The sequence below is a fragment of the Clupea harengus genome, chromosome 23, assembly GCF_900700415.2.
Source record: "Clupea harengus chromosome 23, Ch_v2.0.2, whole genome shotgun sequence".
Classification (NCBI taxonomy): domain Eukaryota; kingdom Metazoa; phylum Chordata; class Actinopteri; order Clupeiformes; family Clupeidae; genus Clupea; species Clupea harengus.
Window position 1 is genome coordinate 14,628,020 of NC_045174.1, and position 110,000 is coordinate 14,738,019.

Genomic DNA, 110,000 nt, shown 5'->3' on the forward strand with positions numbered 1-110,000 from the left:
AAATTAAATTAAATTAAATTAAATTCAGTTTTTTTCTTTGGTTACATTAATAATTAGCAATGTCTCAAGCTGACTGGCAGACTGTTATGGAGTTCTACCAGCCTGTGGTCCAGAGACAGCAGGAGCCCATCAGTTTTGGGACGACATGTTGCTAAAAAACAAGTCCCGTCTGGAATCCCTGTGATGTGCCGGAGACGGGGTGTTATTCACATGTCCTTCTGGAGACCAACTGGAGGGAGGACGAGCTTCCAGAAGTTTCCAGTCCATCATGTGTGTGTGAGTTTGTCAGTGCCTAAGCCGGAGAGAATGCTTTTAGTGGGGACCCATTCGAGGTTTCTGAAAATCTGTATGTGGTTCCCTCTCTGCCACCTGGGAATGGGACTGTCTGCTGGTGTGTCTGTGTGTGTGTTCGTCTATGTGTGTGTAAGTCTTTTCTTATGTATCTGTGTGTGTGTGTGTGCGAGCACGAGTGTGTGTGTGTGTGTGTGTGTGTGTGTGTGTGTGTGTCTGTGTGTGTGTGCGCAAGTGTGTGTGTGTGTGTATGTGAGGGTGTGTGTGTGTGTGTGGGAACGGATAGTGTGAGAGTGTATGCGTGTGTGAGCAGCAGAACAGCGACAGCTCCATTAACAAACGGCAACGTCTCCGAGTCCAAATTTATGATCCTCCAGAGGAGCTGCCACAGAGCCAGGGGGCCCGACACACACACACACACACACACACACACACACACACACACACACACACACACACACACACACACACACCCACACACCCACACTCGCACACACACACACACACTCGCACACAGACACACACAAAAACAAAAACGTGAAAAACAGCAGAGGGAATATGAGAGCAGGGCCTTCTGGGTCATCTACACCCGAAGACAGGCTCCAATGATAATTTATGGCCTCGTGTCGAGTCGAGAGTCTGCATGCAACGCCCACCATTGTGACGGACTGTATTTGGGATGGCTGTGTGTGCTACGTACTGTACAAACCAAGAAAGAGAGGACTGCAGGCATAGCTTTTCTTTGGTGTAAATTGTCCCCCACTATCTAGTCCGGAGGTGTGATATGTAGTCTTCATTGTTAATGACAATGGTTATATGAGGAAAATAAGCAAGTTAAGTAATGCTGTGGTTTCTGATAACAGTAACTCACATGGCAGAGGTAAGAGGCTTACAGCTCTTGCAAAGAGTCTTTTAATTGAACTTTAAAAAAAGAGAAATCCCGCCATGTGGTTGTGCTGTTACTTCTGACAACATTAACTCACATGGACAGGGGTGAGTGTTTTTACTCCTTTTTGCTAAACTGTTTTATTCTCAAGCGGTTACTTTTTTATTTGATTTTACAAGTTGACTCATTAATAAAGCTGTGGCCAAAAGAGTGCGTAATTGAGGGTCCGTTGTCCCTGCATGCTGCACGAGCAGCAAGGCCTGCGACAGACGAACATGGCATTTTATGCCGGCACAAAGATGCTGACACCACAGCGCTTTGCACAGATCACAAACAAGAGCCACGACCACAAACGAGCTAGACGCAGACCCATAAGTGTATTTATAATTTCACACTGATGGCCCCTCGCCAGGCTTCCCAGGGACGAGTGTACCTCACAGCGGCAACAACAACACAACACAACAACACAACAACAGCTACAACACAACAACACAGTCTACCAAACAACACAACCTAACAGCAAAAAACACCATTAATATAAAAAGTCAAAAACCCAATAACAAAATCACACCCTAACAACGAAACACCAACATCAACATATCAACACAACAACAACAAAACACCCTAACAACACAACAACAACATCAACAACACAACAAAACAACACAAACTAACACAGTAATATCAACACCACCAGCTCATGATCAAGCTACTGTTGTATAATAGTTGCAGATCATTTTAGAAATGATTTCCTCCTTTGCTCATCCACCTCTCAAGGTCCACTGCAAGAGTACAAAATATCACAATAGAACCAGAGAAATGTCTGAGCAGTTTCTAGAGACACACAGTGGAATATGCTCTTGTCAGCATGTAGCATACAGCATGTAGCAGAACTTGATGAAAATCTACACTGAGATTGTTACATATTAAGTTAATCTGTCATGAAAAAGAGTTAATCTGTCATCAAATACATTTAGTATCGGCTGGATAATGTAATGTAATGTAAATTTCTCACAGATTGAACCCACAAGCCATAATCTCCCAATGACTGACACTATAAATGCTACAAGAGCTGTGTTGTGATCACATTATGGCCTGTGAACAGTACGTAAAAGACAACCACAAATAATATGCACTAAATTGGAAACACTTGTCCAATTTTCTAATAATCCCGGAGAATTGGAGTCAGACTGTTGGGTAGAATTAATTCACAGTCAAGACTGCCCTCTAGTGGTGTACAATGGAACTGAATGTAATTATTACTGTACACGTTCCAATCAGGGTTTCTACCACTGGAATACTGGGTCAGGAATTCCACAAATCTACTGCAAGCATGGTATTCCTCTGTACACATGCAAATGGTTCTGGTAACACACAACATAAGCAGAGAAAAATTATTAAAATATCTTTGATCAACCTCCATTTCTCAGAGAGTGGCATGAGAGAGACTGCATTGCTCAGTGGAGAGGTGACACACACTCACACAAACCTACTCTCTCTCACACATGCATTCACAGAGACACATACACATACAGACACACACGTACACACAACATTTCTTCTACATGCACGAAAGCCAATCCCCACAAACACGCACACATACACACACACCTCAGCAAATTAGTTATCCTGTCCTGTCCTGATGTACAGGAGTATAACCTTGTTCCATGCTCCTGCAGAACTTATTTACTATATGCGTACACATACACACATCTAGGTAGCTAACAAGGTGTACCACATCTCACACACACACACACACACAGACACACACACACACACACACACACACACACACACACACACACACACACACAAACACACACACACACACACTCCTACACTCAGAGTTGTGGTGGGTGTATCCATTAGAAGTCGCTATCCCCTGCAGAATGCTTGACTAATCCTCTCATCAGCAGCCACAGGTGGGCTGGGGGAAGTGTGAGTGTGTGTGTGGGGGGGGTTCTAGCATCAGCTCCAACCGAGCTAAGAGATATTTGACAGGGAGACTGAGAGGGCCTAGGGAACAGAGAAGGCAGAAAGAGAGGGGGAAAGAAGAGATAGAAGAGACAGAAGACAGAGACCGACAGAGAGAGAGAAAGAAAAATAAACCAAGAGAGAGGTAGAAAAAGAGAACGAGAGTGAGAGAGAGAGAGAGAGAGAGAGAGAGAGAGAGAGACAGAACCTTGGGTTGGGCTTTGGAATGGCTGCCCCAGGGCTGGAGAAAGGCCGCCAAGCGGCATGCTGGAAGAAGACGTGAGGAAGTGAGGTGAGTCGGGGCGTGGAGTGACAGGAATTCCACCCCGAGCGCCGTCACCTTCACACGCGAACGCCATGCCAGGGCTGTGACACATAGGCAGACACACACATACACACGCAAGGGTATAGTATGCATATGCATGCACACATGCACACACACACATACACACAAACACAAAACACACACACACACAAGATACAGTATGCACACACACACACACACACACACATATATACACAGAATGCGTGCACCCACACAAACACATACACAAAATGCACACACACACATACACACATTTACACAGAATGCGCGCGAACACACACACATGATACAGTATGCACACACACACACACATATCCACACACCAGGTTGGCAGCACAAAAACATCCATGCATACATACATACCCATGTATGTACATCAGGATGTCACAGCAAGCACATGTAAACAAAACACTAACAGACAAACACACACACACATCCCTTCCACATGTACAAATACCCATACACACACACACACACACACACACACACACACACACTGACCAAGACAGACGGTTCACCTCACCTGGTCCCCGGGCGCTTAAAAAAGCTGGCCACTGCTCCTGGGCTCCTGGAGGAAGGACCGTCCGGGATGGGAAAAAAGCAGAGACTAAATTCACAAACGACCTCAGGCCTGCGTGTGTGTGTGTGTGTGTGTCCTGTGTCGCCTCCATGTATTCACGTGTGTGTTGCAGTGTGTGACTTGTGCGATTAAAGTCTGACAATTATACAATTATATTATACACAACAAACACATGTCAACAAAGCACAGACAGACAGAAACATATACATATACACACACACACACACACACACACACAACATTCCTTTCACATGCATGAATGCCCATACACACTAACACGCACACATACACACACACCTCAGTAAATGAGGTGACCTGTCCTGATGTACAGGTGTATAACCTGTTTCATGCCCCAGCAGAGCTGACTGTATGCGTAGACTCATTGCCCTCATGCCAGATCTGTAAAACAGGCACTTGACTCTTGCACAGCAAGATTGCACTGAGATAAGATAATCTCGTGACTAGTGATCTTGAAGCGTGTTTATAGGGGCCAGGGAGAGTGCCATGGCGGCGAGTTGGAGCTGTGCAGTGAGTGAACCTCTCCAACTCCAAAGAAGAGAGTGCTAGGATGAGAGAGAGTGCTAGGAAAAGAGAGAGAGTGCTAGGAAAAGGAGAGAGTGCTAGGAAAAGAAAGAGTACTAAGAAGAGAAAGAGAGCTAGGAAAGGAGAGATAGTTAGGAAAGGAGAGAGTGCTAAGAAGCGAGAGTGTGCTAGGAAAAGATGCTAGAGCACACGTGGGTTTTAGCCTCTATGTTAGCACACCAGCCTCCCGTGTCCAAGGGTTTGGGTTCAAGGCCAGCGCAGGATTTGTGCCTCTCGTGACCCAGGTTACACTGGACATTACATGGGGACCAGAGGCCAGATAGGAGCTGATGTTAGCACAGACCTGGGCCTGATCTGGGATCTGCTCACTAAGAGGTCACTCTGGGCTGCAGGATCACTGGCAGCCTGCCAATCTGATAGGGCAGAGGGGCTGTCAGCAGCAGATTACAGGCCGCAGGTTCAGCAGTGGGAGTCAGGTAACACACACACGCGCGCGCACACACAGACACACAGACACACAGACACACACACACACACACACACACAGACAGACAGACACATACAAATACATATATACACACACACACACAGACAGACATAGATACATACAGATACAAAAACACACATTGACAACATAGTAATTTCACACATACTCGCACACACCGACGCTTATTCTCTCTCTCTCTCCTACGCACACACACAAATATGCACACGCACACAAACACACACACAATTAAGATACAAAAAAAATTACAAAAGCGTATATTGAAACTAAACCTCCCTTAGATATCAGCTTCCAGATAAATTCTTAATGTGCGTGGAGGATAGTAATACTCTGAAGGTACAAGCCGTTGTGTAGTGATATTTTACCCAAAAACATGGAATAAGGTGAAGTAAATCTTTTGAGGGAGAACCCAATTGCATAACTGATCCTCGTTAAAATTTGAGTTTGATAGCTTGACAAAAAGAATTGGAATCGGCTAAAGCTAATCTAAGCCTCCAGTAGCAGAATTACAGAGGGAAAGAATGAAAAGCAACACGTTTTCAATTTCAATGCACACTTTCTGTCTGTCTCTCTCTCTTTCTCTCTCATTCTCCTTCTCTCTCTCTCTCTCTCTCTCTCTGCAAGTCTACCTTGACTGAAACCATTCACCTTTCTTTTGAAGCATAATATCACCCATGGATGGCTCGGAAGAAAGGCAGTGATCCTCCTGGCCGATAAGCATCTCAAACGCCAGGAGCCCATTACAGAGTGTGTGTGTGGGTGTGTGTGTAGGTGGGAGAGCCAGAGAGACAGAGAGAGAGAGAGGGAAGCACTGGAGAATACAAAAGAGGGGGCCCCCAAAACCATCCAAGAGCCAATCAAAAGCAACAATGGCTAAGACCAGGCCATGAAAGCCAGCTGAAAGGCAAACAGGGGACTGGGGGACCAGAGAGGGAATGATGCAGGAGAGAACATGCAGTCCTGGCTCTGACAGCAGGGTGATGCAGCTCTGCGGGAATCTATGAGCCTTAAAAGGGGTTGTAGGTGATGATGAGCCTAGTATTGTGTGTGTGATTGAGTGTGTGTGTGTGTGTGTGTGTGTGTGTGTGTGTGTGTGTGTGTGTGTGTGTGTGTGTGTGTGTGTGTGTGTGTGTGTGTATGAGTGTGTGGGAGGCAGAGACAGAGTGAAAAAGAAAGAAAGAAAAAGAAACTTTTGTGACAGTCTGACCTCCAGACACCATGCCCCCATGGGCAAGTGAGAGTTTAAAGTAAGAGAGAGTTGCCCAAAACAGAAATGTCAGTTGATCTGTCATCAAACCAGCATGGCATTTAAATACAATAAGGCTAGATAAGTATCAGTCAATAAGTAAGTGATTTGATCACAGGAGGACATAAGAAATGAGAGAGAAAACTTCCCATGACTCAAGAACAATAGGACACTGAGTAAACCACAAAACACCACCACACCATGCTTATCCTCTTATCTGAACCACCACATCATGCTTATCCTCTTATCTGAACCACCACATCATGCTTATCCTCTTCTCTGATACACTACATCATGCTTATTATCATGCTATATAGTGCAAAGAAATGGCTAATAGATACACAAATAATTTTAAAAGTGTGTAAAAATATAAAAAAAATAATAATACAATCATGCAATTCTACAATAAAAGCAAAAAATAAAGAAATATATAACGTGTAATACTAAAAGTAATGGCCTAAATGTCTCTTATTGTTAATGATGTACACGTGGTCAGTTTCATTTACATGAGTGGCTGTCTCGGTCATGCTTTCAAGGTTGTCCCGCGTGTCAGCGTTTCAGTCCTAAAAAAAAGTCCCAAAGGGTCCTAAAACGAACGCTCTTCTTCCTTTTCCGAGTCCTAAAGGTGCTCATGGGGAGATAAGCAGCAATCGCACTATACTAAAACTACCTAAGTACTAAAACTACTAAAAACTCATATAGTGCCAGATTATGTCAAGCAAAGGCCTTCATAGAAATGCCATACAACACTGATACGACTGATGGAGCTCCTGCAGCTGTCTGCAAACTGTAGAAAATGCTGCCCTGTGTTAGTGATCATTTTGACAGACAGTGAAGAACCCACTCTGTTAACTCTACTCCAGTCCAAGCCTTTTTTAGGTAGTCTGACATGCCTTGATGTTTTTTTTATATTTCCCCTAAGTAAAAACATTGAGGCAAAAGTGGCATTTATGATTATATTCTAGAAAACCTCGGCAATAATAACATGAGAGTAAAAGGAATGTAGTAAAAAAGGAGGGAGATTGGACTCCAAAGGGTTAAAGACTCTCCATGTTTACACCAGGCTGTCTAACTGAACTAGTGAGGGGTTCAGTCAATTCCCAATGTTTACATACTTACCACTCAACAGACAGAGAAGAAGAAAAAGATTCAATGACCCAAACAAAAAACAAAAAACAAACAAACACACTTCTCCACCTCCTCTCCTGGCTTGACAGTAAGTGAGTTCATTTGACACTTTGAGGCACTGTTTAAGGATCTCTCTATTGATTAAGAATCTACAGTAGAACGCACAGGGCAAGTCAGGTCACAAAATCAGCACCCAAAAAAAAAAACACACATAACCGCGAAGCTTGTATAGTGTGTGTTGAATGTATTGAACTGCGTTGAATGGGCGAGGGTGAGAGCCAGATTGGCAAAGCGGAGCATTGTGGCCCTGTACCTTTTGAACGCGGTCGCCTGAAATGCAAATTGAGGACGGACGTTTCTTTTGATTCGCCACTCCGCAATGCACCACGCTCACGCAGGCACAAGTGCTGTTCAGCGCAAATTACCCCAAATTGCTTTCTCGCTTTGTTAGGCACCTGTGGAAAGATCAAAGCCAACAATGTGTGTGTGTCATCCATATTTCAATAGAAGTGCTTTATTTTAAAGCGCAGCTCAACAGGGTTAGCCATAACCGATCGAAGCAGGAAGAGAAATAGACACAGAAACGTAGGCCCTATTGGAATAAAAATAGTATTTATGTGTCATTCTTGCAGCAATCCTTCAAACTATAAGAATAGACAACGTATTTGAAATGATTTGCAGATATGCTAGCAGGGAATACACAGCAATTTACATTCATGTGTACAATGAGAATGTCTATCCATTTGTAAAAGACATTAAAAAAGCGTTTATCCCACTTCATGCCAGTATCTATTAAGAAGGACTTAGACTGCCTGTATATAAAGCCACAAATCAATGATCAATCTGTGGTACTGCAGACAAACAGAGTCAATGATCAATGATCAATCTGTGGTACTGCAGACAAACAGAGTTTTCAACTCCTTTTGTTGTGGAAGGTGCCTAAATTTGGGGGGGAAAGTGTCTGCTGTTGAATTAACACCAGCAAGTGCTGGAACAAATACAGGTTTGAAGTGGGGATACATACACACATGAAAATACCACTACACACACACACACACACACACACACACACACACACACACACACACACACACACACACACACACACACACACACACACACACACACACACACACACACACACACACACAAAGCAGAAGAGATGGATAGACATTTTGCACAGGACTGATAGCTGCTCTTAACAATGAGGGTAAAAAACTGGCACACAGAACTAACCACCTGCATACTGAGGATGAGTATAAAAATATATTTCACATGAAAGCACATGCGACCTGAACATTACCATCAAAAACTCTATTTCATGGACCATGTCTGACTAACAGTGTTTGTCCCTCCTGACTACCTCTCAAAAAGACTTAACCACGTCAGTATTCAAGGGGAATGTTGTTGCTCAAGTAACTACAATTAGAGAACCACACCTGTTCCCATCATCAGAATGGACTCTGCTAATCTCCATCAGTTCATCATGTAGTCACCTGAGGACAACTTGGCCTCTGCGGTGCCTCCAATGCGCAGGTTGCCATACCTGCTAGACACCCACACACTGAAACCAGGCCTTAACTATAACCATACCATCCATTACCACAACCAGTTGATGGTAATGGAAATTTAACAGGGGTCTGGAGTCTGGGCCTTTGAGTGGGAGACCTTGTGTGAGTAATGCTGCCCACTTAATTAAGCGAAGCGTAACACACAGCGTCTCGTGGGCATGTGGTGACATAAGGCAGTGTTTACCACCTGCTCCTTCAAAGACACGGCAGCGCCAGGCGGTGGGCTTTCAACTAACTCCAATCAAAGGGGCACATCAGGAAGTCACAAATGTGGTTGGCCATGACGGTCTGTGGAGTCTGTTTTATTCCCTTCACAAACAGGGCTGGGTTATTATGACCTGTGGTGTAGGAGGGACACAGCACAGGAAATGAGCAGAGTCGTTCCAACATCAAATATTTGAAGACGGTAAATGATAAAAGAATGACCCCCCCCCCCCTCTGATTAGGTTTTACGGTTTGAGGTTTCAGGAATAACATAAGAACACAGTTTGGTTTGTTTGTACTTCGCATTTGCGCTTCACATAAATCTTATTTGTTAGTGATGCCACTGGGACATAAGAGGGTGTAATCACTGTCCTTTGTCAGATAACATAATCGCTCCCAATCTTCTGACGGAGGGGGTACCTGGGTAGGGGTAGTGACAGGGGCGCGCGGGGGGTAGTGTGCGTATGGGAGGGGGGTCCAACGCTTCTATGGGTATAAATACTGCCTGTATTCAAGGGTTCAATCAATACTCCTTGCTTTGCCTGACCGGGAAAGAGAGACACAAAAACGAAGGAATATCCACAACTGTGCTACTGCCATTCATCCTGCCGAAACAGCTTGCTAGGCCAGGATTTTAGCAACAAACAAACAAAAAAATAGTCATATGTATTTTGTTTTCTTATTTTTTTATTTCCCATTTTATTATTAGTGTAGCCCGTATGGAAACCTGGAAACTCCTCGCTGTAGTCATCCCCTTTATTGTTCTCGTATATAGCGTTCAGGGAATCTCTTTTACTCTAGACAGGGAGAACTGGATATCTAAAAACTGGCAGGTAAGTGTACCAGATGTAATTGGAAGATATATGGGACTGAGAGGTAACTTCACAGAGGGATTTGGTTCCTCTGTTCAATTGAAATGTGATAAATACTGGTTTAAGTTCTCAGTAGATTACAAGGATTTTAAATTACAAATGCAACTGATTTATACAAACTACATTAAGCAACATAATGTATTTGTATTTCTTTTACAGATGAAAAAAAAAACTGTATTTTTGTGCCTTATTTGTTAGACTGATTCCATTTGACCTAAAATGTGGGGTAATGGTTTATCATTCCTTAGCTCATTCCAAGAAACGTTTATCAAACATATTAGTTATTCTATTTTAATAAATAGATATATTTTGTGCTAGTTAGACTGTGTTCATCACATCCTATTAAAATGGCACAATGTTTAAATGATTCATCTCATTAAAATGCTACTTGCCTTGTTGTGCTCGTTCGGCAGTTGTACCAACGCAAACCCAATATCTTCAGAGATTCACAAGCATGTATTTATACTCACTATGTGTTTATTTGCCGTTAGTTGCTGTATCTATCTGAATTTGTTAAAGTTTAAAAGGCTTACCGGATGACACCCATTTTAACCCGTTGCCTTTTAAGCTTAACCCTTTTAACCCGATGCATTCTGCGGCTGGCATGCGTGGCAGGAAGAACCTGTGCTGGAGCGGCTAGCGGATCAGGAGGAGAGCCTCGTGAAGAGGTCCAAAGCGCGCCAGTTCTATGGCCTCATGGGGAGACGCTCAGGTAGCCTACACATCCCGCCTGTCAGGAGGCATACTATTAATCATATTATATTATATCATGAATGGTGTTGCATTAATCGTGCTATAACACGTGACTGTTTCAGTTTAGTATGTTTGAATAAATTCACTTTCTACTCATTCTGAAACCTGACGGAATATGATCTCACTGATCACACTATAAAAGTTCATATAAAATACTGGAAGGAAAAGCTATTTCAGTCTAATATTTTTATAAAGATTCCTATCAATATAGATAAGAGATAGCCTACATTCGCTCAATGCACAATGTAAGGACATACCAAATGTAGACACTCCATCTAAAACATGAATATACAAAATGAAAATGCTCTAAACTCCTGGGCAATTGCAGAAGGAAGTTGTGCTGTATATAAACATTCTACAGTATTATTATAGCATTTTTCCTTTCATTTCATTCAGTTGTTTCTCAGTCATGAAACTGGCAACCGACCACGACTCACCTTCCTAGAGCACGATGTTGTCTTGACCCTCCTTAAAAACAGCCAAATCGTGGATGACTCATTTGCATGTTACTACAACTTGGAATGTTGATGCAACGCCAAGTTTCACCCACACCCAACCTCGTTCCCTTGTTAACTTCTGACCTTTTAACGGAGCAAGATGCTAAATGTCAACTGTATGGATGTCAATCAAAATATTCTTCAAAGTTTTCTTCCTGTCATTTCAGGTAAAGTACAGCCCGTGCGGTTGCAGACACGACGTGAGTGAGGCAATTTGTGCGCAAATCACTCATTGATTTAACTATTCTCATGCATTAAATCACTCAGTCGCTATAAGCGAGAAGCTCCCTCAAGCTAAGCTTTCTTTACACTTGCATGTGTGGCAGAGCCAAAAAACATGAATTCACCTTCACCAAGCCAGCTGATAAGTAATGTACAGACCCGATGCCTTTTGCATACCTCTGTGAAAGAATCTCACGCCATATCGTCTCTTCATCCTCAGGACACAAAGGAGGGATGTTCGTGGGGCTGATGGGCCGAAGGGCTTTGGACGCCGTCAGGGAAGGTGAGCTCACTGGTGAAACACTGCATCTGTCCAGGTAGGGAATGGACAGTATAGACGAAGCAAGTTTTGCTGTATATGTATTGTGTTTGATATAATGTCATTGGAATGTGTAGGCCTATTTCGAATGATATAGTGGGAGTCATGTATTTAGATGTTGCAAATTAGTTTCTTTAAAAAGTCTCAACCATTCAAACGTGTAAATGAGGAACACGGAAACATGTTTAACATGGAGAGCAGACCTGCACTTAAAGAGAGCAAAATTCAGATTTTGGAGATTGAGCAACTGGAGATTGAGATTGTACCGTATAACTGAATTTTCAGCTACTGCTGTCTAAATCTGAAGCCATTATGTGCAAATATACCTGCCCAATACCACCACCAATTCATTGCATTTTTAATGCACTTTGCTCAATCCTCTTTCTCCACACCTGAAACACACATACATCAGAGGACCCTCTGATGACACGTCATCCACATTCGCAGTCCTACGCCACAGCCCAGCAAAACAAAAGACAGGGATCTCACCAGCTCCCTTTAAAAGCAGTCCATGTGCGTCACGCTGCGCTCTTTCTTCGTCACTTGGCCTATTTGTTTATTCCTTTCTTTGTTTTTTTCCCTCAATACCGTTTTTTTAACTGAACTCTATTTTAACTAACTAACCGCTGTGAAATTGCTCCGTATCAACAGGCCACCTCAGCCACATAACAGAATGAACTGTATTTTCCACTTTAACTCTCCAGTTGTCTTCGGTATAGATTTGAAGTAATAAAGACTCCCACTGGTTGTGTTCACAGAGGCCCTGAGACGGATAACTCCGGGAGCGGACACCAGCTCCGCTGCAGACATGGCGGAGGAGTCAAACAAGCACTTGGGTATGTAGGACTGAGGATAAGATGCAGAACTCCAGGCATAACAGCTCATACTCTCATGCTGATGTTGTGATGATACAAAATGATACCAGTTGATACCCACGTCTCTCTCCGTCTCTCACAGATCTAGAAGAGCAGTGGGAGAAGCTCCAGTATTACTGACAACCCCCGACAGCTATAGGAATGCATGCCAGCAGTTCAACATTCTGTTACAATTTACATTTTGACTCATTGTCCCATACGTGCGTAACAAATAAATTCTACTACAGCTGGGCAATTGATTAAGACTTCATTTGCATGGGTGGTTTGTACACTTTGTACAGTGAATCCGGACATTTTTCATCAGAACTTTAATGCTGAATGTTTTTTCATAGGAGGTATGGGGGGAATCATAACACATATTAAAAATGTTAATACTGAAGACTGTATGAGAAAATAAAGGTGCAGTCCACGATTCTTGTCCGATACACTTGTCAAATTCAGCAAATCGCTCGCAACTATCCTGTAACTCTAGCCTCTAGTCATGGCTCCATAGTAAATCCGAACGAGACATTGCTTCAGGAGCACGGACTGTAGAGGTGTAATTTGACTGGCTGTTGAGCTCAAATATCAACAATAACTTCTTCTGTCCAGAGTGATGCCTTTACCGGTAAGAGGACAGTTTACGACGAAGGATTTGTACATAGACCCTCCCAGCCAGGGATGCCAAAGAACACAGTTTAACATGTTTATCCGACAGGAGCTTAAAGCCAGATATGCACAAAAAATTTTACACGGTTAGATTAATCTGAAGTGGTTTTGCATGCATGAGTTGCGATGTTACAGGAAATATGGCTTGACATCCTCAAGAGGCTTCTCTGATGGCTCACGCAGATATTGCAGATGTCTCTTCACAGTCTCCACCGTTTAAACATGCATGTCATCGCTTCATGAAAGGAGAGCAGACCAGTGCGTAAGCAGATCAAAAGTTATATTTTCCAAGATAGAAACATGTAAAACAAGAACCATCAAATGGATCATTTCTTTTTCTAGGCATATTGGCAAAAACCCTTCTGGGTTCTCTGCCATAGCTAGCATCTGAGAAAAAAAAAATAGAAATAAACACAAAGAAACAACATATCAATATCAAAAGTTGAGCACATTCTACAAGCAACGTTGCTGCTTAAACAATCAATTTATGGGCCAACGCATCGCCAAATGTTGATGTGGATGAAATGATTTTTAAAAATAAAATAAATACAATGGTATCAAAAGTGAGGTGGGGAAATGTAACTGAATACATAATAGGCTATTTCTCTGATATAAAAGGAGACCGATCTTTAATCTTGGGTCATGACACTTCAGGTGTGGCTGTGGTTGTGGTTTTTGCTGGTACAGGCATGTGGAGGCTATCCACCCATTTCTATGTTCCTTTGGGTGGCGACCATTTTAAAGAACTGGGGTCGATGGTTTTGCTCCCTCTCTTGGTCTCCTTGGACTTCCAATCGTCAATCAAATCCTGCAAGAAACACACAAACACACATAAGAGTCGATCAATAACACGGACTCAAATTCAGAATATAATTGCAAATGTGGACTGAATGCTTTGCTTTCTTAACAAAATTGCAAGAAAGAATCTTCGCCAACCGCTTATCGACCAAATCTCACTTATCGTGATAAATCGTGATTGGTTGTGATTAACAGAGACACACACAATAGATATCCCTACATTACTAATTTCACAATGATTTTGAGCACAGATGTCATTTAAGAAGATTGTGATTTTTGCTAGAAGCTTACGGTCCCAAAGGCAGTCATTAAAGTGGCATTTTGGAAATCCACTCCACAAGAGAAATCATGGATTTTCAGTCGCTGAGGTTAATCAGTTAAATCTATAAAATTATCATTTATGAAATTATTATATTTTATATTATATTATTATATTTCATTATTTATATCGTGAGGTATTAGCAGCCTCTCCTACCAACAATAGAAATGATCGAAGATTTTGAGTGTAAATCTGTGAAATTATACACAGTACTTTTGGTCCCTTGGCTTCTGTCCTTTGTGAGTCAGGTTATCGGCGGCCTTTCTCTTACCTGTCTCTTCAGCACCAGGTGCTTGCCCTTCCAGTACTTGAGCATCTGCAGGGACTGCAGCGTGCTCACGATGTCCACAGGGTTTACCGCCGTCTCCTGGCTGATTTCTGATGGATGGACGGACACACACAGACACACACACACACAGCGACAGCGAAAGAGTCGTTAGCAAACAATTCACATAGGAGAGACACAAAGGAAAGCAACAAGAGTTGTTCACATTCATTGATGGAGCGGTTTAGCAAAGACTGCCACTCACATTGACCAGGTCATGGCAGACCAGGGGCCGAAAACCTTATGTGTGGACTTAGTCACTTAGACACTTGAGCCCTATGGGATTCCTATGGGGTCACAATCTCAGCACTAGCTCAAGATTTACCAGTTGTCGTACAGAACTGCTGTTACAAAGTCATAGGGCAGTGCCAAAGGTCTATAAGAGATTTGGTGGCATTCTGGCCCGTAACACTAATCAAAACTCTGGCTCCTGGTAATGGTAATTGCGACTGTTGTTGTTGTCTGTTGTGGTGGTGGTGATGGTTATTGTATTGATGGTAACTGTTGTGGCGGTGATTGTTATAGTGGTGGTCGTGATGGTTCTTGGTAGCTGAGATGATAACTGAAGTGCTGTGGTTAGGGTTGTGGTGGTGGATAGTTATTGTTATGGTAGCGTTGCAGTGGAGATGAAAGAGGTCTTTACCCTTGATGGAGATCTCCTTGCCCTGGAAGTTGTTCATATAACGCAAGAGCACTTCCTTCCAGTAGCTGCGGTAGCTGATGAGGCCCAGATCGGATAGAGGGCGCTCCGGCGACCCCACCTTCTCCTCCACCTTAGACAGCAGGTAGCCTACGCGTGTGCAGAGGTTAAAGGTCAACCAGGGCGACAAAAAAAGACATATCTAGACACTGACTGTGTTAAACTGATGACACTGTAGTCTCCTGATATTCCTCCAGGAACAATGAAGGAAACTTGAGTGATTATTCAAGTTTAATGGGAAAGAAAGAAAGAAAAGTTCTTAAATTCTTAAAACATAAGATAATGATTTCAAACTACAGGTTATACAACTGATGTAAATGCATACGTAAAACTGTCTGTTTGAGCTACTCAGAGAATCAGTTCAATTGCCATCCCCCGACCACTGACAAATGAAGAGGCGATGAGAGATAAGGCTTGGAGTGGACTGGTACTCACTGAAGTCAATCAGCATCTTCCCATAGCCCTGCCGCATGTACTGGGGCATGGTCAGGATACAGGACACGTTGTAGTTGAGGAAGGAGTTCTTCTCCTGCGCGAAGATAAAAAATAAAAGTTTATTAAGCACACATTTACAGCAGGGGATCACTTCATCTTGAGACAAGCCATGTCCGTGGCTGCAAATTCATCCCTTTTCGATTCAGCAATTGAGTTCAAGGAAATACTTAGTCGAATTTAGTCAACACAATAATGATTCTTTAACTTTAAACGGAGAATCATTGAGAGCAGAAAACACATTTTTCAAGAGCGCCCCGTGAAGGTGTCGTCACACCCTTGCTGGCACAGTGCAGGAGTTGCTTTGGCTAGATCAGTGGTTCTCAATGTTCAGATTGGAACCAGATTGTTTGCAGTCGGTACTTTCTGAGCCAGAGCATTTATATATATATATATATATATATATATATATATATATATACATACAGGTGCATCTCAATAAATTAGAATATCATCAAAAAGTTGATTTATTTCAGTAATTCGATTCAAAAAGTGAAACTCATATATTATATAGATTCATTACACACAGACTGATATATTTCAAGTGTTTATTTCTTTTAATTTTGATGATTATAACTGACAGCTAAAGAAAACTAAAAATTCAGTATCTCAAAAAATTTGAATATTACTTAAGACCAATTAAAAAAAGGATTTTTAACGCAGAAATGTTGGACTACTGAAAAGTATTAACATGTTCAGCACTCAATACTTGGTCTGGGCTCCTTTTGCCTGAATTACTGCAGCAATGCGGCGTGGCATGGAGGCGATCAGTCTGTGGCACTGCTGAGGTGTTATGGAAGCCCAGGTTGCGCTGATAGCGGCCTACAGCTCTTCTGCGTTGTTGGGTCTGGTGTCTCGCATCTTCCTCTTCACAATACACCATATATTCTGTATGGGTTTTAGGTCAGGCGAGTTTGCTGGCCAATCAAGCACAGGGATACCATGGTCCTTAAACCAGGTACTGGTACCTTTGGCAGTGTTTGCAGGTGCCAAGTCCTGCTGGTAAATTAAATCCGCATCTCCATAAAGCTGGTCAGCAGAGGGAAGCATGAAGTGCTCTAAAATGTCCTGGTAGACGGCAGCGCTGACCTTGGACCTGAGAAAACACAGTTGACCAACACCAGCAGAAGACATGACACCCCAAACCATCACTGACTGTGGAAACTTTACACTGGACCTCAAGCAACTTGGATTCTGTGCCTCTCCTCTCTTCCTCCAGACTCTGGGACCTTGATTTTCAAAGAAAATTCAAAATGTACTTTCATCTGAGAAGAGAACTTTGGACCACTGAGAAACAGTCCAGTCCTTTTTGTCCTTATCCCAGGTAAGATGCCTCTGATGTTGTCTCTGGTTCAAGAATGGCTTGACACAAGGAATGCGACAGTTGAAGCCCATGTCCTGGACACGTCTGTGCGTGGTGGCTCTTGAAGCACTGACTCCAGCTGCAGTCCACTCCTTGTGAATCTCCCCCAAATTCTTGAATGGGCTTCGTTTCACAATTTTTCTACCACATTTTTTACTTCCATTCAACTTTCCAAACGTTCTGCTTGGATACAGCACTCTGTGAACAGCCAACTTCTTTAGCAATGACCTTTTGTGTCTTACCCTCCTTGTGCATGGTGTCAATGATCGTCTTCTGGACAACTGTCAAGTCAAGTCAACTGTCAAGTCTACTGAACCAGACTGAGAGACCATTTAAAGGCTCAGGACACCTTTGAAGGTGTTTTGAGTTAATTAGCTGATTAGAGTGAGACACCATGAGTCTTCAATATTGAACTTTTTCACAATATTCTAATTTTCTGAGATACTGAATTTGGGGTTTTCATTAGCTGTCAGTTATAATCATCAAAATTACAAGAAATGAACACTTGAAATATATCAGTCTGTGTGTAATGAATCTATATAATATATGAGTTTCACTTTCTGAATCGAATTACAGAAATAAATCAACTTTTTGATGATATTCTAATTTATTGAGATGCACCTGTATATAAAACAGACTATCCGTCTGGTCTACCCAAAATCCACCCACCCTCTGGGGACTGAGGCCTGTTAGATATTTAGGTAGTCTGACATGCCTTGATGTTATTGTACATTTCCTCTAACTAGTAAAAACATGAATGCACAAGTGGCATATATGTAGAAGTTTAAAGGTTTCTGGGGGTGTTCTTTTTATGACTCTAGGAAAAAAAACTAGCGGAGATTTAAAGGCATATTGACAACAATATCCCTCTACTCTTTAGTTCCTTACGGTAGCTTCACTTTAGAAACTAGCTCAGGCTGTCAATGCTTTTTACAGTCAATGCTACTCCTGGTCTATAGTTGTACATGAATGATAACAGCAAATACATGAAAGGTCAGTGACTCATGGTCTTCATGAGTCATGGTCAGGTCTTCTCAGTGAGTCATGGTGGCGTTACTATGTGTGCACTGCGTTTTAGCCGGAACCTGTTTAACGGTACAGTCTGCAATTCAGTCCGACAGGTTGCCGATATTTGAGCTCAACGGCCCATCTGATTACACTGCTTCCGTCCCTGCTCCTGAAGCAACGTGCTGATTCGCTGGAACAGCCCATGGTTCGGCCCAAGCCGCTCTCCCTTTGTTTTCCATTTACAGAGTCAGAACTGTGTACGAACACCAGAGTTGTTTTGAGTGCACACACAGAACAAACAGCTAGAGGCCCGTGAGGAGAAAATTTGCAGAATTTGACAAAAAGCTATATTGGATTACAATCGCAGACTGCACCTTTATGTCGTAACAGGGAAATTTCATGAGGGGGTTTAAAAAAAATAATAATAAAAAAAATAATAATAAATTATTTTTTTTTTAAATCCGAGTCGTCTCGAACGCAGCATGGGGAGCCCTGGCCTGGCCTGTGCCTCCTTACCTTGGAGAAGTATCCCACCAGGTGGCAGCCCGTGTTGTCGGCTTCGGTCATCACGTAGAACAGGAAGGGTTCGACATCGTAGTACAGCGTCTTGTGGTCCAGGAAGAGCTTGGCCAGCAGACACAGGTTCTGGCAGTAGATCTGCAAAACGAGGGCATGAGTCGAGTGTGAACTGGGCGACGTTCAAAACCATAAGAAAGAAACAGCGTGCTTGTGCACTGGACACAGTGGCCACACACTCTAACACTTGAAGCACTGGGATGAAAATAAAAATCCCATTTGCATAGGTAAGTGAAGCGATGTATTCAAGTCGACTCTGATTCTGTTGAGTGCTTGAATCTAAGATTTTATGAAGCTTGTCCAAGGACACACATTTCCACCGTATTCTATTCTGGATGGTGAAACAAAAAAAAATAAAAGGATCAGCGTGCTTGAAGGACTTGGGATGAACAATCCCCTGTGCAGAGGGAATCAAACGAGGCAGTCGAAGCTGAAAGCTCTTTCTGCACGTCCTCTGTATGGTGTTTGAATCTAGGACACACATCCTTACCTTATTCTTCTTGCCATCCACCTCAAACACAGAGATGGCCCCTTTGCGATAGACCTCGTCTCCAGGAGGATGCTTCCAAACACACTTGGCCTGCAAGCACATCCATTTAAAAATGAATAAATACAATTCATAACGTACACACACAGACATATACACAGACACGCACACACACACAAAATTACATAACCAGAAGTTTGATGCAAAATGCATGTTTCTTTCTTTTTACTATCTAGAGGTTTCGATTGAAAAAGGTCAGGGGGAGAACTAAAATATAGCTGCAGGTGTGTGAAGTCAACTGCTGCTACTTTAACAGTTATGCAAAACAGATACAGTTACTGAGAACCCAAGTCTTTAACTGTCATCTTTGCACCAACAAGTGTTGACATATCACATGCGATACTCAAACACCCACAGCCAATAAAAATTCCATGGCACAGAATGGAACGCGAGACAAACCCTACAGAGCAGCTTCCATCTGTAAAGGCTTTGGTGCAATGTAAATAAATGTAGACATCCAGGCCCGCATAGGTGGATTTTTTCTTGTGGTCAATTGGACCAAAAGGTTTTAACATTAAAGAGATGCGCTGGATATCCTTAAATATACTTCCTTGTGGACACAAACACGGAGAACACCGTGCCTCCGCACCGGGCCTCACGACCACCCTCTGATGACGAAATCTACGCCACTCAGACCCTAGTGGACCCTCTCGTACACGTGAAGCATACCACTAGTGTAAAGGGGCTGCACTTCAGCAGCACATGTACTTTCTAGGGGTTACGACCACCCGACCCACCTAGAGCAGCATGCATTGTCTCTTTGGATAAAAGTGTCTAAATTAATACATTTTAATGAAACATTACAGCAGAGGACAGGAAAGGGGGAATGGGATGGGAGGAGGGTTGTGAAGGAGAGAGGTAATAAAGGACAGCGAGTGGGGACATGCGTGCGTGCGTGTGTGCGCGTGTGTGTGTGTTTAGAAACACACAGGCACTGCATGGGTTGGTGCTTGTCTGATAATACACAGTCCTGTCTCTGTAAATGGGACACAAACAACAAGGCACGTGGGAAACAAACAACGAGGCACGTGGGGAATAAAGAGAAAGTGGTCCATGGGGGTGTCCGTACCATGTGCCGGCGCAGGATGGTCTGGCTCTTCATGTACTTGAGGCAGAACTCGCAGACGTAGAGGCGGCCCAAGCGGGCGTACTCCTCCGGGTAGGGCGAGTGGTACCAGGTGTCCAGCTCGTAGCGGCCGAACACGATGGTCTTGATCATGTTGCTGCCCTCCGTGATCTGGCCCTGCAGGCGCAGCTTCTCCTGTGCCAATTGGTTCGAAAAGGGGGTGTACAAATGAATATGAATATGGAAAAATGACTTGACAATTACTTGACAGCAGAATAATACATATATGAGTTATATATTTGATATGATTATAATGACTTTTTTTTTTTTTGTGAGTTACTTTGAATATATGCCAAATACTACAATAGCGCCTTTGAAATGTCACCATTAAACAATACAAATAAAAGAAACCATTTGAATTTTGTAAGTTGGTTTGGATAAAATTGCTTGCGTAATACATGAACTTAAATTCTTATGAATGATGAGACAGGAGTCAGACAGAAGAAGAAAAATTGCCCTTACGGGAGTCTGGAGGTGCAGGGGGAGATGCTGTGGCCTTACCAGGTCATCGGAGGCCCGTGCCTGGGCCTTCCTGAAGAGCTCCAGGTCGTACTCACTGGTGATGTTCTCCAGCAGGGGCTCTCGGGTGGTGCCATGGCTCTGGCGGTGCTCCTGACGGACAGAAGAGGAGTGTTTTGAATGAACAGTTTTGATTACACTTTTATCTAAATTCCTGATACTAAAAAAACCCAACAATATCGTTAACCAAATGCCGATAACCAAATTGCACTAGGCCAACCGGTTCTAACTGAATCAGCACGTTTTGGGCTTTACAACATGAAAACATATATGTATTAACATGCAGTAGGCACCATTCAGGAGATGTATTGTCTTTATAGCAGTTACAGATTGTATCTAGGGTGAATGCACTTGTTAAGGGGGGAAATGTGGGATTTTCCTTCTCTCCCTTAAAAAATAGGATCGGAGGATATTGTTGGTATAACAATAAGGAGATGCATACGATTTAAACTTTTGTTTTACAGATGATCATCCTTCGACTGCCTTTTACTACTTTCGCTTACCATGTTCTTCTCTTTCTGCTCCTTGGACACAGGCGAGTCCCTCTTCCTCCTCATCTCCACTACCTTCTCCTTGTAGCGCACCTGCCTCGGCGTGGCAGCCTGACGAAGAACATGCCGGAAAAACACCGCAAACATACAACATTAGTGAACACCCACGGTCAAACTTTTCTCTTTAAAACCTACTCACAGAGAACGCACTAACGATCCTTATCAAACATGTGTTGGTCTTGCATAGCTGGAAAACTCTGCAGGGTATGATTGCCTAGAGCAAAAGTTCAGGCATGTTTATAACTTAGGTCCCTAGATGTAAAGCAAGACAACTCTGGCCTCGACCTTGTGCCACATATACATTCAACATATTTGATGTAGCTAGAGCTGCAAGACAAGATTTACTACAAATATAATAATATATATACGTGTGTGTGTGTGTGAGAGAGAGTGTAATGGTGCCAATTATAAATAAAACATTATCTAAATGGATATGGAAAACATCTCAAATCAATTACACAGAATCAATATGAATATCATTTCTAAGAGATTTTTATCATTCATTCAAAGGGAGTTTTATGTTCACCATTTCTCCCAAATAAACACATTATATGCACGTAAAGATCTGTAAATGACAATATCAGAAACAGAACTCTTCACTGAGTATCCGCAATGGTCTGGGCATGAGAGGCAAGTGTAAAAAAGAAAAGTCTCATGAATAAATCTCTGCTGACACCTTCAGGTCACCTGAAACATTAGTTTGCACATGAGGTTCAGGTAATGCCACTCTGACATCATCACACGTGTTTTTTTTAAATAATTATGATCTGATTAAAAGGGGCAGTCCTCAATTTAATCCGATACGCTTTGGGTCAATTTCAGCTTATTTCTCCTTGCGGTCTTCTACCTGTCTGTTCTGTATATACGCTCAAAAAAACTCATTCGGGGGGTATTCCAAGTATGTGGTTTAGAGACAAACCTGGGTAACTAAACTCAAAGTCTGTGCTAAATCTCCTAAAAGAAGAGTCCTAAGGCTTTGTTTTGCTAGAAGAATGAAGCCACAGGCCTCTTCTTTAAGTAGGTTTACCGCTTTAAATCATGTACGAATACCTCCCCTAGCTCTGTAAATGGGAAACAAAGCACCTGAAACCAAGCTATGCATCATTCTAGCCAATCAGCAATTATTATCAATAGTTATTTCAGGAGCATGAAAGGAAGGCGTGTATTTAATATGCACACCACAGCAACAAATGCAACATGGCACCGGTGGGCTACCTGGTGACGTGTGGCGTGCCTGCTCTCCTCTGTCTGGTTCTGACTGCGCTCGTCGTCTTGCTTGTCCCGGTCGATGGCCTTCACCTTGACGACGAACACACAACAGAAACAACACAGAGCACCGGTCAGCATCTCCTCTTTACCCTCGTGTCCATCTGGAGTCTGCTGAGCAGAGGTGAGCTTGCGCAAAGCTTTCATGTTCACACCATTCAAGGGTCCCAAGTGTTGGGAAGGAGGGACGGAAATATGAAGAGACACACAAATATGCTGTATACAGCTATCGGAAGACGCACGCACGCACGCACGCACACACACACACACACACACACACACACACGCATGCGCGCACACGAGTGGGAAAAACATGTGATGCTATCTGATGTGAATAACCAGGAATGGATGAACAGAATAGATACAGGTTGCTAGATTTTCAACACACTTTCATGGTGGATGCTTTTTCCTTGTGTACTAAGAGGAGGGGGCATGCATCTCAGAAGTCCCTGCCATCCTGAACTCTAACCCTTGAACTCTAACCCTTAGCACTGTCAAGTGTCCTACTTTAGAAACAGACCGTCACATGTAACATCGCACTTGTACCAAGACAGACATGTGGCCAGGGGCGGACTGGCAACCAAAAGCAGCCTGGGAATTTGCTGTCCCAAAATTGATAAGTCAAATTCAACATAGTTATCGATCAACAATCATTCATTCATTTGTACCGTTTGTGTTAAGATAATATGGCAAACTTCTCAAGTTTTCCTACCCATGTTTGTGTGTACAGAAAGAAAACATTCAAAGTCTCCATAGAGGTCCCTGCAAAGACGTCTACCTCCACACCCTCCCTGTCTGACTCAGGTTCACACCGGTTTGTTAAAAATGCATAAATCAGTCATCATTTGGATTGTCTGACATGAGCATCATCTATTACGTTGTACTCATTAAGTTCAGAATGAACAGTCCAATGTTACTTTAGGCAAATACACATTATGCAACATAGGCCTTACTAAATTGCCATTCATTGTATTTCTTGTAATGCAACAATGAATAGTTTAACTGAAGTAGGCCAACCTGCATATAAGCACTGATGTTCAATGCTCTATTTGACCTCATTCACACAATAGCATCCAACAGTACACCACTAATTGGATCTGTGCTAGTTCCTGTCCCCTCCTCCTCCATCCTTCATTCTCATAATATACTGACAGAGGTATTATTAGTACATTCTCATTACTTCCTAAAAGGGATAGTTCATCAATCTAACAAATTAACTGTCTATTTTACCCACACAGTCAAACAAACCCGATGACCCTTTTTAACAAAGTTGTAGCACTGTAGCAGGGAAATACAGCGCCAGCTTCTCTAAACGTTTGTGTACGTACTGATAATGTCAAACCTTGAAAACGGTCAAACCTGCAGTGGGGACTCTAGCATTGGCCCCTCCACTTTTAAAGGTAAACAGAAAACATGTGGTTGTTCTTTAGCTAGTTCACAGCACCTAGCATAACATCACATGCTCGCTCTCTGATGCTCATTCTCACCACTACTCTCTTCACCACCTGCAGCAAATTCCTGAAATAAGTCAGGGATTTGTGCACACTCGGCAGCGTTAGCCAGCAAAGCCTTTTTCTTTTCTTTTACTCTTCTTCTGCTCAGCCAGCTACGGCTTTCCTCTTGCTTTCCATGTTTCCAAAGCGCACTGCCCGAGGGCTGGATACTGGCAAAAGCCCTCACTGCTATTACAAATGGCACCAGCCATGACGCTGCAGCGAAGACAACCTATTTAATATCTGTATCGGCTATATAATGTCTAAGGGCATGGGAAAGAAAAAAAAGAGAAAAAAAACATAGCCCTCTCTATACTGGCCCACTGGTAAAATTCCCTAACTTCCCAATAGCAGTCCGCGCCTGCACGTGACAGACACAAAAATCACAGCAGAGCCCATGTCCTTCTGTACCTTGCATTCATCTGCTGATAGGTTATGGTACAAAGGACACCCGGAGATGGAGAAGTGCCTCTCGTGCTTTCCAGTGAGGTGACCTGCAACAGACAAAAGAGGCAAGAATGAGTTTAAAAGCTGCAGAGTGTTCCATCTCCATGACAACAGGCAGAAAGAACAGAATGCAGTGTCAAAGCACTGACTCTGCTGCAAAACAATAATTATGCCGTTTTACTATGAGGTTGCTCGGGTAACAAGGTCATCAGTACACAATGAGTAATCCCAACACTGTCAACAACACCACATTACATTGCTTCCAGACAGCCAAACTGTACAGTCAGTCAACACATAACAGAAGGCCTGTCAGTTGCGCTGCCATGTGTTGGCAGAAATGGGCATTAAGAGCCAACATGCCAACGTGCAGCGCACACATACCCAGCGAATTGCATCCTGGGGTTGGACACTTCATGTTGAAGTTGTAGCTCTCGTGAAAGCGCCGGCGCTTGGGCCGGTGGGAGGGGTCGCTGTCAGAGTCCTTCTGGGAAGGGTCCTTGTTCTGACTTTCGTCGTGAGAGGCACTGGGGCTGGACACGTCGATGTCCGACTCCGAGGATTGGGCATTGCCCGTGGGCGTCCTGGGAGGGGATTCGTCGCGGTCCACTACGTGTTTTATGTCAGGAGGCGCCTCTGGGAACAGACAGGTTCAAAATAATGAGGACTGACAAGTCCATGTAGTTACTATAAATGTTAACAAACGATGTGTGGTTGCTACAGATGACGTTACCTCAGGCTACTATACACCATTTGTTGGCAATAGATGTGTCAGTAGCAAATTATTGATTACAGTACATGTGGCGGTGGATCCCGGTGGCCAATATACAAGGGCTTACCTTGCGAGCTTTGGCTGAGGCGTAAAGATGCCCGAGTGAGTCGCGTGTTAGCTCGTGTATTTCCGTCACTTTGAGAGCTGTCGGTTTTCTCGTGTTCCCCTGAATCGTCTGAATCCCCCGTAGCATCCGAGCTACTCCCTGCATTTCTCTATGAGATTAATAAACAAAAAATGTGTAAAACTGCAGACATGGTCGATAAATCTATGCAACCTTATTGGGCATAAATGTTAACACAACTGTAAGGTCCTGGGGTTAGGGAGCAAATGGGTTACAACTCTAACATTGATTTAGCTAACATGGCTAACCTTTTGCAGCAAAGCCTGTATTGGAAGGCAGACTGCTAGCTAGCAGGCTAGTTAGCGAGCAGTTAACATTAACACTGGATCAGTCAGCTTGTACTGGCTAGCCAAGTCATGCGATTAAGTCTGTGACTCGAGCATATAAAGCGTTATATTAAAGAGCAAAAATGACATTTCAATGGCGTCTATGTTCCCTAGTTATATTATTTGACCAGACAATTAATTGATGGGTCTGCAGCTACATATGGGCATAACCCTAAGTGCAGCAACAGTGTTGTTGTTAGCTAACGTTATCTCGCTGCTGCCTATTCAAAGGCCAGTCATTTTTATTTGTGACTGATCAATCCTCATTTTCATCCAAACGGCCATTAATACAACATATACATTTTACAGATAAGTCCGCCAAATGAAAGACTGGAAGCTTTCCTTACTTTGACCTATTTATTCTTTCTGGACAGCTTTCTTGATATCTAATGTTTCATGGCTAAATATAACCAACTATGCTAGCATTCTAGCTAGCAACTCCAACACAACTTCGCTGGTGACCCGTTTGTTTTACCTTTCTTCGAGGCATGTTGTCCGTTTTCAAGGCCCGGTTAGGTCCAGTTGTTATCCGATCAGTTACGCTTCAATATATCCTCGATTGCTCCTCAAACTGATACGAAGTTATCACGCTATTCAGTGAAGTTAGCACGCTAGCAAAATAGGGAGGCACCGACCCCCAAAGTTACCATGAACACAACACACAACAATCACCCTGTCTCGCGCCACATTTTCCTTTGCAACACACTTCCGGTAATTCACAACCCTCCTCAGTGCCATACCGATTTGAACCGCAAGATAGAGCTAATAGTCCAGGTGAACAGTATGCATAAAAAGTCACACCAGCCGAAAAGTCCTGGATACAAAAAGGGCACCAGTTTCATAGTGGGCTGACATAAAACCTTTGAAACCTGTTCAGAAATGTCAAAATGTCACACACTTGTCAAGGAATCACACAGCACAGGCCTACAGTAAAACGTATATGTTTTATAGTAGGCTGTAAGTACTGAAAATAGCTTATTGTTTACACTGTTGCCAAAAAGACAAATATAGATAGGCTAGATACGCTATTTGGAGCTCCCTCCTGCCATGTGGAGCTTTCCAGATGTCCAGAGAAGTTTCTCCAAGTGGGGTAAAGAAAGGTGCTGGGATTTGGGGATAATAAAATATCCCTCCCCCCTCTCTCTCTCTGTGTGTGTCAATGTGAGTGGGCCTAGGGAGTGAATTAAGTAACTGGCCCCAAGGATAAGAGAAAATGCTTTTATTTTCCAGAATGTTCTGCAGATGGACTTTAACGGGGACAGCAAAGGGGGGTTGGTGAGGGACACATTCAATCAGGCAGCAGCTGATACCACCCATCCTAAAAATAGCCGCCCCAGACCAGTGGCACACTATTAGGACCTTGCTGTGTGACCAGTCTTCTTTGACGCCATTCTGGTTCAGTGTAACACTGCATTGTCAATAGAGGAGAAATATTCACATAAATAGGTTTTCCTGATAGCTTAGTTCACCAGTATGCCACAGATTAAGAGACCAGCGGACGGGTAAGTGTGTGGAGATTCAAGGCAACATTTCTGCTGCTGCATGTTCTTCTCATTTGTGTGACATGTGAAGAGTTTAAAAGTACTAACATGAAATCACTATTTTAAACTTCTTTCTTAAAGCTTCTTTAAGTTTTTAGAGACTTTTTTTGTTTGTTTTGTTTTCATTGTCATGCTCTTTGTTTGTATGTGTGTATTCAATGTCCTTACAAGAAATGTTTCATAGATTAATTTCAGGATTTCTCTGTACTCTTTTCTCTATAGCATACCTGCTAGGTGTACGTGGTTTGACCGCAAGAAATACGTCACAGTCAATTTCAATATTCAGCACCCGCGGGAACTTCAGTGTGAAATTACAGAAGACAAAGTAGTTTTATGGTAAGCATTTTTTAGTTACTTCACAATGAGTGTCACTGTTTTGTAAACCCTTTCAGTTTAAATCTGACTTTGAGAGCATGAACAATATGTTTTCAGAATGTTTATGAGCCAAAACTGACATATAGAGACTAAAGACTGATAAATTCTTTAATGAAATTCTTCTTGTGTGATGTGGTCTTGAATATACTTGCATAAGCCTGTGCTAAGGCTAACACAAGAAGAAACTATTTGCAGGTTTGGTAGATTACCTAACATGATGGGTTATTGAGCAATGTTTAATGTGTAACTCTTCTCTTTTGTAGTTGCAAAGATGCTGATGACAACGTCATCTACAATGAATTTTATTTTTATGACAAGATCATGAAAAATGTAAGGGTGCATTGTTTCCATTTCACGTACAAAATACAATGTGACTTTTAAAACATACTTTACACCTGAGAAGACAAACATGATATAGGATCATTTGAAGAATTTTGTTTATTGCAGCAACATAAAGGCACATTTTCGTAGCACATTTTAAAAAGCACACTGTCTTCAAAAGCCTGAAGCCTGAAGCCTGAAACACTGACAGGCTCTACACGACAGATTTTGTATCACATGCCAAATTATTTCCTAAATCACAGCACTTTATAACTATTTCATTGTGACAATGTTAACGATAGTTTCTATTAAGTCTCAATGTTAAACTTCAAACAGATTCACAATGTTTTAAACACATCATTTAAACATCTAAACATACATTTCAATTGAATTGCATTTAAACATATCCCCTCGTCCCTCGCATGGTTTCTAAACGCTGAGTGTTGTTCTGACAGGACTCCAGAGAGAGGCCGTACGACCGCACCGTCAACCTGCTGCTGAGGAAGTGGACGCCGGACGTGGCATGGCCACGCCTCACCAAGGACCTTAACAGGGTAAGTCATGACTGGGTAACCCCGTCCAGTCGGAACATAATCACAAACAGCGACCCGTTCCATAGACCGAGGCTGCATGGGATACATGTTAACAGCTGTCTAGACAGAGACGTTATAGGAGCCTAGAAGGATTTTGGCCCAGACCACAGTTTGACAATCTAAAAGAATGTCATTCAAGCAAATGGCTTTAATCTTGAAGTTGTCTTTAATAAATAAATAAATACACAAAATGCAGTCTTTAAACCTTGTGCGTTGCCAAGAGACAGGGTAAGGCTGTATGGGAGGGCGTGTCAAGTCCACTGCTCAGCACCGCCATGCAGGGAGTAGAGAGTCAGCTGTTTCAGCTCTGCCTGTTGCCTTGTAATAACAACCAAAAGCACACTTTATATCCGTAACTATTGGCGTATGAAGCGACTGGTAACATTCTGCTAACCAAAACACAATGGCACTAACACCACTAACAATAAACAATTCTCTCTTTTGGAAATGTTACGTACTGTGCCTTTAATGTGCTTTAAGTTATTTTTGGAAAGGAAATACTCTACTTCACCTGTTACAATGTGTCTTACCTTTTACATTCAGCAAGGGTAGATAGTATTAGTCCAACCAAAATCTTCACTAGCCACCTTTGTACCTTATTCCAACTTCAGTTTATTATCAGCTACCATCATAGCATTAGCAAAAATATACTTAGGCGTAACATACTACATTTATAATATACCATAAAATATGCCTGATTGTCTGTCTCACAGCCCAGCTGGATGGCAGTCGATTTTGATAACTGGAGAGACTGGGAGAATGAAGAGGAAGATGGCAGGGAAGAATTTGAGCACTACGCAGATGTGAGTATTTGTTCCTACTTCTGGGAACCTGCTTAGCTTCTCCTCTTCTCTCCGGACCAATTCTGTCAGTGTTTCTTGTCCTGTTTTTGGCATTTATTGTAATACCTATCACCATTTCATAAACTTTTGTTGATCTTTCAGTCTCCTTCTCTACGAATATCATGCCATTCTCACCTCTAGGATCCTCTAAATCCAACCATTTTAACATGGAACATTTATCATGGAAAAGAGATGTATCTATGCAATGTATTGCCGGTTAATTCTCTGTTTTGGTCTTTTTTTTCTACACAGATGATGCATGATCTCTCTAAAAAAGGGGCAGCACCCACCATGGATGATCTTGATTTTGATGTAAGAGAACATGAGATGCCTCACTCCCTAACCTGACGCTACTCTTTCCTTCAGCGTGTTCTGAGTTATCAGTGTTCTGAGTTCCCAGCGCTCGAGTTTTAATACATGACTGTGTTTCTCTCTTTACAGGATGACTGAATCTGCTGCATCTGCTCCATATTCATCATTACCACAAATATCATTGGCTATCTCTTAAAACCCACTGAAGCAGCTTTAACACTCAATAACAAAAGAGTACATCTATGGCAAACTGGCCTTGACATTTTTTAATATAGTCTTTTAAATGAGCTGAATGAAGGCTCCTCTTTGACATTTGCATGGCGTATCATTTTGTATCTATTCTCCTCCTGCAGGGATTGGCTGACTAAGGATGTATGATGATTATGATGTTACTAACTTGTGAATTAAGATTTTTTTTTCTTTTTAATTAAAAAAATGTTGTATGCTATTTATGGAATGTTGTAAATAAATGTTACTTTATTCTCTGTCAAATATACTGTCAGAATTTTCTTTGCGTTACCACTGGAAGGTCTTATAATTCCAAATGAACCCAATCACTGTTACAATTAATAAGCCTGTAGACACACGAACAGCATATGCGAACCCAAACAAAAACACATAATTTGTTAGATTTGTTTTGACCAATTCATTATCGTCATACTGAATAGGCAGCATGTATGCTAAATATATGCCACTTAACACTTTCACACAGTTTTAACACGGTGTTTAACATAAATAAGTAACCAATAATGTTCTGTATGATTGTTTTCAGCGGTTTCATACATCCGTTCCTCAGACTTCAGTGTTAAAGATAAAAATCGTGCAGGGGTCTTACCTGTGGTCCAAAGTCAGAGTGCGCTCAGGCATCCAGGACTGCACACCTCAGCAGCAGCAGGACGGCTCTGTATGCCGTGTTGCCACACAACCCCCTCATGCGTCATCACACACTGCGCTCGTGCCACACTGCGTGCCGACGCAAGACTGAGCACAGGTCTACCCCCCCCCCCCCCCCCCCCCCACACACACACACACACACACACAAACACACCACCTATTTATGTAACGGTCGGTTATAAAAAAGTGCTCGCAGACACACACACACACACACACACCTCCTTCCCATCTTCATTGGCTAACCTGTTCATTCATCCTGTAACAGTCAGTTCCTAAGATGAAGTCAAAGGGTTATCTCAGTGGTAGTTAGCGCAGGAAGAGACCGGCTTACGCAAAGAGAGATAGGGAGGATAAGAGAAATAAAGTCTTTCCGACGAGACCCCTGACTCTGAGCCGGGGCGTTGAGTTTTCCAGGAACAGGAATGTTATTTGGTTGAGAAAACGGTCAATTAGTCAATTGTCAGCACTACTGATTTCTCCACTTGACACATTTGACATATTTCCTGAGATTGGATCAAACTGCACTTTATTAAATATGAAGCTTTAAGTGCATGGGAGGCTGGACATGGGTTCTCAACTCATACGGGTGGGGTGTGTGTGTGAGTGTGTGTGGGGGGGGGGGGGGACTGCAAAAACATTGATAAGCTTGTTTGCCTGAGCCATGATGTCATCAAGGGGGGTATTGGGGAGGGAAGGATTGGGGCAGAACGGGTTGGGGCGGCCGCAATGGATCTGCCCCAATCCCATATTACCCTGTCAGTCGTTGGCACAATCAAAACAATTGCCCCCTAGGCAGCTCCGCCCATCCCAAAATATCCCCCCACCCCCCGGCCACTGACGTGGAAGGACGAGGGGGGTGGAAGGGAAGGGGTCAGGCTGGGGGGGGCTGACAACAAGAGCCCAGTTAATATTTAGCTGGTGTCCCCTCTGTACCTTGTCAGAGGGTTAATCAGGGTGTGTGTCCAGACTCAGGGAACATGGTAAACACTTGGCCACCCTGCAGAAAAAGTTCAGCAACAACATGCAAACATTAAAATGAGAACGCAGAAATACAAAATAGAGATGTTATGTGCTGCATGTTATACGACTTGGTCTATAATATATATTCCCCAACACGACCACTGTGTAAGTTTATACATAAAATATTGTTTTTCACAGAATAATTACATCATGCATTCCTGTACTGAAGTGCTCAAGGTTTTATTAGTGCATTAGTTAGTTCTTCAGCAAGGAAATGGAGAAACACAATAACCCCCCCCCCCCCGGCAATGACACATCCCTGTATAAATACAGGCTTCTGCTACTGAAAGGAAGTTTTGGAACATTAATGGCTTAGCATGAATGATCTCGCTGGCAATTTTTAAACTCAGCATTGTTGCACTGGGGGGTGGGGGGGGGTTCAGAGTTCAGTGGCTGACAGGCGACCTCTGCCCTCCTGATGTGCGTAACAGGCACGATGCGAGGGACCGCAAAGAACCAGTGAGGAGATAACGGGAGGAGGTGTGTCAGAGTCTCGAGAGGCAAAACAAGACTTGACAAATGAGTCATAAAAACGAATGGTCACTTCTGGTCCCAGATATCTCAGTACCGCTAAAAACAAGTGCATAAAAGTGTTTTTGTCTCAAAGTCCTTTCACAGCACAGAACAGAACTAGGAGGACATCTGAGATGTCCCAAAAGATTATCTGGTACAAATGTTTCCTCTGAGTCAATGGAAGAGTTTTTTTATTAGCAATATATGTTTCATATAAACACACCAGAAAGTAATGCACGCACACACACAGACAGAATATTACCCACATCACATACAATGGAAGGATTCATTCACACACACCACAAACACACACACACACTCTCACCGTGAATTCCACACACCTCATATGACCATTATGCATATCGTACATGCATAACATAGATCCACTACGCACTGACGTTCATCATATACACACTGACATAAAAACAGCACACACAGCCACGTGGGAATATTTACAGGCCCGAGCTGTTAGTCCAAGGGCACATCCTCCCCCTGTACTCTCTTTCAACTGCATGTGAGCCATGCTATGACAACAGACATCACATTGTACACACAGGATATATTACATGATAGACAATGCCCCTTTTAACTGTCTTATTTGAATCTGGACACCAACTGGACACTCTGTCAAGATGATCTGACATTATATTTGCTGTTTCGTACATAACTCTTCACGGGCCACTCAACAGGAATTATTTCCCACTATTTTTTCTGAGATTACAATCCAGACCTTATCTTAATTAAAGTGTCTTTTTGTCTCCCTTGCTGTTTTTAGAAGCCTTGTCAGGCCAGCCGGCACTAAAGCAGTGGGGATTAAAATGACAGCAGCACTCTTGCAAAATGACAGCAGGTAGTAGAGCTCTTGATTCTTTGACGAGAAGGTGAAATTGTCCAGGAGCCAACATAAGACTAGAGATGTTGCGATACATCCGGCCCTGTAGGTGGTGCCACTGTTCTTCTTGGTCTCGGTGTAGAGGGGCGAGTGCAGGCCCAGACCCAAGCCCAAAAATGTGCCCATGTTGCGCAGGAGGCCGGCGAAGGGCGTGCTGTCCATGTGCACCCAGGCGGGGTTGACACACCGGCGCTGGGCCTTCTCCAGGGTCCACAGCAGGTCCACACCCAGGGCCCTCAGCAGCAGGTAGAAGCCCACGGCGAAGGAGGTGAGGAAGAGTGTGATGCCAAAGTACTTCTTCAGGCTGGCGCTGTAGATCCACTGCACCCTGGAGAAGACCTCAGCAACAATGAGACCTGCCAGAAGAAAGGCAAACGTGAGCGCTATGGTTGGCACCTGCTAGCTTGGCTAAAACAGAACTATGTAGCCACAGGCTCAGGTGTGTTGCTGGGTTGATCATCATCCATACTCCACCAATCAGTGAGTAGTGGGAGTGGTTTAGCTCCTAAATAAGAGGACATCATCACTATGGCTGTTGAAGAGGGGTGTTTGAAGACATGCAGCAAATGGAGCCATATGCTAGTTTCAAGTTTCAAGTCTTTTATTATCAGATGCACAGAACAACACAGAGTCAGACGGGGCACTGAAATTCTTAAGACATGACACCGCACAACAACCTACCATAACATAACATAATATAACATAACATATAAGTACCCTGAACATAAATTACACATACAGTATGATAAACATATGATAAACCTACTAAATATACAAAATAAATATACAATACAATATACTAAACATATAATACACATATAATAACCTATAATAACCTAATAAACCTATACTAACCTATGCTAATGGGGCTTGGAAGGTTTGTTGATACAAACCTGAAAAACAAGCTGCACAGATTCATTGGCTTTTGTTCATATCAAGAAAATCATCTCAGCTTCCTTCTGGCTTTGATTCCCTAAACGTTAGTATGTTACTGGCTAGCTTTGTTGGCATAATCATGATGTGAGCTACTAGCTGATCCGATCATGGTCATATATTTTGTGCTAATGTCCCTAGTCCAGATTTCATTTGATTAAATTAAATTAATTTGATGCAAATGCTCAAGACCACACCGAACACAAAGAATGTCAGATGGGCACTGCTAGCTAAAACCCTACAATGCAGAAAGTAAAGGTGATCAATTCATATTTTAGGTCTACAAAAAGCGCTAAGGTCACCTTAGCTGAAGTTCCCTAAATACTACAAAGCCTTCTTGGCCGCCTGATGTGGGCCTAATCTGGTTCAGATCCTCAACTAAAACTTTTACAATTGAACACTCTCTTCACAAACACAGGGCCCTTATTGTACCTGATATGACTCCACTGACGACCTGGTGAGGGAAGTGTGCTGCCACGTACACCCTGGACACGCACACAAGCAGCTTCACCACAATGAAGAGCACCAGCAGTGCAGCCTGCAAAAGACTACACAGAAAGAGATTTCATTCATTTATATATATATAAATCCATATTACCACATTATATATAAATAATAATAAAACATTTTGAATAAAACATAATTATGAATACATTAATGTTAACAATAAATGAATGGTATATTTTAATGACACCATTGTATGGCTTGAGAAGGTGAAAAGGGGTTAAAAAAGTACACTAAATTGAAATGACAATAAGGCCCTATTGACCCCGAAAATGCCTGTTGTTGCTAGCTGCTGGAGTATTTAGAGTATTTAATCTTGATGGACAAACAAGAAAAGTGTGTTCAAACTGAACTAATCACAGTGTGTACATTCACCCTTTGCAAAACCAATATGCTCTCTCATTGGCTCAACCTGTAAGCTTGCTCAATAAGAAGCTCAGTTGCCAGCGAACCAGATAATAGACTCACCTGTAGAGCAGAGGGGGGGTTTTCCTCTGTGCAGCCATTGACAGAACCGCTGTAATCATCACGTACCACACCCCTGCAGACCCCATGGCATGACCCGAAGGACTTCCTGTGTGAGACAGCCAATAAGAAGTTAGAATAAGCATGAATAGAACACTCAGGTTGTATGCTTGCTATCGATGGCAGAACTGTAATCCCACTTCGTCCATTTTAGTTTTCTAAATACATAACCAACATAAAATAAAATGGATATTAAAAATATTGTGAAAAAAAACGAATTCATTGCTGAGAGGTTGACCCAATCTTGTCTATGTATCATACAACATTTAATCAATCAGCCTTTTACTACAAGTCAGAATGAAAAGGGCAAAGTTTTTTGTCCAAGCGTAATTACTTTTATCAGCCACTGATTTGGGTCAGGAATTTAAGGGACTACTCTGGGAAGCCCCAAAGACACGAGTGTTATCAAGTAACTATTGTTTGCCAGCTCATTTGTGGCACCGAAGATGCAAAGTTAAACAATATCAAGATAAAGATTAGCTCTGTCATTCGTAGTGAGCGTGATCAAGGAGCAAGGGTTTGATCAAAGGTCGGGCTCACTAAGCAGGCATGTATCTGTGGTAGGTTCTTGCGCTAGAACTAGGCTTGGTACCTGGTCCTGTTTCGCACGTGATGGGGAACTGCTCTAGAGATGGCCTCTCTTCTGCACCATAGAATTTGGTGTCATGGACCCACCAGTAGGGCCTTTCACCAAAGAGAACCCTGAAGATGGAAAGAGCAATAAACAGTAAAAGTTGCATATAATATATAATTTGATATGTTGCATAATTGCATGTATTTCGAAAACAACTTAATTCTACGTAACAAATGCTCTTGTTAATAACTGCAATTTGTATTTTTTTACTTGTATACAGTTACACAAGCATGGTAGGGGAAGTACATTGTGGTTCTCTTTTCATTCCTGCCATTTTGAGTGTGCAGTAGCTTGCATTACATAATGTTTTTTAGTCAGACATATTCCTCTGCTGCAACTTACCACTTGAGGACAAGGTTGAGCCAGTCCCCAATGACAGCAACCCAGATGAGCTTGATGCCCACCCTCTTGTTCAGGTGGAACCAGACAGGGAAGAAGACGAAGAATGCCGTGTGCAGGTCAGCCACTGAGGAGGCCAGTTGGAACCAGCTCTCGTACGGCTTGTACGTCGTTTGGAGGTGAACTGCAAGGCTCACCCCCCAGCTGTGAAGAAGATCCATGGCAAGAGGCACCCAGGGGAGTTTTGTTGCCGGAAAACACCCCAGAAATGGTGGTCTTGTTGTGGGCTTTGACTGCTGCTGAGATTGGGTGAAGATGGGACTCTGGAGCCAACCAGCAGTACTTCACCTTTCACAAGTCTCACACCTCTGTGCATTCCCCCCTCAGGACTTTATTCATACCAGATCATTCAGGTACCCCCCCCACACTTGAGTGTGTTGACCTTTGACCCCTGGGTTGGGGGCCAGAACTGATAAAGTCAGGAGGTGGTGTAGAGATTGGCTGACCAGCCTCAATGTGACGTCAGTTTGAGGGGAGAGATCAAAGATTATTTTCTAGACCCGGAGGCCATGTTTATTCATGTGCTTCTTGCACAGGTAGGACCTTTTTCACCTCTAATAATTTAGTTTAATTACACACTTACCTTTAAGAGTGTAAGCCCTATCCTTTGAAATCCTGTCCTCTCAGACTTGTTACACTTCTTGATTAGAAGATCTGGATAAGGCTTTAATTTGACATCCAATACATCAAAATACATGTAGCAAGACTTGATGGAGTACTTTATTGATTCCCAAGGGGAAAATGCAGTGTTGTAGCAGTAGTTAACACAAGTCAAAAAAATACACAAACATTACACAAGGCACATATTGAGGTAGGTATAAAACACAACATTTGTGTCTGAGAATTGTATTCTGAGAATCTTCAACACCAGTTCTCAGCCAACGACTCTGCCTCTGTCTGGAAAGGGCTGATTACCAATTGTAAGCCTAGAGCCCCCCACTCGACTAACGACTCACGCCTGGCCAACAACTTGAATGAGTTTTACTGTCGCTTTGATGGACAATGGGACAGTCCTGACACCATCCCCCGTGACACCACCCTCCAGCCCCAGCCCATCAACTGCACCTACCCCACCACAGCAAAGGCCTGCGCCTTCTCACAACTGCCCACCTCAGAGCCCCCTCCCTCCTCCCCCTCCACAGTGACGACTCTCTCCATCCTGGAGAGGGACGTCAACAGTCTATTCAAGAGACAGAAACCCTGCAAAGCAGCCGGGCCAGACTCTGTCTCTCCATCAATCCTGAAGCACTGTGCTGATCAGCTGTCTCCGGTGTTCACAGACATTTTTAACACCTTACTGGAGACAGACCACGTACCAGCCTGTCCCCAAAAAAACTAAGATCACTAGACTCAATGATTACAGACCCGTCGCCCTGACCTCTGTGGTTATGAAGGCATTTGAGCGCCTTGTGCTGCTTCACCTCAAAGCCACCACTGACCCTCTACTGGATCCCCTGCAGTTTGCCTAAAGAGCCAACAGGTCCACCCACCCCCATCACCCTGAGTCGACACTGCAGAGTCCTTCCGCTTCCTGGGCACCATCATCTCCCAGGACCTCAAGTGGGAGCTGACAATCAGCTCCCTCACCAAAAGAGCTCAACAGAGGATGTACTTCCTGCGGCAGCTGAAGAAGTTCAACCTGCCAAAGACAATGATGGTGCACTTCTACACCTGCATCATCCTCACAGTCCATCCTCACCTCCTGCATCACCATCTGGTACTCTGCTGCCACTGCCAATGACAAAGGCAGACTGCAGCGTATCATCCGTTCTGCTGAGAAGGTGATTGGCTGCAATCTGCCATCTCTACAGGACCTGTTCGCCTCTAGGACCCTGAGGCGGGCAGGTAAGATTGTGGCCAATCCTTCCCACCCGGGTCACAAACTCTTCGCGGTCCTTGCCTCCGGCAGGAGGCTACGGTCCATCAGGACCAAAACCTCACGCCACAAAACCATCTTGATCCCGGCTGCAGTTAGCCTTATTAACAAGGCCCGGGACCCCCACCTGACTTGGACTCTTATCCCGCCCCCACACCTCAAGTCTGTGTTATGTTAACACACACTACATTGCACATTCACTTTTGCACTCCTGCCCTGCATTTTGCATTTTACTTTTCTAATTTACTATTTTATATAAATTTTTTTATATATATTGTATCCTGCATATATTGTGTTTTTATCTTTTCTCATGTGTAGTACTTAGTGTGTTTTTATGTTTTATGTTATGTGTAGTACTTATTGTGTTTGTATGTTTTATGTTCACTGTATGCACCTATACACCAGAGCAAATTCCAGGTAGGTGTAAGCCTACTTGGCAATAAATACTATTCTGAGTCTGATTCTGATTTAAAATATATTTAAGACTTCCTAAGCACCCCAAGTGTATTTCATGTACAATTCAAGAGGCTGCTGACATAAAGGACGTGCAACGATTTGATCACTATATTTCTAACGGTGGCTGAAAAGAGTGAATCCATTGCTTTTGCAGTTTTTCAGATCAGACAGCACACAATTATTGAGAGAGGACAAAACAACTAGCCTATCAAACAACGTGAGACTAAATGCCTGGACTAGCAGACAACAGCACAGATATATGTATTTCAAACACAGACAATATGCCAATAGGACCATATGTAGTACATTGAGTATATTGCTAAGCAATCTTGAAAGGCCATCTTCCTTTGTGGCTTTATGGATGTTTATCTTTTGCATCTCCTGAATAAGGCGTAGAACACATAATGATTGATTCAGTTATGTAACTACAGTACATACATGCAGTGCACGTGTAATTATGCCTGAAATTTCAGAAAAGGGGTTACGTAACGTATTGTCTGGTGGAACAGGCCTAATGAAGATAGCTTACTGTTAGCCTACTGTTATCTGCTTGCTTTGATGTGGGTTTACGGGTCAAACTGATTTGATGTACAATTAAATCTCACATCATGTTGCATGTGAACACAGATGATATTTTTGGTTGTCTATAAAATATTTTGGACAACGTGTGATTAAACCAATTTCATTTACAAAAATTCTGATTTGTGAAGACACCACCTGCATTATTCCACCATGACATTTGCACAATTGTTGTTTAAACTGTACAAGGCAACCGATCATTGGCGTCCTCTGACCATTCATTGATAGCCTTCACATAGCCTCAGTGGGCGGTAAGTACAATTATTTATCACCTAGAAGTTGCTGATACAATTGAATGACAGATAAAGTAGGCAATTGTTTGTGCTTGTAGTTTTGGATTAATACTACAAATGACAACAATACTACAAATCTATTTTATTAATTTTTCTTTTTTTTGGGATATGGTCCTGTCAACTTGTTCTGACATCTCCTAGACCTTCACAGCTCCTGTTTTGCAAAACAAAAAAATTACTGATGTTTGACTATGAATATGAAACAAACATTATCGGGCATGCACAGCATAAATGTGCAACTGTTTTACAGTTTCGTTAATATGTTATTGTTATGTTTCCTAATTTCAGCTAGGTCACATATCTGCATAATGTGTTCAAAGGATGCTAAAATATATATATATAAAGTAATATCATATTTCTGTGTATATTTGTAGCAGGGTAGGCCCACTCAATCATTCGTTATGCTCAAAATGATCTATGTAATCAGAGTGGTTACAATCAATGATATGATATTCCATTTAAGTTCTATTTACTCTATTTCATTCCATTCAAATTCTATTTACTGTACTTTCATCACATTCAAGTTATATTTACCTGAATAAAGATCAGATCTGGCAGTCCAACTCATGTTTTTTTGTTGTTAGAAGAAGAAAAAGGTGCATTGGGTATAAAAATGGGTCAAGTTTGCTGAAATGGCCTCTAAGATCTCCTCCTGTGGCTTACGTCAAGTTAAAACGATGACAAATTAACACCGGCGCTTCTATATCAGTTCCCTCATGAACTTGTTTGTGTAGTCTCACTCACCCCGCCCCCCAACACACACACACACACACACACCTCAAGTGTTTTTTTTTATTGCATGTGCAGGGTCCAAAGACCATTAGCAACATGCGTTCAGGTAGTGGTCCTCGGCTATAAAAACAAGTCATAGGTGGATTCGGGATACCAGTGTTCTATCCCTCAAGGAAGCAACAAGATAACTTTTTTCCCCTCCCCTGGCAGCAGAGTGTGGAAACCGTCATGACGACCCTCGTGGATGCCATGCATGGCTATGGGGTGCACACCACCGAGTACCTGCAGACCAACTACAAGGACGCCCAGGGATTGTTCCTGTGGGTGTCCTTCGCCGTGGACCTGAGGAACACCTTCTTCGTCTTCTTCCCTCTCTGGTTCCACCTCAGAGAGTCCGTCGGCATCAAACTCATCTGGGTAGCTGTCATCGGAGATTGGCTTAACTTGGTCTTCAAATGGTGAGGGCAACTAAAAACCGCGAGTAACCGCTTAATTACTGTAATATTTTAGTTGTGTTAACATTCCAATAATATTTTCTCTAGAAAATATATTTTAAAATGCATATTTCTACAATTTTTTTAGCATATTTTCATGAATTTTAATCCATTTTAAATTATGGTTGTATTTAGTTATTTACATATATATTTTTCTACTTATTGTGCTATTATTTGTAAAGAATTATATTACTAATCCAAGAAATTTAGATTTTAGTTACAATGCATTGGTCCTCTGCATTAATCTTAAAGCTGTCCTTCTCTATTTAAAGCGTTAATCTTAAAGCCTTGCTCCTCTGTCTGTTTTTTTCTTATCACTGCTGGAATATGTGCTGTTTGTACCTGACTTGTTTGTCTTTCTCTGCCTGTAGGATTCTGTTTGGAGAGCGGCCGTACTGGTGGGTGCATGAGACGAGCTACTTCAGCGCCGACACAAAGCCACACATCGAGCAGTACCCCATGACCTGTGAGACCGGCCCAGGTGTGTGCCCGCAGTAGTCTCCTGTCTCTCTCTCTCTTTCTCTCTCTCTCTCTCATTCGAATTCTCTCTCTCTCTCTCTCTCATTCTCATTCTCTCTCATTCTATCTTTCTCTATGTCTCTGTTCTGTCTGTCTGTATCTCTCTCTCCAATTGTGTCTATCTCTCTATGTCTCTGCCTATCTCTCTATCTGTGCCTTTCTCTCTATTTCTGTCTCTCTGCTCTGAAATGTTCCTTGCATGCTCTCCATTTCAACAGTTTGAGTGTGAAAAGCAAACACACAGCTATGGACTGTTTCTGCACAGTTCAGCACTCTTTGACCTAACTTTAGCATCTTTTACGTGATAGTCATTTGAACTGAAAAATATCCCTGACGTTCTCCAAAGAATGATTGTTAGTTTGTTTTGGCAGTGTGTTCACCTTTATCTTGACCATTACCGTGGCAACCATTACTTTTCTGTCACGTCTGAGCACAGGACATTAGTAAGTCTTTAGTCACCTGGACAGCACTGTCTGAAGGATGTGTTTATACTAACAATGGATGTGCTCCCCACAGGAAGTCCATCAGGTCATGCCATGGGAGCAGCTGGAGTCTACTACGCCATGGTCACCTCTATCCTCGCCTTCATGCTCAACAAGAAGAGGAAGAGATCATCCACCAAGGGCATGTGAGTCTACCGCAGTCTTTTAGCGTAATTAGTCCCTCAGATCTTTTGCTGAAAATGAAACGTGTGAAACATATACATTTGATCTTAGAGATCTGAACCACCAACTGGGCAACAAGATATACTAACTGCTCAACAAAACCAATCCAAACTGATCTAATAACATTTAAAAATATATATATATGGGTGCGAAGAGGGCTTGTCAACATCTCAAAAAGGACATCATCGGGGTCGGTCAGCCATAGCGCAGCGTTAGCACATCACACCATCTAGTGCCCACACGGGTTGCGTCCGGCCTGAAGCCCAATTTCCACTTGCCTCCTGTTTACTCTCCACTGCTCTATTGATAAAAAGGCTAGCAAAGTTACCCCCATGGTTCACAGTCGCTCACTCTCCCCTGCTCTGTGATCTGTAGGTACCTGCGTGGGGCGCTGTGGACCTTCTTCTGGGCCGTGCAGGTGTGCGTGTGCCTCTCCAGGGTCTTCATCGCCGCTCACTTCCCTCACCAAGTCGTGGCTGGAGTCTTCACAGGTGAGCCACAGCACTGAAAATGAACTATTAGTATTCAGAAATATCAGCGGCAACACTGAGACTATATGCGTGTCCCTTTAGGGAAGTTAAATGTCAGTTTTTATTTGAGACGAGCAACAAACATGAACACGTTAAATGAACGCCATATTCAGTCAGTCCTACTCTTAGTTTTAGAAATCCACCATATATATTGTATGAAATGCTTGATATGACCTTGCCGTGACTGTAACATAGCAGTAGAATCTACATGAAGTAGAGTAGAACATAAAGTAACATCCAGAAAGAATCTAAAGAGAATTCTACATAAAATAGAATGTGACAGTAGAACTGACCGTACATTCCGTCACTCGTAGGCATTGCTGTGGCTGAGGCCTTTAACCGCGTGCAGTGGATCTACAGCGCCAGCCTGAAGAAGTACTTTGGCATCACACTTTTCCTCACCTCCTTCGCCGTGGGCTTCTACCTGCTGCTGAGGGCCCTGGGTGTGGACCTGCTGTGGACCCTGGAAAAGGCCCAGCACTGGTGTGTCAACCCTGCCTGGGTGCACATGGACAGCACGCCCTTCGCCGGCCTCATGCGCAACATGGGCACCTTTTTCGGCCTGGGTCTGGGCCTGCACTCGCCCCTCTACACCGAGGCCAAGAAGAACAGTGGCACCACCTACAGGGCCGGATGTATCATTGCATCCCTGCTCCTGCTGCATCTGTTTGACTCCATCAAGCCCCCAACCCACACAGCCGCCCTCTACTACCTGCTCTCCTTCTGCAAGAGCGCCACCGTTCCCCTGGCAACCGTCAGCATCATCCCTTACTGTGTCTCGGGGCTGATGAGCATGCAGAGCAAGAAGCAGCTCTAAGCTCTATGGGAAACCATGGCAACAAGGGACTGCTCCAGATCACATTGTCAAGGCAGTGTTCACCGGTGCTTCACATTTACATTTACATTTAGCAGACGCTTTTATCCAAAGCAACGTACAAGGGACAGAATACTTCACATTCCATATACATCATATCCAGAACGTTAAACAAAACAGCTATATATATTAAGAAATATGTATTTATTAAACAACTTTTTTCTCTAAACATACAGTGACTGTTAAGGATAATGGCTGAGGGCATTAAGATAGCTCTTGCTAAAGAATGTACTGTTGAAGCCAAAGCAGGCTATTGAAGGACTATTTTAAGTCCAGTAGATGATTTCACGTAATTAGATTACATGTGTTCATTTTAGTGTTTTATTGTACAATGATGGGTTTGGCATCTAAGCCCAACATTTTAAATGTAAAAGATCAATATGGAAGGTTAATATTTTTTGTAAATGCTGTTTCTGTAAAATTATATTTTTGAAATCCCTTCAGGCTATTTGTAATAAAATATTTTTAAATACTAATACTGTGCACCATGCTCTGGTTTATAGGTACCTCTCTCTCTCACACACACACACACACACACACACACACACACACACACACACACACACACACACACACACACACACACACACACACACACACTACCCTGGGATAAGAGACATCTGTTTTTCCTGACTATTTGTACTTCTGTAGCAGAGGCCAATTCACGAGGCTGTCACAATTTTCATTAAGACAGATTTTAATAATCACTATATACAATTTCACATTTGATCATGTAAGTTCTGCTACACATTATCAGATGAACAAAATCCATATTAACATTTTAGACACCCTCAGACATTGGACATACGATTATACATATTGGACACATAAAAAAAAAAATGAGTGCCTCCAATCAACTAGAGAAGTGCCTTTTTTCCCTGTGGATGATTTTGGTACTGACAGTCACCTGTGTGCATCTGTCTGTCTGTCTGTCTGTCTGTTGGAGAGGTCACAAGGGAAGTTGCTGAACATACCAGCTGGTATTCCTCTTCTTTCCTCACCTCTCCTCGTCTCTTCTACGTTTTTTTTAATGCAATTTCTTCCTCCTCAGTTCCTCTCTTTGTCCCTTCTTCTGCAGTCCTCCTCTCCTCTCCTCTCGTCTCTTCTCTTCCTCCTCTCATCCTTCCTCCTACCCGCTCTTGGCCTGGCTGCAGTGATCCCGCAGTAGGTTCTCCACCTCGGCCCTCTTGGCCAGGGACCCAGCCTTCCCCTGCAGCCGTCCGTTCTTCCCAGCCCCCTTCCCCTCCAGGAGCTCCAGCACTCTGCAGAGGGCACATTGACACGGGGACACATGGACACATGGTCACATTGACACAGGGACACTAAGTCATCAACATGGCCTCCGACTGCTAAAGAGTCTAGCATTAGCTAGCTTAGAGAATCCGACTTCTACTTCTCTAACAAAAAAACTAAAACTAAAGATTAAACTAAAAATTAAAGTTACCGTCCACGATTCTGGTGAAAGGTAATTGACATTTGAGTACAGCAGCCAATAAAATTACACCCGCCCTTTCATGCTCCTGAAGCAACGTGTTTTTTGGCTCGAGTAGTGTATGGCTTGGTCTAAGCCACTTTGTTTACTACCCATTTACAGAGCCAGGATTGTGTACAAATATCAGAGTTTTTGGCGCACACACAGAACAGACAGCTAGAGGAATCGTGAGCAATTCCCTGAATTTGACAAAAAAAATTTACTGGAATAGAATTGTTAACTGCACTGACTGGGAGTCTAGCCCTGACTAGCATTGAGAACCCAACTTCTACTGATATACAACCTAGAAATGAAGGACTCTGAGCAGTTCCCCCATGTGAGACTATATATAGGCCATCTCCTATCCACAAAGGAGAAACTGATGAACTACTGGTTAAACTCCACCACCAAGTGACACAATTGAGTAGTACACCATTTCAGAGCCATGCTGTGCGTCGACGTGCAGCACAGAGACGCCGCGTTGTTTCTTACCGCTTTCCCATGCTGTCTACGACAGAAGTGGGGGCGGCTAAAAGGAACATTCCGGCGCCCTTTTCCTCTCCCACCGTCAGGAAGATGGTAGTGTGCTGGGCAACAGGGCAGATTAGAGATTAAGAGATTAAAACACAAATTACAAACGCATTAAATGCTACTTTTCCAAACACAGACTACCTTCATCCTTAGTATACTTAAATGTGCAGAATTATCCAAATCAAACCTGAAAAGGCGCTTTACTTTTCAGACTGGTGGGATATCTAGGTTTTATACAGTACTGTTATTTGACTGACTGGCTCGCTGCTTTTGTGAAATTCCCCCACTGTCTCGTTAGAAGTTGCCAGCCTTGTTGTAAATGTAATCAATCAGGGTTTTTTTTTCACTTTCTCCTGGCTAGTGTGTCTTATGGCCAAGATCTTTACTACTGTTCATTCAAACTCAAAATGTTGTTGGGGGTGGCAAAAGTGTATTATAACAAATGTATAATATATTTTTTTTACCTCAAAGCCTATTTCATTGGCAATGGTGTTCATGAACTCATTGTCCCCATCCTTACTAAAGAAAACAGAAAGATTATATTAGAGTCTGGAAAGATAGAGAAACAGTCTCCATGAGGAATATATTATGTTCACACAGAACAGAATAAATACTGGACTGGAAACTGTCGCCTACTTGTATAAACTGAAGAAATTGCCTCTTTCCGGATTGTTCTTGAAACTTTGCGCAATGAGAACCGCCATATCTCTGAGAAGAGTAACGTTGCTCTGCATAGAAGTACAAAGGAACAAAGTTACTCATTGCACAGACAAGCTGTAATGATTCTGGATATGGTTCCAGATATTGATCATGTCATTAATTGTGGAGCTGCCACTGTGTGTGTGTGTGTGTGTGTGTGTATATATAAAAGCAAATGTACATGAAACCACTAGCTTGTGACAAAATGCCTTGTGATACAAAAAAAATAGATAATTTATCAAAACCTCAATGATTACACATCACAACGCATTATGACATTCAAAGACACTGGCAGACTTATAAACTGCCATCTTGTGAGAAATAGGATCATTAATCGTACCTTCTGCAGGCGTTTGACGGTCTTCTGGAGCTTGTCCACTGCTTCAACGTGCTCCTCTGACCCTGTCCTGACACAGCAGCATGGGAAAGGTCAATCTCACTGTGGCCTATACTGACTAGGAGGGTCTTCTACTGACTAACAAATCAAGGTCTCACAAATCCCTCTCTGTGTGTAGACACACCGCTCCATTCTACTGCATACATGCAAAATGAGTGAGAGATATAGAGATAGAGAGATACAGAGAGAGAGAGTAAGACACAAAGAGAAAGAGAGAGAAAGAGAGAGAAAGAGAGAGAGTGTGAGTGAGTGAGTGAGTGAGTGAGTGAGTATGTGAGTGAGTGTGTGTGTGTGTGTCTCTGTGTGTGTGAGGGGGAGTTGTGATTGTTCCAGTGCTACTCACTTCAAGAGGCCCACCAGTGATTTCTCAATGCTGTGGCTTTTCTCTGCGTACTTTAGGACTCGACTCCCAGCCAAGAAGATCAAGTTTGTTTTGCTCTTCTTCCCTTTCTCTGTTCCCAGAATCTTAATCACCTACAACAACAAGGGCAACCAAAGGACTTTAAGACACCGACAGAGCTCTATGTGACAAAAATCTGATGACAACCATCACTGATGGACAACACAGGTCATGTCATGGATTTCCATTAACAAATCCTTTAAAATATGTCTATTTTATTAGCGTAGCTGTGTTGGCGAGGGGTGACCCATAAGGGTGAGGGCGGAGACCTGTAGGTGGCTGAGGTTGGACACATGAGTTCCACAGCACATGTTGGTGTCCACGCCTTCAATGTCGATGATCCTGATTGGGCCAGCAAGGTCGTCTGGGAGACCGCGACTCCTTATCTATTCACACGCACACATACACACACACAAGGCCTCATGAAGAGTTCCTGAACATTCATCACATATTGACCACTTTCCATAAGTGAGGCAGGATTGAAAGAGGCTACTTCATACAATATGGGCACTGAACAGAACTACAAAAGGCAAGCATCTTCTACTACTCCAAATAGTAAAAATGCATTTGCAAGGCTTTAAATGTTTCGCAAACCTTCTCCAACCATCTAGAACCTTCTCGGGCGGTAAGTTTGAGCAGAACCCACCTTTTCCAGGGCGGGGTCATCGATCGAGAGAAGCTGGACGGTGACAGGGATGTGGTCTCGGATCCTCTGGTTGACGGCGGCCTCCAGAGCCTCCATCTCTCCTGGCTTCACTGTCGGCGTGTCCATCTCTATGCTGCTACGCTGCCTCCCCAGCTCCCTGTGACACAGCCAAACAGGCTCCTTGAAGGCTTGCAATGATCAAGAACCCTTGTTTCTGAAGGCACTGCAATGATCAAGAACCATTGTTTCTGTAGGCTTGGCGTTGAAGAACCCTTGTTTCTGAAGGCACCTGAAGTTTAACTATGGCACTTTATACAAGACTGAGATTAATCCTGCTGTAGATTTTTGAAGATTGCTGAAGTGAATAACTGCTTCCCTTTTGGCTCAGAGACTCACCATGACGTAGTTTTATATCCGAACATGGTTTCAGCAACCGCTGTGACCAGATGTTGCCCTGAGGAAAAACAAAGAAAAAGATGATGAGCCTTTATCAAAAACCTCTAGAACTTTATTGTGCAGTGATACTCCCTCACTTGTCCAAGACTGTGTTTTCTCACTGAAGACCGGCCTTTTTCATCTCTATCAGAAACTTTAACACAAGTAACATTTGAACAAAGAAAGAAACCTGTCTTAGTCAGTGCTGGGCCATGGCCTCAGGTAGAAATCACACAAAGTCTGAGACATTTCCAAAGAGAGAACACATCCCTTGTGAACTATCCCACTGTGGCTAATGGACTCAGTCCAGCTTCAGAGGGAAATCCTGTCAAATCTACGCCTGTTGGCCTGCCCTGCGTTTTTAGCCCAGAGTAGACGAGTGCCAGGAGTCACCTGAGTGCTGCTGCATGTGGTCGAACCTCCTCTCCCAGTCCACCTTCAGCTGGACCTCCTGGCCCTCCTCCAGGGGGGCGTCCACAAAGTGCACAGCCTCGGGGCCCTGTCTGAGGACACGCAGCACAGACACACCGCCGATGGTCCCTCGGTCATCAGGCTGGAGGAAAATATAATATATCATAAAATCAGTGTGATTTATCAATCTTGTCATTTGTTTCTCTGAACCTTCATCTGATACAAAGCATTTTATTTGTTCCATAATTTGGTGTGTTTATACATCCTTATACCTACATTAGGCAGACAATCAAGCTTCTTTGCCTTTAAACTAAGTCTAAATTTGTAATTTGAATGAGCTTCAGAGCAGACAAAAGTTGAACTTCCATAATAATCTATAATCGTCGTTGTCTTTTATGAGAGGGTTGGTGATTGGACTAATGCTACGGATCTTTACCTGACCCCCTCCTTCGGGAAAGAGAATAGTGTCTTTCAGCTTGACATTGTAGCCCTTCACTTTCACTTTCTTCCCATTGTTTTCGAGTTGCACCTCTGCTTCCGAGCAAGACACCACAGAAGTAGAAAACTGCAGGAAGGATGAATGAAATGTCAGTGACTTTACCAACTTGAACAGGTCCATTCAAGGACATACTTCTGCTGTTGAAGCGACGCTGACGTTAGCTTAACACTCGCTGTCGGTTCTCTTTACATTTTGATTAAACCTTACAAAACTGAGCTAGATGGCACTGTTTACCGCTACACTACATAAGGGAGTTATGAGTTAGTGGAAGGAGCCATGCGGTCGGTCAGTCGCCACTGATCAGTTTTTAAGGTAGAACCAAAACTTAAAGAGAACTGGCGGTTAATGTTGAGCTAACTTCAGCGTCGTGTTATAGAAGTGGTAACGGTAAAGGTCCAGCTGTCACTTTCATTTTCAATTTCAGTGTTCTACTTTAAGGTAGGCACTCGGATCGTGATGTGGTTCGTGATGTGGTCATGTGGTTCGTTCATCACATAAATAATTGGACATAATCTCCGAGGTTGTCAAAGCACTTGACAAAAAACAATTATGAAGACAAATGGTTTGAGACTTTTTTGTAGGCTTACGTTAACAACCTGCTATGTAGGCTAGCATGCATAATCACATAACCTTTTGAGAAATGGCAACGCCTTTTTTTTTAAATCACTGTTACAATTAACAGTTGGACAGTTACCTCCTGCATGTAGCAATCCCTCTGACATTGAAAAGCCATACTGTTGTCTTTTAGGTGACAAAATAGGACAAGAAACCTAAGAACTCGCAGTGAACACCACAACCAAACCCGTTTCTTCGTTGGTGTTGTTCAGTACATTACCGCCCACTACTGTAAAGGAATGGAATGGAATGGAATGGTTGCTTGCAATCTTCTATCCGTATGTTTTCTGATTCATGATATTATGGTAGAACGCAGACTACTGCATCCACTCACTGATGTGAACGTATTTAAATTGTAACTGGATATCCATATCTGGGGTATTCAGTCAGCGTTCATATGGATGTTGAGTAATCTCAACATAGCTAATACGAAGATATTGGCAATTTAATGATAGTTATAATTATAACTGTAACCAACTAACAAATACATAAACCAATTGAAAGGTTTGGAAACCATTTAAAACCAAGCCTCGTTAATGCAAACGTATATTTATTCTTGTACTGTCCTGCCCTCCTGTTAACATACAAATACACTCATTCACACACACAAAATATTTCAAAGTAGGCACATACAAAAACATACACGGGCGGTGAAATAAACGTGAGGAGAACAAAAATTGCATATAAAGACGAGAGCATCAGGGAAGAAGTACAACAATTTGGTATTATCGGTTCCATATGAAGAATTATGACATTAATATTGAATACCATCAACATTGTTTCTATGGTGCTGTCTACAATAGAATAGCGTTAAAATGTTACATATTGCACTCCACAGAAAGTCCTATTGAACTGGCATCATATCTATCATATCGTCACCCGTTTCCTTACAGAAGTACTCTTACATGGTATTGCTGAAAACTTAGACAGCTGGTCAAAATGTTCTCAAAAAGCAGTTTACAATGAGTCTAGCAGCTCATATGTTATGATAGTTCTAGAAAAGCAAGACAAGCCTGAAGATTTGTAACTGAAGCTGTAGCGTGCCCTAGTGGGCTCTATATGACACTGCACATGGCAGAATCCACGTACACAAGTTCTCTGGCCAACTAAAGGTTCTCACATTACTATGGTTGTTTCATGGAGAATAATGTATCACTGATATTGTTTCATGTCCAGAGTCTATAGTGTGAAAAAAAAACCTTGATCACAATCAAATACATAGCTTTCACAGTATGTGTTAGTTGTGTTCAGTTTAAATGTTTTTTTTTTTTTCTTTTGGTCTTGCCCGCATACTGCATACATACATATAACTACAACATATTTGAAATATGAGTTAATGTTCACAGGTACAACACTATAATGTGTTTATGAGCTTGTCATGTAAATTCTCCAAGATGAAGTTAAGGTCGACACCACACTGCCTCCTCTTACACTGGTCCTGTTGGTGTATATAGTGTTGATCTCCAAGATTTCAATTCACTTTCCATTTTTAAAAAAAATAACAAAAAAATTATACATATCTGTCTCCTAGGGGAGACTAAGAAGCATGCAAGATCAACTCACACCCACACACATACAAACTCTCAAATCGAAAGTCAAGCCAGCATTAATATTCTCCATTCCCCATGACAGAGACAAATCAAGGAACTGCTTCTTTAATTAGATCCATTGTGGCAGAAGCTTGCCAAAATTCTCAAACAATAACAGGTTTGCCAATCTGTGTTTGTAGGAGATTCGTAAGTAAGTATCTAAGCACTTGAAATCAGTAGGACTTACCCCAGATCTTGAGAATTATTTTTGTTACTTTACATTCAGTGTACAATGCCTGAAGTTTCAGCTGTCTCTTTTATCAGGTGCAGACAAAAACAAATACACTTTTTGCTTAATGTAAAATAAGAAAGTCACTCTCAAAGTCTGTGTGCGGTCCTACAGACTCAAACTAAAGTAAATCACAAGGATTGGGATTTTTTTTTTTACCCTTTTGTAAATATGTAAGCACTTTAAAAATGTCTCACTATTTGGCAGCAATTCATTTTTAGTAGTGATGACTCACATTGTCCCCATACATCTTATTACCAGTGTTCAATATGGGATACTAGTGAGAAAACATGGATCCTCTTTCTCTCCCCCTCCCTAAAACGAGGAATCAAAAGGGCTTTAGGCACCCCTGACATGCAAACCTGTCTTAACCACTGCTTATGAAAACCAACATTAAGGATCCCTTTCCAAGGGCCAATAGTTTCCCTATAATGGTTTGTCATAAATAATGAATTTTAAATAGTGCATACCAAAACTGAATTTCAAACTACAAAGGATTCCTTTGTCAATGTCACCATGCTAGATGTAGTTTTACTAGTCATCTTGCCTATATCTATGGGCGACAGTTCATTCTGTGATCCACCAAATGGTGATGGCCACTCCGTAATACTGCATGTGTTTAGCTACATAGGCCTAACAATTTGCTAGTCTTTGAGAATGGTAGTGGTCTGTCAATACCATCAAAAATTCTAACTGACAAGCCAGATAGGCCCAAGATTGGGATGTGATTGGTTGATTGGCTAAGGGTGAGTTAGTTGCTTTGGGAGCTGACTGGTGGGAACTCCTGCTCGTCATCCAATCGGATGGTTCCAGCAGCAAACTCATGTTCAGGGATGATATCACCCTTTTTGGCTCCTCCATCTTCTGAGTAACCTACAATTAGAAAGGATCTTAACACCCAAGTTCTGAGTAAGATAGTAACACCGATGGGTGACTGTTGAACATGCTTGTATTTGTAGAAACAATATCCATAACCAGTGCTCTCTGACACTTTAAGACAATAATGTTAGACATATCTGTGCAAGTCTTTTTCTGTGATCTTGGATCATTGTGTTATGATATATAACATTTAAAAAAATAAAACCATTTCACTAAAATCGTTCTTGCTCATCGGTGAGCTCAGACACCTCTTTTTTTTTGTGATCTTGGATCATTAATGTTATGATACATAACATTTAAAAAAATAAAACCATTTCACTAAAAGTCATTCTTGCTCATCGGTGAGCTCAGACACCTCTCCCCTGAATCGGACTGACCTGTGAGGCCGGCGGAGGCTGGATGCTCCACGCAGGCGGGCGTGGCGAGGGTGGATGCATAAGTCTGTCCCCCGCCCATGGGGTCCTCCTCCAGAGGTGGCTGCTCCTCCTCCTCCTCCTCACCATTGAAGAGCCTGACGCAAGGCAGGAAGTGAGGATGAGAGCAGTACGCACAAATACAGCCCTCTGGGGCATCACAGACATCTGATTGCAAATAAGAATCGACATCCCAGGCTGGAACAAATCACCCACAGCCAGGTCTGCAAAGTTCTGTCACTGTGGGCCATTTTCCAAAGGCGTCAGCAAAGATGGGTCAGGTAAAGGTACGGGGAAGGCCTTTCATGGAAAACTGTGTTTGATCTAATTTTATGTCTGGGACAGTGTGTGCCCCAAAATAGCTTTATGGCAACTGTCTATACTGTGATTCTAGCCGTCAGAATATGTTTGGCTTTCATTTGATCTATTTTAAGAATGTAATGGACACGTAGAGCTTCTCCACTCAAGTTACACAATGGACACGCCGTGTCCCAGGTTCACCTCAGACACGCCTACCCTTCTAGTAAACAAGGAAAATTATATGGAGCACAGAAACACAGAAACACAAACACACACACACACCTACCGTTGTTTGTTTACTACCTGTTTGTTTACTACCTGTGTTTACACACCTGTGTTTGTTTACCAGCACACACTCCCCGCCGTCCTGAGGGTCAACGTTGTAAATGTAGAAGTAGCCATCTGAGGAAGCCACCAGCAGGCGGGGAAGCTTCTGGATGCTAGGGTGTCAACCACACGCGCGCACACACACAAACACATACACGCACACACACACACATACATACACACATACACACACACACACATATCCATAAGCATGCACACACACAAACATACACATATGGATACATTAAACCCCTTTACAGACAGTAAAACTCACTTTGGTGGTAGCCTACACAATGCACACACATGTGAAGACATTACACAATGCACACTGGCATCAGTGAATTTGACTGTGAGAACAGGGGCTTACATGGCCAGGGTGCAGATGTTCCTCAGGCCAAACATGTTGAGACGGACAGTGGCGAAAGCCCGGTCCTGATGCATCATGTCGGATACCTGGGCGGGCAGGTAGGTGCTGGCGGCGGTGAACACCTTACCCACGTACGCAGACCAGGTAGCCGGGTCCTCCTCCACGCTACCACACACACACACACACACCGAAACAGAGTCAAAGGAGCACACAAGTGTGTAAAACAATTCTCATAGTTTGTCAAAGCACCCCCCATACCCCCCCCCACACACACACACACTTATACAAGCATGACTGCATGCACAAAAATGCAAACACACACATGTATCAGCAAAATAAAAACCACACATCTTAGAACCTGCCCTTACATATACTGTATGTCAGCAACCACACCACACCAAAAAAAGTACTAGAATAAAAACACCTCAGCAGTTCATCAACTCTCCCTCTCTCTCTCTCACACACACACACTCACACACACTATCTCTCTCTCTCTTTTTCTATCTGGACACTAACATGCTTTTTCAGAGCTGAAGTCATCAAGTTTGCATCTCTTAAAAGTTTAATCTTCAGAAGTCCATTGAATTTAAACCAGCTGCATCAGCTAAACTATCTCTAGAGACATATGACACTTGGACAACTGACACATTGGACAAAACCAAACATACAAGATACTTTTTCTTTTTTTTTTTAAAGATGCACTCATACTGTACAAGCATAATATTATATGGTGAAAACCTGGTGCTGTGGTGTTCCAATTTAAAGATGTGCACCGTCTCTGTGTTACTGGAAGCGCACAGGAACTGTCCATCAACACTGAAGGACAGGGAGCTGATGCTGACATACCTACAGGAAGAGCACACAGAAGGTCAAAGGGCATTAGCTAAACTGCTGGTTACATTACAATTGTATTGTTTTGGCGCTTTGTAGATAACATTGAATTGAATTGAATTGAATTACGGCTCTACGGAGACAGTAGGCGAAAGACCATTAGCTGGACCAGTTATCTTTGCTGAAATTAAAGTCATTCAGGGTTCATTCATACACAGGACCCTGTTTATAAATGTAGTCACGAGCTTGTCTGGTATGGTTTCCATTCATTTGAAGTTATGTAATGGGTGTGTGTGTGGGTGTGTGTGTGTGATTAACAATCTTTTGGCTAAAATGTGATCCGATGTGATTATGAGCATGTCTAGTTTGGTGTCCAGAGAGAAATAGAGATGGTGTGTGTGTGTGTGTGTGTGTGTGTCTGTGTGTGTGTGTGTGTGTGTGTGTGTGTGTGTGTGTGTTTGTGTGTGTGTGTGTGTGTGTGTGTGTGTGTGTGTGTGTGTGTGGGAAGTGAACACACCTCTTCATCCCTCTTCGAAACTCAAACAGCCTCAGGCCATCAGGAATGCTGAACACTCTGATGACTGTGCCCTAAGTAACACATACACGAGAGCTGGTCACAACCACACACACACACACACACACACACACACACACACACACACACACACACACATACACCACACAAACATACATGCACAGACAGATACACATTCATGCACACACAGACACAGGTGTATAACAGAAAATAACTGTAATAACAATAATAATACTGGTAAATAAATGTGTTGAACGACATACCTTTTCTGAAGCACTGGCCAGCATGGTGCCCTGGATGTTAAAAGACATTGCTGCCAGAGGACTGTCGTGAGCTGGGATCTCAATTATGTTGCTCTGGGATTGGTTGTCAGAGACAGAGAGACAAGAAGTGTGATTGGTTGCTCAATAGTGAGTGCACATCCTTGGTGAGGCCACACTAGTCACACATTGTGACTCTTACCAGGCTGTTGGTGTCATAGACAGCGATCTCCCCGATACTGGTACTCCCAGGGTAGGCCAGGTAAGAATTGGAATGGTTTACGGACAGTGCACATAGACCTGGGACAGAAGAAAGACAAGGAAACACTCACAGCTGACTGCTAATGATTCTCTAATCTAGTTCCATAGCTACCGTATTTGGCAGACTCCAAAACTAGCAAATAAGTATTTAGGGCAGATGAGGTTAGTCAAACATTTGGCCAGACTATAGACTACTAGATTCTTCTTTAATCTCTCTCTCTCTCTCTCTCTCTGTCACACACACACATGCATATACACAATAAGTGCAACTCACCGGTGCGGTTTAGTGGTGTGTTGAGCAGAGATTTCAGCAGTTTCATGTCCTTGATGTTGTGAATATAGATAGACTCTTCTAGGCAAACCACCAGTCTCTGTGGGAACCCAAAACAGTAGGTTGAAAGGTGCACAAGATCCCTGCAGCATACACACCATAGGCTCAAAATGTACTAATACAGAGACATACATGCCTATGAGAAGCTTCTTTTAAACACAAACGTCTTTAATGCTTTGGAAAGACCATGTTTGAGAAGAGTATGTGGCCTGCACAGTGTACAAGGATGCTCAAAGTGTACATTTACCTCTCTACGAGATTAACCACCATATATGACCTATCTGTTACATTCATATTACTGAGGAACAGCAATACTGAGACATAATCCTTATTGACTAGGCCTAACTGAACGTTTAGCTAGACTGGTCTAATGGCTCATTCTACAGAATGATGAGATAAACATTAATCATCATCTCAACACTATCTCAATCTCCCCCCAACCACCACCAAAAGCTCATCTTGGCATGTGTGGTCAGACCTGCCGGTTAAGCTTGACCGCCAGGATGTCGGTGGAGTAGCTGTAGTTGCAGATCTCCGTGCCCTTCTTGAAGTGGTAGATGTTCATGCGGCGCGGCATGGAGCGACTCACCACCACCACCAGACTGCTGGAGAAGAGACGCTCCACGATGTACACATCAGGACTCTCACCTAGCCCCGAGGGCAGAAAACAGGAAACCAGGAGGTTTACATGGACTGGCTGGAAACCGGAAGTTGATGTTAACCATGGCACAGTGTTTGCCCTTGTTGCAATCTTTTTGAAGCCCAAGGGCTTACTATATGTTAAATATTACCATGTAATGACAATTCATGTTTGAAAAGACATACACATAATAACTCACATGTAACAAATAATCCACAAATAATCCATTTTGGAATTTACGTGTGACATACATTGTGAACACATTAGGTATAGCCTGGAGTGCAACAACATTTGCATGAGTTCTCACTGACATTTGCATTACATTAAACGCTTACCACCTTCATGAATGCAATTCAGTTTGTCCACAGACGCCAAAGAAAAGAGTCGATAGCCATCTCTGGTGCCAACAGCTAAAGACCTGACAGAAACCAGGAAAGATGGCAAACTTAAAGTAACACTATGCAACAATTTCACATTTTTTGAGTGGGTTTTATAGGCAACTAGTTTTGGTACCATCCTGAAATTCATTTTGATAGCATATGGTCATGTGAATGACAGACCTGTGTCTTTCCCACTAGCCATCCAGAATATGCCCTATGTAGTTCTGTATATCGGGCTGGAATACCCTGCAAAAATGGAAGAAAAGCTTTCACAGTATGACATTGCCATCTATACTGCCAAAAGACACCAGTAAGTGTGTTGGCAAGCTTATATCAGTGTCGACTGGGCTTTTGGTGGTGTTTGCAAGGTTTTTGGATGCCATTTAGGTAGTTAGCTTGATAGTTTTGGAAAAGAACTCCTTATTGCTGCTTTAAGAGACAGACAGCCAGTGATGAACGAGATTAATAGAGAGAGAGGGACGACCAAGGGCAGGTGCTGAGAAAACCTTAAATGAGAAGTTATCGTATCATGTGACACCACACCTGCCCAAAGGTTTAACGGCTCTGATCTGCACCTAGGAAACTACACAAAGCTACTAGGCTTCACAAAGCTGTTGCCAGGTTAGGTTAATATCTTCTTTAAAACGTTTATTTATGTTCTAATATAAAAATGAGAACATGTGTAAAATGATGAGGAGAATAACTTGATGAGAGTAGTCTTTAGCTTGATTTGAGTGCGCGCGTTTGTTTGTGTGTGTGTCTTTGTATGTGTCAAAACAGTTTAACAGCCAAAACTGCCCATAGAACATAGTAAATATTGGCAGCAAGATCACCTGCTGACCTAGTTGTTGGACTATGTGAACCCTTCGAGGAAAAGGCCCCAAAGGGATTGAGGTGGCATATGGTGTTCAATTTAGGCGCAGTCCTTGGGCAACAGTCAACCGTTGTTTTTTGCACTCAAATACAGTTCGACCAACATACTTACGTGGAGTCCTGATTGAAGGAGGCGCACACAAGCCCCTGTACTCCCGTGGGTTCATCGGACATCTCTTCACAGTCTTGCTCCACTCCTGATATACCACCCTCGTCCCCCGAACGGCAAGCGGGGACAGGTTCGATCATCCCGTAATGTCTGCTGCTCGTGGTCACCGTTGTGTGACACGATTACAGAGTTTGCTTGAACAACAAAGCTGTGTGTATAAATATTTCGATTGACATAAAACTGGTTTCAACACAAACAGAAATCTCCTTCGCGGTGTTTGTTTCTCTCGTTTCAGGGAAATGTCGCAAAAATGCCTGTTGTTGACACTTACATAGTCAGAGTGTCAACAAAACACAGCCAGCTGAGTGCCTGGTACGTCACGTAGGATAGATGGTGTGTTCAAGACCATTCGAAACCCGCAGAAGGTGTTGAAATGTGCCCAGCTAAATTTGTGTACTTTACATCAACATACGAGCACATTTCGCCAACTCAGACACCAATTTATGGATTCTAATGGAAGGGTATGTCTCTGTTCAAAACGTGGCGTGCACGTAGATTTTATGTCCGAGACGTTACAAAAAGCTTAAACGCATGATTTAGGGAACATAGCCTGTTTTGCTTGAGCTAAAACCCCACGTCAATTCTCAGCCAATCGTATTGTTTCTCTTAGTCAAACACATTTTCTGATTGGTTTAGAAGTTACTCTTTCAACAAGAGGAGGTATTCAATTGGCTCTTTTCTGCTTCCATTGAACCACGCGGAATTGTTGAGATTACATGCTGCAAATTGTGGCAGGAGTGCGGTAATCATATAAATCCGTCGATAGGTCACTGCAAATAGACTACAAAGGGATCTTGATACAACCAGAAACTGCCTACGCGAAAGCTTCAGTGGCCTCGGCTATGGCGTACATAAAGCATGTGATTATGATCACTAATCTCATGAAATGCGTAGTGTAGTCTTGGCTTTATAGAATGTTGCCGTATATAGGCCAAATTATCTCCATTTCACGAAACACTTTTGGTGATACGTAAATACGACCAGTAAGATATTACAAAATTACGATACTTGAACATTATTGGTTACTAAAGGTAGGTATATTTAGTATGGTCTGTCACACTCAATCCAGCGAGGAGCAAAAATGACACATGAAATAAACTTGTTTAAATGCCACTGTGGCTTTAAGGTTGTCAGGGGTTACATCCTCCATGTCAAATCGAGGCGTATTGACGTCAATGGTGGTTTGTGATTGGTCTTGACCTGTTTCCGGTAGGGCAACGATCCAAGAATTGAGGAGAAAAGAATCAAGAATTTGAGGTCTGTTACCTGGAAAATACAATTGGATTGAAATAAAGAAGAATTCGAGGAACAAGGTAATTACACGAAGTTGAATTTGATTTGATTGTAGATGGTTACAAAGCAACACAGATGGTAGTATCGCCTGATGTTTTGTAGCTTGCTAGCCATCCTACGTCTGTCATTTGTTTATAATACGAATCAAGATGGCGTTGACGAGCAGTTGAGGCCCAAAATTTTATCCGATTTTCTGTCAGCAGTAATGTAGCCTTAAAAGGCCATGTCGCCCTGCCCACAGAATAACTGAAAACATTGGTTAATGCATACAGTTAACAGGCCTGTTATTGTAATTGCATATGCTCAAATTACGCCAGAGATGCGTTGTGTTGCTCGTTCTATCTAAAGAAAGATAGCGATGACTTAGCTAGGATGGCTAACATTAGCAAGTTAGAATAAGGTTAGCAGGAACGTTGGACCGCATGCTGATGTACTTAAAATATATTTGCTTTTCGAAGCTTACATTGCCTTCGCAATCATTCGGTATGTAGCATAAACCTCCAACGCGAAGTGTCAATAAGCTCCTTTCGCTTTCTAACATCCAAACCAGACATTTTATTCTTAGATCGATTGTGTTTCGCTAACGTTAAGACTTGTAAGTGAAATTAAATCTTGGTACCCTTGGAAATCATAAATTCCTATTCTGTCATTTTAGGTGTACATTACACATATATGTAGTTGTTCTGCAAAGCCAGTAGGTGCTATATATCACAGGCATCATAATCGTGCACAGATTATTTTTGACCTGAATCCAATTACATTAATACAATAATCCCGCTGTCCGTTGTTCTCGTCGTTTTTGCTGGTTATGTTTGAAGTTGTGTGTACTCTACGACAGCCATTAAAGAACTTAGATCAACGAGATGCAGAATCACTCTCTGTCATTAAAGTTAATGTCGTGAAGACCTCCGATACAGCGAGGTGTAGAAGAACACTCGGTGCACCACTGTTGTTCAACATGTTTGTTGAGGAGATTATTCATACGCAATGGCACAATAAACCCTATACTTACCAGTAATGTGCACCATATACTGTGTGCAAATATATAATGAATGATTCACGAATCACTGCTGCATTGGAAAATAAATGAAAAACATGTTCTGAATTTCACCATCCCCTGACTGCCTCAGTGCCGCCACCAAGGTCAGAGGTCAAAGAGTCATAGGTCAGCATGGCGTCCGGCAGTGCCAGCAGCGAGGAGGAGAAGAGCCTACGGGAGTGCGAGCTGTACGTGCAGCGACACAACATCCAGCAGCTGCTGAAGGACTGCATCGTGCAGCTGTGTACCACCAGGCCCGACCGCCCCATGGCCTCTCTCAGGGAATACTTGAGAGGCTGGAGAAGGTGGGGCAATTGTGATCTATTTCCAGTTGACAATGAGAATATATTAATAAACAAGAGTTAGCACTTGGAGAATGTGGGGACTTTGTTGTATCAATTATGAGGAAATATAAATAAGCAGATGTTGAACCTCAAGAGACTGGAGAAGGGGGGGGCGCTGTGATACTTCCAGCTAATGATGAGAAAATATAAATAAAGGGAAGTTGCTCTTGAAGTGGCTAAAGAATGGGGGGACGATGTAGTATTTCCAGAAAATAGATGAATAAATAGACTTTTCACTTGACTTGAACTTCTTTACTGATGTCACTCACTACATCAGCTCCCCAGCATAAACTGGTTTGCTGTCACAAAACTAGCAAACTGTCGTGTGTTGAACAGTACTGTCATCATCTTCTAAATATCTTATAATTGCCTTAGGTATGATTGAATTTCAGGGTAATATAGTGGGTTAGTAGAATTTAAGTCACTGAATCTAATGCAGACACACCAAAGCGTCTTTCCATTGGCTATACCTCTGTTAAAATAGTTTTCATTTTTTTTTGTGTGCTGCTTCTGTTAAAAAATAGTTATAACAGTAACTATAATAGTTTCAACTTTAAAGTTAATTTCAAATGAACACCTAGAGATGCAAACTAAACTTCATGTTGATTTGTAGCTTGTATAAAACAAGAACCATGCTTATGTGTCAATCTAAACTTCAGAACCTGTGGGACTACGGTACTACTCACAATCTGAAATGACACATTTGTGTCTACGTACGTATGCACTCGTGTTTTGTATGATAATGAATAAGAAATATCATCATTGACAAGGTTAGATATAGTGATTTATTAATTGAAATATCAATTCTGTCCTTCACACTTTGCCTTAGTCAAGGAATCCTCTTTTTTATGTTTTAATGGAAAAGAATGAAATTTCGAAGTGGCCCCAAACTTTTGAACGATAGTGTATGTATGTTGTTTTGAACTCCTCTCCTGGCCTCACAGGAGGAAGCCAAGCAGATTCAGAACCAGCAGAAGGCAAGCTCTCGCTCGGACTCGCGGGAGGATGAGGTCTCGCCCCCCATGAACCCCGTGGTGAAGGGGCGCCGGCGGCGCGGAGCCATCAGTGCTGAAGTGTACACGGAGGAGGACGCTGCCTCATACGTCCGCAAGGTAGGCAACCACACACACTTATACACACACACACACACACACACACACTTATACACACACACACACACTTATACACAAGTATACAGTGACACATCCACTTATCTAAACACACCTCTCTACACAGTCACACATGCTAGTCCTAATATGTCTACTTGGCATACGCCCTCATGCATGCATGTGAAGATTAATACACTTTCACACTCTATCAAACACGCACGCACAAACACACACACACACACACACACAGACACACACACGCACGCACGCACACACACACTTTAACACATGCATACACACACTTTAACACATGCATACACAACTGTCTTTTCACCCATTTGGGTGTGTAGCTGTGCATGCGGGCCAGTACACATGTGCATGTGTTCTTTCAGTACTGGTAGATGCTGTTTTCTGTAATTACAAAACTAATTTTTGCCAAATTCCTACCAATACAATAACTCGGTCATAAGCAGACACTATACACGCGTTTTATTAATTTTTCCATCCAACATTTAGAATCTTCTACTATTCCAGGTCATACCTAAAGATTACAAGACAATGGCAGCTCTCGCCAAAGCCATAGAGAAGAACGTTCTTTTCTCCCACCTCGATGACAACGAGAGAAGGTATAAACATTTGTCTTCTATCAGGTTTACATGTCCGTCTGTCCGTAATTTTTGAACGGATGTGTTGACCGATCGCCTCTTCCTTTCCAGTATGAGGCAAATTACCTGATTTCTATTTTGCTTGTATAGAAAATCTTCACAGACATTCTCTCTTCTCGTTTGTTTTCCAGTGACATCTTTGATGCCATGTTCCCAGTCACATACATTGCTGGGGAAATAGTCATTCAGCAGGGTAAGGTCACTTTCTTTCACACTAATACAACTGCTGTTTCTCACTGTCATATTTATGCATTACACATTTTAAGTGCCTTTTTGTATTTTTTCATTTTATTGGGGTTTTCTTTGGCACTCTTAAAGGCTGTATGTTATTGTCGAGCACAGTTTGTAGCCTAACCCAGTCAGACAAAATTGGTTTGTTCCTACTAAAATAAGTAGTGTGTGAGATCAAAGGTTCAAAGTTGCTGTCCGTTTGTGTCATTTTTCAGGCGACGAGGGTGATAATTTCTACGTCATTGATCAGGGAGAGATGGATGTAAGTCTCTCCATGAATGACTTTGAATACTAAGGAGTTTCTTTAAGTGCAGTTCAATCAGGCTATAGCCATCTGATACTGTTCCCACAGATCTTATTTCATTAAAACCTGTCTTTTGTTCTACGCATTCGTACATTTCTCCCTCTTCATATCTTGTAGCTAGTAGCAGTATCTTGTACTTGTGACTACGTGACGAGACTATAATTAAATGCTTGTGTTGCGTGGCTGTCAGAACAGTGCTGGAGGCATTTGCCTCATTGTTTTGACCTGTTGGCTCAAGGTGTATGTGAACGGCGAGTGGGCCACCAACATCGGGGAGGGGGGCAGCTTTGGGGAGCTGGCCCTGATCTACGGCACTCCACGGGCGGCCACCGTCAGAGCCAGGACCAACGTGAAGCTGTGGGGTATCGACAGGGACAGCTACAGGAGAATACTCATGGTAAGACCGGCGGCCATAGTGCCTTCTTTATACTGGTAGGGCATGATGCAAGTGGCGCCAATATTATGGGTCCAGATTCAGTACAAATAGTGATGATATGTGTGTAAAAGTACTAAAGGATATTATTGATAGTGGTTCTGATGCTGGTTTTTGTTTCAAAGTACTGTGAAATGTGTGTAAATCACTGGAAGATACTGATAGTATGACAAAATGTCAGTGCTATGTCCGCCGCTGTTGTTTCTGCTTCTTCTTCTCTAAAGTCTCTGTCTCTCTTTCAGGGAAGTACTTTGAGGAAGAGGAAAATGTACGACGAGTTTCTTAGTAAAGTCTCCATTTTAGGTAAACATTGACTCCCGCTCGGGGCACTGATGTTTGTCTAATGTTTCATCCAGTCTGCTTGGACAGCCAGACAGACAGACAGACAGCCAGACAGGGCTAAACGACTAATTCACACTGTGATTGGGTATTCTCAGAATCCCTGGATAAGTGGGAGCGACTCACAGTAGCGGATGCGCTGGAGCCGGTCCAGTTTGAGGACAGCCAGAAGATCGTAGTCCAGGGAGAACCAGGAGATGAGTTTTTCATCATTTTGGAGGTATCCAGTATATTCTCTGCCGTTGCGTTCATTTGCATGGCTATCTTCTGATGACGCTGATAACGCTTCTGTCAATCATGTAGGGTTATTGACTGTCTGTGGACTGTGCTTTGCCTTGCAGGGTAGTGCAGCCGTTTTGCAACGCAGGTCAGAGAACGAGGAGTTTGTGGAGGTTGGGCGGTTAGGACCCTCTGATTACTTTGGTGAGAATCTCTTCATTCTTTTTTTTTTAAGTAATTGATATTTTATAGACACATACAAATGAATAAAAAGACGGAGAAAAAGATGGAGTACAGAAATTGTGCTTCACTGTGGAGATTTTTTTTATAGGATTTTTGTCCTATGATATGTTGGAATAGATTTTACTGCAAGCAAACTCAGGTGTGTGTGTGTGTGTGTGCGCAGGTGAGATCGCTCTGCTGATGAACCGCCCACGTGCCGCCACGGTGGTGGCCCGCGGCCCGCTGAAGTGTGTGAAGCTGGACCGGCCCCGCTTCGAGCGCGTCCTGGGGCCCTGCTCGGACATCCTCAAGCGCAACATCCAGCAGTACAACAGCTTCGTCTCGTTGTCTGTCTAAGGAAACCTCTTACACCACCAACCGACCCTCCCTCTTTCTCAAGCCTCCACCCCCACCCCCCTCTCTCTCTCTCAGCCCAGACCTCACCGTCAGGCAGGGCCCCCTGTCAGTCCTCACCATACGCTCTTTGCAGTTGCCGTTTCCTCCAGGTTTTGCATTTTCGTTTGTTTGTTTGTTGGTTGGTTGGTTGGTTGGTTGGATGATTGGTTGGTTAGTCCGATGTTTTTATAGCCAGGAGCGGCACCCTTTGCACTTCACCAGCTTCACATGTTTTTTTTTTGTTGTTCTGTGCACCTGTTACGTTTATTGGCGAGTGGGACTTCTCTGTTGACGCGATAGTGCAGTAGTGTTTTGGCAGAGGCTTGAGGAAGAGTAGACAATCAGATCGAGATGTTCTCACTTAGCTTTTCACGTGTGGTAGTTAAACGTGGCTTATTTGCTTTTTTCGTGTTTTTCTCGAGTTTTGAGTTTGAAAAATGAAGGATACCTTTGAAGAAACCAAAAGAGAGTGTAAAAAAAAGAACAAAAACCACACACTCACACACACAAAAAAAAGAAACAAACAAAAAACGAAATCAGACATTTCCACCATCGACTCACTTGAATTCAAACAGGCCCAAGTTACGATGTTGTTTGGTAGCTTCTCGCTTGACGTTACTCCTGGAAAAAAAAAGGACTTTCAGAGCTTTCAGCCAGCCTTAATGTATGTGCATCTTTTGTCTTTCCCTTTGACCTCTGGAGTCAACATTTGTTTATGAAAGGACCCAAGTAGTGTAGAAACTGATCAGCTGATCAGAACCCTGTTCTGGAATATTTACCTTCCAACAGACTTCTAGAGAGCCAGGCATTTAACCTTACTTCCAACACACCCAATCTAGTGGATAAAGCCCTTCAGAATCTTCTAGAAAAGCCAGGTTGATAACCTTGCTTCAAACACACCTGATCTAGCAGATAAAGCTGTTCACAATGTGAGTGTTAGCACCAGGGGTGTTGGAGGTGCATTGGAAAATGTGGTTGAGGGTCAGGAGCCAGAGTATGGGTGACCTGCTGTACACACAAGATGACGTTGGAGGGCGTTTGATTGGCCTGTTTTGTTACCGTCAGTCTCAAACCTGTAGATTCTTCTGTTTTTTTTTTTATTTTAATTTTTTTTATGGCGTATTCTCTATTCGAAGTGATTTGTTTTGGGTTTTTTTATGTGGGGGAGAAAATTGAGTAGCACATCTTTGCTCATCTTAACTGAAGTTTAAAAAGGGTTAAAAATGATTTCAGTGATGCAACTTTTTGAAGCTTCTCTTGAGTAACTGGTTAGTGTCATTTTTTTCCAAGCATTGTTCTGTCACAAAAAAATTGACTTTTGTTTAGTTTTGAAACTAGTGCCAAACAATTTTATGTGTAGGGCACAATTCATTGCTGATATGATTTTCTAGAAAAATCTACTAAGCCAGTTCAAACTATGACTAAGACAAAACTATGATCAGATCTTACTGGGAAAAGCTGTTTGAGACCAAAATGTATCTTTATCAGTATTTAATGTCTTGTCAGTATCCGTAACATGCTACATATTTAAACATTTGCGCCACCATTTTATCGTTGTTTAAATTCTTTATAAATGAAAATCTTCTACAGAAGCGCAAACACCATCTTATTTAGGAGTGCCATAACAGGTGTGTAAGCTTGCTCTGTTGTAGGAAGACCCAAACAAGAGCACATCCAGCCACTGGACTTCAGCTGGTGCTACTTACTGTTCACCGCAAGCTCCACGCTCAATGCTCCACGCTCCATGGCCTCAAACAGGAAGGAACACTGTATTACAGAGACTTGCGCCAATGTTCTGGGTGATGCCCATGCAGACAAAATGGAGCCCTTGTTTTTTTTTTAGTCATTCTAATATCACATTTCGTGTTATTCTGAGTTCATTTTACCAAGCATTGTAGGGAGCTATTGTCTTGTCATTGGCATATGAACTGCATGTACTGTGTCCAGATGCCATGGCTATCGGTTACTCCAGACAGGGGACTGGTGTTGGGGAGTACCCAAGAAAAAAAAAAAAAAAGGAAAAGTACGTTTTTATGTACAGCTTCGGTGCTGTGTAGAAGTAGGGGCACTTAATTGCAGGTGGGTTTTAGGTCTTGTTTGTTTTTTTTTGTCCAGGTTAAAATGGCTCCTGCTTTAATTATTTTTGTTTGTTTTGAACTCACCTTTTGTACTGTTTCACCATTGTACTGTAAGGTAGTATTGCTGTCCATTCCACCCCCATTGCTGACACCCATCTCAACATGAAAATATTCCTATGAAGAGTCGAAAAAGGACCCGCTTTCACTGCTGATGTTGTGTTCTGTCACATTTTCTTGTTCTTTTTTTTTTTTTTTTTTGGTTAATTTTCTTTATAGGGGATGAATGTGTGTGAGTGGAATGGATGAGTGGAGGGGTGGGTGGGTGTGTGTGTGTGTGTGTGTGTGTGTGTGTGTGTGTGTGTGTGTGTGGTGTGTGTGTGTGTGTGTGTGTGTGTGTGTGTGTGTGTGTGTGTGTGTGTGTGTGTGTGTGTGTGTGTGTGTGTGTGTGTGTGTGTGTGTGTGTGTGTGTGTGTGTGTGTGTTACCAAACAGATTAACATAGTTTGCCTTAGCTTCTGTTACCAAGGGAGGGAACTCTCCTGCTTGCCCATGGGTGTCGCATGACCTGCAGTGACCTCCACCTGCTGGTCGACCGAGGACCATCTTTTTTTTCTGTCTTATTTTCTTTCTTTTTTTAATTCTATTTTACCCAATGTCTGTACAACATTTAATTTCTTGTATGTGTGCTCAGACTATATCCCTTTTTTTGGTATAGATTGTCCTAATGGCAGTTTAAGCAATAAAAAAATGTTGTATTATTGAATTTGGCCTTCTCTGGTCTTTCTTTCTCTTAAAGTAACACTATGCAACAATTTGACACTTTTTTAGGTAGTTAGCTTGCTAGTTTTGGAACAGAACTCCTTATTGCTGCTTTAAACAACAGGCTACCCCTCACTAGTCAACATTGCTGTATTAAAGTCTTTCTAAATATTTTTTCTTTCGGATGACAATTTATTTGATTGCAACCACTGAACTGATGCTCACATGAAATACCTAGATAGCTCATTTACGTGAAGGTTTTTTTGTTGTTGTTTTTTAATGCCTCTAAAAACTAGCTCATAAAAATAATAAAAGAAATGAAATGATTCTGTTGAGAAAGGTGGATAATGGATCAGCATCTTTCAACCGTGAAAATCCACAACCTATAAAGATGGTCGAACACAAGATGGCAGCATAACATGCATTCCAGACATTTTCTGTTGCTCCATCACCCAGTACAGTGTGCCATGAGTATAGTTTGGAGGCGTTGACCTCAAAATTCTCAAGAGATTTTTATTACCACATAATAAGAAACATTTTTCCCTTTTTACAGCCTTTAAAAACAATTTACAAGGTGCTTATTTTTCAAAAATCCATGTCTGTGTTTTTATGAGACTTTATGAGCTTGTTTATGATTTATAAATAGAGACCAGCAAGACCAACAGCAAAAAAAAAAAATAAAAAATGAAATTGTTTTGTTCAGAGAAAGTAGGAAGATGTTAGCATTAGCACATTAACATGGATTTGAGCACGACAATGTAAATCTCCACAGCAACAGAATCCCAACAGGGAAGTGTCCTGTGGTGGAACTTCCTGCCATCTGGGAGCTTTTGAGAACCCAGTAGAGAACACCTTACAAAATGCGTAAATTTCACCCTTATAAAAACACAAGGTAAGCTTTTGTCAACCAGGCCTACTTTTTCAATCTTATATTTACAGTCAGTCAGTCATTGTAATTACACACCTAAACATATTTTGATATTTATTTGTCCTAAAATTAAGCTGTAAACTTGAATCAAAGATACAATCTCGATAAAGTGTTCACACAAATAGCAGAACAGAATGTATTATGATGAGGTGGGATAAAGCCCTGGAAAGTTGCATACACACACACACACACGCTATATACAAATACATTTCCTCTTAATTTGTCCACATATCTTATTGTTCTTGTTTTGTTTGTGCCCAAAGATTTCTTATTTTGGCTCTTCTCTTAGGTAAGAGAAATTTTTACAAATAGTCGAAAGCACTCTTACCAAGATAAGATAAAAACATAATTTCCACACGCTACAATCACCATTCTGGCGTCACGGCTGTGAATACACACTGCCCTATCACCACACAAGCACTAACACTAACACCACACCGCACACACACACACAAAGGGTTGGGGAGTAGTTACATGTAACAGAGTTATGTAATTAAATTACAAAATCAATTTAATTGCAATTCGTTACAGTTACTAAAAAGTATCCTTCCCAACCCTGCACACATATACCCAAACAGTAACAACCCTGCAACAATAACACACACACAAACAGTAACACACACACAAACAATAACACACACACAAACAGTAACACACACACAAAAGAATGTAGGCAGATCTCCCCTTGTGTAGCCTTGCACAGTTCTCTCTAGGCTGATTCTGTTAAGGTGTACAGTCATTCTGAGGAGAGGAGCTGTGTCAGACGTTTTTTAATAGGTACCACTTTCCTGTGGCTAAATCTGCCTCTTAAAACAGTCAAAAGCATCTCCGCTCTACATACTTCTCCTCTTTCAGTCTTTCTCTCGCCTTCTCTCCCTGTCTGTCTCTCTCTCTCACTATCTGTCTCTCTGTGTTTGTCTCTCTCTCTCCATTTCTCCATCTGTCTGTCTCTCTCTCTCCTCCTCTCCCTGTCTGTCTCTCTCTCCCACTATCTCTGTCTCTCAGTGTTTGTGCCTATGCCCTGTCTCTCTCTCCTTTCATGCTCTTTTTTCTATGTCCACAAGCTATTTCTGTCTCTTTCTCATTCTGACTGTGTCGGAGCCTGTGTTGTGGCTTTTCACTCTCTCTCTCTCTCTTACTCTCTCTGTCTTCCCTTTGTTCTTTCTCTCCCTCTCTCTTTCATATCTCCCTTCCATATTCTCTCTCTCTCTTTCTCTCAGTCTGTCTGTCTGTGTGCATGTGTTGTGGCTTCTCACACTCTCCCTCCCTCTCTCCTCCTCTCTCCTGTCTCTCTCTCTCCTCTCTCTCCCTCTCTCTCTCTCTCTCCACCCTTCCCTCTCCCTCTCTCTTTCTCACTCCCTCTCTCGCCTCCAGTGTGTTGACGTGTCCTGCTTGTGCTCACAGTCGTTAAGACATCAAGGGTGTGGACGGGAAGAATCTAAAAAAAACAGGAAAAAAACAAACAACAAAAGAAACGGACAATCTGGGCCAACGTGCTGCAACAAAGAGTGAACTTCGGACTCTCCGATGAGAGACGAGCCGTACGTCGCTAGTGGTTCCACTGCTATGCCTAAACTGGCTACCATCCAAACGTGGTGATGCAGCCCAACCCTCTTTTGGCAGTTGTTTAGGGGTAGCCGCAATAACAGCTTTAGAGTCTCCCCCCCCCCCCCCCCCCCCCCCCCCCCCACCATCGCCCCAAGTTGCGTCTCTTTTTAGACACAAGATGTTTTGTGTCTTTCAGATGACTGAGGGAAATTTGGAAGTTTATTTTTAAGTGAGTACTGGAATTGTTGGAGGCCACATTTAGCCTCGTTGGGTTTTGGAGAGACTGCGAGAGTGTGTGAGTGAGTGCAGAGTTGTGTGCAGCGAAGAGAATGAGTGAGTGTGTGTGTGTGTGTGTGTGTGTGTGTGCAGAAGTCTTTCTTGTTGAACTCTCTCACACACTGCATTTCATGCATCCCTGAACCGAACAGCGTCACTTGAGAAGGGTCCTCCTTAATTATAGCTGCTTTCTCATCACACTGTTCTACTCTGTTTAGTGATGAGTGCAGTGCACTGCATGCAAAGCTCCATCTCCACAATGTCTATACATCCTTGTGTGTACCGCAGTCTTAGGCCTTATGCACACTGGCTGCGTTGCGTGTGCGTTGAGACTGCATTATCTCTTGATTTTCATTTTCGGTGCCCATGTTAACAGGTTAGAGCCAAGGAATCTTCGCCGAAATCTACATTCCGTACTGAAATTGTCTCAGTTGGACCAACCCATCTCTACCCTCAACTTTGACCTGCAGGAGACTGGTGCCACAGCCTTGTAACCATGACACCCTCATCTCTCCCCAGCTCTCCAAGTCTCTTCAGCATCCTTGCTCTCTCCTCAGCTTCATCCCTTCTTCACATCTTCACCTTGCCGTCTTTACCTCCTCTTCTCCACCTCTCCATCCCCCCCTCCGTCACCTGCTCCTCGGTGGAGGTGGGGGAGGTGGTGGTTGTGTCGCGGGGCCCTCGGGCACCTCCACGAAGTCGGCCACCACCACCTGCCGTTCGCCCAGCTTGCGCACGCAGCGCTGCACGACCCGGAGGACCTTCTCCAGACGCCGGTCGAGGGCCAGCAGGTGCGGCTCGGTCAGAACCGGCCGCAGCAGGTCACCGGCCAGGGACTCACGCATCACCTCGCTCAGGCGGAGGTCCGGCTGGGCCAGCAGACGCAGGCGGAGCAGCGTGGAGCGCTTGATACTGCGGAGGGGATGGGGGGGGGGGGGGGGAGGGGTCACACACACAACAGTCCAATCAGGCAGTGCCATACTCCTGATATGACCAATGACAAAACACCATCCACAGAGTATTGTCCAATCAAACAGCGTAATGCGCATTCAAACATAGGTAATACAGGTTAACACATGCTGCCTATTCACTGTCTTGAGAGACGCTTGTTTATCATTTCCACAAGGAAGGCAGGTGCAAAGTTCTTGACAGTTCAATTACAAAAGCGCCTTGAGCAACCACTAACAGTAAATATTAACATAGATCCTGAATAGATCCTGTGCCAGGGAATATTTACGTGCACATAATCCTCTATAAGGACCTTCACTTCATTCGTTTCTCATTGTCTCTTTGGAGATGCTAATGCATGTCTAGGACTAGGACAGGGACAGGGACAGGGACAGGGACAGGGACAGGGACAGGGACAGGGACTAGGAGAAGGACTGGGACAGGGAGTAGGACTGAGAGGACAAGGACTGTGTCTAGTTTATTACACAGGCCACAGCCGGCCTGAGTGAGTGAGTGGCCAAACGCCAGTGTGACTCACGTGCAGCATTGAGTCAGGGGGGCCAGAATGGACAGCTCATCATGGGAGTGCCTGCCAAACCTGCAGAACACACACAACATCACACTCTTCAACCTCACACTCTCAGAGATGCACAAGCAACCCCTTATGGCTCAGAATTGGGTTTGTCTTAATTATATATACATATACATATATAGACATATATATACATAAAGTCAATTCAACCAACAAGGGCTTTATCACAACTTTTTATGTAGAATATTTCCCTGCCTATGGAGATAATAAGTTTAAAAAAATTATAAAGCATGCATACATACATTTTTACACATATGGTGTCAAAATGTTATTTATCAACAACATAATGTAGTTAATGGCACTTGGCGGTAGCCACACACCTACCCTCTGGCATTATCAAAATGAAGAAGGAAACCAGCATCACCAAATTTGGTGAAGATTTCGTAGTGATGGCGGTCCATGTTCCCTTAAGAATAATGAACAAAATGTTACAACAAAAAGCCTGTAATGACACAGTAATAACGGTTTGATATGGAGATACATACTGTACTCATAATATAGTGTATAATACCTATCTGTGCACGGGAAACTATGTAGATCTAGTCTACTTGGTTGTCCGTAAAGAAAGAGATATGTAACCACAGGCAAACACAATGCTGGCCACAGACCTGTGAGGAAGTCAAATACGGCCATGTCGATGATGTTGAGCAGCCTGTTCCCAGAGTTGTAGGGGTAGAGCTTCTTTATCGTGTCACAGTAGAAAGGATTGACCTCCCATCTGCCACAGTGAATTGTTGTAAATAGAGCAGAAATATTAAGTGACACCACCACTGTTCCCTCCCAAATCAAGAGGATTTTTTTTCTGTGTAAAAAGCCAGTCCTTTTTCAGTTCAACATATATGAGCTTCAAACACACATGTCGTTTGAGCTCTTGTATGGACAAGGAATATCATAGAATGTTTTAGTTTTTACACTTAAATGCCATATTTTTGTGGTTACTCTAATCCATTATTGCTCATTGATGTCAACTCATCCACATATGAGCCACTTAAAGGTGCAGGTCTTGATTCGGCCAAAAGGTTGTTGATATGTGAGCTCAACAGCCAATCAAATTACACCCCTCCATTCTGTGCTCCTGAAGCAACGTGTTGATTGTCTTGCATAGTGTCATGCTTGGTCCAAGCCACTTTGTTGGTTTCCCAGCCAGGACTGTGTTTAAACCCCAGAGTGTCTTTTGAACACACACAATTTATTTGAATATTTGAGTTATTTGAATTTGATGAAAGTGTAAATTATTATAATCAAGGACTGTACCTTTAAGCAGCTTTAATGTGTGACTGAGGAAGACTGAGGAAGGAGGAAAGGGAGGGTGCAGACGACTTACTCTTCTTTCCCAGCAAAGGAATAGGAACGGATCCAGGGATTTGGGATGGAGATACGGGGGGCAATGCTCAGCCCGGGCAGGTACGCCGACATGGAACCTTCCAGAAGGTCCGGGTGACCGCACACGGCGTACTCTGTCTTGCACACGTACAGGCACTTGGCAAAGAAGCAGGTGTTGTTTGCTGCGGGTGAGAAAGAGGATGGAGGTTTTGGTTTTCATGGGTGTCACGGCCCCTTTGAGTCATGCACATGATTCAGCAATTCAGGAAAAAATGTGGTTTCCAACAGGGAGAGACATGGTGTGTGTGTGTGTGTGTGTGTGTGTGTGTGTGTGTGTGTGTGTGTGTGTGTGTGTGTGTGTGTGTGTGTGTGTGTGAGACAACACAACAGCAAGAAAGTCCCTCCTGAACATTAAACAGGCAGAGACAAAACAACACTGGACTGGACTGAGACTGCAGGGGAAGTTGGCATGCCTTGACTTTGCTGACCACTCTGTCTCTCATACAATGTACAGGAATGCTGCTGTAGGAGAGGACATCCTCTGCTTTACTGTTAAACCCAGACTACAGGTGTTGCCAACTAAATACAATCTGACATTGTGGTACACTAACAATCATCATCCACACTGTTTAATGCACTCTAATCCCAACCAACATTTTGAATCCATTTTGTTAATGGCTGTAATAAGTACAAAGAACTTTATACTGCACGCCATGACCGCATTGTCTACCTTATTTATTGTACTGTTAAGGGAATATTCCCCCCAAATGTGTCAATGTACAAACACTCATGTATAATGCCAGATTGGTTTAACAGCTCTGATGATGTGTTCTGCAACATCCCTAACAGCCCTGATGTTGTTTTCTTGGACAAGGTTAAAAGGGAGGTAGTAGTCCTTGAGGTAGCCTGTGTCTAGGCTGGTCTATGACCTCTATATGGACATAGCCTTCCTTGACAAGTTGACCAAATACCAGCCCATTGTTGCTAAGATGAGAGACCTAGGCTATACATGTAAGCTGGTAGTATTAATATTTGGAAGTCTGGGGCATGTCCATAAGCTTTCGGTCAGTGGGCTACGACTGGCAGGACTTAGTAAGAGACAATATAAACAACTAGCAAAGTTCTGCTCTGTATCAGCTGCTATATGTAGTCTTGCTGTTTGGCGTAGGAGATCTTTCTTGTACCCATGAGTCACTAAGCTGTATTCAACCTCTGAGAAATGTTTGAATCCTTTCTGTACAGAATATGATTGGTGGATTCAAATAAATAATTTAAATGTGTGTGTGTGTGTGTCTGTGTGTGTGCGTGTGCGTGTGCGTGTGCGTGTGCGTGTGCGTGTGCGTGTGTGTGTGTGTGTGTGTGTGAGTGAGTGAGTGTGCATCTTCTATTTTGTATTTGACTAGCATTAAAAAGAAAAAAAAGGGCTGGTTACCATGGTTCCAATGACGGTCAGCCACTATGTCATATTTACACTTGTCATGTTTAAACATCTTCAGTGTTTGAGATTAGTTATGAAGATTCACTATTTCACCTAAACCTTGCATTAGATCTCATGATAATAACTCAACTAGATCAGAGTATGGACAGAGGCCCGAAACAGGGCAGGTCTTTTGCCTGGAATTGCTCACCTGGGTAGAGAGGAGTTTTCGATTTTCCTGATTTTCAATACATATTTAATTATGACGACTTATTAGATGTGTGCTATTCTTATCATTTGATTTTTATTTTGATCTATTTTTATGTTTCATCACCTTTTTCATTTACAGTGGCTTTTACTGTTGACACTGCCTTAAGACAATTGTATTTGGAACAGGTGGGATTGGGACACCTGTGTTTGGAAATGCTTTGCGTCCATGTGTGTGCTCACCTGGAGAGGTGAAGAACACACTCCTCAGGTCCTCGCTACGAGTGATGTGCAGAATCTCCCCGGAGACGTTGATGAGTCGCCCGACCACGGGGGGTACTCTTCGGAAATCCAGCACTCTGTCAGATTTAAGACCACGTATGTAAATGTATGTAAAAAATGAGTGCATTAAAGAGATGACAGGAGCTTCAAAATAGAAGACGCACACTCACACACACAGACACACACACAAACACACAGACACACACACACACACACACACACACATACACATACACACGCACACACATACACACACACACATACACACACACACTCAACACACACACAGACACACACACACACACACACACACACACACACATCATATCTGTATATCTCAAAACTCTCAGCGAGCATCTCCGCACTTCCACACTAACTAGTCTACACCTGCTGTGGTGAGGCATCTGTGCATGTCCCTACTTGCACACTTTGGCATAAATGAACCTAATTTCATTACAATGGTCTCACCTGAGCACACGCGTCTTCCATGACAGAGTGCTGAAATTACCACTTATGAAAGTAGCAATCAAAACAGAATAGCAGTTCCCAGTAATTCTACGCTGTGAGGGAATGGATTTCACCCAGGCACTTTTCTTACAGCATCGCCTAAGGTTGCGTCACGCAACCAGACACTGAATCCCATAAACTCTATGCCCAACACAGCTAATTAAAATCTCAATGGCTGGAAGACGCTCCTCAAACACCCCACCCCCCTACCCCACCCCAGACGGACTCATCTTAACCACTAATGACATGGTGCAGACCTTTGGTTGTCACTACCACTGCTGTCAACCAGCCATGAAGCCGTCATAATGTTAAAATAAAATTAAAATTAAATGAATAAATGTAATTAAATAAAATGTGCATCCTGCAAAGGCCAGACTGCCTTAAGAAAGACTGAGGAAGAACATCAGCAAATGGCAGCATGGCTTTTCAGAAATATGCCTGATGAATTTTCATTATACTAGGTTTTTTGAAGGCATACCACCATCTAATTAAGTAACAAATTAAAAAAAATAGATAGTCATACGATACGAATAAGCATCAACAAATGGTTTTGGTTTTCAAAGTTATACTCAACTAATTTCTTTTAATTGTGTTAGGAGTTATTCAAGAATATAATCACCAGCATATAGACCATGAGCTCTTTCATTAAAAAAACCTTTCAAAGGTATCAGTCATCACCCCCTGTTATCAGACCAAAGTACCTTAATAATACCTGAGTCTTAATAAGCAATGTGGGATAGCGACGTATTCTTATCTGATGGCTGGGAGCACGAGTAAGGCAATACCTCTAGGGTGATTAGACCACGGCTATGTTTAGGAGCCTTGTCTCAACATGCTTAAACACAGCCCTCAGAGTGCCAATCCGCTATAAAGTCAGTTTTGTTTGAGAATGTTAGACCACTCAATGTATATTCAACCCCTAAAAGAGTGCTTGAGTTCCACCATAAACACACACATATGGGAACCATAGGAGGGATCACCAGATAATATAGAATAAATGCCTAACAAAGATTTTCTGTTTGAGGAGTACGATCAGAAATATGTGATTAGAATGTTGCCAACTGAAGGTTCCATTTGATGATGTAATAATTAACTCAAGCGACCGTTATGAATGGCAGTTAATGTGAATTCTAGAATCATTTTTTAATTTTGGAATGACTTGCAAAAAACCTCACTCCTCAAAGGGTTAAAATTGCATTGAGTCACCACTCTCACTGACACCCAGACATCACCTTCCTAGGCTCATGGCAGCCTACACCACCACCCTGCTGTGGCCAGGACATACAGTAGATCACATCTTTTTAATATTAACTAAGCAGACACTTTCTAACCAAAGCGACTTCCAGCACAGTGTAGATTTTCATTTTCATCCTTATGTGTGCTCCTTGGCTAAAATAATAATAAAAATGTGCACACACCCAGTCCAAGTTGTGCAGGTGTTGGTTGGAGAGGTTTCAAATGTAATAAAAGGGAAAGACTGCACATTACAATCGATGCTCCCACAAACACTTTCATTTGACGTTTCGATCCTCAGTGTGTTCAAGTGAGGGAGCATCGACTGCAATGCAAAAAGGCGGCTTTTCTCCCTTGGTACTGACCTTGGTGTCTTTAGCAACTTGTAGTTGAGGTAGGAGCACACATGTTAGCTCACAGCCCTCAGTGGGGCTCCACACAGGTCAAATGCAGTGCGCTCACCTGTCCAGGTGGAAGGCTGCGATTTCTGCGTTGTGCCTCTGGAAGTCAACGAAGTAGAAGAAGTCCTCGGGGGTCTCCTGGTTTCTCTCCTGCCTGAGTTGGAAGACAGACAGGTCAGAAGTGTACACCCTCTCTAACACTTTTATAATCTTTTTCAGTTCAATGACCTTTAGGACAGTGTGAAAATCAAGAGCATTGTCACTGGTCTTTACTGAAGTGTATAGTATGTTATGCCACCACCTGCCCTCCAGAAGCTTGAGGGTGTTTACTATTTATGTCACTTCCTGTCTTTCTGTCTGCCCTGGTCTCAGCCGTGTGGTTGAAACAGTTTGTCTCCGTAAATGGTGAACTGAAAACTGGACTCTCCATGTCTGACACTCCATGTCAATACACCCCAATTTTTTTTTAAATGGATGCAGTCTACAATGACCAAGAGAGGTGGGGACCCACATGTCCTAGAATGTGAATATGTAAAACATGGTGACTCACTGGCCGTCTTTGCCAAAAATCTGGACACACATCACTGACCAACCTCTGTCTCTAATGGCTGACAGCTGTAAAGAGCACAGCTGAGGCGATCGCTAATGCCTTAATAAGGTACGTCTTTCACAGTAACTGTATTTGTCAGTGAATCTATTGGAAGGAGAACTCTTTCAGGTTTATGTCTCACATATTCTCACATCGCTATGGTAATGTGGTGTGATGATTGGAAACAAAGATTCAAGACAAAGTTGATCAGATTTTTGTCTGTATTGCCGACTAGGCCACCGTTTTTAAATGTTTAACCTCACCAGCACCTGGATACCTGTGAGTTCACAAGCCTCTCACCTCATAGGCTTGAACATGGCCTTGCCAAAATCCTGGAACTTCAAGGCCAGCTTTAGGTGATGACCACTGGGCTTCACCACTAAAGAAAGAGAAAGAGAGGAGAGGCAAGTCAATGTGTGTGTATGTGTGTTTCATTTTCGATTATCGAAGGGAGGCCATCTCCTTTGAGTGGCCACTCCAGCACCAGACAGGGAGCCAATTAACTATAAGACACTGACTGTACAAACTGTCATTTTCTACAGTTTCGTAGAAATATCATCTCTGTAGGGATACTTCCCATGTTGTCAGACCCTTATAATAATATTTACGAGTCTGTCAGTGGCTGAAACAAGCTGTTTACTTTGACGTGCATGCTTATTCCATAGGATTCCCTTGTATAGCTGTTTTGCGGTTGCTGGTTTTAGCGTTGTAACTCAATACTGGGCTAATTTTGAATTATTCATTGAAACGGATAAAAGAAGGGATTGATGGAGATAATTACCAAACACTGTTAATTACTTAAGAATGTATGAATCATGTGCTTATGAAATGGCTTTTCTGTGTGTGTGTGTGTAACTTAGAATATTAGGTGCCACTTAGTCTGCATATGTACAAGAGCATGTTTAGACCAGAAGTGATAAGAAGGGTCGAACTGTGCTTCTTCTGACCTTGCAAAACTTCCATCCTTGCCTCGGACGTCAGAAATCCACCACGTGGTTATCTCTGCTGAACGCTAAACTTCTGTCTATATAAACCTTGTGCGATGTGTTTATCATTGCTACACTTTCAGCCTTGTACTGGGAGTGAGCCCGATTGCAATTGTTGTTTGTCTAATAAATATACTTATATGCAGCTCCGGAGTCCTGAGGTAACTAGGGTGAATTTTCACCTATAAGTGTTTGTCCCTGGTAAATAGGAACAGGGCCCAGGTTGAAAAATCCTGAAGTTTCCCTCCTAACACCTATCCTTGACTTCATGACGTTTTCCATCAAGGTCAAGGAAAAGTGGTTAGGAAAGGACATAGGACGTTCGACCACAACCCCAGACTAGACTCCACTTAACGAGCTGAACGAGCCGTGAGCCTGTTCAGAAACCCGACACGCCTCCACCGCATCCACCTGCTTAAATGACACTCGCACCCGTAGCCTCTTTCACAGCTTATGTTTTACATGCCTTCTGTTCACACAGCTGACCACTTCCTGCCCAGGAGCACTCCCACACAGAGAGGGGGAGAGGACTAACTCACTCAGACTAATGTGAAACAGCGAAATTCACTTAGCTTTCTGATGATTCGCCGTAACTGTGCTGTGGAGGGGAAATGATATGGCTGGCTGGCTGACAACCTGGTCTGGTTTAGGACTTGGCCAGACTGTCTGAACACTGCTTCAACAAGTCCAGCTACTTAAAAGCCATCAGGGGACTACAAAGAATGTTGAGAAGATTTGGCCCGAACATTCTCACTGCACTGCAGTGAATGTCTGACTCATGTCATCAATATCAATTGAGTAAATTAGATTATAAAAACTGCTTTCCCTGGAAGCAAGCGTACAATTTAAATGAAACTGACAGAAAGATCAACTGTGGATAAAATATAGGCCGATATGTCATCGACTTAGTCGACAATCAGTCCTTGCACAGTAAATCTGAAAATAAAACACCCAGTGAATAAATCAATGAATAAATTATATAATCTCGAATCAGATTCATTGCCGTTTTGCAGAGTTAGTCTTGTGAGTTACTTTAGTCTTTTCTCTCTGTGTCAGGACCTTAGTATAGCCAGTATTTTTGTCTTACATAAGCCCTGTGCTGCCCTCCCAGTGACCATGATGGTGGTGGTGGTGTTTCCTTGCCCTTGTTTAGGGCCGTGGCATGTGATGGCAGGCTGCCTTTTACTCCTAAACCACAGGCCTCTGCCCTCGAGACCTTCTAGCATAGCCACTACCGCCTTCCTCTTGTGGAAGAGTTCCTCATCTTAGAAAAGTTCCTAATCCTCGCTATGGGTCACAGTGAGTTGTGCCCAGTGTCAGAGGCCGGAACTCATTATGTGTGAGTCACAGCAGAAATCAAAACAGACACCAGGCAAGATTGGAAAACTTCAACAGCAGACACAAGCAAAAAAAGGCAGAAAGAAAGAAGGAAAGAAGTAAAAGGAATTTTTGCAGGGCAGATGAAAGAACGAAAACACCAGCCCAGAAAGTTCTACTTCCTCACTCTCTTTCCCTCTCATCCTCTCTCCCTCTCTTCCTCTCTCACTCTCTCTCCCTCTCTTCTTCTCTTCCTCTCTCTTGGCAGGCGCGGGTGGCCGGCACTGTGGTTTCGGGGGAGTGCTTGTTTGTTTGGAACGACCACTGCTGCAGCTCCACACATGCACACACACACACACACACATGCACACACACACACACACACACACACACACACACACACACACACATGCACACACACACACACACACACACACACACACACACACACACACACACACACACACACACACACACACACACACAGATGCTGGTTCAGGAATGCACCCACTTTAGCATCTCCCTCGCCCCGGGGGCCAGTTGTTTGCGTTCCTCCACCACACTGTAGGGGCGCTTCGACGCGCCGTAAAGTAGAAAGCGGGAAGCCTCAGAATATAGCCGAACGCTCGCAGAGCTGTGATTTATGTGCGCCATTTCTATTTGGGCTTTCTAGAAGTATTAAATTATATGGCCCGCTTTTTTTGCTTTCTTTTTGCTTTTGAATGCTACAAAGTGTTCTGCTGTGTGTGCTGTTTCTATTTCAGCTTAATCAAAAAGCGTTTCTACTGCTTGTGTGTTTGCTATCGTGGCCCTACAAAAGCCCTGGTGGACACCTTTGTCCTCTCACCAGACTAGGTAGCTGCATCTGGGACTGGGTAAGACTGAGGGATGCATTCTTTTCATACATTTCACTTTCCCCTAAATAATGTAGATGCTGTCTGTGTTAATTGATTCATTGACATTAAGTGACATTTTTGATAAATGTGTGTTTATTGATTCAACCATTTGTTTGTTGGTTTGAGTACCAGCTCGCTGCTCAATTAGGTGTATAGGAACTCCCTAACTGGGTGTAAGAGGATGTAATTCCAGCCAGGTTGTAGGACTTCTAAACAAAACTCCAGTCCTACAGTTGACCTATGACTTGTCTTTCAAAGCCACCTCTCGCTATGAAGAGGATGGAGTTTAACATCAGCTGATGCGTAGTATGGTGCCGTGGACCTGCTTGGTTTGCCCCCTTCATAGGGGGTTGGTTGGACTCGGGAGTCGTTCATGCCCACCACTCCTCCAGCCTTCCACTATCAGCGGAAAGAATAATTCCCTTTAGTCGATAGCCGAGAACAGCCCTAAGAACACAACAAAAGAAGCGTCGGAAGAGAACAGTCCCCAGGCTCCCTGTGCAAAGTGATGAATTGCTGCCTGTCAGGCAGGTTTGGGCTCTTCCCTGCATTACTCTACTCCAGATGACTGGGCCTTCAGATGGGGGGTTAGACGGAGGCTAAATTAAACTGGTGGCAATTTATGGGGGTTGAAAAAACATCCTTCGCTTCGTGCCAGGACGAGAGAGAAAGACGGAGGGAAAGAGAGGGAGAGAGAGAGAAAGAGAAAGTGATAGGTAGAGAGGGAAAGGGAGACACAATAAGTGTGATAGGGAAAGAGGCTTCATTGGGGCAGGAGAAAAGTTTCATGAAAGAAAATAAGAATGAAGAATCGGAAACACATTCACTAGACTGCAGCAAACATACACACACACACACATGCACACACACACACACACACACACACACACACACACACACACACACACACACACACACACACACACACACACACACACACACACACACACACACACACAGTGCATGGACAGTGCATGGACACACAATGCAGAGATGAGCAACCAAGACACCAGCAATAAACATGCAGGCATACCATACTAATAAGCATTCTATCATCCTTCTATATATAGCATATAGCAGCTATATGAGCTACACATGTGCTATAAACATACCTATAAAAGATATATGCATACATATAAGATAAAAACACACCTATATAAGATATAAACATACATATATACGACATAAACATACAGATATAAGACATAAATATACCTATATAAGATATAAACATAAATATATAACATATGAATAAACAAACCTTGAGAGCAGTCACAGACCCCCTTCAGTGCTTTCTCGTCTTGAGTGTAATCTGTCATAACACAAGAGTCCAGTTCAGGTTCAGTTTCATGTGTCACGTCAGGTATGTAACATAGTTAATATGATGAGGATGCTTAATAATCACATCACATCTTATCACAGTCTAATAACATCTGTCTATTGTATCTATGTATGTATCTACATGTCAAGATAACAACAGTGTGTTTGTGTGTGTCTGTGCCTGTGTTTGTAAGGTTGTCTGGGTCTGTGTCCGGGGGTGTGTGTGTGTGTGTGTGTGTGTGTGTGTGTGTGTGTGTGTGTGTGTGTGTGTGTGTGTGTGTGTGTGTGTGTGTGTGTGTGTGTAACTGTGTGTGTTTGTGTGTGTGAGTGTGCACATGGCTGCATTTCAAGACAGGCAACTTCTGGGAAAGAATAACACCACAGCCCATCGAGGAACTAATCAGATGAACAGTGTTAGTCCACTGAGCCCAGGAGCCCAAGAATGGACTGACCAGAACCCACTAACCACTTACTATTGTGGGTGAGGGACAAGTTTGGACTGTTTTGACTGCCTGTAACACAACTATTGAGCAAGATGCCCTGCTGATGTTGTATGTATAGTCACAAAGCCCCTTTCACATTCTGATTCTGATTCTGTGTGTTCTGTTTATGTGTTCTGTCCACAAACATCCAACCAATCAATTCTGGCTGTTTGGAACGCCTTACCCGTTCTTTGGTTTCAGTCACACTGTTCAAGTCAATCTGTTGTGTCTACCACGACTGTACTTTCATTAGCCCCTGACTGCTTACTGAGTGCTGTGTGTGTGTGTACACACTTTTGATTGTGCGTGTGTGTGTTTTGTGTAAGCACCCATGAAATTGGCTGTCTGTCTGCAGCTGTTTTGGCAATACAATATATTGTAAGCCTAGACCTCTTCAATGATTAAAGATGTCTTTGTGGGTCTCTGATGATGTGTGTCATGTGTGTGTGTGTGTGTGTGTGTGTGTACCTGCGCTTATGATGATGCTGCTGCGCATGTCCTGTAGCAGTCGAGCGACGCCGGGGTCGTCTCGGGTGTACAGCGCGTACCGATTGATCCCCAGGTGGAATTTCAGCCAGCTGGCCTCGGGGTCAAAGGTTATGGGCTGTTGAACCAGGGACAGGTTGGCGGCCAAGGCGGCATCACTGTAGTGCCTCTGCTGCCTGTAAATGAGAGGGAGAGGACCGGGAGTGTAAATCTTCACATTACTCTACCAGGTGTTCACTAATGGAAAAAGTCTGTAAAACTCACTGATAGGTGAAAATTCACCCTTGTTACTTCAGGACTCCGGAGCTGCATATAAGTATATTTATTAGACAAACAACAATTGCAATCGGGCTCACTCACAGCAAAAGGCTGAAATTGAAGTAATTTCACTCACAAACCACAAGGTTTATATACTTAGATGTATCTAATGCTGACGTCGTAAGTGTTTAACATCATAGTCAAAACAAGGTTCTCGACCGAGCTTCTTGTATTTTCTCAGGGTCGAGAAAACAATAAGTGGCGCCAGTTAATCAGAGTTACACATATACAGAAACACAGAAAAGCCATGTTCCTGCTTACATAAGTATATAAGGTTATTATTAATACAAGGCACTTGATTCATATATTCTAAAGTCATTAACAGTGTTTGGAAATTATCTCCATCACTCACATATGTTAATTTTTATATAGTACTGTTTATATGTGAACAAACATGTTAAGTGTTTTATGATTCCTATATGTTTTTATAGACCTTTTCAATATGGTGTTCACAAATGAGAGGAAAAAAGAGCCCGTAAGGAGAGTACACTAGGAGCGTAAATGTTCACGTCACTCTGTCTGGTGTCTAAGGAGGAAAGGTCAACTCTCACAAACTGTTGGTCTTCCACTTGGGTCAAATAGGTTTACATACACATGTGTTTACCTGAGAAAGGAATGGCTAGTTTTCAGAGTTTTCAGAGTTGCTCTGCTAAACATAACACATCAACATCTACATCAAAACAGCAAATATTAAAATAACATTCATTTTATATGTAATATATGCTCTTCATTTTAAAAGAATTTGGAAATATTTTCTGTTTTAAAAAGTGTGTTATTTTCAAATCTTCTTTAGTGGGACAATGCTTCAGTGTGTCCTGAAGTCATAACTTCGGTTGAGAAACTGGAGAACACCCACAGATTAGGACCTTAAAGCTGGACATGTCTGTACTTGCAAAAGGCTCACACTGTTCCACTTCTATGCTGAAAAACAAAGTCATTAAGAAACTGTGCACGCCTTCAGTTAGCTTAGCCATATCACAGCACCTGTAGGGCTGCAAGTTAAATCTCATCACGTCAATATTATAGTGCGTAGTCATTTATGAGCTGAAATGCTGGAACTACTACCATTGTTGTCTTTGAATGTTGGCACAACTCTTGAGTGAGTGTGTAACTTGACAGTCTGCCAAGCAAGTCTTTCTCATACATGCAGTTATCGTTGAAATTGAAGTTGAAATTAAATTATTATAGTTCCAATTCATTTTTATAACATGCATGGTTATATGCTTCCATAAGACAATGATATAATAATATATAGTGTTTAGTCATTAAAAGTGTTACAGTTATTGGTAGTAGTATGATGTTAGAATCATTGGGCTGCTAAAACAGTTCTGTCGTGTCATTTTCATTGTCTTCCGTGTCAAGCCAGTCCTGTCTCAAAAAGATGTGAGGTTCACCACAGTCAGTCCCTTATAGTCTTTCTGGTGGCAGCATCACTGGTCCAAGTGTAAATATTTTGTGTATAGAGTGCGTGCCATGTTTACTGTGTGTGTATACCGCTCTCCAACTCCAGGCGACTTCTAGGAAACCAGAAGGCCCGAAAGACAATCAGGTGACGGATGTGGCACCGAGATAATTTGTCTTCTACCCCCATATACCCAATCAACAGTAATCAGATGACCACAATGTTAGTCCACGAGGCCAAGAATTTTTTTTTCTTTAGGGCCCTCTAACCACTTACTGCTGTGGCTGAGGGACAGGTTTGGACTGTTTAGACTGCTTGAGACACAGCAATCGATCAAGGCACACGGCTCATGTTGACAAGGGCGGAAACAACATCCAAATCCACATTGCCCCTCTTTTTTCGTTTTTACCGCAGCCCCAATTCTACCTCTCCCAAGACAGAACGAAATGTCGGGCCTCTCGTGACGGTGATGCATTTCAGCCCCCCCCCCCCCTGGTCTGCAAGTCTTTTCCATTTTCCGCTATGTTTGCACGGCCCCCCGGGTACCAATTACAGCCGCACGCACATTTAGTATATGGCCAGAGGGAGTATGAGCGCTGCCATCACCTACTGCACCGAGGCTGCCTCCCTGCCCTACTTTCACCTCTGCCCTACTTGAGTGTGCACACACCTGACAGCCCCCAACAAGGGAGAATTATGCGTTGACATGCCCCTTAGGAGGTGTGCTGAGTTGGGTTTCTTCCCCCTTGCCTCACGGTGCAGGCCGCGGCGATGTACTGTAACGTCTATTTCAGGAGACCAGAGAAACAGACAGAAATTGCGTTCATGCTTCTCTCGTGCTGCACAAAGATGTCGGTTTAATTGAATCAGGCTTTAAACAAGGCTTGACGTGGGATGTAACGTTGTGGTTGACTTCACTGATGTTTTGAAAAATATATTTGTAACATCAAAATCAGCTAGTAATTTCATATTTTTATGATTTCAATTATATGAGATATAGGGGGGTGCCTCTACTCTTTCTCTACTGGCCAGTTGGACAACAAAAAGTCTTTCAAAGTGTTTAGTGTCATCCATCTCAATTTGATAATGAGCACAGATGCTGAGTCATGGGATAAGACTGATGAATTCAAAACAAAAACCTGCCGAGGCAGACATTTTGAACCCAGACTTCGACACTTCCTGCACCAGCTGTTTGAAAGGGGACATTGTGACGGGGACACAGAGATCTTTAGTCTGTCACCCCGCTGATGTCAGTCAACCTGCTGTTCGCCAACCCTGTCAGTGAGAGGTGCTCATATGGGGCGCCGTTTGTAAAATGTTAAATGTACAGTGGTGGCCAAAATTATTAGAACACCTGATAGATCTGAAAATATTTACCTTTTTTTGCCTCCAAAACATGATTTAATTTCATAATGTTCACGAAACATGCAGATGCTTGCTCTGAGCACAACACATATCAGATGAAGTGAATCCTACTGTTTTTATCCACTTTTAACTTTAATATTTGGTATGTCCACCTTTTGCAGCAATTACAGCAGCACATCTCTCTGGCAAAGTGTCAATATATTTCCTGAGAACTTCAACACTAATGTTATCCCATGCCTTCTGAAACTCAAGCCAAAGGCTTTCCTTTGAATGTACAATAGATCTGTCCAGTTTATTTTCCAACTCACTCCAAATTTGCTCAATGGGGTTGAGGTCCGTACTTTGAGGGGGCCAGTCCATAATTTTCAATGTTCCAGCAGATTCCTTCTGTTGCAGGTAGTTCTGGCAATAGTTAGAAGAATGTTTAGGGTCATTGTCCTCTTGGAAAATAAATCCAGGCCCAATAAGACGACTCCCAGATGGTATTCTGTGCCTCACCAGAATGTGGTGGTATATCTTGAAGACACTGTTGCACCATTAGTCATTGTGGTGTTGATCTCGTCACACAGTTCTCGTGAGGTCTTTCTTTGGCCGTTAGGACTGAGAATTTTAAGATGCTTCACGCTCTTTTTTCTACCTCTCCCCTTTCGGTTCTGGTGTAAATTGGTGGCGTCATTGCGGTCTGAAGTGTACTTTACAGTGCTTGGACTGCATCTCAAGTCCTTGGCTATGCGGCGGTTACTCTAGCCAGCATCAAAATAGGGCTTTTATTCAAACCCGTTGCTCACTTGTTAGCTCCTTCTTCACCTTAGCCATGTTCAAAGAGCAACATGTGCTTCAAGACTACTTCTAGAGGCTTTACATTTATACCAATTGGTGGTGTGGCCTCAGTGACAAAACCCTGATGTTACCAATCACTTAATAAGCAGGATAGGCCTTGTACATTCAAAACAATCACACAGCTGTGTCCTAAGACTCTTGCATTACCATCAATTTAACCACAATCACACCTTACAATGATTACCCAAGTAATTTGGCTTCTTCTGTGAAGGAACATGATTGTGTGACATTGACAGTGAAATAAGTCTAGCTTGTTTTTTGTAAGGAAAATTACCTAAATCTCCTTATGATGGCTCTATTCTATGGTTTATAGAGCATAGTGATGACTTTGTAGATATTTCATTCATTTGATGGGTATTCTAATGGTCAATTCAACAAAAACAACTGAAACCTCTTAAATATGCCAAGTGTTCTAATAATTTTGGCCACTACTGTAAATGTAAATGTTAAATGTTCAGTCTACATGTCAGATTGTGCTCAGGGCCTGTGCTGGGCAGCTGACTGAGGTCTTGACTGACTTATTCAACCTGTCACTGGCCCAAGCAGCTGTCCCCACGTGCTTCAAGACCACCTCCATCGTGCCAGTGCCAAAGCACTCCAAAGCAGCGAGCCTTAATGACTTTCGCCCAGTTGCACTCACTTCAACTATCATGAAGTGCTTCGAGAGGCTGGTCCTGGCTCATCTTAAAACATGCCTACCACCCACACTGGACCCCCTCCAATTCGCCTACCGCCAGAACAGGAGCACGGAGGATGCCATCTCCACGGCACTACACTCCGCCCTTTCCCATCTGGACAACAGTAACACATATGCGAGACTGCTGTTCATAGACTTCAGCTCTGCATTTAACACCATAATCCCCTCCAAACTGATCACTAAACTCAGTGATCTAGGCATCAACACCTCCCTCAGAAACTGGATTCTGGACTTCCTAACCAACAGACCCCAGTCTGTCAGGTTAGACAACAACACCTCCTCAACCCTCATCCTGAACACTGGTGTCCCACAGGGCTGCGTGCTGAGCCCTCTCCTCTACTCCCTCTTCACCCACGACTGCACAGCTGTACATGGTTCTAATACAATTGTAAAGTTTGCAGACGACACAACGGTGATTGGCCTCATCAGCAACAACGATGAGTCGGCCTACAGGGAGGAGGTTCAGCACCTGGCAGAGTGGTGTGCCAATAACAACCTGGCACTCAACACCAAGAAGACCAAGGAGCTCATTGTGCACTTCAGGAGGACCAAAGGTGGCGCACACACCCCGATCTGTATCAACGGGACGGAGGTGGAGCGTGTCGCCAGCTTTAAATTCCTGGGTGTCCACATCTCCGAGGACCTCTCTTGGACCCTCAACACCTCAACCATAGTCAAGAAGGCTCACCAGCGTCTCTTCTTCCTGAGGAGATTGAAGAAGGCCCATCTGTCTCCTCAGATTCTGGTGAACTTCTACCGCTGCACCATTGAGAGCATCCTCACCAACTGCATCTCAGTCTGGTTTGGCAGCTGCTCTGTTGCGAACCGCAAAACACTCCAGAGGGTAGTGAAAACTGCCCAACGCATCACTGGCTCCCCACTCCCCACCATCGATGCTGTCCAGCGCAAGAGATGTCTGCGGAAGGCGCGCAGCATCGAGAAGGACAGCTCCCATCCCAACCACAGACTGTTTGCCCTCCTCCCCTCAGGGAGGCGCTACAGGGCCCTCCGTTCCCGGACCAGCAGGCTCAGGAACAGCTTCTTCCCTGCGGCTGTCACCCTGTTGAACTCTGCACCACGGTGATAGTTCCCCCTCCCACACTCCTTCCTGTATTCCCCTCTCTACCCTGGCTTGACTGCCACACACCTACCTCCAGCCACTGAACATTTGCACTAAATTGTTCATTGTATATATCTATTTATGATAAATTGTTGTCATCCATATTCATCGTACTTATATCTTATCATGTCTCCTACCTCATTTATAACTTTATAACCTCTACTGCCACCTTCACCTGTACTTCACCTGCACTTTACATATATCTATATCACATCTGCACTAATCACCTTTATTGCTGCTCATGTTCTTACTGCTCATACCACTTATATCTTATGTCATACTGTATATACCATATTTATCTATATTTATATTACCATTTGCACATACTCTGCACTCTTCTACTTTGCACTTCTGGTTAGATGCTAACTGCATTTCGTTGCCTCAGTACCTGTACTCTGTGCAATGACAATAAAGTTGAATCTAATCTAATCTAAAAGATTTGAAGACTGAACCGTACAATATTTACGGTAATTGGCTTTCATAGTTTTCACGTCACGTCAGAATTACCAGCTTGCGGGCAAGAAATACACTCCACAGCTGTCTACCACTGGAATTTATACTGGAACTGACCATCTTTCATTCAAGATTATTTAATATATCCGCTTTAAAATTGTCTGACATAGGTAGTAAAATGCCAGACAGTTGTTGCTCGGTTGGCTGTTCAAATCGGCGAGGAGACAAGCCCGGCTGTTTCCAGCTGATTGTAGACGTCTTCTGGGTCAACTTTTCTCAGGCGGGCAGTAAAGTAGCCTTATTTTTGGAGCGTGCAATAAAAGCATTAACCCTGTTTTGGTCGCCTCATTCATCAGAATAACTACCTAAAACGGGAATAGATCAAGAAATAAAGTCAAGAAACAAAGCATCAACACGATTAAAATTGGATTACCCGGTTTCTGCTCTGAGATTGCGACAAGTACCTAAGCAAGTAGGCTAGGCTACTGTATTTTGTCATCCAACTGGTAATACTACAATGCCAGTAGAAAATACTTGGGAAGATAATTTCAGTTGTCATTCGCCAGACCAGGTGGTTGTACTTGTGTTAACCAGGAAATTGTGTCAAATGATAAAGAACAGTGTTGGGTAAGCCAAAGGTTGCTAGCTAACAGCATGTAGCTCGCTAGCTGGTAGCTAGCTATTAAATGGCAATCATCTTTGCTCTGATAATGAAGATGTTTATTAGTTTTCACCTTCCAGACGACATCGTTATGAACCCATCCCCTTCTGAAAATTAAATTACTATCTGTGCTTTTGGTAGGCTTTCAGTTTTTGAGGTGTGCAGGGGGACGGATTTTCTATTAGATATATGTAAATATCTCCAAACTGGAGCTCAGGCAGGGACTTCTACGACATTATAGAAATACAAATATCAGCGGGTGCAGTAAAGGGATCACAGGTTCCCAAAATGTAATTTTTTCTCTGTCTGGCTATTGTGGTATGATCTGTGTTTGATGGCGATCGTAATTGAGTAGGTTGCACTGCTCGACGATGTCCACTGTTGGTCGACACATTTTGCCCGCAAGGTATCCCTGGTAGTGTTACTGAAAGCTTTGAATTACCGTAAATATTCTAATGTTCTGTCGTCAAGTCTGACATGTAGACTGAACATTGACATTTACATTTAACATTTACATTTACATTTACATTTACATTTAACATTTACATTTAGCATTTGATATTTGTATTTACATTTAACATTTACATTTAACACTTATATTTAACATTTATATATAACATCGAACATTTACGTTTATATTTAACATTTACATTTACATTTAACATTTAACATTTAACATTTACATTTATATTTAACATTTACATTTAACATTAACATTTAGATGAAAGATTTATATTATTTAACAACTTTGTGTTACTGCCAAAAATGATCCTTGGAAAAGTTATCGCATGAATTTACATGAATTTATCTCTAAATGCTTGAAAAAGTGACATTTGAATATTGTCATGCTTTTTTTTCCATATGATAATGCTAAATGTACGAAAACTGAGCAGGATTTTCGAACGTGCAACATTTTACAAACGGCGCCCCATATGCTCATGTGTCTGTGGTCTGTACCGGACGCCCTGTGACCGCTGTATCACCTGCTGGGTTTCTTAATATCGTATTACCTGTCAGGGATGTAGTCAGGGCAGGTTTGTGACTAAAGATCCATGATTATTTGCCACAGCTAGCACCCATGAGGGTTATACTACTACTGCAGGTAACCTAATGGAGGTAAATTACCTGAAAAATCTCTTGTAGTCTCTGTATCCATTTCTTCAACATACTCTGCTCAAACCCCTATGGTCTCAATTCATCCTGAATACTTCAAGTTCACTAGTGTCCAGTTTTCCTGTAGCTACACATGTGGTGGTAAGCTAAACCTGTGGTGATCAGTTCAAGGTGCTGACAACACCAAGGTCATGGCCTTGACACTCAAGAAGCACACATACAGATAAACTGTGTTGTGACTTGCTTTGGAATTAAAGGCTCTGCTAAATGAATAAATGTGTACGTGACAGTCTCCATGTTCAACCCCTAACGCTCTGTGTTCAACTTTTCTATGCAGTGAGTCACACTGTGTTCATACCTAGTGTTGTGCAATGCTCTGCTGAAGCTGCATCTAGGCACTGTGGTTGAAACTAATAATCTGGAGGTTGAACATGGCGCACGGTTGATGTGTCAACTTCTAAAAACCACAATTTTGTTTTTAAAACAGAAGGCTGAAGCTCGAGGTCAGCTGACTCAACTGTTCCTCAGGTTTCTAGATAAATAACCCTTCGTGCCTCACTCTATTTGCTTTTGAAAATTTCACCTATGCAAATATTTGTGCGGCTATGCGTTTGCTTGTTGTTGTGGAAACAGACATAGTGTCCCCTAAAAGATGATATTTTCTCACTGGATTTGCGTGGGAGTCGGAGTTCTAAGCAAGATAAGACACAATACATCAGGTGCAAATCTGTTGAACCGCCGAGTCAGCTGTTTTTCTGTGCTTCTCTGAAACTGCACCCTTTCAGATGATAGCGTCTGGTTCTGATGACTGACATTGTCTGGTAACCCGGGGGGGATGTTAATCTGCGCGCCACAGGAATGATGCGGTATCAAGTTCCACTACCTTTTGAAAGAAAAACATAGACAAATGATCTGGGCTAGATAAGCTCTCGCAACAGCGATCTGTGACCTTACATGACACCTCTGCACAGACTCTCCAGTCAGCGGGTTTACAAGGCGTAGTCTAGACACAAGTGGTAAATAACAACGTACTAAGTAAGAAAACTTTATGTGTCTCCCACATCCCTGTTGGTAGATGTGTTGTTGTCACACCCCACTCCTGGGCCACTTCCTTCTGTAGAAAGTTACCTCATGAGTACACACACACACACACACACACACACAGACACCAGTAAAAACACCCAATCATTCATACACTCACACACAAACACACTCTGACATACACATTCTCTCAATCCACCTCTCCCATTGTCCCATTTACCCCTCGTCACACACACACTCACTCACCCACACACACACACACACACACACACACAATCACTCACCCACACACACCCAATCCACCTTTCACCACCATCATCCACACCACCATATGACTTGCATACACACACACACACACACACACACACACACACACACACACACACACACACACACACACACACACACACACACACACACACACACACACACACACTATCCACCTTTCACCGCCGTCATCCACACCACCACCTGACTCGCATACCCACCCACACACACACACACACACACACACACACATAACCTTACACTACCCCTTTACATACAATGCTCCACAACTCTTATTACAGTTTTTCTCGATTGCTTTCACACATTTAGCGAATCATGGGTCAACTTAATCTAATGCTCACATCTTCTTTGCACAGCAAGAGTCTTCTCTGGCGAATGGGTTAACTATTTCTCATTGCTTTCACACAAATTTCTTTGAGTTTTAACACACTTTTCAAAACAGTTAACACACTTCTCAGAGAAAGACACAAAACCTAACTGAATAACCATGTCAACACATTGCAAACACCTAGTAGCAGCCAACTGAAACTGCTCTCTATATTCTAAATATCGTCAGCACCTGTGTGAACTCTCTGTGCACAACTAATCAAGTAGTTCTCAACCTCTAAAAGAGGTCATAAGATTGAAGTTGATACCAAGCATGGATCAAGGAGGCCACCACCAACAACCTCAGCAAGGACAAGGATGAGGACAAGGAAGAGGCCGTGGTAGGGTAGAGGGGCCCCTGTCAGGGGACGTGGTATTCATGTAAGATGCTCTAATGAAATTACAGTAGGGCAACAGTCATTGATCACGTAGTCAATCATTACCTCTCCATGAGACAGGCTGGCCAAAGGGTTTAGCCATACCTGAGCCGTCATACTGTGGCATCAATTGTTTGTACGTTCGGCAATGACAATGACACTTTGCTGGCCTTTGCAGTCAATTTACTGTACTGTGTTTCACTGTATATGCACTCTTGGCAACAACCATTTCTATACTTTTGTAAAGTGTGTTGCCACAATACAATGTAGTACTATAGTTTCACTAAAGTAATTTACAACATATACGGTAGAATTCTGATTACTGTATATTTACAGCCTATTGCACTATTTTTACAGAATCAACACACTGGCCCACACTGGTGGCAGGGGGAGAACGTTCACTGCAGAACAGATTTGACCTTTTTACTGTAAATTGAAACCTGTCATTTTGACTTCTTGGAGTATATACATGTAATGTGGAAAAATGACTGCAATAAATATTTTTGTGTCAGAATCTTTGCCATTTTGTACACAGTAGAACAAATGTAAATCAATGGTGTTGACAGGTCCTTGTTTAGAATATCTTTTATAGTATTTAGCAATACAAAAACAGAACTACAATATTTTTCTGTATACAAATTTTCAGATTTCAAATACTTTCTGAGTATATTCCCTAAGTAAGAGTGCTCAGTACAAAACCCAAATTGTAGTATGTTGTCAGTGGTAAAATAGTCAATACTGTGAGGGTGTTGCACAAAAGTTGAAGTGATGGTTTCAGAGGTTGATATTGATAGCTGTAGTTTAAGTTTTGTTATCCATTGTTACAGTTTTTCTCGATTGATTACATTCAAAAACTGGAACTTATGGCACAATGACCACAACCTGTAACTCATGTGCCAACTCCCTAAACCAATTCTGCTAAACTATAAGCACAATTATGTGCTTTAGACACAGATTTCAATTGTTAACCGCACTTTCTTCAACTCACAACACACAATTATCTGCTTTAGACACAAATTTCAATTGTTAACCACACTTTCTTCAAAACACTAAACACCATCCTCTCTACTTTGCACACTTCTTCAATGCCAAAACCTCCTTGTGTTCAGACAGAACACACTGCTATTCAATTGGCAAAACTTCCATTTCAAAGGCTGTTGTGCAATTTGAAATCAAAGCTTTAGCAATATGATGGCCACAGGTTAGCTCCTGGTTTGGAGAACAATTGATGGCAACATTGAAGTGAGAGGTGATCAGAAAGGCAGAGGAGTGAGAGTAAGAGGAGGAGGAGGAGGAGGAAGAGGATGAAGAGAAAGAGCAAGAAGGAGAGCCATTATCTCTGATGAGATTCGGGCCACTGTGGTCAACCATATGGTCAACCATGGTTTGACCATGCAGGAGGCTGGCCAGAGGGTTCAACCAAATATAAGCCGCTTCTCAGTTGCATCCATTCTCTGGACATTCAGAAGAGGGAATAGGTAAGAAACACTACTATGACAGGAAAACACTAGTTTGAATGCCTTATCAGGAGCATAGTATTCTTGTATTTTCCATTGTACTGTATCTGTAAAATTACGTAAACAAATACAAAGTGCAACCATTGATGACCAAGACATATTCCTAAACATCAATACAGTGAGCCTAGCCACAGTGGACTGTGTTCTAAGGCGGAACACCTTGAGAATAAAGCAGGTGTACAGGGTGCCTTTTGTCAGAAACTCCGACAGTCAAACAGTTATGCTATGACTATGTGCAAGTAGTCATATACATTTTCACAACTGATTGCGTCTTATCAGCACTGACACATTACTGTACTGTATTGTAATCCAATCCAATGTTACAGTTTTTCTCGATTGCTTACACACATGAAGCATGCCTCGTTTTCTCAAAACTCTAAACACAAATCCCTAAACCACTCACACAAAATGCAACAACATTCACAACACTGTGTAGGTCTATTTCTGATAGCACATTGTCAATATTGTCTTGAGCTAGAACAGGATGCAGTAGTTTTTTGTCCCTTTTTATTTTACATTTTTCTTTCTTTTTTTTGTTGACTGTACTGGCCTATATCCTATTGTTTGTTCTGTGCAAATCATTTACAAATTCATTTGTGTTTGCTGTGATGTATAGGCTACAGCACTTTTGGAAAAAATTAAGAAATATTTTAGTTGTTACTGTATATTTGTGTGTTGTTTTCTATTTGCGTAAAAACATTATACAGTTATATTTTACTACAGGAGTAAGCGTATAGTAACATAATGTTCCTGATAAGGCCTTCATACTGGTGTTTTCCCATTTCATAGTAGTGTTTTCCATTGAGCACATCAGTGTTCAATCGATGCTTAGAATGTCTACTCATATAATGGGCTGTGTTTGTCATTAGAAAACAAAGTACCCTTTTGAGGTGACATAACACTGTTTTGAAAGCAAAGTTGCCTTTTGCAGGATGTATAAAGGGTTTTGCATTTTGTGTGAGTGGTTTTGGGATTTGTGTTTAGAGTTTTGAGGAAACGAGGCATGCTTTCAAAAAATGTGTGTTAGCAATTGGGAAAAACTGTAAATAAATGAGAAAACATACATTTTCAATTGAGCACAAATTGTAGGTTTTGATGGAAATGTTTGGTTTTGATGGGTGTGTGATAAGTTTTGAGAAGATGGTGTCATTCTGCAAACATCATAAAGTGTTTTGGTCGTTTCAGCTTCTGTTAAGGGCTGTGTGTGAGCTGTTTTGAAAAAGTAAACAGTGAATGGAAAAATGTGCCAAAGCAATCGAGAAAAACTGTCCACATCCACACCCCAGTATATACACACACACCGATATACACAGCAACCCACCAACCCATACACACACAAATACATTTGCATCCACACAGACACACACATCAGTACTATACCTGAGCTATCCACATTCATACCCAAACACACACACATAAACACTAGACCTTATCTATCCACATTCCTACCCAAACACACACACATAAACACTATACCTGAGCTATCCACATTCATACCCAAACACACACACACATAAATACTATACCTGAGCTATCCACATTGGTACCCGCGCATACACACACACACACACACACACACACACACACTTTCACTCTACCCACCTCTCCCAGCGTGCCACCTTCCTCCTGTAGTACTCCATGAGCTCGCCAGGCTGCAGCAGCACCTCTTCAGCTCTCATCTCCGGCAGCTGCATGTTGTAGAGCGGATGGGCAAACAGCCTCTCCAGCCTGGAACCCCCCATCTCCGCGGCCTCCATCGCCGTCGCCGTGCCAATCCCATTGCCATAGCTCACCCACGACAGGGGGCCGGCGGCAGCGTTGGCGCTGCTGTTACCCCCTAGAGTGCCGTTGGTGCCGTGGCGTGGGCACGCGCACCTCTCCCCGGGCAGTGGGTACCTCTCCCTCAGCCTGGGCAGCAGCACAAAGTAGACGTCCACCGCCAGGAAGAACGCCAGCGTGGAGGCCACCAGGATCCTGTCGCGCCGCATTCCTGCCACACACAGAGGTGGCACGCGTGGTCAGATGCCACCACCACTGCTCCTGCCGCCGATAGTCCGGGTTGGAGAGTTTATGTCCGCCTGTCACTTCCTTGGTTGAATGCCACCGCAATCCCAACGGGGGCACAGTTTTTTTATGTCTGGAAGTCCTTTGGCATGGTTCCCCTCAGTGGCTGACTGAAACAGCCTGGCTGTGTTCTCACTGACTGGCTTCCACCTCACAGGCTGACTGCTGGCTGCTTCAGTTCAGTGATGCTGCTTTATTGCGCTGCTCGCTGGTGCCCAGCTTCACCTGACAGCCTGACAGAAAGTCACCGCCTCTCCTGAGGTCTAACCCCCTGAACCTAGTAGTGACTCAGTTTTGGCAAAGTTGTATCTCAATACACACTGACCTGACTGAGCCGTTTCTCCAAAGTCAGCTGAGAGAGTTTTATCTTAAAGAGTCCTCTAAGCAGCGTTTGAGGGCATTGAGTCTTAAACACACAAACATACACACACAGACTTTGGAATTTTACTTTAGAGTCCACAGTCTGTACTGTGCTGTACATCAGTTCTGCAAGTCTGCTGTCAGAGCGAGCAGAGTGAGTTTACCTCTCATCGCTGCGTTGTTGTTGTTACTGCCGTCCTCCTCCTGGTTGAAACAGAGTTGCTTCTCTCTCTTTCCCTCCACAAGCTTCTCTCCTCCCTTCCGTAAAGGGATTGCCTCTGTCTCTCTCTCACACAAACACAGAAGCACACTCCTCACTCTCACTCAGCCACTGAGGCAGTTCCTTTAAGCCGACTGAAACCGTGTGGTTCTCACACACGCTGCTGCCTCGCAGCTTACACACATACACACTCAAGCGCGCGCGGCTGCCCGGGGAAAGTAGTGATCGTCCCTCTGTCATTCCCTCTCCCTCCCTCCCTCCCTCCCTCCCTCCCTCTCTCTCTCTCTCTCTCTCTCTCCGGTGCCTTCCTCCAGCTGATCCCAAATCCAAACCACGCAGGGCTGAGTCTCTCTTCTGTTTTGAGTCTCTCTTCTCATGAGTTACTCGACTGTGCTATGATGAGTCGCTGTGCAGCATTGAGTTGTGGCGCTGTGTTTAATCTCTTCTGTGTTGAGTTGCTGTGCTGTGTTGAGTTGTGGCGCTGTGTTTAATCTCTTCTGTGTCGAGTTGCTGTGCTGCATTGAGTTGTGGTGCTGTGTTTAATCTCTTCTGTGTTGAGTTGCTGTGCTGTGTTGAGTTGTGACGCTGTGTTTAATCTCTTCTGTGCTGAGTTGCTGTGCTGTGTTGAGTTGTGGTGGTGTGTTTAATCTCTTCTGTGTTGAGTTGCTGTGCTGTGTTGAGTTGTGACGCTGTGTTTAATCTCTTCTGTGTTGAGTTGCGGTGCTGTGTTGAGTTGTGACGCTGTGTTTAATCTCTTCTGTGCTGAGTTGCTGTGCTGTGTTGAGTTGTGGTGGTGTGTTTAATCTCTCCTCTTTGTTGAGTTGCTGTGCTGTGTAGAGCTGCTGTGTAGCGTTAAGTTGCTGTGCTGTGCTGTGTTGAGTTACTCCACCCTGCTGAGTTGTGTAGTTGTAATGAGCTGCTGTGTTCTGTGGTGCACTGTTACACCTGGTGTGTGGAGAGAGAGTGAGGCGTCCTCCGTTTGCAGCGTGCCTTTATCTCAGCAAGTGGCTGCTGACAGGGGATTGTGTGTGTGTTTGTTAATGTGTGTGTGTGTGTGTGTGTGTGTGTGTCTGTGCTGCGTGTGAGGGCAGAGCTCCCGTCCGTGCGGAGCGTGGAGACAGAGTGCGCCCCGTGCTCCCGGGCAACATTCCAAAGGCACTTTCCCACTTCCCATGTCGAAACAGCCCTCCCGTCACACACACACACATACACAAACACAGAAACGCAGAGAAACACTCAGTCACTTCCACACACACAAACATGCAGCGATATAAACACATGTAAAACACACACAAAAACACTCACAGGCAGACACACGTGTAAAGCAAATCCAGGCTCTTACAGGCAGACATACTCACTTTGTAGGTTTTTTTTCCCCATCTTATTTGGAAATGGGTGGATTTGCTTTGCAGTGGGAAAAGAGAGCATTCAAATTTTGAACGTGGCAGAGTTCCGGAAGGCTTAAGGCAAATCCGACGGACGGACAGCACCGAGAGCGTTTCCCAGCCTGCATCTGTTGTTTGTCTAACCAGAATTTTCGGAACATCTGTCGCTTGTTTTGAATGTCTGTTGACTAAAATGCGAACTTAGGTCTGGTGTGATTTGCAGGGTTTTACATTTTGTGTGTCTGTTTTTCCATTTGTTTTAATTTTTCTTCCTTCCTCTATTGCCAGGGGTAACAAGACACAAGAGGCAGTCAGAGAATGATGCTTGGAAAGAGCGAATCTATATTTAGTCGCCCGCGCTGCACTTAAAACTCCACAACATTGTCAGAAAACCAAAAGTACAAAACGGGTGACGGTCAAAACAAATGTACGGTACCAGACCTCATAACAAGTAACAAATTAAATCACTTAAGCAATTTTACAATTACAACCGTCGACATGTAAATTATCATAACAACTGCGTCCAGCTGTTTGGCATCCTTGTCTGCTTATACACTCGGCATAGGATCCTACTTCGACTTATTAGGCCTAACAACACTTGACAGTTGCTGACAGTTCGCCCCGAGTGGGAGTGTGTGTGTGTGTGTGGGGGGGGGGTATTGGACTAATGGAAAACATGGGTCGACCAATCACGTTATCCGTGGGAGTCTGCTGGCAAGCAATGCATGCATCTCGCTGCCTTTCGTTCCAGACTGAAGGCTTTAGTGAATTTAATGGATTAAATGAATATTTGCCATGTGAAGCACTCCACCCACAGACTTTTTTTCTATTCCTAGCTGTCACTACACCTCACTCGGAATGTAAACTGGCCTCCTCGGAGTCGAGATAACAACACGATGTTTACACACACACACACACAGCCACGCACGTGCGTATACACAGTGCTATCTGTATCCGTTTATTCATGGAGATTTGGTCCAAAGTGGATTTTCTCCTCCCTCCAGTTCTTTGAAAACAGAATAGCTTGACTCGTTCTCCTCTTTTTTGGCTTTCAAGTGGGAACATGACGGGAGCGATGAGGAAAAGTGCATTCCACCCAAGCCCCACTGGCTTTGAAGTGATATCGGGCCAGCATCAGGCGCTATCAAATGCAGGAGTTATTCATTGATTCTTTGAAACGGACAATGGCAGTGGCAGGCTGGAACTGTACACTGGCATGTCCTGGCAGAGAGAAGAAAGAAAGAGAGAGAGAGAGGAATCTGATTCCTGTTTTCATCTCCCTAGTGATGTCATGAGAAGAAGAACGTGGAGGAGTCAGACTAGCCCTATAGACACTCTGGACAGAGGGAGTGAGGGAAGGGAAAAAAAAGAGAGAGAGAGAGGAAATCCCCCTTTATACACTCCCAAACAAACACAAACACACACACACACACACACACACACACACATACTGGGGCTACATGGAGATGTTCCACTTGGAGAAAAAACTCAGCATTCTTGCACCTGAGCCAGTGAGGCGCAGACAGAGCGCAGAGCCAACCTTTAGATTCCCCCCCAAAAAATCATGTTTTTCATCTGCAGCTTAACGCCAGTGAGATGGGAACAGTCACCTCGCGGAGTCCAGCATCACATGTTTGTGCAGCTGCTTGCTCTGTGATTTGAACTTTGAACTCTTCAGGTTATTGTTACCCTCTCTCTGCAGTGACAAAATCATTTCCTTTTGGTTCTATTCAGAATTTGCCTGACAAAAGTCACGGAATTCATGAGAACTAATTTGCTGTAACAAGAGCTATGATATGCATCATAGATGAGTGACAGCTCAGTTATATCAATCAAGCCCACCGTGGTAATCAACATGGCCGTCTGTGCTGTGCATTAAGTCAGAAACATTCTTTTCTCAGGCTGCAATCTCTGGCTGAGGGACATGCTTGTTTGTTTTGTTTGTTGTTTGTTACTGAAAAAAAAAGCTTATTGTCAAAAGGATCAGAGGTGCATAATTGGAAGGTGAGGAAACAGAAGACTGGAGGCTGCTGAGGCCAGAACGTGTGCTTTCATGAGCAGGCTCCCTCTGCCTGTAGCACTCAGAGGTGAAAGGTCACATCGAAGGGGAAAGTGGCATCACTGTGGGAGTGCCTCTGCTGATAAACACCTCTCTTTACACCATGTTATCAACCTGAAATGCTGGGGGGGTCCATAGGATTATTTGAAAAAGCATGCCATAATGGTGGGAAAATGAGCCTGTTACTGGGATTGACCTCCACCTGTACCTTGTTTTACCATCCCAGGTCATAGCCTCTGACCCCAGGGCATGTTATGTGGGAAAGCACTGAAATAGTCCACCTATCATCAGATTCTAATGGCAAATCAAGCCATTGGGACACCCACAGCAGCACACTGTTATTTCCCATAGCCTCACTGTTTGAAATGTATGTGAAATCTGCACCTTTGTACTGTGGTTTTTACAGTATATTATAGTGTTTTGTAGTGCATAACTGTAAATCACAAATGCATTATGAAAAATAATACTGCCTTATCTTACTGTAGAACAGTTGCCCTGCATAGTACTGTGTATCCCACAACTGGATTGAAAAATACAACCTTTTACAGTGCAAGGCTTTAGGGGGATCAGGTCAGGCCTCTATGGGGTGCTTTTGGATGGTGTCCATTTTTAATGGCACTATATATAAACAAATGCAATTGATTTTAATGACAATTAAGCTATTTAAGTTACAGTTTTTCTCGATTGCTTTCACACATTTAGCGAATCATGGGTCAACTTAATCTAATGCTCACATCTTCTTTGCACAGCAAGAGTCTTCTCTGGCGAATGGGTTAACTATTTCTCATTGCTTTCACACAAATTTCTTTGAGTTTTAACACACTTTTCAAAACAGTTAACACACTTCTCAGAGAAAGACACGAAACCTAATTGAATAACCATGTCAACACATTGCAAACACCTAGTAGCAGCCAACTGAAACTGCTCTCTATATTCTAAATATCGTCAGCACCTGTGTGAACTCTCTGTGCACAACTAATCAAGTAGTTCTCAACCTCTAAAAGAGGTAAAAAGATTGAAGTTGATACCAAGCATGGATCGAGGAGGCCGCCACCAACAACCTCAGCAAGGACTAGGACGAGGACAAGGAAGAGGCCGTGGTAGGGTAGAGGGGCCCCTGTCAGGGGACGTGGCGTTCGTGTAAGATGCTCTAATGAAATTACAGTAGGGCAACAGTCATTGATCACGTAGTCAATCATGACCTCTCCATGAGAGAGGCTGGCCAAAGGGTTCAGCCAAACCTGAGCCGTCATACTGTGGCATCAATTGTTTGTACGTTCGGCAATGACAATGACACTTTGCTGGCCTTTGCAGTCAATTTACTATACTGTGTTTCACTGTATTTGCACTCTTGGCAACAACCATTTCTATACTTTTGTGAAGTGTGTTGCCACAATACAATGTAGTACTGTAGTTTCACTAAAGTAATTTACAACATATACGGTAGAAGTCTGATTACTGTATATTTACAGTATTTACAGCCTATTGCACTATTTTTACAGAATCAACACACTGGCCCACGTTGGTGGCAGGGGGAGAATGTTCACTGCAGAACAGATTTTACCTTTTTACTGTAAATTGAAACCTGTCATTTTTACTTCTTACAGTATATGTAATGTGGAAAAATGACTGCAATAAATATTTTCGTGTCAGAATCTTTGCCATTTTGTACACAGTAGAACAAATGTAAATCAATGGTGTTGACAGGTCCTTGTTTAGAATATCTTTTACATGTATAGTATTTACGTAGCAATACAAAAACAGAACAACAATATTTTTCTGTATACAAATTTTCAGATTTCAAATACTTTCTGACAGTATATTGTCAAGAGTGCTCAGTACAAAACCCAAATTGTAGTATGTTGTCAGTGGTAAAATAGTCAATACTGTGAGGGTGTTGCACAAAAGTTGAAGTGATGGTTTCAGAGGTTGATATTGATAGCTGTAGTTTGAGTTTTGTTATCCATTGTTAAATAAATGAGAAAACCTACATTTTCAACTGAGCACAAATTGTAGGTTTTGATGGAAATGTTTGGTTTTGATGGGTGTGTGATAAGTTTTGAGAAGGTGGTGTCATTCTGCAAACATCATATAGTGTTTTGGTCGTTTCAGCTTATGTTAAGGGCTGTGTTTGAGCTGTTTTGTAAAAGTAAACAGTGAATGGAAAAATGTGCCAAAGCAATTGAGAAAAACTGTAATAAATCAGGTCAGAAGTCAGCACTTTTTCCTTTCTTTGACTGTTCTTTCTTTTCTGTGCAAAGGTGTTAGCAGCATAATGCTCAAAAGTGTAGTTTGTAAACTGATGCACAACATACATTAAGCTACATGTCTGATCATGGTGCAGTACAGATGTTTTTGAATGTCATATCTGTCTTCAAACAAGCTTATATATGTAGGATGAGGAGATGAAGCTGGTTAGGTGCCAATGTGTTTACAGGTGTAGGATATGTACAATTTACATGCCAAAGATGCTACAGTGCTCACATTTCCTTTTAGAAACTTAACGGTCTATTTTATTTAACAAAGAGAAAGTAGCGCACAGACTTTATCAATATGCATCTCTCAGGAATCAAACCCAAGACCTCTGTGCTGGTGATGTACTGCTTTAACAGAATGACTTGCAGATTGCCATTTCAATATCTTAGCATGAATTTGAAATACAAAACAAAAACAAACCTTCACACTTGAGACGTTAACAAAAGATAATAAAAAGAGCATGAGAGAAGCTACAAAAAAATGGTTAAATAGTTGGATAGCGCTTTTTAATCAATCAAAAACTATCCAACTGTATAAAGAAATGGCTTACTACATTAAAAAGCTCTGAAATGTACAAAAAAAAAGAATGGCTTGCTTTTATTTTTTATTGAAATAGAGTCTCACAGTGCTTTGTGACGGTGCAGTGCAGTGTAACAGTACATTTCCAAAGTGAATCTTTGTTTTATTATTAATAATAATAATAATAATAATAATAATAATAATAAATATATGTGACATGGAAATCAAACCAGGGCTCATATACAGTAATTGTGCTCCTTCTGAGGACATCCAAGGTCACGAGGACATTCAGTGATATTGTACTGGAAACACACAAAGTAAAAACGTAACCTCCCCAATACATAAATACACAGTACATGTACTTTCCTCTGATGTAATACCATGCTGTTTAACTGACCCACCCCTTGACAGACAGTGGTATGAAACAGGTTAAACCAACAGAGTACTGTGGGGTTGACTGTCTGAGCCCTCTGTGCCTGAGGCCCGGTCCCTGGCGGAGGTGGTGGTCTCCGGGCTGCAGGTGGAGAGCAGAGGGGAGCTCAGGGCAGTGCTCCTGGAGAACCTCAGCACCTCGTCCAACATCTCCGGCCGCCGCCACGCCTCGCTCACCGGGGACATCTCCTGTGGGGGGGAGGGGGAGGTCTTAGAACCTGAGGAGCCAAGGGACACACACACACACACACAGGAGTATAGACAACACACACACACACACACACACACACACATACACACACACACACACACACACACACACACACACACACACATACACACACACACATATATAGCACTTTTCAAAGTTCTCAAAGATGCTTACAGAACTCATCTTAAGGCTGTACTAAATGCAGATGCATACATGCTGATAAAAATGTTTGCCTGCTAGAGGTTTATATCATTCACATTATTACCTCCTGCACCATTCCACAAGTACTAATTTTCCACAAAAAATATATAAATGTAGCTAATCACACAAAAAAGGCCCGACTTTCGCCAATGGATTATTTGACATTCATTCCCACATTGGTGAAATTCCTAATATGATGGATGTGGTTATTTTTTAAGTTTTCCGGCAATTGTGTGAGCTGTCCAGCTGAATGGTTAGGATGGGCGACTCCAAGGCCGTTTCACAAAATACCAGGATTCAAGACACGTTTGAGGCATTTGTTGAACAGTAAAAACCCACTCAAGCCCTACAATTAAAGTGTGTTGTAAACCCAAAACACCGGTACTGATCACCTCTGCACTACAACGGCTGTGTTCCTGAGCTGAGTGCCCTTAGAAAGAACCACTGGGAAGTCTAATGGCTGGAGATCCAAACATTTCAGAAGTCTTATTGGTACTTATGCTGTCATTAAGATTTTTGTTGTTTTCACTAGGCTTAATCCCAATGTAGATTCAAAAAAAGTATTGAAAAAAATGTATTACAATGACCAACTGTTAGGTGAAAATTCACTCTTAAGTTATCTCAGGACTCCAGAGTTGTAGGTCAGTATATTTATTCAATAACAATTGCAATCGGGCTCACTCCCAGCACAAGGCTGAAAGTGAAGCAATTTCACAAACATCCCACAAGGTTTATATACTTAAGATTTATCTAATGCTGACGCCATAAATGTTTAACATCACAGCCAAAATAAAGTTCTCGACTGAGCTTCTTGTATCTTCCCAGGGTCGAGAAAACAAGAAGTGGCGCCAGTTAATCAAAGTTACACATATACACAGGAACACAGAAAAGCCATGTTCCTGTTAACATAAGCATACAAGGTCATTATTAATACAAGGCACTTAATGGATATATTTTAAAGTCATTAACAGTGTTTGGTAATTATCTCCATCACCAACTGTTGACTTTTTTCCAGTGATTCACTGAAGGATTTTACAGCAGGCTTCTTGTTACTGTGAGTACTGTGCTAGAAAAGCCATTAGCTGGCAGTAACTTATTGTAGTTTTCACAGGAAATGTTTAACAGTGCTGTTTCATGACATGGAAATCAAACCAGGGCTCATATACAGTAATTGTGCTCCTTCTGAGGACATCCAAGGTCACGAGGACATTCAGTGATATTGTACTGGAAACACACAAAGTAAAAACGTAACCTCCCCAATACATAAATACACAGTACATGTACTTTCCTCTGATGTAATACCATGCTGTTTAACTGACCCACCCCTTGACAGACAGTGGTATGAAACAGGTTAAACCAACAGAGTACTGTGGGGTTGACTGTCTGAGCCCTCTGTGCCTGAGGCCCGGTCCCTGGCGGAGGTGGTGGTCTCCGGGCTGCAGGTGGAGAGCAGAGGGGAGCTCAGGGCAGTGCTCCTGGAGAACCTCAGCACCTCGTCCAACATCTCCGGCCGCCGCCACGCCTCGCTCACCGGGGACATCTCCTGTGGGGGGGAGGGGGAGGTCTTAGAACCTGAGGAGCCAAGGGACACACACACACACACACAGGAGTATAGACAACACACACACACACACACACACACACACACACACACACACACACACACACACACACACACACACACACACACATACACACACACACACACACACACACATATACACACACAAACACACACGCACACAAACACACACACACAGGCACACATAAATAAACACTCTCAGCGGGACAACTCCTGCAAACAAGGCGGAGGGGAAGTCTTAAAAATGGCAAGACACACACAGGAGCGACACACACACACACACAATGCTTGGGATTTTTCTAATGTCATTACATTGATCAGCTGATGGAAGGCTGTGAAGATGTGACTGCTGCAAAGTCCACAGCAGATTTGGACTATTTCTGACTGTCATATGCCTCTATACTAAGTGTTCAGTTTTCTGGGCCTGGAAAATCCCAGGATACATTGCAGTTCTGCCAGCAATTCAGAATAAATCCTGAATTCTTCCCTACATATGGTCTGCAATTGGGTCTCTGCCTTACGAATCGTGACAATCTAGGTGTTTGTCTGTTTGTGGCCTCCAGCTGGCCCTGGCTTTTTCTGTGTATCACGGAACAGGAAAAGGGGGCCATTGGTATGAAGTGTGATTTTCTTGTAAAATATTGAGCGAATTTGATCTGCAGCTTTCCGGATGAAAAAGTGATCAGTTGTGTGGTAATTTAATACTGTTTATGGCAAGTGTGTTGATGTTAATGATTCATTTCGGTTGGAAGTAGGTGCATATTCAAACTCCTCTTGAGGGCTAAAAATCTGTTAAAACTCAGTTGTTGCGTAACATTTCTTCCTTTCTTTCACAATTACTAGCCTGGCTACAAATATTTCAACACTTTGTGGCAAGACCGACACTGTTCCAGTTTGCACAATATAGTTGCCATAACAAAGCACTCGATTTCCTGATCCACTCTCTAGACTTGTCTCTCTGTCTGAAACTACTCAGACAGCTGCAGATATATTCCACCCGGGACCAACGCCTTTTGCACCTCTGTATCCTTCCTGCTGTCTTCTGTCATCAGTGATTCTCCCACATTTTTTTTTATTTTTCTTTCTCATTCTGATATGTTCTCTCACTCCCCACTCTCTGTCTCTGTCTCTCTCACTACTTCTCTCTCTCTCTCTCTCTCTCTCTCTCTCTCTCTCTGTCTCTCACTCTCTCTCTCTCTCTCTCTCCCTCAGTCCCTTTCTCTCTCTTTCTCTCGCCAGCTTTTGGCCAACGGGGCCCGCGTCCGCTTTGTTCCAGACGAGCAATCAAGCAAGTGTCTCTGCTCCGGGGCAAACGCGCCACGCCGGCCAAGCAGAAACCGCCGTGTCCGCTCAGCTGAGGCGAGCCACACCGAGCATGGCAACAAACACGCACAACAAACACAGGCAGACAGACAGATGGACAGGCAGCCGGCTGGAGGTCGGACAAGATGGAGGTTCAATTGGAGCTGAATCAAAGAAGACGGAAACTTCTGGTGACACTCACCATCGTGATTCACATTTATGAGTTTGGGTGCCCCATTTTTTTCTTTTCTTTAAATAGTTCACATTATGTCATTATACCCATTCTGAGGATGGGCCCTTTGGTTCATGGGAATGTATGATTGAGAACAAGTTAAAGCCCTGAATTTGGAAAGGACATCAGCATCCAAGCTAGGCTCTTATGAAGAGTTGTCAGCTTAAAGACAGCTTCTTTAAAAATGCCATGTGTGTGTCATGTCCCTGCAAGTTATTATATATAAGAAACTTTTTTCCATGCCAGAGACTGTTTTATTAGACCCCCCAGATGCATCCAGACAGGTGCATGGAACTGAATAAGCTTCTGTTCTTTCAGTACCTCTGATCGAGTTCCAGGCTTGCTTGTGCTCACCTACACAATACCAGTTAGGGCCAAGATGAAATTTTAATGCATTCACAAACGGCTTCACATAAATTTCGGAGAGCTCGGGGTTCAACTGCTCCTCTTCAACGATTGGCTCCCTTGTAGTTTGATTGATATAACACAGGATTAATGATGGCATGGTTATGGGATGTTTTTTTCCACAAAGTCTTTATAACACATTCTTTACTGAATGTCCATTTGGGTAGGCACGTCTGGTAAATAACTTGACTGGAAAATAGTAAATGCAGAGCTCACTGGCATTATCAAAGCCTGGAAGGGGGTGCAGATGTTGTCAATCAGGCAGAGCTTCTTGGGGTCGATGCGTCCAAAGGTCTGACGTCGGATTCGCCAGGAGGCCATCCTCCTCTGGAGCCGCTGAGTCACATGGGACACCGGGGAGACCTGCAGATGGACAAACGAGTGAGAGACGGAGGGGGGGCAGAGGGGGGGGGGAGAAAGAGAGAGAGAGAGAGAGAGAGAGAGAGAGAGAGACAGATAGAGAGAGAGAGAGGGGGAGAGAGAGAGAAAGAGAGAGAAAGAGAGAGGGATGGTGAGAGAGAGAGAGACAGAGAGAGGGAAAGAGAGAGAGAGAGAGAAATAGAGAGAGATGGAGAGAGAGAGAAACACAGAGACACAGAGAATCACAGAGAGAGAGAGTTTGACTTTTCAGATCTTATATATTGGAAAAAAGACACCAAATAATAGAAATAATAATACAAATTGAAAACCATTTGAAGAGGGAAAGAACAACAGGGTGAGTGAGGACAGCAGAGATGTGGTTTCAATGAAGCATCTGTCTAAAATCTCTCCCATATGGCCAAGTAGCTACTGATGGTAACCTGATACACTCATGCCATAACATCAGAGATCTCATCACAATGAATCATTCTAGTTGATATATGTAAGAAAGGATAGAGTTTGAAACCCACCTTGAGTGTGTTTTGTGTTGGACTCATGCAGGGAATCTTAAATTGACTTTGAGCCAAGATGTCTGGGCCAGTGGGAAACTCCTCTGGATCTGGGACTTTTCCTTCCTCTGCAGACATAAGAAATTAAGTCAAGTGCACTGATATGGTGAGTTTGTAGTATTGCCAGTAAAGATGCCATTTTGCCTCCCCAAATGCAAGGGTTCTAATATACAGTACACAATCTGCATTGATTCCTGTGTGATGCCAAAACATATTGAAGCAAATTGTGGGTATATTTCTAGAGTCAGTACCAATCAAATGTCCAGAGAAGTCCACACACACACACACACACACACACACATAGGCATTGTGAATGACTGTCAAGAGAAAGGCAAAACACTCGAGGGAAAGCAAACGCTAATAAATTCTCAGTTTCCTTACATGCATGTACTTTTCATACAGTAGAGGAACTTGGAAGTGTGTCTGTGTTCTAGAATGTTAGATTGTTGTATAGACTCCTTCAATCAGTCCCATGAATGGCCTCAGAGAATTACTGGTATGAAGACACAGGGGATACATAAAATGCAAGAAGCAGAGGAGTTCCCCCTAGCATCTTTGCCAACATGTAGCAGATACAAACCCAGTACAGCACAGTGGCAATTCACCTGCAAGAAGGTACACTTTTGAAAGCACAAATATAGTGAATAACTAGCTGTGAAAAACACATCATTAGTGCCTCTAATATGTGTTTGGTGAAAAAATAAACATCCCAGTCACAGAAGATTATAGTTATCTGTAGCCTACTATCTAAAAATAATCATCACTGTGACATTTGGGGCAGTAATTCCACAGCTTGCAGCGATGTCTGCGATTGTCTATCACATCATCAGTCATCAGTTCACAGGTGTCCCTCCATGATAATAACTGTCAGCTGTCAGATGTCTTAATGTAGCTTCCAGTTTAAACCCTGTAATCAAGAGGACTTCTCACACTTCAGTTCACCTCAGTTCAATTCAATAACAGGAGGAGTAACAGCATTATCTGTTTTCCATTATAAAAATATGCACGTATGTGTGTCTGTACTCCATGTGGGGAAGTTGACCCGGGCCCCGCCTGGGGGATGGGGGTGTGTTGGCAGGAGAGAGAGGGATCCTGAGTCATGAATGTTAGCCACAGATTGGTGGA

General features: G+C 42.9%; 9 protein-coding genes across 12 annotated transcripts; 4 read left to right on the forward strand and 5 right to left on the reverse strand.

The window, feature by feature from the left end:
* The first annotated feature begins 9,692 nt into the window (after positions 1-9,692).
* LOC116218675 (protachykinin-1) lies at positions 9,693-13,280 on the forward strand. The gene is made up of 6 exons (XM_031561083.2): positions 9,693-10,086; positions 10,741-10,837; positions 11,543-11,575; positions 11,818-11,880; positions 12,675-12,752; positions 12,874-13,280. Exons 1-6 carry the CDS (start codon positions 9,973-9,975, stop codon positions 12,909-12,911), a joined length of 423 nt encoding a protein of 140 aa, XP_031416943.1. The 5' UTR covers positions 9,693-9,972; the 3' UTR covers positions 12,912-13,280.
* A 422-nt stretch (positions 13,281-13,702) lies between these two features.
* kat7b (K(lysine) acetyltransferase 7b) lies at positions 13,703-26,945 on the reverse strand. 3 transcript variants are annotated; one of them, XM_031561082.2, is made up of 14 exons: positions 26,664-26,945; positions 25,806-25,953; positions 25,351-25,602; positions 24,934-25,016; positions 22,979-23,062; positions 21,716-21,814; positions 21,195-21,305; positions 20,637-20,834; positions 19,511-19,600; positions 18,961-19,101; positions 16,017-16,110; positions 15,525-15,671; positions 14,828-14,934; positions 13,703-14,247 (listed from the first exon to the last, which is right to left on the reverse strand). In XM_031561082.2, the coding sequence occupies exons 1-14, from the start codon at positions 26,676-26,678 to the stop codon at positions 14,152-14,154; spliced, it is 1,665 nt and encodes a 554-aa protein (XP_031416942.1). In that variant the 5' UTR covers positions 26,679-26,945; the 3' UTR covers positions 13,703-14,151. The 3 variants fall into 3 exon arrangements, with proteins under 3 accessions (XP_031416942.1, XP_012672842.1, XP_031416941.1); XM_012817388.3 differs by having other exon boundaries at positions 20,637-20,828; positions 26,664-26,944; XM_031561081.2 differs by having other exon boundaries at positions 20,637-20,828; positions 21,156-21,305; positions 26,664-26,944.
* Positions 26,946-27,514: 569 nt separating this feature from the next.
* Positions 27,515-30,664, forward strand: ptges3l (prostaglandin E synthase 3 like). Its single transcript, XM_012817346.3, has 7 exons — positions 27,515-27,690; positions 27,952-28,065; positions 28,368-28,434; positions 28,881-28,979; positions 29,732-29,821; positions 30,113-30,172; positions 30,302-30,664. Exons 1-7 carry the CDS (start codon positions 27,662-27,664, stop codon positions 30,308-30,310), a joined length of 468 nt encoding a protein of 155 aa, XP_012672800.2. The 5' UTR covers positions 27,515-27,661; the 3' UTR covers positions 30,311-30,664.
* A 2,109-nt stretch (positions 30,665-32,773) lies between these two features.
* g6pc1a.1 (glucose-6-phosphatase catalytic subunit 1a, tandem duplicate 1) lies at positions 32,774-37,906 on the reverse strand. The gene is made up of 5 exons (XM_031561429.2): positions 36,430-37,906; positions 36,046-36,155; positions 35,397-35,502; positions 34,857-34,972; positions 32,774-33,847 (listed from the first exon to the last, which is right to left on the reverse strand). The coding sequence occupies exons 1-5, from the start codon at positions 36,645-36,647 to the stop codon at positions 33,336-33,338; spliced, it is 1,062 nt and encodes a 353-aa protein (XP_031417289.1). The 5' UTR covers positions 36,648-37,906; the 3' UTR covers positions 32,774-33,335.
* Positions 37,907-40,566: 2,660 nt separating this feature from the next.
* On the forward strand, positions 40,567-43,980 carry LOC105891226 (glucose-6-phosphatase catalytic subunit 1). Its single transcript, XM_012817392.3, has 5 exons — positions 40,567-40,880; positions 41,288-41,397; positions 41,952-42,063; positions 42,476-42,591; positions 42,945-43,980. Exons 1-5 carry the CDS (start codon positions 40,651-40,653, stop codon positions 43,445-43,447), a joined length of 1,071 nt encoding a protein of 356 aa, XP_012672846.1. The 5' UTR covers positions 40,567-40,650; the 3' UTR covers positions 43,448-43,980.
* Positions 43,981-44,183: 203 nt separating this feature from the next.
* Positions 44,184-50,854, reverse strand: aarsd1 (alanyl-tRNA synthetase domain containing 1). The gene is made up of 12 exons (XM_012817345.2): positions 49,688-50,854; positions 48,931-49,059; positions 48,477-48,636; positions 48,045-48,102; positions 47,649-47,805; positions 47,272-47,388; positions 46,946-47,076; positions 46,546-46,612; positions 46,143-46,234; positions 45,971-46,025; positions 45,468-45,562; positions 44,184-44,766 (listed from the first exon to the last, which is right to left on the reverse strand). Exons 1-12 carry the CDS (start codon positions 49,724-49,726, stop codon positions 44,634-44,636), a joined length of 1,233 nt encoding a protein of 410 aa, XP_012672799.2. The 5' UTR covers positions 49,727-50,854; the 3' UTR covers positions 44,184-44,633.
* Positions 50,855-50,950: 96 nt separating this feature from the next.
* Positions 50,951-58,340, reverse strand: LOC105891225 (WD repeat domain phosphoinositide-interacting protein 1). Of its 2 annotated transcripts, none has more exons than XM_031560617.2 (12): positions 57,936-58,340; positions 56,909-56,988; positions 56,409-56,578; positions 55,874-55,970; positions 55,541-55,638; positions 55,342-55,434; positions 55,061-55,131; positions 54,451-54,558; positions 53,713-53,877; positions 53,351-53,458; positions 52,683-52,816; positions 50,951-52,299 (listed from the first exon to the last, which is right to left on the reverse strand). In XM_031560617.2, the coding sequence occupies exons 1-12, from the start codon at positions 58,070-58,072 to the stop codon at positions 52,178-52,180; spliced, it is 1,383 nt and encodes a 460-aa protein (XP_031416477.1). In that variant the 5' UTR covers positions 58,073-58,340; the 3' UTR covers positions 50,951-52,177. The 2 variants fall into 2 exon arrangements, with proteins under 2 accessions (XP_031416477.1, XP_012672845.2); XM_012817391.3 differs by having other exon boundaries at positions 56,906-56,988.
* A 533-nt stretch (positions 58,341-58,873) lies between these two features.
* prkar1ab (protein kinase, cAMP-dependent, regulatory, type I, alpha (tissue specific extinguisher 1) b) lies at positions 58,874-66,609 on the forward strand. Its single transcript, XM_012817378.3, is given in 13 exon segments — positions 58,874-59,023; positions 59,206-59,305; positions 60,416-60,610; positions 60,613-60,629; positions 61,613-61,780; positions 62,312-62,403; positions 62,574-62,635; positions 62,889-62,935; positions 63,216-63,374; positions 63,653-63,713; positions 63,848-63,969; positions 64,091-64,172; positions 64,375-66,609. Coding segments are annotated over 11 exon segments (1,137 nt in total). The 5' UTR covers positions 58,874-59,023; positions 59,206-59,305; positions 60,416-60,456; the 3' UTR covers positions 64,548-66,609.
* Positions 66,610-70,024: 3,415 nt separating this feature from the next.
* Positions 70,025-97,549, reverse strand: fam20a (FAM20A golgi associated secretory pathway pseudokinase). Its single transcript, XM_031561101.2, has 11 exons — positions 96,321-97,549; positions 83,143-83,336; positions 82,134-82,184; positions 77,974-78,052; positions 77,146-77,238; positions 74,905-75,020; positions 73,039-73,219; positions 72,323-72,432; positions 72,039-72,120; positions 71,661-71,720; positions 70,025-71,086 (listed from the first exon to the last, which is right to left on the reverse strand). Exons 1-11 carry the CDS (start codon positions 96,704-96,706, stop codon positions 70,804-70,806), a joined length of 1,635 nt encoding a protein of 544 aa, XP_031416961.1. The 5' UTR covers positions 96,707-97,549; the 3' UTR covers positions 70,025-70,803.
* Positions 97,550-110,000: the final 12,451 nt, after the last annotated feature.

Coding starts and splice junctions, on each gene's coding strand:
- g6pc1a.1 (XM_031561429.2), bottom strand. CDS start 36,647: ATGGATCTTCTTCACAGCTGGGGGGTGAGCCTTGCAGTTCACCTCCAA. Junction 35,503..36,045: donor CACGTGCGAAACAGGACCAG/GTACCAAGCCTA, acceptor TGTCTCACACAG/GAAGTCCTTCGGGTCATGCC. Junction 34,973..35,396: donor ACCCCCCCTCTGCTCTACAG/GTGAGTCTATTA, acceptor CTTTCTGTGTAG/TCTTTTGCAGGCTGCACTGC.
- ptges3l (XM_012817346.3), top strand. CDS start 27,662: ATGCCACAGATTAAGAGACCAGCGGACGG. Junction 28,435..28,880: donor ATGACAAGATCATGAAAAAT/GTAAGGGTGCAT, acceptor TTGTTCTGACAG/GACTCCAGAGAGAGGCCGTA. Junction 29,822..30,112: donor AATTTGAGCACTACGCAGAT/GTGAGTATTTGT, acceptor TTTTCTACACAG/ATGATGCATGATCTCTCTAA.
- aarsd1 (XM_012817345.2), bottom strand. CDS start 49,726: ATGGCTTTTCAATGTCAGAGGGATTGCTACATGCAGGAG. Junction 48,103..48,476: donor CCACATGCAGCAGCACTCAG/GTGACTCCTGGC, acceptor GTTTTTCCTCAG/GGCAACATCTGGTCACAGCG. Junction 46,235..46,545: donor CCGTCAAACGCCTGCAGAAG/GTACGATTAATG, acceptor ACTTCTATGCAG/AGCAACGTTACTCTTCTCAG.
- kat7b (XM_031561081.2), bottom strand. Junction 23,063..24,933: donor TATCAGCAGATGAATGCAAG/GTACAGAAGGAC, acceptor TTCGTCGTCAAG/GTGAAGGCCATCGACCGGGA. Junction 21,306..21,715: donor AGCAGAAAGAGAAGAACATG/GTAAGCGAAAGT, acceptor TCTGTCCGTCAG/GAGCACCGCCAGAGCCATGG.
- fam20a (XM_031561101.2), bottom strand. CDS start 96,706: ATGCGGCGCGACAGGATCCTGGTGGCCTCCACGCTGGCGTTCTTCCTG. Junction 75,021..77,145: donor GCAGCCTTCCACCTGGACAG/GTGAGCGCACTG, acceptor TAAATCTGACAG/AGTGCTGGATTTCCGAAGAG. Junction 72,433..73,038: donor TCCTTTGCTGGGAAAGAAGA/GTAAGTCGTCTG, acceptor TCACTGTGGCAG/ATGGGAGGTCAATCCTTTCT.
- LOC116218675 (XM_031561083.2), top strand. CDS start 9,973: ATGGAAACCTGGAAACTCCTCGCTGTAGTCATCCCCTTTATTGTTCTC. Junction 10,838..11,542: donor CCTCATGGGGAGACGCTCAG/GTAGCCTACACA, acceptor CTGTCATTTCAG/GTAAAGTACAGCCCGTGCGG. Junction 11,881..12,674: donor TTTGGACGCCGTCAGGGAAG/GTGAGCTCACTG, acceptor TTGTGTTCACAG/AGGCCCTGAGACGGATAACT.
- LOC105891225 (XM_012817391.3), bottom strand. CDS start 58,072: ATGATCGAACCTGTCCCCGCTTGCCGTTCGGGGGACGAGGGTGGTATA. Junction 55,435..55,540: donor TCTATGACACCAACAGCCTG/GTAAGAGTCACA, acceptor AACCAATCCCAG/AGCAACATAATTGAGATCCC. Junction 52,300..52,682: donor AGCCTCCGCCGGCCTCACAG/GTCAGTCCGATT, acceptor TTCTAATTGTAG/GTTACTCAGAAGATGGAGGA.
- LOC105891226 (XM_012817392.3), top strand. CDS start 40,651: ATGACGACCCTCGTGGATGCCATGCATGGCTATGGGGTGCACACCACC. Junction 40,881..41,287: donor CTTAACTTGGTCTTCAAATG/GTGAGGGCAACT, acceptor CTCTGCCTGTAG/GATTCTGTTTGGAGAGCGGC. Junction 42,592..42,944: donor CGTGGCTGGAGTCTTCACAG/GTGAGCCACAGC, acceptor CGTCACTCGTAG/GCATTGCTGTGGCTGAGGCC.